This window comes from Muntiacus reevesi, chromosome 1 (genome assembly GCF_963930625.1).
Source record: "Muntiacus reevesi chromosome 1, mMunRee1.1, whole genome shotgun sequence".
In the NCBI taxonomy this organism is placed as follows: Eukaryota; Metazoa; Chordata; class Mammalia; order Artiodactyla; family Cervidae; genus Muntiacus; species Muntiacus reevesi.
In genome coordinates, this window is record NC_089249.1 from 161,953,534 (window position 1) to 162,097,712 (window position 144,179).

Below are 144,179 nucleotides of genomic sequence, written 5' to 3' on the forward strand. Positions count from 1 at the left end.
CACACAACAGGGCAAGTTCAGTGGGACCCAGAATGTCCAGGAACATAGACTCTCCCTCCTAGGGAGGGCCGCCTACCCCTACCTCCCAGCCACACTGATCTCAGTGGGAACACATCAGTTCAAGGGTTATAGGTTGAATTGTGTCCCCCATCCCCAAATTCATATGTCCAAGTCCTAACCCCTTGTACCTTAGAATGTGGCCTTATTTGGAGGCAGTTTCTTTATAGAGATGATCAACTTTAATGTGGTCACTGGGATGGGCCCTAATTCAATTTGACTGGTGTCGTTATAAAGACAGGACATCTGGACAGAGACAGATATTGATCAGAGAGAAGATGATGTAAAGTCATACAGGGAGACACTAGACAAAGAACACCAGAGGCTACCAGAAACCAAGAGACAGACCTGGAACAGATCCTGCCCTCCAACCCTGAGAAGGAATCCAGCCAACCAACACCTTGATTTCAGACTTCTGGCCTCCAGAACTGTAAAACAACAAATTTGGTTTGTTTGTTTTTTAAAGCCACTGGTGGCAAGGTTTGTTACAGCAGCCCAGTAAATGAACACGAAATCTGCCACCGATACCCAAAAGAAGAGATCCTGAAGATGTTTTTGAACACATGATCTTTGTGATTTTAAAATTTCCAATGTTTTTATTATTCTTATTTTGTTTGTTTGTTTTTTAATTTATTTATTTGAACACACAGGGTCTTAGTTGTGGCACGCAGGATCTTGTGTCATTCAAACTCTTAGTTGCTGCATGTGGGATCCAGTTCCCTGACCAGGGCTTGAACCCTGGCCCCCTGCACTGGGAACCTGGCGTTTTATCCACTGGACCACCTGGGAAGTCCCTATTATTCTTATATTTTTATTGAAGAAAATTTGGAAAGATGAGACAGTATAAAGAAGAAAATTAAAAACACATGCCCTCTTTGGAAGTGAATTCTTGGGACAAGTGTGCAGGAGTTGAATGGAGAACTGCATGCCCTCTTATTTCACTGTTAACATTTTAGTAAATTTCCTTTTAATCTGTTTTCTCTCCCCTTATTAGAATCTCCCTTGCAAAGTTTGCATGATGCTTGACTGAGACACTGGGTGAAATTCTTAGCACAGAGTTGAGCACTAACAGCAGTAGATATTAGGACTTCCCTGGTGGTCCAGGGTTAAGCCTTTGCCTTCCAATGCAGGGGTACAGGTTCAATTCCTGATCGGGAAGCTAAGATCCACATCTTACAGCCAAAAATCCAAAACATAAAAGAAAATCTACATTGTAACAAATAAAAACCATTAAAATGGTCCACATCCAAAAAACCAGATATTGTGCATATTTAAATAGACATTGGATAAAATTGGAGTCATGCTGTTTTATAACTTCCCATCTCCAGTGTTTCCTCATATATTTAATGTCCTTCAAGAGCATGATATTTAATTTCTGCACAACCTTCCACCTATGAAGATAGCATCTATTTACCCAATTCTCTGTCATTGAACATTGAATTTCCCATTTTTCCCTGTTCTAAATAAGACTGGGATGAAAAATCTTTGATTTTAGGGTACATCCTGCTAGTAGAATGGTTAAATCAAAGCATAACCCTTTTAAAAAGCTTTCGTGCACGCACGCACACACATACCAAAAAAAAAGTGCAAAAATTCCTGAAGAAACACAGTACAATTTACTTCCTCAGTGGAGAAAAAGGCACTGACTTCCCCACGCTTTACCGACATCTGGTGTTTTCATTATTTTTTTATCTTGACCAATTCTATAGGTAAGAAAAGCCGGAATCCTTTTCATTTGTACTTTGGGATTTCTAACATTTTCATAAGGCTTTTGTATTTCCTCGGCAAATTACGTTAATCATCCTTTGCTTCTGGTGTCCCAGGTCAGTTCCTTTCATTGTTACGAGTTTAGCAAGACTTGAAAGGGCCGCTGCAGATGAGGCCCCAAGAGCAGCTTCCTCCCCGCCCCTCTGACCCTCCTCTCCCCACATTCCCATCCTCAGAGCTTCCTCGGCCCCTCAGGGAACCTTTGTCATTCAAACTAGCCCATGCTTTTCCCAGGGCCCTGGGAAAGCAACTCCACCACCTTTTGCTGCCTCCCCCCACCCCCTAGCCCCACATTCCTACGGCTCCCACCTCCTTCTCACCACACCCTACACATTCACCCCTGAAATTCCTCAAGAAGGCCCCAAACCACAAGGGACCCAGACTGACCTAGCGCTAGAGCAAGCATCCCAGCCCTGCCCGGCTCCGGTCTGAAAGGGGGAGAAGGCGGTGACCAGGCGAGCAGTTCAGAGAAACAGTGGTCCCCAGGGGAAGGCCTGGGGGTGCCAGGCAACAGTGTGGGGTGGGAGAAAGCATGTTTGGGGTGTTTTATGGTGTTTGATGTCTTTCCAGCACGAAGCTCAAACCCCAGGTCAGCCGCTTGCAGGGTCACCAGGAGGGGGAAATGCCACATGCTGTGCAGAGCACCAGGCACAATAGTCGGGTGCCCCAGTGATCAGGGGCCACTTCTGCTGCAGAGATGGGTCTTGGAAGGGTCGGATTTGCACCTGTGGCTGAGAGGGAGACAGAAGGAACAGCTTGAGCAAAGACTGGGAGACCAGAGGTATGGTTGTGCAGGTCGTGCAATGGAGGGTCTCAGAGCACCGAGAAGGCCCCAGGGTCAGTGGTCAGGGCTGACAGGGAAGCTCAGACCTCAGCTCTGGCCATGGACCGGCCCACGCTGGGCTCGGGAAACCTCGGTTCTCCTTCCTGCCCGCCTCCAGCTTCTCTCCCTCACTCCCTCGGGAAGACACTTGTATGGACGGCGGTCAGGCCTGTGCGGGGCAATGCTCTGGGCCCCACCCTGGATCTTGAGAGCAGGCGAGCCTCGACCGGAGGGATCAGGGCTCTGGGGGCTCCCCGAGGACAGTGACTAACACCGAGAGTCTGAGCGGGCCTCCCGGAAGCAGCATTGGAGACAGGCCTGGGGGTGCGAGTTTTCTAAGCGCTGGGAGGGGGAGACGAGGCGGGTACCGCGTGCAGAAGGGTCGCTGGAACCCCGACTGGCCGGCAAAGCCAGGCTCAGGTGATGGTTTGCGAGCTCCACGAGAGTGGCGCGCGGGGGAGGGGCGGAATGCAGCCGGTACCCAGAGACGCCCTGGAGGCCCCAAGCCGGCGGGGTGGAGGAGATGGGGTGGAGAAGGCGAGGTGGAGGGGGCCCGGCGCCCCCCGCCCCGCCCCAGTGGGCTGCAGCACGTAGCGCTCGTAGCTCGGCGGCTGCGGGTCCCGGCAGGTACAAAGGAGGAGGGCAGAGGGGCGTGGCCTGACCGCTACCTGCCGCGCCGCCCCCGCCTCCATCCCCGCCAGGGTTGGGGGGTTGCCCCAAGAAACGAAGCGGGGGCGGGGTGGGCTGGGGCCCAAGGGCACCCTGTCATTGCCTGGGCGGTCTCCTCCACCCGCAGCTTCCCCTCCCGCGGCCTCCCCAGGGCCCCTTCGGCCGAGAAAGAGGCGGGGTCCCTGTGTGGCCGCCTGGAAGTCTGGGGCCCAAACAAAGGAAGGGGCCGCCCCAGTTCCACAGGGATTGGGGACGAGGGGACTAACAAAAGGCACCATCCGGTGTTTTGCCGGAGAGAAGCGAGGCCAGGGCGCCCGTTGCACTGGCTCCGACCTCACTCCTACTCCGGGCCTGAGGCCGGGGACTGTGCCCCAAGCCCTCTAAGGGAGCATTTGACGTACAAAAACCAAGTACACAAGTCTGCGCTCAGGAATTTCTTATCTAGGAGTCAACCTAGATGGACCTGTCTCTAAGCGGCTCTTTACCCAAGATTGTCCAGTCCACATCAAAGGAAGCGGGAGGCGTCGATAGAGGTTACAGGGAGACCAAAGTCATCTCTAGCCATCCTTAGCTCCGCCTCTGCACGTACCTGTGCCCCGTGGATGCCCTCGTGGGGGCTCACAATCCCGCAGACACACAGGTAACCGCGCACGCGGATGAACCAGTGTGTTGTTCCACAGACCCGCGTTCCCATGATTTCACACATGCACGTGTGAGTTCGGGCTCCCCACGAGCCACTCAACAGATTCTGACAGGGAGGGCTGCAGAACGAACACTAACTGATCCTTTGGGATTATCCTTCCTATTCACTTCCCCGCCCCTCACCCCGCAACAATTTGTTCCTCCGTGCAGAGCAATCCTGGAGCAGGTGGGGGAGGAGAATTGGGCTAGGCTAGATGGAAATCAAAAGAGGGAAAGTCCTCTGGATGGGAGCGGCTGCCCTCCCCCACCACACCCTCGGACCAGCCCAGGGCAGAGGGACTTCGCATTCCTCATCAAAGCAAGCCAGGGGACCACCCAAGATAGGTGTGCAGGCCGCGGGAGAACCGGGAGCTAAGAGACTAGGGCCCCTGCCAGTTGGAGGGGTGGGGAGGGAGTGGCTGCCTCAGCTTTCTAATCACTACAGTGGGGAAGCCAGCTGTTCCCCGTGATTGGGGCCCCTCCAGTTCTGCCCTTCTGCTCTGGAGCTGATCATCAGACCTAGGGAGTGGGGCCCTTGCGCTCACACGCATCCCCACCCCCACCCCTGCAAGCTGGCCTGGAGCCCCTATTCCTGGAGGAGGAACCCTGGGAGCTGCAGACAGAAACTCTGAGCAAGGCGCCAACTAGTCCCGTACTGCCTCCCCTTTGTCAGCTAGAGAGGAGTAAGACCAGGCCCCTGCCCTGCGGGTGTCTAGACCATGAGTAACAGTCACGTACGCATAGGCAGGCGCAGGACTGCAGTCCAGGTGCCCGAGGGCTCAGGACTGGGTTCAGAGAGGGAGGGAAGCCCCTCCCCTAAACAGCCAGGGCTGGGTATGCAGATACCCTCAATACTATCTGGTTTCTGAATGGAAAAACAAATGAGTGGATGAATTCAGTGGATAAATGAATGAATGTCTGAGGCCATGAGTGCATTTGGGTGGAAAATCCTCAGCCTGCCAAGGCTAGGAATTCCTGTGGATTGTCACTGCTCTGATCCTAGTATGTATCATCACCCCAGCAGGCTGCAGCTCCCCAAGTGCCATGTGGCCACAAGGCAAGGAAGACCTGCCGCAACCAGAGGCCAGGAGCAGATTCTTCCCCAGAATCTGGGGTGAGGAAGGGGGTGGGGGGTGGCCACGGTGGCGGTGGAACCCTGTTGACAGCCTGCTTTCAGACTTCTAGTCTCCAAAACTGTGAGAGCATATTTCTGTTGTTTCAAGCTACCCAGCTTATGATAATTGCTTACAGCAGCCACAGATTACTTGGATAGGTTTATTGGTTCCAGCTCCAACTTAGCCAGTCTCCTGCCTCTGTACCTCTCACCTCCTAGCCACATCTGGACCTGGACCCCCAGGCACTTGGACACTAAGCCATAAAGCCCCAGTTCTAAGTGGGATGAGACACCTGCCAACCACAACCTAGGCTGAGTCATAGCTGCCACCTGCCTCTGCTGGACTCAGCACCAGTCTCTCTGCCCCATTAGACCCCAGTGGGAGTGGGAGGTGTTTTGTCTCCTGGGGCCAACTACAGGTTAGTAGGGAAAATACACCAACTTGGGAAAATCAGGAGGTCTATATTTAAATTTAGACCTCTCAACACGTGCACCCCAATGTTCATCGCAGCACTGTTTATAATAGCCAGGACATGGAAGCAACCTAGATGCCCATCAGCAGATGAATGGATAAGGAAGCTGTGGTACATATACACCATGGAATATTATTCAGCCATTAAAAAGAATTCATTTGAATCAGTTCTAATGAGATGGATGAAACTGGAGCCCATTATACAGAGTGAAGTAAGCCAGAAAGATAAAGAACATTACAGCATACTAACACATATATACGGAATTTAGAAAGATGGTAACGATGGCCCTATATGCAGGGCAGAAGAAGAGACGCAGAAGTACAGAACAGACTTTTGAACTCTGTGGGAGAGGGTGAGGGTGGGATGTTTCGAAAGAACAGCATGTATATTATCTGTGGTGAAACAGACCACCAGCCCAGGTGGGATGCATGAGTCAAGTGCTCGGGCCTGGTGGGCTGGGAAGACCCAGAGGAATCGGGTGGAAAGGGAGGTGGGATGGGGGACCGGGATGGGGAATACGTGTAACTCTAAGGCTGATTCATATCAATGTATGACAAAACCCACTGAAAAATAAAAAATTTTAAAAAATAAATTAATTAATTAATTAATTTAAAAAAAAATTTAGACCTCTCTATGAACTTGAGCAAGTCACCTGAGCTCTGCAGACCACAATTTTCTCACCTACCAGATAAACTGCATGACTTTTCTGGGTACATGCAGTTCTGACTGTGAAGGAGCAGAGAAAGGGGTAGGAGGGCTTGGGAGGGAGCTGGAAGATAAGCAGTGCTGAGCAGAAATGTGTTTGATTCTATGAATGAGGTTTGGCCTCTCTCATGGATTGGATGAGAAACAGTGTCACACAGGGATTCAAGGCTTGGAGTTGGAGGTCTGCATGAGAAGTGTCCATCACAGGCCGACCCAGTCACACCCCTTTCCAGGGAGACTGCTCTGTCTCCAACCCCCACAGCACAAGTGGGTACATCTAGACCATGGAACTTTGTCTCTTGTGGGCAGAATCAACCTGAAGAATCAACTGCAAGAAAGGGGACCTGCCTGGCAATCAATGACATGGAGGGAAAAGATGAGATGGGCCACCACATTTTCACATTTGACTGGAAAACATAATAAGAAAATAGAGACAAAAAAGTTCACGACATGGAGAAGAGCAGAGATCCAAGCCTGATCAAGCCAGTGACTGAAAAGAAAAATTAAAAGAAGTGAGTTAGTAGCTAGCAGAATGAGGTGAGGCAAACTAGGATGGTAGTCAAGTAGTGTTAATGTTGAGCTATAAGAGTAAAAGTCTATGCAGTCCTACTGCTGGAGGTCCTAACGTGTCCTAAAGCATTTGCAGGGAAAGACTTAGAATTAGTAAGCATTCAATTTATTAAAAATGCACTGCAGGAAAGGATGAAAAAAATGCTCACCAACCAGGAACTAAGGACTACCATGCTAGCTTGTTTTTCTTCTTTCTTTGGTTGAGCCACACAGCTTGTTGGTTCTTAGTTCTCCATCCAGGGATTGAACCTGGGCACTTGGCAGTAAGTATACTACAGTATAGCATAGTCAAAGCTATGGTTTTCCCAGTAGTTATGTACGGATGTGAGAGTTGGACCATAAAGAAGGCTGAGTGGTGAAGGACTGATGCTTTTGAAATTTAGTGCTGGAGAAGACTCTTAAGAGTTCCTTGGACAGCAGGAAGTTCAAATCAGTCAATCCTAAAGGAAATCAACCCTGAATATTCATTGGAAGGACTGACTCTGAAGCTGAAGCTCCACTCTCTCCCCTTGATGTGAAGAGCCAACTCACTGGAGAAGACCATGATGCTGGGAAAGATTGAAAGCAGGAGAAGGGAGCAACAGAGGATGAGATGGTTGGATGGCATCATTAACTCAATGGACATGAGTTTGAGCCAACTCCGGGAGACAGTGAAGGACAGGGAAGCCTGATGTGCTGCAGTCCATGGGGTCGCAAAGAGTCAGACACACCTGAGCAACTGAACAGCAACAACTTGGCAGTGAAAGTGCAGAGTCCTAACCACTGGGCCATCAGGGAATTCCCAACCATGCTATTTTCTTAACTTATCAAATCTACAGACTTCTAAGCTACTAGGACTGAGTTCAGCAAGGTAACAGTATAAAATATCAATGTTCTAAATTCAATTATACTACTATCCACTGCCAATAAGCAATTGGAAACTGAAATTTTAAAAACATCTTTTTAAATGACATAAAAAACCATTAAAGACTAGGTGATACATTTATCAAGACAGAAGTAAGAAATATATGCATGCATGCTCAGTCATGTCCAACTCTTTATGACCCCATGGACTGTAACCCTCCAGGCTCCTCTGTACATGGATTTTTCCAGGCAAGAATACTAGAGTGAGTTGCTATTTCCTACTCCAGGAGATCTTCTCAGCCCAGGGATCAAACCCTCATCTCTTGTGTCTCCTGCATTGGCCGGGGAATTCTTTACCACCATGCCACTATATAACAAACTATCCCAAACTTAGTGGTTTAAAACAGTAAACTTTTCCTATGTCAATTTCCAGGGATCAGTTTCGCTGCTGGATGATTTTGGCTAAGGGTCTCTCAGGAGGTTGCAACCTAGATGTTGGCCAGAGCTGCAGTCATCTGAAGGCTTGATACGGCTTTTAGCAGGAAACCTCAGATTTGCATCACATGAAACACTCCATAGGATTGCTCACAACATGACAGACGGCTTCTTCCAGAATAAATAATCCAAGAGAGAAAGGGAAACCCAGTTAGAGAGCCACAGTGCTTTTTATGACCTGCTCATCAAAGTTCCACACGGCCACTTCTGCTTCCTTCTCTTAGAGCAAGTCAAATCACTAAGTCTAGCCCATACTCTAGGTGAGGGAAATTCATCTCTACCTCTGAAAGGGAGGTATATTGAATAATCTGTGAATGTATTTTTACAATCACCATAATCAGTACACTGGAAACAATAAAACATTGCTGAGAGAAATGTTTAAATGAAAAGATAAAGCAAGCTCACGGATGGGAAGAGAATATTGTTAAGACGTCACTTCTCAGATTGATCCATAGATTCAATATAGTCTCAATCAAAACACCAGCAGGATATTTTTATAGAAATTAATAAGCTAATTGTCAAATTTATATAAAAAGGGGAAGGTTCTCATATAACCAAATGAATTTTGTAAAGGAAGAACAAAGTTTGAGGATTAGGCTACCTGATTTCAAGACTTAAAGCTACAGCAGTCGCTCTGATCTAGGGATAGACATCGATGGGATGTAAGGATAGATATGTAACTCTATCCTTGGACTAAAACAGTCCAATGGACTGAAACAGAGTCCAAAAGTAAATCCACACATATATAGTCAATATGTTGTGTTTTTATAAAAGGGCCAAGGCTCCAAAATCACTGCAGATGGTGACTGTAGCCATGAAATTAAGACACTTGCTCCTTGGAAGAAAAGCTATGACAAACCTAGACAGTGTATTAAAAAGCAGAGACATCACTTTGCCAACAAAGATCTGTATAGTCAAAGTTATGGTTTTTGCAGTAGTCACATACAGATGTGAGAGTTGGACCATGAAGAAGGCTGAGTACCAAAGAATTGATGTTTTTGAGATGTGGTGCTGGAGAAGACTGTTGAGAGCTCATTGGACAGCAAGGAGATCAAACCAGTCAATCCTAAAGGAGATCAGCCTTGAATATTCTTTGGAAGGACTGATGCTGAAGCTTCAATACTTTGGCCACTTGATACAAAAAGCCGACTCATTGGAAAAGACCCTGATGCTGGGAAAGATTGAAGACAAGAAAAGGGGGCAGCAGAGGATAAGATGGTTAGATAGCATCACCAACTCAATGAACATGAATCTGAACAAATTCTGGGAGATGGTGGAGGACAGAGGAGCCTGGCAGCTGCTGTCCATGGAGTTGCAAAGAGTCAGACACTATTCAGCAACTGAACAAAAACAACAAGGGAATTCAATGGGGAAAGGATAGTCTTTTCAACAAATGGGGCTAAAACAATTAAGTAGCCACATTCAACAAAACAAATCTCAACTATCACATCAAATGCAAAAATTAACTCAAAATATGTCACGTAAATCATATGAAGTTTCTAGAAGAAATGTAGGAAAAAATTAATTTTATCTTAGTTTAGGTCACTGTTTCTTAACTTGGGGCAGTTCCCCCCTAGGGGACACTTGGCAATGTCTGGAGACATTTTTAACTGTCACAACTAGGCGGGCGATGCTACTGAGTTAATGGGTAAAGGCCAGGAGTGCTGGTAAACATTCTACAACACACAGGATAGCCTCCTACAACAAAATATTTTCTGGCCCAAAATAACAACAGTATTGACACTGAGAAACCTTGAGCTAAGGAAAGATTTGTTAAATAAGGTACAAAAGTCAGAAACCAGAGAATTTTAAAAATGCATAAATTAAACTTTACCCAAAAAACCAACTTTGGCTCTTTGAAAGACACCATTAAAAAGGCAAAAGTCAAGTCACAAATAGGTGAAAGTATTTGCAAGATTTATTTCTGATAAAGGTCTTTTATCCAGAATATGCAAAGAACTAGAAGACGACCAACTTCTTAATAATGGCTGAAAGATTTGAACAATACCTTGCCAAAGAAGCTGAATGAATGGCCAAGAAGTACACAAAAAGATATGAGTCATTAGAGAAATGCAAACTTAGATCACAATGAAATACCATTATACATCCATTAGAATGACTGAACTTTTTAAAACTTGACCCTTCCAACGTTGGCAAGGATGTGGAGCAACTGGAAGTTTCATACACTGCTGGTGGAAACATAAAATGACACCACTTTGGAAAACAATTTGGCAGTTGCCGGTAAAGATAAATATACATTTACATTACAACCCAGGACTCCTGTTTTTAGGTATTTACCCAAGAGCTACTTACCAAGAGAAGTATTTACCTAGACTTACAAGTGAATGTTGATAGTAACTTTATTCCTAACAGCCGAAAACTGAAAGTAACCTAAATGCCAATTGAGTGGTAAATAGGTTAACAATCTGTACCACATACATTGAAATTTACTCAGCTATGAACAGAAACAAACTACAAATATACACAAGAATATGAGTGAATCTCAAAAGCATTATGCTGGTTAAAGAAGCCAGACACACAGAAGAATGTGAATGGTATAATTCCATTTATAAGAAGTTCCAGGAAATTCAAAATTACAGTGATAGATTAGTAGTTGCCAGGGGCTGAGGAGAGGAACAGAGAACTGACTTCAAAGGGACACAGGGACATTTTTCTATATCTTGATTGTGGAAGGGTTACACAACCACACACATTTGTCAAGACACCATATTTTATACTTGAAACTGGGGAATTTTATTTATATAAGTTTTACCTAAATAAAAATTGTTTTTTAAAACTACAGGCTTCTTTTTACTACCTTCTCCAGATTGGCCTTGTGGTCAGCAGTAGAGGAGGAGCCTTATAACACAGAGGTAGGAAAAATGACAACTTGGGAAATTTAGCTAAGGAAAAGAAAGTGCACTTAGCACTTTATCAAAATTTTTACATATGAAAGTAGTTCTCTTATACTGTACATTTGAAAGAGTTTAATGTTTTTTCCAGTAAAATATATATTGGTTATAGTATTTGTCCAGCGGAGATTACTTATTAAAGATCTATAGAGGGGGTCATAGATCTTTTGCCCAGGGAATAAATCAACTAAGGATCTCTTTGTTCATTGAGATTTTGGACATTTACCACCTGTCAGGGAGTTCTTCAATGAGAGAGGGCCTGCATTCCTCATCTTTAGGAGCCCACCTCCATGTAGATCGCCAGAAGCCCATACTATGGGGTCTTTGTAACAGTCATGGGATTTCACTTACTGCACCTTACATACTCTTATTATACAAATGCCCCTTTGTCCTTTGTTTCTTGACACTAAATCTTGTCTCTGGAAAACGGATCAGAGTTCTAATCTATGACTAAGGATTAGGTTAAGATTAAACTGAGGATTATGCTCATGGAAAATCTAATTGATGTTGCTCCTAAAACTGTGTCCAACACATAGTGTCAAGTATAAGTGAGTCACATAAACAAATGAATGAAAACTGGTTTAAACAAAACAAAACTGTTAGTTGGCTTTAGGTGATTCAAATAATATCAGTAAGAGTGAGGAAGGGTCTCTCCCTCTTTCTACACTCACCTCTGCAGTGTCAGTGAAAAAATCTTTCCCACCACCCACCATCATTCTGCTAAAAGCCTCCTATGTGTGTGTGCTACGTCGCTTCAGTCGTGTCCAGCTCTTTTCGAACCCATGGACAGAGGAGCCGATTCCATGGGGATTCTCTGGGCAAGAATACTGGAGTGGGTTGTCATGCCCTTCTCCGGGAAATCTTCCTGACCCAGGGATCAAACCCACATGTCCTACATCTCCTGCATTGGCAAGCAGGTTCTTTACCACTAGCACCACCTGAGGATAGTAAAAAATGTACAGGGGTTGACTGAAAGTGGGCTTCTCTTGTGGCTCAGCTGGTAAAGAATCCACCTGCAAGGCAAGAGACCTGGGTTCAGTCCCTGGGTTGGGACGATCCCCTGGAGAAGGGAACAGCTAGTTCCCAGGAACTCCAGTATTCTGCCCTGGAGAATTCCATGGACTGTATAGTTCATGGGGTCACAAACATGACTGAGCGACTTTCACTTTTGCTTGACTGAAAGTAATTTAAATGTTTAAATTTTGTTTTGCACAAATATCAAATGTTTGTATAAGAACCAAGCAGAACAGACTTTGAATTAGATTGGGGTAAATAAATGCTGTGGCTTGGACTCAGTCAGATGACACTTCCTTAGAGAAATAGTTTAACCGCTCTGAGTTTCAGTTTCCTCATACGTAAAACAGAGTTAATGCTGGTAGCATCACTACACAAGACTATTGTGAGGGTTAAATTAAAAATTCCATACAGGGGTTTCCCTGGTGACTCACTGGTAAAGAATCCAACTGCCAATACGGGAGGCGTGTCTTCGATCCCTGATCTAGGAAGATCCCACATGCACCACAATTGTTGAGCCTGTGCTCTGGAGCCCGGGAGCTGCAGCCACTGCCGGCCATGTGCCCTAGAGTCTGTGCTCTGCAACAAGAGACGCCACCGCAAAGAGAAGCCCTCACACCACAACAAAGAGTAGCCCCCCTCACTGCAACTAGAGAAAAGCCTGTGCAGCAAAGAAGACCCAGTATAATCAAGAATAAATAAACATTTAAAACGTTCTGTATAGTGTTTAGCCACAGTACCTTGCCCCTCATAGTAACCATCCAATGTGCACTTGCGGTTACAATGAAGACATGGGGAGAGGGATGCTGTGTAAAGACCAGACTCGCTGTGACTACTCAGAACTGCCATCAGATTTTTTAAAACAGTGTCATTGATGTATAACTGACGTACAATAAAGCATGTTCAAATTATACAATTTGACAAGCTTTAACACATGTATGCACACTTGAAACCATCACCACCACCACCAAGATAATGAATCTATCGGGCACCCCCAAAGTGCCCTCTCTTCCCTCTGCCACCCCTACCCCAGGGAACCCCTCATCTGCTTTCTGTTACTGGAGATTAGTTGACATTTCCTAGAATTTCATATAAATCGAATCACACACCTTATGTGCTCTGTTTTTGTGTGTGTGTGTGTGGTTTTTTTTTTTTGGTCTGACTTCTTTCATTCAACTTGTTTTGAGATCCATCTGTGTTATTGCATGTATGAACAGCTCCTTCTTCATTGCTGAGAAGCACCCCATTACACAGATATATCATAATGAATTTATCCAGCCACTTGGGGAACACAAGGATTATCTCCAAGTTTTCGTTATTACAAATAGAGCTCTCATGTACCAGTCTGCTTTAACATATCTTAGGGAAATACCTATGAGTAGAATTGCTGAGTTACAACGTAAGTATATATCTCTATAAGAAAGCTCCTGGCAGTAAATGTGAAGTTTCCTTGGAGAGGGGTGGGAGGCTAGGGCTCAGGGTCAGGGGTCTCTTACACTTCCTTCCCATCTTCTCAAGCTCTCTGCTCAAATCCAATATTCCACCAGGGCCTTTCCCTGATTAGAGACACCCCATCCCCATGTCAGGGGTTCCCATACCTGGGTGAGCATCAGAATCTCCTGGGGAGCTTTAAACAGTATAGATTCCTGGGTCCCACCTGAAATCTATCACTCAGAATATTGCCTGTTGGGACCAGGAACCTGTACTTTTTTTTTTTAATCTCTCAGATAATTCTTCCATGTAAACAGCCCCAGGAACTTCCCACCTACTAGACTGAGTTTAAACCTCAGATAAGGCATTCATGCTTTGCCTCTCACCCAGGCATGCTCAGGCTCTCTTACCACCAAGCTTTCCAGCTTTCACTCAAGTTCATCTGTCTACCTTCCCCCTTCTCTACCCAGGGAACTTCTACCAGTCCTTGGAGACCTAGAGAAGACCGTTTCCTCCTACCTCAAGCCTTCCACACCCATCCCCTAGACAGCCAGAAATTTCGTCTTCTTCTTGAGTCTCACAGCACCACCATGACTTATATATCACAGCATCTGTCATTGTGCCCTGTAATTACAGTTAGCCTTCTAATCCACGGACTCCGCATCCACGGCTCAACCAACAACTGATCAAAAATACTGGAAACTAAAAACTCCAGAGAAGTCCAAAAGGCAAAACTTGGATTTGTCATACATTCACATTGTATTAAGCATCTACATACATTCACATTGTATTAAGCATTTACATACATTTACATACATTCACATTGTATTAAGCATTATAAGTAATCCAGAGATGATTTAAGTATACGAGAAGATGTGCAAATAGGTAATCTGCAAACACTATGCTATTTTATAATACATAAGAGGCTTGAGCATCCTCTGATTTAGATACCCGCAAGGGTCCTGGAACCAATCCGCTGCTGATACCAAGAGAGGATGGCTCTAATAATGCCTCTGCCAGACAGTTGGCATCAGCAGCCTTGATTAAACTTTCTAAGAATTCTTTGAGGTAGGTTATGGTGATGGCGATGCAAAGACAGATTAGGTGAAAGGTCTGCTACAATCCTTCTACATATGCTGCTAGACTCTTAAATCCTCACAACAGACAGGTGAGGTAGGTACTATTATCATCAGGTCCATGTTGCAAATGAGGAAACTGAGGCCCTGAGTGGTAAGTGGTAGAGGGTCTAACTTAAGAAATGCTTCAGCCCTTTCACAGAGAAGGGCACGGACACTTGGGGAAATAATTTGCCCCAATTCACCATTTTCTTAAGATGCACAGTCATGATTTGCACCCAAGAGTTGTTGATCCCACAAGGCCCCTGTTTAAACCTTCCACGACAATCCACAAGCCAAGCCCTGCTTCCTTGGACCAGTGACAAGGATTGTTTTCAGTCTGGGGCTATTACAGATAGGGTTGTTATGAATATTTATGTACAAGTTCTTGCAATGCTTGCATTTCTTTTGAGTAAATAACTGAAAGAAGAATGGCTGGATTATATGGTAGGTGTAATTTTAACTTTTAAAGAAACTGTTTTTCCAAGGTGGTTAAATCATTCTATACTCCCACCAACAACAGAGAGCATTCCAGTTGCTCTGCATCTTCACCAGCACTTGGTATGGTCAGTCTTTTTTCATTTATTTTTAAATTGGAGCATAATTGCCTTACAATGTTGTGTTGGTTTCTGCTGAACAACAGTGTAGATCAGCTGTAAGTATACATATGTTCTCCACCCCCCACCAATTCTTGGGAGGATATGTATATTCAACCCCCTCCATCCCACCCCTCTCGGTCATCACAGAGCACTGACATGAGCTCCCTATACTCTCAAGAGTTTCCCACTAGCTATATGTTTATACATGGTAGTATATATATGTCAGAGCTATATCCACCTCCCCTATTTCTACAATTCTGTTCTCTATGTCTGCATCTTTATTCCCGCCCTGCAGATAGGTCAGTCTTTTTAATTCTAGCCATTCTAAAAGATCTGTAGTGGTATCATATTGTACTTTAATTTGCATTTTCCTAGTGACTATGATATTGAGTTTCTTTTCATGTATTTATTAGCAAACACATATTTTCTTTGGTGAAATATCTGTCCAAATCTTTGCCCGCCTTTTAATTTTTGTTTTCTTAGTGCTAATTTGTGAGAGTTTTTTATACATTCTGCAAACAAGTCTCTTGCCAGATATGTAGTCTTGTTCTCCCAGTCTGTGGCTTATCTTTTCATTTTCTTAACTGTGTCTTTCTAAGAGTGGTAAGTTTTAATTTTGATAAAATCAAATTTATCAATTTCTTTATGGAAGGTGCTAATTTATCTCAGCAATATTTTATCATTTTTAGTGCATGGAGCTTAATATATTTTGTCAGGTTTATCCCTAAATATTCTCATATTTTGATGCCACTGAGATTTTTAAAATTTCTATTTCAGGCTGCTTGTTGCTAGTATGTAGAAAAATAACTGAATTTCATATGTTGAGATTGTAGTCTACATTCTAGCTAAACTCACTTGTTAGTTTTAGGGCCTTTTGTTTTTTGGAGATTCATAGGATTTTTTACACAGGCAATCTTATTGTCTATAAACAGTTGTCCTTCTTCCCTTCAATATTATTTGCTTTCTTTTTTTTTAACTTTATTTAAACTAGCTATTTGGCTGCTAACGTTGCCCCACAGTTCACTAAAATCTTGGGTTTTAAGTATTTTTTCTCTGTGTGTCTCATTTTGCCTAGTTTCTATAACCATGTCTTCAAGTTTACCAATCTGCTCTTCTGCAATGACTAATCTGCCATTATTTCCTCCCACTGTATTTTATATCTCTGACATTGTAGTTTCTACCTATAGAAGTTTTATTCGGATCTTTTTTAAAATTAAAAATTGTTTAATTTAAAATTAGAAGTGCTACCTTTTTGTTTTTGTTTTTTTAAGTTGATGCATGTCTCTACCTAGTTAACCTTTCTTCTGGTTAAACACATGAGATGCATCTGTAATAGCTACTTTGGTGTTATTCTCTATTAATTCTACCATCAGTGTCACTTCTGGGTCGGCATCAATCGATTGGTCATCTGTTCATTATGGGTGGTGTTTTCCTGCTTTTTTGCGTGCCTAGTAATTATTGACTGGATGCTAGACTTTTAGCTTTTGGGATTCTGCATATTTTTGTATTTCTGTAACTAATCTTGAGTTTGGTTCTCAGAAGTAATTATGTTACTTGGAAATAGTTTGATCTTTTTGTTAGGTGGGACCAGAAATGTGTTTTGTTAGGGTTACTTTGTCCCCAGTACTCAGCCAAGACCCTTCTTAGTACTCTAAAACGGATATCCTTAGAATTATGAGACTTTCCACTCAGGCTATCAGGCTATGAGGAACAGGTTGTATTTCCCAGGCCTGTGTGAGCTCTGAGCACTATTCCCTCCTATCCTTGTGGGTGGTTCTCTCCCCAGCCTCCAGATAATATCTAGTTGATTAACACTCAGTTGAATAGTGGAGGGGTAACCTCTGCAGATTTCCAGAGCTCCTACTCTGCATCTCTCTTCTTTTTTTTTTTTTTGCATCTCTCTTCTTATAAACTCTATCCTCTTTGGCTTCCCCCAGATTCCCAGTTATGTCTCCTTAATTCGGGAGACTGCCAGGCTCTGCCTGAATTCTCCCATACCTGTGTGGTGGCTTGGGAACGTTCTCCAAGGGTATGCTGAGTCAGTCATAGAACTCACCGCATTTTCCTTCCATTCTCTCAGTGATCACTGCTTGTCATCACCTGATGGGCAGTGTCTTGAGTGTCACTTTTTTGTATGTGTTTTGTGGTTGCTATTTCAGACGGGAGGATAAATCTAGTCTCTGTTACTCCATCTTAACCAGAAGCAGAAATTCCTGTCGTCAGAGTTGGCACTGGAATTGGTCAGGGTCAGCTCTGAGCTGGATCTAGGAGGTTTTTCCTTCCTTAGACCAGGTGACACAGCTTGGCCCCAGGGAAGGGCTAATCCTACTATGCTCGCCAGCCTCTGGGGCCCTGGGGACCAACCAGAGAAGTTAGCCGGGGAGAGGAGGTAACCAGCATGCCCCGTGGGAAGTCGAGCTGGGGTGTCTCATTGCACTTTGTCAACAGAATGACTCCTCACGGAGAACTCCAGGGCCTTCCCTTCCTCTCACCAGCCCAGCTGTAGTCTGTGGCACCTCTGACCTCTTCTCGGGGTACTGGCCTCACCTGGCCAGGGCAGGCAGGGATTGGCACCAGCAGCCTCCCAGTTGGCAACACTAAGTACCACCTAGCAACAAAAGGAAGAGCTTCGTTTTTAGAGCAGCTGCCACTTTCCTGATCCAGGGCTGCTTAGTAAGAATGTGAGGCTGGAGGAGGTAAAGTGACTCCCCTAAGGTCCTGTAGCTGGAAGGGACAGAATCGGGATTTAGCACTTACCTCTAGAGACCTGATGTCTTTCCTGCTAGGAAAGAGCCCTGAGAACTTTCTTAGCCTCTGGGTCTCCTTTTCCATTTTGGCTTGGGCTCCTGTGTCTAGCTCTAACTTGGTCCTGAAGCCCTGCCTAGAATCTGCTTAGTTATGGGAGATGACATGGGGGGAAGGGAACCGGATACATACTGGCTTTGTAATCAGACATACCCAAGTTCAAATCCTACTTGCTAATGGTGTGAACTTAAGGGAGTCACGTACTCTTGCTAAACCACAATAACTGCTTCTACAGAACCAAATAATGGTATTACTTCACAGTGTTGAGGTAAAGATTAAATGGGAGCATATCTAAAAAGTACTTACTGGAGTTCCCTGGTGGCCTCGTGGTTAAGATTTGGCACTTTCACTGCCATGGCCCAGGCTCAATCCCTGGCTAGGAACTGAGATCCTGAAAGCCATAGTGTGGCCAAAAAAAAACCAAAAACAGATGTGCAATATATGCAGAGTTGGAATTCCTAAGAACCAAAAGAGCAATGCTAGAATCAAAACCACTATAACAAAAATGAAGAATGCCTTAGATGAGCTCATTAGTAGACTCGGCACAGCTGAGAAAAGAATCTCTGAGCCTGAGAATATTTCCATAGAAACTTTAAAAACTGAAAGGCAAAATGAAAAGAGACTGGGGAAAAATGGGGCAGAATAGCCAAGAACTAAGAGACAACTACAAAAAGTGTAAACACACATGTATAGGAATACCTGAGGGAGAAGAAGAGAAAGAAAAAGAAGCAATAATTGAAGGAATAAGGATTGAGAATTTTCCCAAATTAATGTCAGACACCAAACCACAGATCCAGAAAGCTCAGAGAACACCAAGCCTAATAACTCACCCCCTAGACCCTGCCCCCTGCCCCAAAAAAAAAAAAAAAAAAAACCCTGCACCTATTGTATTCAAGCTACAGAAAATCAAAAATAAAGATAAAAATCTTGAAAGAAGCCAAAGGAAAACAATACCTTATCTGTAAGGGAGCAAAGATAAGAATTACATCCAAATTCTCCTCAGAAACCAGGCAAGGAAGAAGAGAATGAGGTGAAACAGAGGGCTGGGGGAAAAAAACCGCAGGCTAGAATCTGTATCCTGTGAAATTTCCTTCAAAGCAAAGGAGAAATAATGACTTTCTTAGAGAAATAAACACTGACAGACTTTGTTGCCAGTAGACCTGCCCTGCAAAAATGTTAAAAGAACTTCAGAGAAAAGGAAGATGATATGGGTCAGAAATTTGGACCTGCGTTTAAAAAAGAGGAGTATCAGAGAAGGAATAAGTGAAAATTTAATTAAATTTAAATTTGTTTCTTTTTAATTGATCTTAACAGATAACGAAATAAGAACATCAACAATGTACTTGATGATAATAACATGTATAAATGAAAGACAGCAATGATACAAGGGATGGTAAGGAAGAATTAGGAATATTTGCTATTATAAGGTGCTTGCACTACTGTAAAGTGTTATGTGAAAGTAGTCTTGGATTAATTGTAAATGTATATGGCAAGTTCTAGGGCAACCACTAAGAATATTTTTAAAAATGATAATTGATATGCTAAGAAAGGTAAAGGCAGAAAAAGAGTGGAAGACAAAAATAGGAACAAAAGACAGGAAATAAATAAAAGTAACAAATATGGTAGATTGCAATCCAACTATATCAATAATAACCTTAATATTAAAAGTCTAAATATATCATTTAAAAGACAGATTGTGAGAGGAGACCAAAAAAGGAGACCCAACTACGTGCTGCCTTCAAGAAACCCACTTTAAATATAAAGATATGTATAAATTAAAAGTAAAGGTTAGAAGAAGATATTTCATGCTCACACTAATGAAAAGCAAGCTTGAACACTTATATTGATTTCAGCCAGAGGTGATTTTAGAGCAAGAAAAGTTATCCGGGATGAAGAGGGGCATTACATTGTGATAAAGGAGTCCATTCTCCAAGAAAACATAATAATCTTTAATGTGTACATACCTAACAACAGGGCACCAAAATACATGAGGCAAAAACTGATAGCACTGCAAAGAGGACTGGATAACTCCACCATTACAAATGACAACTCAACACCCCTCCATCAGAAATGGATGCATCCAGTACGCAGAGAACCAGTAAGGACAAAATTGAACTGCAAAACACCATCAATCAGCTGGATATAATTGGTATCTATCAACTACTTCATCCAACAAGAGTAGAATACACATCTTCCCAAAACTCACATGGAGCATTCATCAAGATAGTCCACACCCTGCCCCCATGAAACATACCATCACAAATTTAAAGCAATAGAAGTCATATAAGATCCACTCTCAGACCACAATGGGATTAAACTAGCAATCAATAACAGAAAGGTAGCTGGAAAATCCCAAATTACTTGGATATTAAACAACACTTCTAAATAACACATGGATCAAACAAGAAATCTTAAGCAAAATTTTAAAATATTTTGAAATAAATGAAAATGCAACTTATCAATCCATGATAGTCATCACCACTATGGTCATTCTCTGGCTGCAGCCCTGCGCCAGTCATGGCTGAGCTCACCGTGACTGTCACACATTGGATCACTCAGGTCCCAGCTTCCAGGTCGAGCTAGTTTGCTGCATCTTGGTCTTCTCAATCATCATTGCTCTCACAACTCAGCACACCTTGGGCTGGAGTCCGCCTGTGTTATCACAGGTAGAGAAGAAAGTTAGTTAAGGACCTCCTTATTGCAAGCATTTCTACAGATAGTTGATGTCGTAATCTAACAATGGAATGGGCCACCTGGTCCAGAAAGTGAGCGCTGTGTTCTAGTAGAGGTGGCAGAGCAGTCTGAACAGCTGCCAGCCACTCAGTTACGGAAGAGATGCTGCATTGAATAAGGTGTGGACTCCGTGATGCTTTCCTTCCAATTGTAAGAAGCGGGGGGGTTCTAAAGTTCTCCATGATTCTTAGAATTTACCATCCTTACCCTAGATTATTCCAAGAATCTTCTAAGATTATTAACTTTTAATGTTCTCTGAGATTATTCCAAGAATCTTCTAAGATTATTAACTTTTAATGTTCTCTTGGGTTTCATAAGTGGTACTAAATGTAATAAGGTATACAAAAATTATTACTTAACACTTGGCCCAGAATTATTCTTGGGAAGAGAAGGAACTATGTTTCTGGGGAAATGATTTAATAAGGGCTTTGAGGAGAGACCCCACAGAGAGCCTGTACTTCTGAGGAATGAACTGGAAGGAAGCAAGGGAGGGAGAGAGGGTGGGGAAGCACATAACCCATAGTACTCTCTAGACGCCAGTAGGCTGAGCTCCATATGATGTGGAAGATTCCAAATCCTCTGTACTTGGGAGGAGTGATTTTATTTTTCATACGAAACCTAAATAAAATTCTAGGTCTCATCGCATTCCAGTCAGCATTGTTCAGGACAAAACCAGCATGATTTGCTGGAGGCAGGGATAACAGGGGTGAGTGTGAACCCCCTGGAGTTTAGCAGGCTTCTCTAGAGAAGGTGGGGCCTCTCTGTGGTGGGGTAGTCCTCTAGGGGACTCCGTTCCTATCAAAGTTATATGGGTGGCTCTCTCTAGAGGCGCAAGGTGCACAACCTGAACAACTGAATGTGATAGCCCTGGACGGAGACATTAAAGGAAATTTCACCTCCATCTAAAGAAACAAGGAGACCAGCCCAGCTAATATTCAGGCTCTATGTTTTCTTTGGAACTTCCCTGGTGGCTCAGCAATAAAGAATCCACCCGCAATGCAGGAGACATGGGTTCGATTCCTGGGTCTAGCAGATCCCCTGGAGAAGGAAATGGCAACCCACTCCAGTATTCTGGCCTGGGAAGTCACGTGAGCAGAGGAGCCCCATCGGCTACAGTCCATGGGATTTTAAAGAGTTGGAGAGGACTTAGCGACTAAACACCACCACCACTACCAACATGATCTTTTAGGCTCTGTTTTTAAGGTTGTAAGATCCTATGGTTCTATGACTCCAAGAATCTAAGAATACAATGCAATTTACAATTCTAAGGCAACAACCACTTACCACCACAACCAGTGCTACCATATTGCCGCTGTTCTGGCGCTCAGTCGTATCTGACTCTTAGCGACCCCATGGACTACAGCACTCCAGGCTTCCCTGTCCTTCTTTGCTCAAACTCATGTTCATTGAATTGGTGATGCCATCCAACCATCTCATCCTCTGCTGCCCCCTTCTCCTCCTGCCTTTGATCTTTCCCAGCATCAGGGTCTTTTCCAATGAGTCGGCTCTTTGCATCAGGTGGCCGAAGTAGTGGAGTTTCAGCTTCAGTATCAGTCCTTCCAATGATTATCCAAGGTTAATTCCTTTAGGATTGACTGGTTTGATTTCTTTGCAGCACAAGGGACTCTCAAGAGTCTTCTCCAGACAGTGTACCAGGCACTTAATCTGTATTATCTCAATTAACCCTCACACCCTATGAGATACACATTACTGTCTCCATTTTGCAGATGTGGAAACTGAAGCACAGAGTTAAGTCATCAGACCTGGACCACAGTGGCGGGACTGAAGCCAGATATTCTGACCGTGGAGACTCCTTATCTCTCTGTCCTCTACTACTGGCATTCCTACAAGCACCTTTTGTCCCCCACAACCCTTTTGTCTGTGAGGTGAGCTTTTTTCCAGATCTTGCCCTAGAGATCTGGAACACAGACCTGCGGTCTGAAGTGTGTTGTATTGAGCTGAGTCTTATTGAGTTGTGTTGTTGTGTTGTAACAGGTGGTGTTGTATTGAATGTGTTTGTCCCCATTGGACTTTGAACCCTCCAGGACAAAGACTGAATCTGATTCATTTCGGGGACTGGCGCGCTGTGGGTGCTTAGGTAAATGTCTATAATATGAGTGACTAATTAGCTCAGCAGGCTCTGGTAGTGAACGCTTCCGGCCAATTACCCTGAGATCATCGTCCTGTGAGTGTTTCCAGGCAGGGGCTGGCGAGGTGGGCACACTCCCAAAGGCACCTGAGCGGGTGAAGCCAAGCCAGAATTCATCTTCAAAGGACCTTGGAAAAAGAGGCAGAAGGGACCCTTGAAGACTTTGAGTTTCCAGGTCAGGAGTAGATAGAGGGTAACTGGAATCAAGATGAGGAGGGAGCTCGGTGAGCCCTCCCTGGCAGTCCAGTGGTTTGGGCTCTGTGTTTCCACCGCAGTGGGTACGTGTCCCATATCTGGTTGAGGAACTAAGATCCCTCGTGCCACATGGTATGACAAGGGGCCTGAGGGGAGCCTCATGTGAGGGGGTTGGGCAAGAAAACAGCACCAAGTGCCCCCATAGCCTATCTTTACAGATAGCAGAGAAAGGAGGTTTCCAGAACGTGACGGTGCTGGAGGCAAGTGTCCTCTGTTCCTTGCCTGTAGCTTCTTTTCCCTTTAGGGCCAGGGGACCATCTAACACCCAGCCTGACTCATGGAACTTCTTCTCTAGGGTTGAACTGGCCCTGATTCCTCTGTGTGGCCTGGGGTCCTGCCATGGACCTCCTAAGTCTCTAGACACACCCCAGTTGCATCTGCTGAACTTCAGCCTGCTCAAGATCAAAACCCAGGAGCTCCTGAAGTTCCAGCCTGCCTCAGCCTCTCTTTGACCTTGAGTCCTGGAAATGCCCAGCTGCCCTGAGTGGAGCCAGCTCTGCAGCTCATCTGCCCTGTACCCACCTCGGTTCTTCTACCCAAAGATGCACGCACCTGCCAAGCCACCTGCTCTTGCCCTAGGTTAGATCTTGGCCACTCCTCCCTGAACTACATCTGGTCCTCTTCACTGGACGCTCTGCCTGGCCTCTCCGACACCAGCCCATTCCCCCAAACCAGCTTCCACACCATGTACTCAGATGCAAATCTGACCATGTCCGTCTCCTGCTCACAACTTTCCAATGGCTCCCCATTACCTATGACAGAAAGTTCTAATTCCTTAGCCCAGCATTCAGGGCCCTCCACTCTCTCTGTCCCTTGACCCTTCTCTGAGCTAGAGTCATTGCAAACATCTTTTCACACCTTCTTTACACTTGTTCTCACTGCCTGGCACATTTTCCTTAAGTTTCTACTCATTCATTCAGCATCAGTGCTACTCTGGTTCCCCCCTGAGTTTACAACACCCTGCACACAACTCCGCAGTGGCCATAATCGCATTGTGTTAGAGCTGTTTCATTGTGTTTGCTTCCCCAACCACTGGGAGTTCTATGAGAAGCCCTGTTCTGCCAACAGCTTCACCCTTGCTGTCTGGCATCTGGCACATACATGCTGAATGAATGAGGGAAGAAATGAATGGATGGCAGTGAGTGACAGTGACATCCGCAGCATCCACACTGGTGATGGTGTGGGTGGGATGGAGTGAGCAAGGGAGTGTCATGAAACAAAAGAACAGAACCAAAGCATGAAGCCAGGGAAGTTGTAGCAACACCAACACAGTTCTAAATTCATCTCCATGCATGGGTTCATCCTGTATGGGTAACTGTGAGCTCTGAAATCCCGGGAATCCCTGTAATTTCCTCCTGTTTGTTATTTCTGCTGCCCCTGTGAGGAAATGCTCAGGCCTTACCCAAGGCTGTTGCCTTCTTTGTGGGCAGCAGGGTGGGGCACGGGGGGATATCACATAGAATACCCTGCTCCTGAGCACCAGGACCCTCCTAGCAGGGGGCACCCAGGGACGGCTGGGAGTTGGGCCAGCAAGGCCTGAGCCACATGGGACAGGAGACTGGGCCTGTGGGACGGGGGAGCCAGGAAGCTGTGGGATTTGGAGGATGGAACCACTGCTGCTGCTGTCTGAGCCCATGGGTGGGTCTCCTGTCTGCGTTCTCTTGTAGTTAGCCACATTCCCAATGCACTCTAAGCTCAGTCAGTTGAGGGAGTCAGAACAGATGCAAAGTTCTCGAGGAGGACACAGAGTGTCCACTTTATTCCCCCTATATCTCCAGGACCCAGCATCATGCCTGGCAAATGGTAGGGTGGGAAGCTCAAAAACTGTGTTGAACGGGTGGATGGATGGACAGATAAATGAATGGACAGAGAGAAAGAAGGTTGTCTTTCCTGAAGCCAGAGGGCTATAGGGCAGTGGCATCTCCAAGGTCCATCTCTGGTTGCAAATGTGACCATCAAAACGTGGATGTCCTTGGGAAGGAGTGGGAGGCTGGGGTCAAAGTCAGGGGTCGCCTGCACACACCTCCCCCATCCTCTCAAGTTCTCTGCTCAAATCTAGCATCCAGTAGTGCCTTTGCATCCTCGGAAACACCCCCTTCCCTTGGCTGGGGTTCCTATAACAGGGTGGGCATTAGAATTTCCTGGGGAGCTTTAAACAGTATAGATCTGAGTCCCACCTGAAACCTACCACTCAGAATATTGCCTGGTGGGACCAGGAATCTGTTTGTTTGATTTTTGCTTGTTTGTTTGTTTGGCCATGCCTAAAGACTTGCAGGATCTTAGTTCCCCAAACAGAGATTGAACCTGGGCTTTGGCAGTGAAAGCACAAAGCCCTAGCCACTGGGCAGTCAGGGAATTTCTGGATTCTGTGCTTTTTAAACATCTCAGGTGATTCTGCCAGGGAGACAGGTATAGGAACTCCCAGCTACTAGTGTGAGTTAAAACCCCAGGCAAGGTATACTGCACCTAGCACCTCCCCTCCCCCAGGGCAGCCTCATACCTTGCCCTCCACCCCAGACAAGCAGCTTAAAGAAAAGGCTTCACGTTCCCAGACATACTCAGGTTCTCTCACCACCAAGCTTTCACTCAAGTTCATCTCTCTGCCTTTCCCTTCCTCCACCTGAGAACTTCTACACCTCCTTCCTTCGAGGTTCAGAAAATGCCACTTCTCCCAGGTAGCCTTCCACACCTATTTTCCAGCCAGACAGAACTTTCATCTTCTTCCTGAGTCTCACAGCACCACCCACACCATCACAGTCCCTGTCACTCTGCCCCGTAATTATAGTCAACCCTCCAATCCACGGGTTACATATCCATGGCTCAACCAATATATTTCAGGGGAAAAAAAGAAAATGGCAGAAAGTTCCAAGAAACAAAATTTGAATTTGCCACATGCTAGCAACTATTTGCATAGCATTTACATTGTATTAGATATTATAAGTAATCTAGAGATGATTTCCTATATCTGGGAAGACGTGTGTAAGTCATATGCAAATACTATGCCAGTTTATATAAGGTACCTGAGCATCCTCCGATTTTGAAATCCACAGGGATCCTGGAACCAATCCCCTGTGGATACCAAGGGACGTTGTATCCAATAATGCCCCTGGAAAACAGTATGCATCTATAGTCTTGATGAAGCCTCCCAGGAATCCTTTGGGGTAGATGATGACGACGATGATAGCAGCAAAAACTCATTTTGTGAAAAGCGTGACGCCTTCTACACAAGCTGCTAGACCTTTGAAGTGTCACAACAACTGGGTGAGCAGATACCGTTATTATCAGGCCCATCTTACAGATACGGGAACAGTGGCCCAGAGAGGTGAATTCACTTGCCCTGGGTCACACTGGTAAGTGGTGGAACTAGGATCTAGCCCAGGAAATGCTCCAACCCTTTTACAAATGAGGACGCTGGTGCTCAGGGAAATATTTGCCCAAACGCACCATTCTCATAAGTGCTGCCAAGTAGCTTCAGTCGTGTCCAACGCTTTGTGAGTCCATGGACTGTAGCTCTGTCCTTGAGATTCTCCAGGCAAGAATACCAGAGTGGGTTGCCGTGTCTTCCTCCAGGGGATCTTCCTGACCCAGGAATCAAACCCTGACTCTTAAGCAGCTCCTGCATTTGCAGGTGGGTTGTTTACCACTAGCACCACCTGCACAGTCATAATTTGCACCCAGTAGCCTCTGATCCCAGAGCGCCATACTTCCATGTGGCCCCAGTTTAAACTCTGCTAAGCCATCCCCAGATCAACCCTGTTCTTGGCCTGTTCCAGGCTCCCTTCCTCTTTCCACAACCCCCTACCCCTTGAGACTTGCCCTCTCTTCTTCCCGGACTGACCTGCCCTCTGATCTCATTTCTAGCCAGCCTGCCCCACCTCGAGTTCCCTGGAAGGAACACCCAGCCTTGCAAAGGCCACAGCTCAGCTGGCAGGCACAAGTCCAGCACCACTAGCAAGCTTTTCCCCGTCACTTCCCCCTCCACATTCCAGCTGGGGAAAGCTGAGGCAGGTGTGGGGAGTAAGTATCCTCCTCTCCCTGGGCCTCAGTTTCTCTATCTGTCGGGCAGATAATGGCAGGGCTAAAAGAAGATTCTGATGATCACGGGGTAAAAGGCATTGTAAACTCTGATAGTCCAGGCCTGAGCATCTCACTCCCGGGGCCTGGTCAGGAGGGTGGGATCCTCTGCCTGGAACCCAACTCTACCGCCCTGGCTGACTGTTACCTGCCCACCTAACGTCCCTGCAGCCCCTGTAACAAACAGGATCACAACCAAAGCATATACATAAAACATACTTTGCAGAGTAATAGCTCCGTAAGTAAATTATAGCAGTTATTAAATGAAGAGCCCTGCCTCCCTCCGTGGAGAGAGCAGACTAAAGCTGACGTGGAACTGTACAATCAGGCACCTTTTTGGTGGGAAACTCGGCTCTCCCAGGTAGGTCTCCAGCATAAACATCCCACCCACCGAGAAAGACTCAAACCATCTAGAGGGAGAATGCAGGTTGTAACTGTAGCTATTCTGGACACAGGTTGCAAAACTCTTTCACGTGCATGTTTCTCTCCAATCCTTTACAAACTCTATAAAAGTTGCTGATATGGGCTTTGTTTTCAGGTTGGCTTGAGCTCATTTCCAGCTCTGCCACTTATTTGCTGCATGGTCATGGGCACATTATTTCTTTCCTCTCTGCCCCACTCACATCTGCAAAGTAGGCATAATACTCATTTATACTTATTTAATACTCATAATACTGCAAAGTGGGCATAATACATAATATACATAATAACCTTTGAGGGTTCCATGAGAGTTACAAGGATCAGGCATAGAGGAAGTAAATTATAATCCTTAAAGCTCTATTACCCTCATGCTCTAGATGAAGAAACTGAGGTTCAGCAGCCCTACTGCTTGCTCCACAGCTAGTAAGAAGCAGGGCTGCCTTTGAGTCCAGGACCCCTGTTTCCACACAGGAAGGTGTCCCTAGTTCATGAATTTTTGAGGCCAGGAGGTAAGGCTCTGGATGCTCCAGGTCAAGGACTGACGTCTTTATACACCTTTCCTTACAACCTTCCTTAGTCATAGCTGGCCAGGTCCCAGGTCTCAGCATCAGGTCCTCCAGAGTAGGTCAGAGTGAACAGGTAAGAGTCAGGATGGGCTAGGCAGGTGCAGCGGGTGGGGCCACGTGCCCTGTGTGCACCGGAAAACCTGCAGACACAGGACAGGAAAGCAGCAGGCTTGTTGCAATTGATCTGCCCCATGAGGACGCAGCAACCTCACCTCCACAGTCAAGAGCTCAGCCCTGTGTTCCTTTTTATAGCCTGAGTCAATGGGCAGAGACACACCCATGGCACTGCCTTCGAGCCTGCGTATTTATTAGGGTTGCTTCCCAGAGAAAGATAAGAACTCTTCCTAAGGATCTGGCTCTGGGCAACTTTTAATTTTCCCTTTGAAGACAATGATGAGATACCATTTCTCACCCATCTAACTGGCAGAGATTAGAAAGAAAAACCACACCCAGGATTCACCAGAGGATGGTGAAAAGACTGGTTACTTTACAGTCAATGGAAATGCAACATGTACTACATTTTTGAAGGGCAATTAGGCAAAACTTGATAAATTCCCCCCTCCTTTGACCCCATAATCGCTCTCCTACAAGGATTTGTACCTAGTTTTTGGTACAAAGTTGACCTTCACAGAGATGTTTATACCTGCTCCCAAAATGAGAGCAACTAAATATTCATCAGTTGGGGATTGGTTAAATCAATGATGGGCTATCAGTGAGTCATTAAAAATCAGGCTGGGGAGAATATTTACTCACAGAGAAAATGCTTATTACAGATTAAGAGACAAAGCAAGTCATATCCAGAATGATTTGCACTGATATGAGCAGGCATGGTAAGTTTTTCTACACCTGGACATGCTCTTTCAAAATGCTCCCTCTTGGCCCCAGCCGTCATGTTGTAAAGGAAGTCCAGGTTATCCTGCTGGAGGCAGAGGAGGATGCAACACTGTGTGTGAAGAATGGCCCCACCCAAGTACCCCACTGAATGCAACTGCATAAATAACCTCGGCTGATCACAGGAAACAGAACTGCCCAGTCCCCTATATCAAGAGAGATAACACATCATTGCTGTTTTATGCCACTAAGTTTTGGAGTGCTAATTCTATAGCAACAGATAGCTGAAACACCCTGTCTTTCATTTCCTGGATTTTCAAAATGTGTACAGATCATTAGAACAGAAACACCTGTGTCTGAGCACCCAGACTATTGTTCAAACTTTGAAGGCAGAGCCTTGGGAACCCCAACGACTGAACCTCTATTGCTGGCCAATCACTGTGCAGCTTTCACAAGCATTGTCACATACTAGGTGCCTAATAAATATTTATTAAATAAGTGAATAAATGTCTTAGTTAACGCACACTGCAGTCAAGTGTGGTAAGAATGATCATTTTATTATTTCCCAACTGATATTCATTCATGTGAGAAAAATCAGAAAAATGCAGATATTACAAAGAAGAAATGAAAAATTACCCCTAATTTTACTACCCATAATTTCAATGAACATTTACCATCTCTGTAGGAAAGTCAATTACATTACATATGCATATTTACTTTTTAAACTGTGATACACATACTGTTTTGTAACCCACTTTTTCCATTCAAAAATATCTTGACTGTCTTTCCATGTCAATGAACATATATCCCTGTTTCACAGCATTTTTAACAGATGCATGCATTTGCCTGTGTGACTCCATTCGGGAGTCACATACGCTTCCTCTGCCCCACCCTCACACAGACGCGAGTCCTACCAGCCTCGTCCATTCCCTGTGACGCCATCACCGAACCATAACCAACAGGACCCAGGACGAACATCTCATCCAAACTGGCCCAATCTACTTTTCTTGTCTAGAAACTTAGAATCAAGACCAGGAGAGAGTTGAGCCAGCCTTGAAATGGTCCCAGGTAAATTCTGGCATTGTGTGGTGGTCATATTCTGCCACGTGGAACACGACATGCCTGTCTGTGAAGAGAAAGAGAAATAAAACAATTATGAGGGATGCCAACCATCCTGGCAGCAGTGTGCTCTGAGCCCCAAGCTTAGTCAGCATCTGGCTGCACCCCACACTGTTTGCGGGACACCTCTGTATCCCTCGGACTTCCCTGGTGGCTCAGATGGTAAAAGTGTCTGCCTACAATGGGGGAGACCCAGGTTCGATTCCTGCGTCAGGAAGATCCCCTAGAGAAGGCAATGGCAACCCACCCCAGTACTCTTGCCTGGAAAATCCCACTGATGGAGGAGCCTGGTAGGCTACAGTCCGTGGAGTCGCAAAGAGTCAGACACGACTGAGCAACTTTGCTTTCAGTTTCTGTATCCCTTGATAAAGTCTCCTTTATTAGCTGAAGTTGCCTTAAATATATTGACATTGGCAACCAAAAAATTCCTAGCAATCATTACTCTAAGGAAATAAGGAAGATGAGACTCTCAGCCATAAGACCAGGTCTCTGGAAACCAATAAAAAGAATACACAGGATAAGACTATTGCCCCAACACCTTCTATAAGCCATTTTAGAAGTCAGGGGATACAGACTGGAATGCCAACTGCTTGAGGGGAGGGTTCCATAGCCAAGCAGTCAGGGCCTCCTTAGATAGCACGGCCCCCACCTCCCAGCCTCAGCAGCTAACATCTGTTGGGCACCTTCCATATGCAGGGCATGTGTGCATGGGACACAGATGCACGTGGATGTATAAAGTTCCATAGGTGGCTTTAGGCAAGTCATATCAGTCTTCTCAACTGTAAAAGGGTTGAACGGCACAACTCTAAAATGTCTCCAACTCTCACATCTACTGATCTAAGCCCGTCCCAGCACTCCAGGAAGAGGGCATGTATAACAAGCTGTAGAAGTGGCATTAGACTTTCCACACACCTCCCTATCCACTGTCTTCTGTGAGGCTGCCAACAGCCCTGCAGGGAGGGACTCATTAGGCCACTGGTAGGGATGTGGAAATGAAGAGGCAGAGAGGTTAAGCAACCTGCCTGAGGATATACAGCTGTTAAATGGAAGAACTGGAACTTAAAATCCAATTCAAAGCCAACTGCCCACAACTGAAGGATCGTTTGACCTTTGCCCTCATAGTTTTGTCATTGTTGTCACAGTTTTAAAGACAAGGAAAGCTTATATTAGGTACCTAGAGTAGTCAAATTCATGGTGACAGAAAGTAGAATGGTGTTTGCCAAAGGGCTGGGGAGCTGGACAGTGGAGAGGTATTGCTTAATGAGTGAGGAATTGGGGTTTGGAAAGATGAAAAAGTTTTATAGATGGATGGTGGTGATGGTTACACAACAGTGTGAATGTACCTAATGCCACTGAATTACTATATGCTTAAAAATGGTTAAAATGGTAAATTTCATGCTATGCATACTTTGCCACAACTTTTTAAATGAAGAAACAGAGCTCTAGCAGGATAAAGGGAGTAAGAATAAACCCACTTAAGCAAGTTCTGTGGACAGACGGGGTTAAATTCTCAGATCCGCTATTGGCTTACTTGCTTGACCTGGGGCAAATTCCTCTGAAACTGTGCCTTGGTTTCCTCCTTTATGAAGTGGGATAGAGGCATTTTTTCTAGAACTTGTGATGAGATTTAAAAGTGACAATTTTACATCAGTCGCTCAGCTCTGCCCCTAGCACACAGCAAACTATTGACACACACCACTTATCATGACAAGGCTTCTCAGCCCAGAGCTAGAAGGGCCTTGGAAGTCACCTGTTGCAACCCCTTCATTATGAAACCAAAGAGACTGAGGCTTAGAAAAGGACAATGACTTGCCTAAAGTCACCAAGCAAGCCTGTAATCTCCCAGAGTGGAGTCAACCACTGCCCTCTGAATTCAGAGATGTCCACCTCCAGGCAGCCCACGGTGCTTTCTCTTTCTTAAGAGCTAAACTGCCGTGGGCTTGGGACATTAATTTAAAGCCTCCTGAGGAAGGGAGAGCTTCTCCAGGTTTTCAGGTTCTCACTTTCCATCTTCTAAAGTGTGAGTCAGCTCCGGTATAATAGGGTGAGTCAGCCAGCTCCTCGGTGATGAATGTACTGCCAGGTGGCATCCAGGTGGGGCTGGGGGTGGGAGAAGCGGGCACAGCCACATGTCAGTCCGGCCATAGCCGCCAACTCAGCAAGTGAGCTCTGTCCTTTCTTTTGACTCCAAATGCTGCATAGTGGTGGTGAAGAGGTCCAGGTCTCACACCTTCTGTTTGCTACCCAATACCTCCTTTGGTGTAATTTCAAGCAAATGGCTTTAACCTTGGTATGCCTCAGTCTATTCACCTGTGCCATGGGTACATGAATAAATCTGGTCTTGACCTCCTCATGAGGTGTGGGGAGGACCGAAGGAATGACATGCAAGAAGGTGTTTGGCACAGTTAAAAAGTTGTACCAGCATAAATGGTATTATATTTCACTGGGAACAATAAGGGTCTAAGACCAAAACAGAGCCCAGACAGGCTATCTGTTTTTCCCATCAGTCCTTAGATTTCCCAGAGTCTCCAAGAGCCTCCAGTCTCCTGGCTCTTCCCCAGGGTGCCAACCTTAAAGGAACATGTACTGTGGGCTAGACTTAGAGACCCTGGGGAATCCTCCCCAGAGCCCCACAAGGTAAAGATTATTCTGAGTCCCATTTTACAGAGAGAAAAGTGAGGCTCACAAAGAAGCAACTCATCACAGATGACACCACCAGCAGGATGGAGTTGGGCTACCGGACTTCTGGACAACTTCAGCACTGGTCTTCTCTGTGGGCTCGAGGAGGAAAGTTCCTGGGGAACCGCATCAGGTCCCCTCCTTCCAACTCCAGAGACCCCCAAGAAAATAATACATGGAAATCGAAAGAGGCAGATCCCTGACACCCTGAAGTAAATCAGACTTTGAGAATGTGAACCACTGGAAAGAATACTACTGCAGTTACATTTTCCATGTGCTATATTCCAGTCACCCCAATGATCATTTCCTCGCTTCATATTGTCATTACAGTTTTGAGGTAAGTACTGATATTATTCCTGTTTTTACAGTTGGGGCAACTGGTGCTCAGAAAGACTGAGTAACAAGCCCAAAGACACACAGCTAGCAGATCTGCCTCCCCAACCTGTGCTCCACTCACCACCTATCACTGTCCACCTCCTCATTCATTCATTCTTTGCTTTGTTCATTTATTAAATATTCAGAGCCTCTTCCTGTCCTAAGTACCTAGCTGGACAGAGAGAAGACAGGTATGCCTGAGTCCCTTTCCCAAGGAGGTTGTCATTTGCAGAGAGATACGGCTCAAAGAATTGTAATCTCAGGTATAAAAGCCAGGCCCTGGTGCACCATGCCCGTACTGGATCAGGTGCCCAAGCAGCTGCCACAGGTTGGAGTTTTTGTTGATTTTTTTTAATCGAGGTGCTAGAACTCACACCTACTACCTATGTGAACTTGAGCAAATCATTTCACTTCCCTTAAATCTCAGTTTTCTCCTTTAGAAAATGGAGTGAAAAAAAGACATTTCACTGAATTCTTGTTGGGATTAAATTAACTAGAAGAATATTGTATTCATTCATTCAACAACTATATATCACAACCCAGAGTGTGTCAGTACCATCTTGGGTCCTGGGGATGCTAGAAGAAGCAGAAAACAGTCATTTCCTTGGAATCACAGAAAGGTTTTTTTAAGTTAAAAAAAATTTTTTTAATTGAAGCATAATGTGCATAATGTAAAAATTGGAACTGTCCAAACTAATGAGTTGTCACAAACTGAACACACACATGGAACCAGTACTCAATGCAAAACACCACCAGCAGGGTCAGGACTAGGGCAAGTGAGACACTCACCTCCTGAGTAAAATGTAAGGGGGTGCCAAAAAGCTCAGTCATCAAATAAATAACGTTTTAACGCAATATTTCTTAAAAATCAAAACTAATGCAAAAAAAATTCATGATGACAGAATATCAAAATGTTAGGTAAAGACAGGATTAGTTACAACGCCATGATGAGTCACATGAAAGCTTAGAGCAAAGGGTAATATCTGTAAGGCCGATCCTACCTCTTCTGCCTCACCATAGCCCCAGCCCTGATCACCAGCCCCGCTCATGGTCACTACCATCCCTCCAAGGTAACTATTATCCAGATTTCTAATCCATAGATAAGTTTTGCCTGTTTTTGAACTTTGCATACACGAAATCGCACTCCTTTGCATTTGGCTTTTTTCATGTCTGTGAGCTGTAGCCACATTCTTGCATGCCAGGGAAAGATGCTTAAAAAGGGAAATGATGACGTGCTGGATGAGTGTTTGAGAGACTAGAGAGGTGGCAGGTGGGAGGACGAACCAGCAGAGCTATAGCCAGGCCAGTGGGATGAAAGAAGGGGATGGAGTCCAGTGCCTGTTTTGGAAGGGCAGAGTCCACACGGTTGACTGGGTTGAGGAGGAGGGAGAAAGAAGTGTCGAGGAAGACAGATCTCTGGCTTGGGCTATTTGGTGGATAGAGGAAACGTCTCTGCAGTAGGGACAAGGAGAGATGGGAGAGGGTGATGATTTTAGACTTAATCATGGTGAAGTCTAGTTACTTGTGGCTAGGGACCTGTGGGGCATTCAAAGGGCTGTCTTGGAGGGACCTGGACAGACAAGCCTGGTGCGGGAGACAACGGAGAAGGGTTCCCACATTATCCCCCAGCGTTGGCTAGCAGGTGGTGGCCCTGCTGAGAGCAGAGGGCCAGGGAGAGGCACGTGAAAGGATAAAGAAGGGGGAGCTGAAAAGTGCTCTGTGAGCAGGCGGTGTGAACAGGTGCACAAGTCAGAATGAAAATAGTAAACACACCAGACTGTCCTGCCTGGCGCATCAGGCCTTCCAGGAGTCCAACACCGTGTTTACCTGTAGCCTGGGAGGATCGGGGTTGCAGGACATCCCGCGGATTGGGGGCTCTCCCGTCAGCCCCACTTGCGTCAGCGGCAGCTGACTCAGCAAAGGCTTTTCTCCTGGCTGCCAAGGACGCTTGCCTTTAAAGGCGAAAAAAAAAAAAAAAAAAAAAAAAACCCAGCGTCTTTTCCCGGGCAGCCTTACTCACTTCTGACTCCGGAGTTGCTAAGACCGCCCCCGCACAGCGGCCGGCGCGGCTGGGGACCTGGAGCGTGTTAGCGTGCTCACAGGCACGCACCAGGCCGCCCAGCCAGTCCCAGGGAGCTTTTTTCCTCCGACTGGCTAGGACTAGAACAGCCTGGAATCCAAAAGTTCGAGTTCCTTCCAGGGCCAAATGCAGCCTCCTGCGAACAAAGCTGCCAGTGTGAGCGAAGCTTGGGGAGGGGTTACTTGGTCCTTCCAAGAGGAGCCCTAGGGCTTCACCGCCTCCTTACACTCCCCTTTAAATCTCTGGAGTGCGGTAGGCTTGAGAAATGGCTGAGACTTCCTCTGGTCCTTCCCTGCTCAAAAACCCTCGATGGCTCCCCACTGCCCACTGAATAAAGTCCTAACTCCTATACCTAGCATTTCACCCCGCCTCTTCAGCTGCTTCTCCCACTCAGATTCCGCGAACTTCATCCCCTTCTTGCTCCCAACCCTCTGCACTCCCGCCGCAGGGGCTACTGAGCCTGGCTCCCTCTGCGGTAAACTGCACCTCCATGACTTGGTGATGGGCATCTGCTCTCTCTCACCAGGCATCCCAACCTTCCAGGCTCACTTCCTTAAGCTTTCTCCGATGTTCCCTCCCTGGCTGGAGTTAAATCTGGTCGCGGAGGACTCAGCCATCCAAAAACTAAACTAGTCTACCTGCGAAATCTAATATCCGGCCGGGAATCTAATATCCCGCTGGTGTCAACAGCGTCTGATGAGTTTACCTCTACACAGTACCTTCTAGGGATCATAAAGCTTTTACAATGAGAACATTTAGAAATGGAATTTCAAGCAAATGATAGGGGTCTATTGGGGCAAGTATGATGCGGGAGGGTGAAGGCAAAGCTGTTTTTCTAGTTACTCTGCTGTCTTTAAGTTCCACCCTGACCATAGCAAGGCAGTTTGATTGAATTTCTGCCATCACAAATTGTGTGTGTGTGTTAGTCACTCAGTCGTGTCCGACTCTTTGCGACCCCATGAACTGTAGCCTGCCAGGCTTCTCTCTCCATGGAATTCTCCAGGCAAGAATACTGGAGGGGATTGCCATTTCTTCTCCAGAAGAACTTCCCAACCCAGGGATTGAACCCTGGTCTCCTGCCTCACAGGCAGATTCTCTACCGTTTGAGCTACAGGGAAATCATAAGTTATTTGGATAAACTTTTGTACATAATCCGTTTTTCCTCTGGCCAACTCAGGAGGGGATTGTTACGCCCATTTTACAGATGTAGGTCTTGAGGCTCAGAAGAGAGAAGGGATTTATTTGTTCAGTGATGTTTGGCAGGTAAACAGCAGAACTGGGACTCAGGAAACCGAATCCAGGGCTCCACCACCAGGCGTGTGGTCAAGAGATTCTTGCTTCCCTTCAGCAGCTACTCTCTGTCTGTCTCCTGTCTCTGCAGGTGATCTTCCCCTTGCCCAAAATGGCCTTCCCTCTGACCCACCTGCTGAACTCATATTTAGCCTGCTAAACCCTGCTCAGCCTGCCTTCTCCCTATCCTGACGCTCTCTCTACTCCCTCTCCTTCCTTTGTGGTACAAGATCTGCTCCAACACACATTCTTAACCACGCATGCCCAACTCAGTATTGTTGCTGTGCACCTCCCCTCTTCATGCTCTCCAGTCTGGGGAATCCATAAGGTTAGCAACAGGCGTGCTTCCCTCTGTCCCTGGGGAAGCAGCCAGCACAGACAGGGCTGGCCTGGAGAAGGAAAGAGAGTCTGATAGTGAGGGTACCCCCGTGAGCTAGGTGGGGCATAGCCGCAGCTGGGAAGAGGTAGACACGGTAGACTGAATGTATTCGGCAACAGGAATCCATGGAGAGACTTGGAGCAGGGAAGAGGCAAAACCCAAAAGGTACTTCAGGGAACACGTGTTGGCAAGAAACAGGCAGACTAGCTGCTCATGTGTTCATTCATTTCTGCCTTCTTCCTTCACCTCTGTGTCTCAGCTATAGAAGCCATCCTCAAGGTGCTCAGTCTGGAAGAAGAGAGAAAGCACAGCAGCACACTAAGAAACACCAAAAGGTAAAAGGGAGAACCAGTCCCTCGTGGAGGACTCGGCACGCCTCCTGGAAGGGGCCCCATTCTCGAGGTACCTGGTGCCATCAGAAGCACTTCGGCCTGATGAGGTAGGGGTGAAGGGAGTCAGGCAGAGGAAACAATCTGAGCAAAGGTACAGATGTGGCAAGTGCAAGTGTGAGGGGTGAGGCTAAGCCTGTGAACTAATGCCCTGAAGGCCTTGCTAGCCAGGCTGGACCTTGCTGCCTCTATGGCAGCATGGGACATACAAACAGAACAAGAGGGTCAGCACTAGAGGACGAGGGCCAGAGGTGCCGGAGGCCCTGCAGACAGCAGAAGAGAAGGGGGATGAGGTGGGACAGAAAGGTGAAATCGACTCAGGGGCTTGGGCACCAGATGCAGAGAGAGGTGGCCCCAAGCTTTCCAGGCTGCGTAACTGGGAGAACTTAGAAATAGGAGCCATGGGCAGAGGTGCTCCGAAAAGGGGGGTTGCCTTCCCTGCCAGGGCTTCTTGCCCAGCCAGGGAACCCTGTCCCTTGGCCAGCACTGGACCCATAGCCCAGACAGAGGACTCCAGGGGTCATGCCCAGGCTCCTCCTTTCCAACAGAAAATAGCCCCTCCTGACCCCTTCCATAGAGAAAGGGACCCTCAGGTTGACCTCAGGATTTTGTCCAGACCTTTGTCCAGACCTCTGGACTAGGGGTCTTTCCCTTCACTGTGTCTTAAGTAAGACATGAGTCCAGAAGAAGAAATAAGGTGAAATCAAATGAAATAAGGTGAAAAAACACCATTACCACTAAAGGGGGCCTTACATGCAAGTCAACATGTGCTAAGTACTTCATGGTCTGATCTGGACATTGTATCTCTCATGAAGCACCTGAAGTTGGTGTTGGTGTTCATTCCCGGTTAACCAGAAGAAAGCAGAGCGTCATCGGCTAGCACCTTGCCTAGGACCATAACAGGGCTGGTCTACAGCGGAGCTGGTTCAAACCCAAGTTCTCTTATGCTCTTACCATTCATATTTTTCACACTTACCTGTCACCATAGAGTCACAGGTACTCTCAGGAGTAGAGAAAAGCTTCACAGAGGAGGTGATATTAAAGTCCTAAGAAGAGGTGGGCATAGATTTTCAGGCAGAGGGCCCAGCCTGTGCTAAAGGCAGCCTTGGTTTACAAACAGGAATGTGGGGTTGGAGAGGGGAAGGGAGAAAATCACGGAGCGAGACCTCTCGTAGTCTAACAAACACTTAAATACCACTTACCACGTAACAGAGGCTGCTCTAAACACTTTTCAAATATTAACTCACTTAATCTTCATAACAAACCTATGAGGTGGTACAATCATTACAGCTAGTTTCCCGAGGTAATCCCTTGGCGGAGTGAGGACCCCAGTCCTCACTCTCATGCGCGACCGTGTGCGGCTCCTCGTTTTGAATCAAAGCCGGTACGAGCTCCTCCATTTTGCTACTGGCCGCTGAAGCCCAGAGAGGTGCGCACACTTGCAGAGAGTCACACAGCCAGAGAATTCTCAGGACTCAGGGAGAGGTGAAGATCCGCAGCCAGAACAAGGTACCCAGCGGGCGCGCTCCCTCCCCACCCCCCTCACTCGCCTGGACCGCGACCGCGGCCCCCTCCCCGCGGAGCCCCGCCCCGGACGTGCCCCAGTTCCCGCCCCTCAGGCTCTGCCCACCCCTCCGCCCCGCCCCCCCAGCTTCGCTAGCCAATGGCTGGGGTCCTATAAAGGCGACAGTCGGAGTGCTCAAAGGTAACCAAAGCGAGAATTCAGACAGTGGGCCGCAGGTCTCAGCAACTAGCTCGCTAGGCAGAGGGAGGCCAAGCGAGTCGCAGACGGAGTCTCGAGACCGAAGCCGGAGCGGGATCCACAGAGCGCAGCCCGCCCGCGCACCCGGTGCAGCGACAGCCTCCGGCGCAGCGCGGCCATGGAGCCCACCAGCAAGGTGAGTCCGCGCTCCCGCGGGCCCTCCCTGCCGGGAACAAAGGCGCGGACCCCCGCTGATCGCTCCGCCGGCCTGGGCCTCTCCCCCGGCCGGGAGCGCAGCGCCCGGGATGGGCTCGGGATCTGGCGGGCGCAAGGGCGCCGCGTGCGTAGGTGGCGCCCGCACTGAGTAATTGGCTTCCTTCCGGGGAGCGGCGCGGTCCACGCGGCCCGGCGGGGCCGGGGGACTCAGGGCCCGGGCGCTGCACGTCGCTCACGATCCTCCCCGGCTGAGGCCCCGCGCCCGCTCCTCCAGGGGCGGGGGAGGGTCCGAGCGCGGCACCCATTGGCTGAGCCGGCCGAGCCCCCAGCCGGGCCCCGGCCCTTGCGCGCGGAGGAGGAGGGACCCGCCCCCGCTCAGCAGGCTGGGAACCGCTGCTCTCATTTCCCCGGCGCAACACTGGGCGCGCGGCCTTGTGTTGGGCGTTTTCCGCCGCCCCGCGCGGTCCCCGCGCCAGCCCTCCGGGGCTCCGAGGTGAAGGGCACTCTGTTAAGGCCCGGCTTCAACCCCAGAATATCTGGCTGCAGGGCTAAGGCGAAAAGCCCGCGTACGAGGCCCTTCTTTCCGCGTAGGACAGGCCCCAGGGCTTTAGCCAAGTGGGGTGATGTGCTCCGAGGTGGCACGTTTCCCTCTTCAGACGGGGCTGATGAGGGCCGCGCGGAGAGCGTATCCCGGGGGCCGCCGCCGCGATCCCGAAGGTGCGGCCAGGGGTTTGGGAAGGGGCCCCGGGCTTGAGTGGAGTCGAAGGAGCTCACGCCAGGGAGCTGCGGGACGCGGGACTCTGAATAGATGAGGACTCTTCCCGCGGGACCAAACTGCCTCGATACGATCTCTTTTTTACCTCCTGTCCTACAGGGGATCTTTGTGACTTTCCCAGAACGACTCCTTTCCAACAAGTATTTACTGGGCCCCACCTTTTGTGTAGGGCCGTATTTCTTTTCCTCCCTCCCTTCTTCCCCCTTCTGTAGAATATGTCAAGTCACTTTTTTTTCTTTGAAACTCGGCAGGGAAGGCGCGAGGGTGTACCTTTTTTCACCTGGTATGTGTTAGTACTGAATTGCGCACTACCCTTCCTGTGGGCGAAGGAGGTGTCCGGTGGAACTGAGCAAGGTTTTGGCTGGGCAGAGAGGTGCGTGACAGTGTGGCCAGGCTGTAGCCTCAGCGGGAAAAGGCTCCTTTGTGCCTGAGGAATCCAGACGACTTGCTTCACCAGCCCACCCTGGCCGAAGGGAGACCCTGAGCCCAGAACACATTTCCCGACAGCCGTTATGCTGGGGTATAACAAAATACAAATAAAACGAGAAGCTCTTTTAGCTAATGGTAAGAACTTAGCACTGCAAAGTTTAAATACTTGCTTGCTCTGTTAGCTCAGGGCTCTAGCAGGTCACTTAACCTCCCTGGGCTTCAGTTTCACGGTCTGTAAGAGAAGGATAACTTTTTCACTCCTTCAAGGGAAAGAAATGTCTGTTCTGCGTATGATGCAGGACCTGGGTGTTTATTTCTTGAGTGAATAAGTCAATATTCTGAGTAGAGAAAAAAGTGGAAGAGAAATTCAACAGCCGCTTAATAGTTTACTAGGCTCTAGGCGCAAATGCTTTTCAATATCACTGATCCTCCATATGGTTCAGGAAGGGAGCTCAGAGAAGTAACTTTCCTGAAGTCACACATCTAGTAAGTGGCTGAACTGGATTTGAACTCAGGCTAATCAGAAAGGGCTTTCAGTCTACACTGTCCCTTTTCATCATGAGCCTTTCTTGAATTTTGAATAGAGGGGAGAGAGTTTGCCTGACTTCCAGGGCTGCCCATGTGCCAGCCAGTTCTAAATGCTGTAGCAGATGGGTGTTTTTCATGCAGTACCCTCCAAACTCTTGATTACCTGCTCCATCAATAAATAATTTTGGAGTGCCTCCTTCCCAGTGGTTTGTCTGCATTTATTCTTGCCTGGGAGATCCCATGGACAGAGGAGCTTGGAGGGCTATAGACTGTGGGGTCACAAAAAGTCCGACGCGACTGAGCATGCACACATAAATTCATATATGTGTACAGTTATAATCATTGATTATATGCGCACATAAAGTAGAAATTTCAAAAGGCAAATACAGATAGCAGTTATAGTAAAAAAAAAAATTTCATTTTTTTTGCTAAACCTTCTGCAGACCATCCTGTATACATTCTAGAAAAAAGCCCTTCCCTTTGGATCTGCTGACTCGATCAGCACGCCTAGTCCTTTTGTGCAGGAGGTTAAACTGAGGCCTGGAGAGGTTCTATCACTTGCCCAAGGTCTTAAAACCAGGGGTGTCTGATTCTGAAGTTCCCTTTGCTATGTTCCTCCTTATCTCCTTGGAACTGGGAACTGACTCTCTGACTTCCCCGCACTTTGTGGTGCTTCTCTGCGGCTCACTGTGATGTTTACCTGAGTGAAAAATAGGGAGGAGACAAGTTGAAGACCCTCTTGTTCCAGCCGGGAGTTTGCTCACACTCCCTACAGGGCAGCAGACAAGGGTGAGCCCTGCTCCCAGATGTCTCACCCAGCCCTTTGTGAAGACCCCTCAACTAGTCCTTCCTGGCACCCTAATCACACCCCAGGATCTCTGCCGACTCCACCCTCCATACAAAGGAGAAATGAGAAATCTGCGGGGTTCCTCAACCCTTCAGAGGTACAAAGAGCATAGGCTTTTGAAGTCCTGCATTTGTGGTTTTGAATTCCAGCTTTAGCTCAGTTACCGCGTCCGCAGAATGATGTCATTTTCATCATTAGAGTGTCTGCAAGAACTCAGAAATACATGTGTCTGTCTGTCCCCATGGATGCTCCATAAATATCCCTTGCTTCTCTGAACTCCCATGATGCATTGCACTTACCTGGGCCCTAGGTGACCTGGGGTTACCTAGGTTGCAGCCTCTGTCCAGAAGTCTGGCATTCTGGCAACGGGAGCCTTTGGGGAGCCCCAGCATACTAGGGCTGTATCACTTGGTCAGGCAAATCCTTAAAGTTCCAACAGGCCAGTTCTTCTCCACTTGGGGTTTGTCAGGAAGCTGGTTTGCAGAGCAGAACATGGGTGAGAGTGCCAGGCCCCGAGATGGGTCCGCTGATGGGGCTGCCCTGCCTTCACCTGAGGGTGATACAAGTCATGATGACATCACAGTTCGATGGAAAATGACTTTTCCAAGGTCATAAACTAGCCTCCCACCAAAAAACACACTGCCAGCCTTTTTGAGATGGCCCAAGAAGATAAAAGAAAGTCCCCAGCAGGAACCTTCCACTGCATGGCCCAACCCTCTATTTGACGAGGCCAGAGAAGGAAAGCTTAACCAATATACAGCTGTCCAAAAATTGGAGATGTTCTTCGCTATTTTTTTTTAATACTTCCTCTTCTACACCCCTCTTTTCTGTGTCACCCTCCGTTCACCCCAAATGAGCAGGAATTCTCAGACTCCAGGATTTTCCAAGCTCTTTCCGGGTACAGTCTAATAGTTGGGTTAGATATAATTTGACAACTGAAAGCCTTCTGTGAATGGAAACAAGACATCCTCACAAAACTATGACCTTGGGGCAGTGACTCTCCTCAGCCTTGGTTTTCTTCCCCATAAAATGGAGGTTCAGTCCCCATGGTGCTTGTGGTGAGACTGGTCCAGTGCCCTAAACCAGGGTGGTGGCAGTTTTAGATGGAAGGACCCTTTGCACATCCAGTTTGGGTGTGCAGACATTGTAAACATCTCCATGATGATCCTTGTCCCATGCTGAGCCGTTTCAGGACCAACCCTAAGTGGCCTGGAGCTGGGTCATCCCCAAATCCCCCCATAATCAGCTTGTGACTTCAAGGAGCTCAGCTTTACCCAGCGCCTCCTGATCACAAGATGTTAGGGCCTAGAGCTCTGCTCCAACTCCAAGGATACAGTTATCCAGTTCTCCCCCAGCCCCCAACCCACCCCACCCTAGCTGGCAGAGCTGGGGAGGCCTAGGACAAAGGAAAGCTGTGCAGCGTTGGCTTGAGACCTGCAACCTCACCCTTCCCCCACCTCACTCCTGGGCAGAGAGGTAACAAAGTCACTCAGCATCCCCAGGATAGTGGAGGCTGAGAAGGCTCCTGGTTGGACTTCTGGACTCAGAGAGGCTGTGTCTAGGCCTGGCCATCGCAACAAACCTCCAGCTGTTACCCACCTCTTCCATGGGAAGGGTGAAGTGGAGCCTAAGGCTCTGCTGCCCAACCTCCAGGCCAGGGAGGCAGTAGGTAATGCATAAACATTGGGGCTTTGCAGTAACTGAGCAGGGCTCCCAGACTTTGAACTCTGGTAGACTGAGGACAGTTGACCCTTTCTAAGACTTCAGCACCAACACTTTGCTGACTTTTGCTTCCCCAGGGCCTTGGCACCGTGGAAGGGTAGAGAGCTCTTGCCAGACCCCAGCTTAGAGAACCTTTGGCTGGCTACTGAAGCCTCTGCTGGACAGGACATCTGCCCAAATCACCTAGCCCAGAGCTCATTGGGGAGTGAGGAGGAAAGGACTCCACTGGAAACAGCTCTACCATTTCACCCCAGGCCAGCCATGCCTCCTGTTGGAGCTTTTTTCCCCAACTGTACCTGGCTCAGTGGTAAAGAATCTGCCTGCCAATACAGGACTCATGGATTCAATCCCTGGGTCAGGAAGATCCCCTGGAGAAGGATATGGCAACCCACTGCCATATTCTTTTTTTTTTTTTTTTTTTTTTTTTTTTTTAATATTATTTTATTAGTTGGAGGCCAATCACTTTACAACATTTCAGTGGGTTTTGTCATACATTGACATGAATCAGCCATATAGTTACATGTATTCCCCATCCCGATCCCCCCTCCCACCTCCCTCCCCCCACTGCCATATTCTTGCCTGGGAAATCCACAAAGGAGCCTGGTGGGCTACAGTCCGTGGGGTCTCAAAGAGTTGAACACAGCTTGGTAACTAAACAACAACAGAAATAACACCTACCTCTCTAGGTCAGGTTGCAGGGCTTTTTTTTTAAGTTACAGAAGTAATGGAGCCAAGTGTGGAGAAGCATGCAAAGTAAGAGTGAACATCTTCTCCCAGTTGTAGTCATTGGGTATTTACCCCTCACAGACCTCTTTTTGTGCATGTGTATATATGTGCCTATAAATGGAATTTAGTGTAATTGGATCACACTTTATACATAGTTCTCTGCAGCCCTGTGCATTCCGTCCTGTTCACCCACCAATACCTATGGTGTTTTTCTCTGCACATATAAGCACTTGCTGTGATACAAAGTCATTATCTCCTCCTTCCTTACACACAGTGTACATTCTATACATTGTTTACTGCTTTTCTTTCTTCCCTGGCACTCTTTTCATATCAGGTACATATAGGTGTGTTTTATTCTTTCCAACAGCTGCATAATATTCCATTACAAGATGACCTGCCTGATGAAGAATTAAGTGATTGTCCCCATCACTTTCTTTCTTCATACCACTCACCACCTGATATATTTTAGGTGTTTATGTTCTACCTTCCCACTCCACCCCCTGGTGCCAACCCCCAACTAAAATATCAAGTTCCAAGAAGCAGGGATTCAGTTTAGTTTGTTGCTGAATCTCCACTGACCAGAACAGGGTTGGGGACCTGCACTCCAGTACTGTCTTTCCTTAGTAATATAACTTCTTATTCTTAGGAATCCTCTTTTATGGAGAACAGGAGATCTTAGGGGAAGGAACTTTTTCAAGGTCACACAAGTTGGGGAGCTGGGACTTAACTTTGTCAGCTGAGAGTGTTGGGGTTGCATATTCCCATTGTCTTATCAAATTAATCTTTTCGTAGTCAAATAGGGCACACCTCCCCACTGAACAGGTCCCTCTCTGGGGTGTTGGCTTCTCCACATGCTCAGGTACTGACTCAAGGAGTCAGTTGTTTGCATTTAACATCAGTTTGAAAGATGATTTGGAAGGCTTTGAGAAGTCCTGTGCAGCTATCACATGTTGGGTTTGCACACAGCCATTCAGAGCACCTGGGGCTTAAAGTAGAGACTGGCAAATTTTTTCTGTAATGGGCCAAATAGTAAGTCAATATTGTCAGCTCTGTGGGCCGCATGGTCTGCTGTTGTAACACAAAGGGAACCATAAACGATGCAATCTTCACAAACAAGTATGGGCTGTGTTACAATCAGATGCTATTAATGGTAACTGAAATCTGAACTTATTTTTTTTTTGGTTGTGCCGTGTGGCTGGCACAATCTTAGTTCTCCAACCAGGGATTGAACCCCAGGTGCCCAGCAGTGAAAGTGCTGAGTCCTAACCACTGGACCACCAGAGAACTCCCCTGAAATTTGAATTTAATTATAATTTTCATGTAGCGCAAACTTTTGGTCTTCTCTCCCCACCCCACACCCCCAGCCACTTAAAAACGTAAAACCCATTCTTAGCTGGCAGGCTGGATTTGACCATGACCACAGGCCATAGTTGACTAACCTGGGCTTAGAGCAAAAGCAACCCAAGTGGCCAAGAGGTTTCTGAGTGTGGGTCTGGGCTGTCCTGGCTCAGACGGGGCAAGGCACAGCAAGTTGCTGGGATGGAATGTGACCTACATAGGAAGCAAGCACCAGGTAGAAACCTTGTTTCCTTCGGGCACCAGTACCCGGAAGCAGAGGGAGGACGTGAGCAGGAAGGATTTGGCAGCAGAGACCCCTCGAAATGAAGCTTCGCAGCAGCCAAAGGCCTTCTGGCTATCTGCTTTTTCCTCTCTGAGCCTCCTGTGCTCTCCTCCATGAGTGAGAGCAATCTCTCCCCCAGAGCCTGGTGGTGGTGGTTAAATCAGGATGTGGAAGCAGCCCTGGCATGCTGCCCGGGGCCTGGCTGGTGCTGCCGGCGCTGATAAAAGCAGCAGCGCCCTCCTCTCCTCTCTGCTTTAAAGATTGATGAGCACCTTCTTGCCTCTAGGGCCACCGTGGGGTGCAGGAGTGGCTCAGCCATGCAGAAGTCCTGACATCCCTGGAGGGTTTGAAGAAAAGGGCTTGGAGAGGAGTAAATAAATGCCTCAGGTCACCTGAAGGTCATGCTTCCCAGGGTTATCACACTTCTTGAAAAAACCTGGAAGGCTGGAAGTGTTCAAAGAGTAAAATGTCTGTCCAGGAATCCAAAGAACTCAAGTCCCAGGAGCGGCTTCTGTTTGCCAAGTATCCTGGCCCCTACCTTCTGACCTTAGGCTCCCCATCTATCACAGGAGAGCATGATAGCAATTCTGCAATTTCTTGGGCTTCTTTCTGTATTGACCAGAATTTTGTTCAAATGGAATCTTAGAAATGTACACAAAATCAATTAAAAAGGAGCTGTCATGGATCCAATAAGCCCCTGCCCCCCCCCCCCCACCTTAGAACTGGGGGCCATGCAGGCCTTGTTCCCTGGTCAATGCACCCCAGGGCCATGTGGGAGCTGTGGGAGGAGGAAGGGATATGAGCGACCTGTGGCTCATCCCGGCCCTGGGACCCTCCTCACAGACCCTCCTCCCACAGGGAGTGACCTACCTCAGTGGCGTGGCCACATGCCCTCCCTCTGCCAGTACTGACCAGGAGAGCCCAGGGCTGGAGCGTGTGCCAGGGAAAGGCCTGGCCCACAGGCTCAGGTGAAAGGCCACACATGAATTTCAGCAAGTTATATAACCTGGCCAGGCCCCCCGGCATCTCCGTGTGTGGGAGGAGAGGTCCCAAAGCTGGCAGGCACCTCACGGGTGGCTTCCTGGGAGAGGGAGAGCTCTCAGTGGGCCTCAGGACCCCCAGAATTGGGGTGCGGGTGGTGAGGGATGGGGGCATGAGAGTTGCCTCTGTGCAGGGCCCTGAGCCCAGACATTTGCCTGGGGCACCCCTCAGAGAATCAGGGTTTGAACTCAGAGGCCTTTACCTCCCTGTGGGGTGGGGTGGAGGCTGGAGAGTTACTGTTAGGCTTTTTCCAGCCCTCAGAGCTGATGTTCCAGTCCTCATCAGGGGTTTGCTACATGACCAAGTTGAAATATGTTAGGATGAATGCTGTGCTGGGGGAATAGATACTCACAGAGCCAGTTTTGCCCAAAACGCTAATTTCAAAAGTGACCGGTTACCTTTGTACAAACAGTCAGCACTGCGTCCTACTCTGGGCATTCTAGGTCCCATTCTTCAGGAGTTCCCAGTGTGGTGGGGGAACAGCAGTTGGGTATTCCCGAGTGCTTGGAGCAGAAGCTGGAGACTGTAGAGGACACAGCAAGGGCAAAGGTCTGGAATGGCAAGGGGTATTCTAGAAGGTAGTCCCATTCCCCAGAGGTGGTCATAGGTGGCCAGGGCTCTCAGATTCTGGGCTCTCCATTGCTCTTCCACCTCTATAAAAGGCTTCCATGTGAAAGCCATGAGCTGTGGAGCTTGGAACCCTTCTCATCAACTAGTCCAGCAGCTTGGCACCTAAATAAATACACATTGAATGAATGGACTGCATCGCTGCCTTTCAGTTCCAGCCATGGGGCTGGTGGAGGCAGATGGCTCCCCCATCCCTCCCTGATTCAGCAGACACCTGTCAAGTGCATTCTGCCGGCTCCATGATGGGCATTGACCCAGAACACGACAGCAAGCCTTTAGGGAAGGCACTCTTACCCCATTTCCCATGTGAGAAAACTGAGACCCAGAGTCAAAGCCACCACAAAGACCAATTTCAAGGTGAAGGGAAACAGCACTCTGCCCTTCAGCCTGGGTCTCCTGGTTCCTAGTCCAGTAGTAATCACACTGGGTGTGGTAGGTGCAGCAGAGGCAGAGATGGGTGCCGTGTGCCTACCCAGGAGCAGGGCCATGCTCCTCCCCTGCATCAAGCATCCAGCCACACTGAGTATGAATCCAACTGTGCTGGGCCCCCCATCTTCCCCTGCACATACTGTTCTGTCTACCTGGAATGCAGTCTTGCCACTGCTTCTCCCCTTGGCAGACTCCCTGCATGTCCTTCAAGGCCCAAATCCAGTGTCACCTCCCAGGAACCCACCTTTGATTGATCATCCCAGGTGAAATGACAAGTTTGTCCCCGCAGGGCTCCCGTAGTGCCCCAGATGAGGCTTGGATCACACCAGTTTCCCCCTTCCCAGTGGACCTGATGCTTTTCCTTGATGTCAGGAACAGGGCCGGGAACATGAATCACTTTTAGTAGGTTCTGATGCAATAGCCTGCCCGGGTGGAGTGCATATAACCCCGTGGTTGGGTGGGCAGTTTTTCTAAAGCAGCGTTTGACCTTGACAGGTGGCAGCCCCCACTCCCAGAGGCATAGCTGCTCAGTGGGGCCCCCAAGACTGACTTCAGAGGGCCAGAGACCCCTGGCACATCAGAGCCAGACTGAGATAGGGCCAGTAGTAATAGTACAGATCCCCCACAGAGCCCCTCCTGCGGTGTCATTCAGGCAAGGGCGACATTTTTACCAGATCCGCATATCATCTGTATCATTTTTCACTTACGTTTGTTTAAATTGCTGTGTTCTAAATAAAATGAAACCACAAGACTTGTAAAAAGTATTTTTGAATAGTTGATACATTCATGTGATACGAAGTGACAAAATGTACAAAAGGATGGAAAATGAAAATTTTTCCTTCTACCCTGCCTCTGCCACCCAGATCCCCAAGGTACACTGCTACCTTTCTTGTACATTCCTTTAAATAAATAGGTATGTATATTCTACCCCACCCCAGCCTTTTTTTCCTCCACGCAAAAGGTAGCATACAACACACTGTTCTGAAGCCTTGCTTCTTACTTAGTTATAACAAGAGGAATAGGCCAAATCTCTACCTAAAGAGCTTTCTTTTTTAGGTACCCTATTATGTAGCTATGCCACATTTCTTCGAATCATAGGTTTGTATTGCTAGTTTTCTGTTTATTCTTGTGTGTACCAGGAAAATACATATCTTGAATACCATTAGTATCAGATGATGGCCAACCTCAAGGCCGACCCCAAGCTGACGCCTATGACTCACGGGCAGAAACGCCCATGTGTGGGCTTCAACAGCCACTGTCATGCGCTCCTGTCCTCGGGTTATCTTCTTCCTTAGTCCCAGTGATCACCCTGGGAGTTGGGCTCGGCTGGGTCCCTTCCCAGAGGAGGTTTCTCCGGTGCTCACCCCCCACTTGAAGCCAGCAGTCCAGGGTCTGAAGACTCCCTAGGCAGTTGAGAGGAGGCTCTGGGAGTGCTAGGGTATGCTGGGCAGGGTGGGCCGTGAGGGACCAGATTGAAAAGGAGTGCAGCCTGCCAGGAGGAAAGCCCCACTGTCTAGGATGAATGACCAGAGTTTGGCCGGAAAGGGGCCATGGGAAGGGAGGACCCAGCTCCCACCCCCCGACAAGAAATGGGCTCTGAACTCCAGCTGGCCAAAACCTCCTTCCTCTTTCTCAGCCTCTGACGTGAGAACCTTGGCTTTTGCAATCGTTGGCCTCACAGCTTCTGGAGAATGAAAAGACCATACTAGGAACACCTAGTTAACACCTAAACCCAGCAATATCTGTGAGGATCTTGAAGTCAGAGCTGCTTCTGGGTTCTGGGAGGGGAAGGGAGGCCGAGCCTATAGCGAGGCCGTGGCCAGGCTGAGGCTCTCCGCTTCGCAGGTATGTGTGGCTCTGGATCTGTGCCCCTACCCCTCCCCTCCAGTGCCAACTTCAGTGTGTGATGCCCCTGGTGAATACCCGTTGTTTCTTTGGCGTCCCTCCCTCCTACCCCCAGGCTCCATCCTTTCAGTCAGTTAAGAGCCTGCTTTAACTGGCTTCTTCATTTTACAAGGGAGAAAAAAAAAAGTTCTCTCACTTTCTCTAGCAAGGCACCTCACTCACCCAGGCCCTCCTGCTGGCTGGCCTCCTCCCTGCCTGCCGCCTTCCTGCCCTTGGCTTCCGGGAGACACAAATGCACCGCCCTTTTTCTGCCCCAGCCCTTTGCCCATTGGAAACGCCTTGACCCAGGACTCTACTCACCTTGTGTCACGTTACTTTAGCAAAGCACATTCCTGGCTGGTATGTCATCTGTGTCCAAACAACCCGGGAAGCTCGTGGTCTCGGGATGGTTGTCCTGAGCTTGAGTCTGATTCTCTGCAACCCCCTGAGTGAGTTGGAAATGGTCTCTACCTTGGTATCTGCTCTGTGACTAGACGCACGGGTTTGCAGCTAACAGGCCCCAGGAGGAGTACGGACGGGGAATTCTACCTGGTGGAATTCACAGTGCAAGGAAGTCAGTAGACTGGAATTAGAAGCCTGCATCTTCGGCTCCAAATCCAGGGTACTTCCCCCACCCGTCTCTGGTGCTCTTCCCACATCACTTGGCACCCCCTTGCATTGGGTTCCTGGGCCTCTTAATCAGAATCTGGGGCTACCTCAACCCCAGGATTCACCAGGGCAATGAGGTGAATGCCAGGCCCTGGCTTCAGAGAGAGAGAAGACCCTAATTCCCCTCTCCCCAGGAATGAGTCTGGCCAGCCACGTGTCTAGAAGTTGGCAGGGCTGGTTTGGGCACCTGAGGTCAGGAAGTGGCCAAGTTTCTTGGGAGAAAGGCTGGTGTGGTGCCAGCAGTCAGGCAAGATATCTGAACGGGAACCTGCCAGCCAAGCCCTGCCCTCTATTAACTGGGCCCCGACTTGCCTGTAACAGTGTGGGTTTTTCTTTTTTTTCCTCTGCAGAAGCTGACGGGCCGCCTTATGCTGGCCGTGGGAGGGGCAGTGCTCGGCTCCCTGCAGTTTGGCTACAACACTGGAGTCATCAATGCCCCCCAGAAGGTGAGTGCTATCCCGTCCTTGGTTTCCCAACAACAGCAGGCTCTGCTGTGCACCCTCACCACACCCCGCCCACATACACACTCACCCTGCCTCTAGGATGTTGGAGGCATCTCCAGCGAATATTCTGACCCTGAACGGGTTAGAGACTCGTAGCTTTGGCCTTGGAATCTTAAGGCCCACAGAGTCACGGGATCTTTATCTCGACCAACCTCCCCCACAACACAGACATTTGTAGAACTCAGAGCCGTGCTCCGTGTAGTGATGCATTCACGTGGCCCTTGGGTTACAGAGGCTGCCTTGGTGATTCTCTCACTTGCTGCTCACACCACACTGTAAGGCAGGCAGGCAGGTAGCCATGCCCACTCCCACCCTGCAGGTGTGGGGAATGGTCAGAGCCCACCCGGCATCACCAGCTAGTCAGGAATGGAGCCAGGATGCAACATCAGTCTGCCTTGGTGGCCTCCTCTCCACGTGGTCCCTGAACCTGTGCTCTCACCCGTCCACACATGGCACACTCCCTTGTAAGGGAGCCCACTCTAGGCTGAAACTGCCTGTCTCCCTGCAGGCCCCAGGGCCAGGCAAAGCAAAAATGGCTTCTTTTCTTAGGAACCAGGGCGGGGTACATATCCGCTTAGTCCCTTCTCCCCACGACACACCCCAGATCTGTTCTCACTTGTTCACTTGAGTGTCTGGACAGGGAGGGACCCCAGTGAGCGCCGCCAGCCTAGCCAGCCCACTGCTTTAGGGAGGAGGGGAAAGGAAGGGGGCCGGAGAGGAGACTGTGACAAGTCCCTCCTCCATACCAGGCCTGCTGTGTACATTCATAACATTGGGCTGTGATTTCCACTTTATAGACCTGAAAACCACGGCTCAGTGCAGATGAAATGACCAGGGGGCTCAAGGTCACATAGTTAGGGGATGTGGAGTCAGAAGCCAAACTCTCTTGTTTATACAGTCACAGGCCGTCTTCCTGACCAACCACCTTGGCAGTTTAAAAGTCCATACCTTCCCCGGGCAGGACAAAATGAGAGTTGACTAGTCCTCTGAACACGTCACGGTCTAGATGGGTGAGGCCAGAAAGTGAGTGTGGCTGGCTTCTGAGGATCCAGGCCTGTTTGGGGGAGTGGGGTGGCGACCAGGAGTCAGAGTGGGGCCTCCTCCAAAGAGGCAGAGAGTGGCAGCGGGGGCCACGCCCAAAGCTGGGGAGCAGGTCACCACCAAGGCCGGGCCTGCTGAGTCACGCTCAGCTGCAGTGGAAGTGATGGGGCTTTTCCATGGGCGACCTCAGGCCCATGCTTGGAACCGTCCCAAGCCTGCTTTTGCTAAGTGCTCTGAGCAGATCTGCCGAGGTGTGTGCCCTGGAGTCGGCTCCCTTTGGGAATCCTTTCAGACACAAAGTGTGTACTGTCTTAAGAGGGAGGTTGAGTTCTCCACTTGACTGCACACTGGAGTCCCCTGACAACTCACCGTCTGATCTCATTGGTCTGGGATGCTGTCTGGGCATCAAATTTTTAAAGCTCCCCAGCTGGTTCTCATGTACAGTCAGAGATGAGCAGTACTGGGTTAAGTGATCACACTATGTCAGGAGTGATCACTTGACTGTGATCACATGGGGAGTTACACAGAGTGACAGAACTAGGACTCTGGGAGCAGGATAGAGGAGTTTTTCAGAAACAGAACAGGTTTGTAGCAAGCAGGGGCCCACAAAGATGGGAAGAAAGTGCCCAGAGGAGAGAAAGTCTCTGTGTCACTAGGGTAGAATGGGAGGAGGCAGAAGGATGGGAGGCTGACGAGGTGAGCCAGAAGCAGACCACAGAGGATCCTTGTGGTTGGCAGTTTCATATGCAGAATCTCCAGTTCCCGGAAGGGCAGGGCACAGTGAGAATGGGCCCGTGGGCACCAATGCGGAGGCTGAGCTGGGGAGGGTGGCCTTCAGGGTGAGGACAATAGGGTCCCATTGAAGAGGATAGAGCGGGTCAGATTTGCATTTTAGGGAAATGATTCAGGCGTCTGGTGCAGTGGGCTGGGTCTGAGAATGTGAGACTGGAGACGAGGAAACAGTGAGAAGGCAGCTGTTGTAAGAGGGTTAGAAAAACAAACACTGAGTAGGAAGAATGGGCAGGAGCTGGTCATCAGTTCAACCTGAGGATGAGAGAGTGGGGTTTAAAACTGGCTTCTAGCTTTGACTGACGTTGGGGCTGGAGGAAGAGAAGGTAGGTGCTATGGGACACGCAGGACCTGAGGTTTGCTGACACAGCATGCAAACACTTGGACACGGGGGTCTGTTTCTTCAGAGGGTAGCCAGGGGAAGAAAGCCAACAGGTGGGTCACTGGTATCCAACGAGTGATAGAGAAGGATCTCCTGGAGAGACTGTGAATAAAACAGAGAAGTGAGGGGCAAGCCTAGGACAGCACCCCCACTGATAGAAGGTCCTGGGAAGGAGGAGGAAGAGAGCTGGCACCTCCAAGCTGGGAGACAAGACCCTCCTGAGCCAGAGAAAGAATGGAAGCGCCTGAGGACGAGGGTCCACGGTCCCTAGAGCAGTGCCCATCGGTAGGAACAGGGACTCGGATGTGGACAACTGAAGGAATGCTGTTGGGCTCCAGAGGCTGACCCGGGCACAGCAGCCAGTGTGGCTGAATGTAGAAGACCCGATGGTGGCCCTGCATTGCCAAGGCTGACGGAGCGGAGTCCTGTGGGTAGAAGCCACCTGCAGTGGGCTGAAGAGGGAGGAGGGAGGTGGGAGAGAGCAGAGACGGCCCTTCCCAGGGACTGGTGGAGAAGGAGGAAAGGAGTGGTCACCAGAGGGGTTGTGGGGCTAGAATTTTTTTCTTTTCTAATACAAAGACTTCATTTTTAAAGGGATTGTCAGGAATCAGTGGAGGAGAGGTTGAAGCTGGGGTGGGGGTTGAGGGTGGAGGTCCTTAAGGAGGCAGGTGGTGGTGGAGCAGAGGCAATGGGGTTGCACTTGACCGGAAGGGACTAAGACACTGCTGAGGGTGCAGGTGTGGACAAACCCAGAGTGACGTCCTCCAGTTCTTGGGGCCTCCCATCTAATCAGCTACAGGTGAAAGGTGAGAATTTCAGTGGCAGACGGGCGGGACAGCGGGCAAGGAACCTGGAAGCCTAATGGGCAGCACAGAGGCCCAGTTGTAAACGTTCACGGGAGCACTTGCGGGCACCTGTCCAAAGGTCACTTGGGCAACCAGCCTCTGGGGACCCAGGCGAGAGACCTGAGTGGTTTCCAGCGGGCGCGTGCTCGGGCACTCCGCCTGTTTACTCTTGCACTTTACAAACAACCTCTCATAAGTCTGGCTGTAGATTTTCTCAACCAGGAGCAAATGTGATAAACCTAAGTGAAGAGGGGAGAGGATGACCCCAGAGTGGGAGATGACAGCGGGGCTCAGCGGCGACGGTCCTGCCTCGGGAGGCACCAAAGCCATCATCCTAGGACGGCAAGGTGCTTCTGCCAACATCTTCATTCCACAGGGACGGACCAGGCAGTGTTCTTGGCTTGAGGCGGGATGAGCTGTGAACACAGCAGAGACCTCCCAGCCCTCAGGGAACTGCCTGACACAGGGTCAGAGCTGGGCCTGTCCTGCCCTCCAAAACCATCCAGAGGGCGAGGGTGGGGTGGGGTGGGGAGACTCCTTGGGAACAGCGGGAGTATTAATAGTGGAGGGCTCCTTGGTGCTATGGGAACAGAGAGAAAGGAATGACTAATGCTGGGGGCAGGGCTGACGGGAGAGACAGGAAGGGCTTAGTGAAGGAGTTGGCAGACCTTGGAGGGCACACCGGCCCCAGGGGACAGATGGGCAGGGATCGCAGGCAGGGGGACTCGCAGGCCTGTCAGAGGTGCGGTGGCGTGAGGTGTCCCGCTGACGGCCCATGCCGTGAGGCCGGCCACTCCTGTGCAGAAGCTCTTCTCTTGGGGAAACTGCCACGCTGGCCAGGGGGGCCTGCTCACCAGAGGAGACCTTGCCCCACCAGCGGTGAGAATGCCAGTGCCGCTGTTCATTACCAGGAGCTCAGTCTCCCCCATAAAACAGGCCCCGGAGGGCTTCCTCCTGGAAGTGGTTAATTAATCATAACATTATCTTAAATGTTTACAAAGCAACTCCTCATAAATTATCTCCCCACAGTAGCCCCACATGGTGGGTGGGGCCAAGGTTATCTTCCCGCTCATAAAGGAGGCCTGGAGGCTGGGTGGAAGGCACCCAGGGAGTGAGAGGCTGAGCTACAGATGGCCGCCAGGCCTCCTGTCTCTCCCGGGGCGGAGGGGAGTGTAGCCACACAGAGAGCAAACAAACGTGCAAGGGCATCCTGACCACCACACTGGGTGGAGAGAACCGCCTCTCCCCTCCCCAAATGGCCGAGCTGCCAACAGAGATGACTAAAGGCCATTGAAGAACCTTGAGTTCCTGGCCAGGAGAGTGTCAGGCAGTCTGAGGCACCCTCAGAAACCAGACCGTTTGGGCTGGAAGGGGCTTGGCGGGCCGTTGGCTCAACGTTCCTTGTTTGCCAAAGGAGGAACTTGGTCTAGAGAGCAGGCAAGGTCTGCCCAGGACAGCCCAGCTTGGTGAGTGAAAGCACTTGCAGGCAAGATGAACTTCCCAGCCCAGGCCCCAGGCAGCATCTCCTCCTGGATCCAAAGAGCTCTGGGCCCCTCTCCCCTCTGTTCATCTCCACTTAGGCAGACTCTCACAGCTTACAGCTCACTGCGCCAGGTGTTGTTCCAAATGCGTTAGAAATACTAATTTAATTGTTACTTGCAATAACTCCATTAGGTAGACACAGTAACCCCTGTTTTATAAGAAACTGGGGAACAGAGATGTTAAGCAATTAAACCAAGAACTCCCAGCTAGTGATAGAGCTGGGATTTAAATCCAGGAAGCCTGGCTCCAGCCTGCGTTCTTGACCACCCGTAGAAGAAAAAGCAGTTGCACTTACAGACGCCGAAGCACTCTTGCATGCCAACAGCTGCTACCCAGCTTCTCCTTCCTGCTCCGACTTCAGGCCGAGTCAAGCTTACTCTCGCACAGACGTCTCAGTTTCCCACACAGCTGCACAGCCTCTTACACCGTGACACCCTGTCACAGCTCCATCCTCTCTTAAGTCACTCAGATTCATGGCTTGTTTTTCAATTAGTGACAGTGCTTCCAACCTCTAGCCCTATGCTGGGGCCCAGATGAATCAGGCCATCCCCATGTTGAAATTTAGTGTAGAGGGCGCACACAGGGCCTCACAGTTACCTGTCCTAGTTAGCTGTCCAGGGTAGCAATGGAAATGCCGACAGATCGGTGGAAACAGACAAGGGGGAGGGAGAGGGTACCTGGCCCTTGGAGCAGGGTTTTTCTCAACATCATAGTTTGGGACCAGAGAGTTCTTTGGCATTACAGGGGCTGTCCCGTGCATTGTAGGATGTTTAGCAGCATCCCTGGCCTCTACCCCCACCAGGGTGACAACCCAAATTGTCTCCGAACATCACCCCATCCCAAGGTGGAGGGGGACCAAGCTGCCCCTGTTTGGGAACCACTGCAGTAATGAGGAGGTGATTAGGAAGGCTCTCCAGAGGAGGGATAGTGCCCAACAGCTTACCAGGCAGAAGGCAAAGGAGAGGCAAGGCGAAGGTGCAGGGGTGTGGGGGGCTCAGATGGCACTGCCATGTCGGGGCGTGGCCACATGGGGTGGGAAGAGACACTCATCCTGAGGGTGTGAGCTGTGAGCAGGGGAGATGAAGATCTGTTTGCAGGGGAGACCCCAGAGGCCAAGGACTGGTGAGGAGGTCAGAGCAAAGGCTTGGAGAGAAGCCAGGTCAAGACTCTTCCAGAAAAGCAACCTGGGTGGTCTGGTCATCTCCTCTGGGGGTGGGGCCTAGCTTCTAGCTCCATCTGGCTGCCTGGGCCTCTTCCCCAGGCCCCAGGGAGAGGCCCCCAGGGGAACCCAGAAGCTATCTGTCCAGCCCCATCTGGAGCATCTGTCTCTGAACTCCCAACTGACCCTGGGGCGTGGCTGGGCCAGCTGTGGAGACATCCCCTCTGGGCTGAGGGGTGGCAGCAGCCCCAGATGTGGGGGAGAGGTGGGGAGGGAATGGAAAATAGGGACTGAACTGGACAAGCCGGCCCTTCCTTCTAAGTGGAGCTCAAAGACTGAGTGGCTGTTTAACCCCCTCATCCTGACAGTACGTCTAAAAGAGAGAAGAAAGCTTTGAGAGAGCACTGATTTTCCCTCTCCAGATGATCTAGAAGACCAGGCCTCTCCAGGGAAGAAGTTGAGACCAGCCAGAAGTTCCAAAACATATACCCCTTCTCTTGGCAGTAATCTGGAATTCTAGAACATGGGTTGGCAGGGAGACCAAATCCAGCCAGCAGCCTGTTTTTGTAGGACTGTGAGCTAAGAATGGTTTTTCCCATGTTTAGAAGTTTGAAGAGAAAGGGAAGAAAAAGAAGCAACAGAGAAGAGGCCATGTGTGGTTAGCAAACCTTAATATTTTCTATCTATCCTTTTATATGAGTTGTTTATGCCAATCCCTGATCCAAATTTTGACTTGTATGCTCCCTGCTGACAGGGGACTCACTACCTGTAACATGGGTAATCTTATCCAAAAGCTCTCCTCACTACCCCTACCCCATCCCCAGATGAAGTCTATGCCCTGGGGCCCTGCAGACCTGCTGGGTCCCTCGGCCTGGGGCTACCAGCAAGGTCTGAAGATAGAGCTTTACTCCCCAAGGCAAACGCCTAGTTATTCAAGTTCTTTCTCATACTATACATTCATTAGGATAATGCTTTGTTTTTCAGCAATTTAAAAATGGAAAACTCTGTCCCTAATGCTCCTCTCAAGGAGGTGGCTTCTCTCCTTGAGACAACAGTGACACGCTTACTCCAAGTGCCAGACAGTAGGTTCTGCCTCACGCCCAGAGCCTCACTACAGAGGAAGTCAGAACTTCCACTCCAGACGGGCAGCTGTGTGGTCCTTCACCCATAGTTACTACTCAGGCGTGGAAGGGAGGGGGTGTCAGACCTGACACAAACCTCTTCCTACCCTCACCCCTAGAAGAAGGGCTGGAATGAGGAAAAGCTTGTTACTGGGAAGGGATGGCAGCTGCCCGGGGCCATCCTGCTTTCTCCTTGCTGGCCCCCAACAGTATTGCCAAGGGAGATTCTGCCCTCTGGCTCCAATGAGGGGATGCCTGGACAGAGAGAGCCTGGCGCCAGGGCCGACCAGGACCCGCCCTTTCTCCTTAGCACACGGCGGGAAAGGACTGGGGACAGGCTGGGACGGGGAGCAGCTGAGCCTGGTCCACTTGACGTCCAGGGCTTGACTGCCAAGTCTGGGAGTAATGGTGGGAATCGGAATCTGGCTTCAGTGGGTGGGAGGAGTCAGGAGCGGAATCCAGGTGAGACCTAGGACAGGTGCTGTGTGGGTAGAGAGGAGGACAGGTTAGGAGGTGAATTTTAGGGATGGGACCTGCTGAGTGACTGGATGTGGGGCAGTGGCAGGACCAAGGGTATCTATCTTCCTGGCTGGTAACCAGAATGTGAGGTTGGAGCATTCAGAAGATGTACACGTGAGGCCTCGCCTCACATGTGAGCCGCGGCTGAGGAGGCTGCCAGGAGCCTCAGTGTGGGTCTGTGGGATCCGGTTAAGGAAGCAGTAAGGAGGCTCTCAGACAGGAAAGAATCTGCCTGCAATGCAGGAGACCCAGGTTCGATCCCTGGGTTGGGAAAGATCCCCTGGAGAAGGAAATGGCAACCCACTCCAGTATTCTTGCTTGGAGAATTCCATGGACAGAGGAGCCTGGTGGGTTACAATCCAAGTTGCAAAGAGTCAAACAGGACTGAGCGACTAACCCTAGAGGGGCTCTTCTTCCCTGAGGGCCACCCAGCCATTGCTGGATGATGCTGAGGGCAGCAACTGGGTGGGAGAAGTGAACCTAGAACTTCTCCCTGTGTAGGGTTCTTCTGTTCTTGAAGGACCATCTGCCTTTCCTGAACCAAGGGTCAGCCTCACCGCCCACATAGGGCATGCACCCCCGGGGGAGAGGATAGAGAGTCTACACACCACATGCGGGGAAGGAAAACCTCACTCGGCTTCTTCCCACAAATCTCAAGCACCAGGTCCAGAGGCAGGAACCCGCTAGGCAGCCTCCTCAGCGAGGAAGTGCTGCTGGTGGGTGAAGAGGATGAATCTGGGGCAGGGTAGAGGGGGCTGGCTTCTCAGCCTCCCTCAAGCCCATACAGTGGTCAAAGCAGCAAGGGGCTCAGGAGCAGAGAGAGAGGCTCACTCGGGCTCGCCTGGAACAGGGTTTGGGCCCTCTGACTTGTCACCACATGCAGGAGATGTAACTGGGGAGGCTCTGGCGACACCTCATAAATGCTATACATATTGACTCTTTGCACACAATTCAAATGAGCTTCATTAACTGGCTTGGCAGATATTAAAACGCTTGTGGGGAGAGTTCTGTGAGACAAGCATCTGAACCACAGAGGGTGGGGGTAAACTACAGAATGCAAAAATTAAACGCCACCCGGAGCAAACACCTCGCCTTGGCCCTGCAAAGCCCCAAGGTCAGCAGTGCACTCAAGCCCTGCTTGTACGTCCAGTTGCTCACGGCAGCAGAGGGTAAGGGATGGGAGGGAGAAAGGTTTCCACGCAGACGATGGGCCCCCTGAGGGGTGAGGGTCACTTATCTGGGCAGTTCCCTTATCCAGGACAGCTTGCTCTCTGCAGAGCCTGATAAATGGAGCATTGCTGTGCCCAAGCAGTCCTCCTCTGGGATTGGTTTTGTCCCTTGAAGAACACAAGAACTTTGTGTTTGTTTGGTTGAAATCTGCTTTCTGTGCCCCTGGTAGATGTAAGGGTTTCTAGGAGGAAAGCCTAAGCCCTTTCATGGTTTCCTTCATCCTGCGTGAGCCCTGGGACAGGCCCTGGGGTGAATCCACTGGGGTCTTTGCCCTCAGGGAGGACGGACTCCTGGAACTCTCTGAGCTGGATTTCAAAAGGTTTCAGCGTGGTAAGGCAGGGCAGGCCCTCAGGGGGAGTAACTGTGGAAGGTGGGGAAACAGTGCCTAGGCCAAAGGCAGAGACACTGTCAGGTGCCATGATTTTGACTTATGGGATGCAGGCTCCGTCAGCCTTTGTCAGTGGCCTGCACTGCCTTTGAGTCAGAACCGAAACATGCATGGCGGGCTCCTCGGCTCAGTGGTGGTCCCAAGCACCGTGTGAGCACTGCAAGTGTGTTTCATTAACTCCCCCACAGCACTATGAAGTGGGTGTTGCTAATGTCATCATTCAAGATACAATCACTTGCCCTGGAGATGAGTGGTAGAGCTGAGTCTGAACTTGGTTGAGTCCAGCTTCCCTGGACAGACAAATAGATCACTGAGTGGGCATTCCTGGGACCGTGGGGGCTTGAAAAGGTTAAGGACAGTCAAAGAGCAGTGCCGACGGAGATCGTGCTGCACTAGAGACTGCATACAGCCCAGGGTACCCGAACTTGCAGTGGGGAGGGGTGCCCCTGGGTTGGGCTGGTGTGGAGTTGAGTTTGAGCTGCAGGTGGTGAGGGCAGCAGGGGCATGCAGGTTTGTGACTTGCTGAAGCCGGGAATACTCAGATTATGTGAGCACGAGTGTGTGTATGTGTGTGTGAGTGTGTGATGGCATGGGTACACAGGAAGTTGTTTCTGGGTACACTGGGTCTGTGCCCAGCGACACATGTGGCCGGGTGGGTCTGGCCCGTCCTGAGGCAGTGGGCGTGTATCTGCGTCACCTGAGAGCAGAGAGTGTGCGCAGGCAGAACCGGTGCTGCCCGCCTGCCACATTCCCGGGCCTGAGCGGCCAGGCCCTCCCCTTGGTGGGGGCAGGGCTAGCGGGCAGGCCTGTTCTAGGACAGGTGTCTCCAGTTCCTGGAACTGCTTCCTTGTCTGCAGCTTTTCCCCGAACCTCCCAGCTGGGCAACCGGGAGAGAGGACAAGGCCATGGGTCCTTCAGGGGGGATCTCCCAGGCCAGGCGGGAGGGCCTGGGCCTGGGGGATAGAAAGTGGCAGCTTGGTCTCATGAGCATTTGGGTGCAAGATGTTCACAGCAGACCCTGAGTGCAAAGTGAGCGGGCTTCTCCCTTCTTCCCAGGGCCTCTGTTCAGCTGTATTTCCTACCCAGGAAGCGGGGTTGGGGAGACAGCCAGAGTGGCCAGTGGCCTTAGGCACCTTGAAGGAAAAGGGGGCATGCAGGCGGAAGCGCTGTCTCTGAGCCCCTCTGCACTGCCTGAACTCCCAGTGCTGGTCACTTGCCATCATCCCCAGAAAGTCCTGTTGAGCACCGGAAACCACAGGGCCCTGGAACCTGCACCTGGGGGAGGTGTGAGAGCTGGCACCACTCTCCCTCACAGATAGAGTCCAGCCCCTTGTTTCTCACGAGGAGGTGAGGGTCTGGGGGCACTGAAGCCCACCGAAGGGGAAGGGCCTGGGGCTGGGGCCCTGGGCCCCTTCCAGCATCCCGGGGTAAAATGGTCCTCTTTGAGGAGAAGTGAGAGAGAAGAGGACGATGGGTTCCGGCCTCACCCACCAGGCTATTGCTTCCTCCTGCAGGTGATTGAAGAGTTCTACAACCAGACGTGGATCCAGCGCTATGGGGACCCCATCCCACCCACCACGCTGACCACACTCTGGTCCCTGTCCGTGGCCATCTTCTCAGTGGGAGGCATGATTGGTTCCTTCTCCGTGGGCCTTTTTGTTAACCGTTTTGGCCGGTGAGCAGAAGGGGTTCTGGCCCTGCCCAGGGAGTCCCAGCTTGGAGTCAGGGGGTGAGGGGGCCTTCTCTGCCTGTCCTAGGGCATTATCTATGACCCAGCCCCTGGAGCTTCCAGGGGTCTCCAGGGACCTGCCTGACCTGTGACCTCCTCCACTGCTCACCTGCCTCCCCTCCCCCCCAGGCGGAATTCAATGCTGATGATGAACCTGCTGGCCTTCGTGTCCGCTGTACTTATGGGTTTCTCAAAACTGGGCAAGTCCTTTGAGATGCTGATCCTGGGTCGCTTCATCATTGGTGTGTACTGCGGCCTGACCACTGGCTTTGTGCCCATGTACGTGGGGGAGGTGTCCCCCACTGAGCTCCGAGGGGCCCTGGGCACACTGCACCAGCTGGGCATCGTCGTCGGCATCCTCATCGCCCAGGTAAGCACCCACCCATGGCTCCATCCCTCGGGTGTGTGTCCAGATTCGACTCCTCGCCCAGCCTTCCACAGCCCTGGAGAGGACAGCCTCGTGGCCACATCCGAGGCACAGGTCCCAAGGACACACCACGTTCATCATCCTCCCCGCTTCCCCATTCCCAGTGGGAGAGCAGGTCCAGTTGCCTTGACCCTTCTCATCCCCGCCCAGTCAGCCTTGCCTCCTTTCTTCTCACCCTGGGCACCCAAGCACAGGGCAGCCTACTGGTTTCTCAACCTGCCATCATCTCTCTCACACCTCCAGGCCCTGATACCTGTATATGTGTACGCAGTCCCCTCTCTCAGGGCTCTCCCTTCTCCACCCCCAAATCATCTTGTGGCAGGGTAGCAGTCCCCCTGCCCCCTGCCAGACAGGTTTGCCATCCTGCTATCTTATCCCCACCACCCCCAATTGCTGTTAAGCAGGTACTGCTTCCCCCTTGTCACAGATGAGGAAACCGAGGTTCAGAGAAGTTAAGTGAAAGTGAAAGTCGCTCAGTTGGGTCCGACTCTTTGTGACCCCATGGACTATGCAGTCCATGGAATTCTCCAGGCCAGAATACTGGAGTGGGTAGCCTTTCCCTTCTCCAGGAGATCTTCCCAACCCAGGGATCGAACCCAGGTCTCCCACATTGCGGGCAGATACTTTACCAGCTGAGCCACAAGGGAAGCCCAAGAATACTGGAATGGGTAGCCTTTCCCTTTTCCAGCGGATATTCCCAATGCAGGAATCGAACCGGAGTCTCCTGCATTGTAGGCGGATTCTTTACCAACTGAGCTATGAGGGAAGCCCCCTCAGAGAAGTTAAGCCTCACATTAGTGGCACAACTAGACTCAGAACTAGAGCCCTCTCTCTGAAGCAGGGAAAGGCTCCTGGGTGGAGCAGGGTGGGAGCGAGCCCTGAGCCTGGCGCTCACAGCCGCTGCTCCCGCCTTGCTCCCCCAGGTGTTCGGCCTGGACTCCATCATGGGCAACCAGGATCTGTGGCCCCTGCTGCTGAGCGTCATCTTCATCCCGGCCCTGCTGCAGTGCGTCCTGCTGCCCTTCTGTCCCGAGAGCCCCCGCTTCCTGCTCATTAACCGCAACGAGGAGAACCGGGCCAAGAGCGGTATGGCGGGCCCTGCCCCTCCCCGCCCCCGGCCCCAGCCTCCTCCCCGCGCTGAGCCACCCCCACCTTCCCTCCGGCCCCCTCAGTGCTGAAGAAGCTGCGTGGGACCGCGGATGTGACCCGCGATCTGCAGGAGATGAAGGAGGAGAGCCGGCAGATGATGCGGGAGAAGAAGGTCACCATCCTGGAACTGTTCCGCTCGGCAGCCTACCGCCAGCCCATCCTCATTGCCGTGGTGCTGCAGCTGTCCCAGCAGCTGTCCGGCATCAACGCTGTGAGTGTCCCGTACCCACCTTCTCCTGTGCCCCCTGCCAATCCCTGGGGCCCAAGGCGTCCTGTGGATAGATCCCACACCTGAAACAGCAGACGGACCCCTGCCCGAGGAACAGCTCTCCTTTAGAACCCAAACTCAGAAGGGCCCTCCTGCAGTGTCCTCTTCAGTGTCCTTTACTGACCGTGTGTTCTGCACCCACTGGGACAGAGGCCGGCGAAGAGCCAGAGCACCCGGCTGAGCCCCGACTACCGTGTCCCGTAGGTTTTCTATTACTCCACAAGCATCTTCAAGAAGGCGGGGGTGCAGCAGCCCGTGTATGCCACCATCGGCTCCGGCATCGTCAACACAGCCTTCACTGTCGTGTCGGTGAGTCTTCCGCGTCGTTGCCCACAGCCAGCCAGCAGCTGGCGTCCAGCCTGTGGTCTCGGGGCCTTGGGGCCTCGTGACCGAACAGCAGTCTTTACTGCGAGCCAGGCAGGCATCACGTGCTCCCTAAGTGCTCTCTCATTTCATCTTCAACAACTTGTCAAGTTCATCACACGTATCAGTTGACACTGGTGCTCAGAGAAGTGCATCGGCTGGCCCAAGGCCACAGCCAGAATGCTCAGCTGTCTGGCTCTCGTGGGCAGCTCTCACCCCCTGGGATCCTCTGTAGTCCCCGAGCCCAGCCCCAGGGAAGAGGCGATCCATCGGCCACTCCATCTCTGCGGCACCCTGTGGCTTTCCCAGCACTTGGGGGGGACCCGCCTGGAGGGAGGGGCACCAGGAGGGGAGGCACCGACCCTCTCTCTGCCCACAGCTATTTGTGGTGGAACGAGCCGGCCGGCGGACCCTGCATCTCATCGGCCTGGCTGGCATGGCAGGCTGCGCAGTGCTCATGACCATCGCGCTGGCGCTGCTGGTGAGTTGCTGTGCTCTGGGGGTGAGGTGGGGCGGCAAGGGGGAGGGGAGAGGAAGGGGGCCGGGGAGCTCACGTGGGCAACTGATCCCAAGGTGCTCCTCTCAGCCCCAGGCTGGCCAGACCCCAGGTGGGGCTGCCCTCCCCCTCATTCTGCCGCACCCACAGCCCCGGGCTTGGGCCGGACTTTCGCCTTCCTCGGGCTGTCTCTTTCCACTCTCATCCGGTCTTAAACCAGCTCCTCCCTGCCTGGTGCTTCCTCACCACCACACCTCTAGCCCCACCAGTTCCCTCGCCCCTGGAGCTGCTCTGCAAAGTCTTCCTCTGCAGCTTCAATTCTTCTTGTAAACAGCCCTGGAAAGCAATGCCCTCCTTACCACAGAGGCATGGAAACATGCCTTATCTCACTCAGTCCTCAGGACGCACAGGAGTAGTTCAGTCAATATTTCCACTTCTCCAGTGAGGAAACTTCCCCCTCCCCACCCCCTTCCGGGTGAGGTTAGTAATGCAGCAGATAAAGCCAGGAATCAACTTCAGGTCTGCTGGCCCCAAGCCTGTGACTATAACCTCTATGATAACCTTATCCCAGGCACTTCACACACCACTCGCTTGTCCAGTGTTTGGGCAAGGAAAACACCAGGACACTTATTTTACAGCTGCACCAAGGCTTAGAGAGTATGTTGATGACTGAGAGGCCCAGCACCCCATAGGTGATAAGCAGGGGATCTGGAATCTGGAACAAAACCATATAACTCTTCTACTGTGGTCTCCTCGAGAATGGCTCTCTGTGGAACTTCATGCCTGCCCAATGCTAGTCCTGAGCTGGGTACCTTACAAGCCTCTGACAGCCACCCCCAGGAATGTTCTTCCACATCCTCCCGCCATAAGCAGACTCCACAACCAGAGCCAGCGGACCACAGGGACCTCTTCTTAGCACCTCCTGCGTGCAACTACATGACCGTTCCTGGAGGCAGACGCAAGCTCACAAGCACCATGCAGGGCTTAAACTGTTTTGTTCAGATGAGCAAATAGACCTGGCACAGGGTACCTAAGTCCCACAGCAAATCAAGGACCAGCCCGAGGCCTCCTGCCTGCCAGAGTTCTGAGCCTGCCCTGGGCTGCCCCTGAAGTTGGTTTCCTCTGAGGACCCAACACAGCCCAGCCTAACTTTCCTCCCCTCTCTCATCCTCAACAGGAGCGGCTGCCCTGGATGTCCTACCTGAGCATTGTGGCCATCTTTGGCTTTGTGGCCTTTTTCGAAGTGGGCCCAGGCCCCATCCCGTGGTTCATTGTGGCTGAACTCTTCAGCCAGGGCCCTCGTCCTGCTGCCATTGCCGTCGCCGGCTTCTCCAACTGGACCTCGAATTTCATTGTGGGCATGTGCTTCCAGTATGTGCAGGTGAGAGCCCCAGAGTCCCCGCACTCCAGCGTTTCTCTCCTGCACACAGGACCCCACAGCGCTGTGCAAAATGCTGTCCCTGCTATTCTTACTGGAATCACACTGGGGAGGAAACAGGCTCAGAAGGCCACGTTATGGGCTCAGAACCCTGACCTCCACTCCAGGGTTCTTGCCTTAGCTTTGAATTGTCTATTCTGCTCTGCCATCAGAACCTGCTCTTATCACATGCCAGGTTCAGCAGAGTTCTGGGTTGTAGGTGGGTGTTCCCTTTTTCAGATCAGGGACCCAAAGGTAAAATGACTGTCCATCCTAAGGGCAGGATGTAGCGTCAGGTCTCCAACCAAGTGTCTCTATGTGTCTTTCAGGAACTGTGCGGACCCTACGTCTTCATCATCTTCACCGTGCTCCTGGTTCTGTTCTTCATCTTCACCTACTTCAAAGTTCCCGAGACAAAAGGCCGGACCTTCGATGAGATTGCTTCCGGCTTCCGGCAGGGAGGAGCAAGCCAAAGTGACAAGACACCTGAGGAGCTGTTCCACCCCCTGGGAGCTGATTCCCAAGTGTGAGGTGCCCCACAATTCCAGCCCGGTTTGCTCCCAGCAGCCCAAGGATCTCTCAGCGCGCAGGCAGCTGGATGAGACTCTCAAACTGATAGATTTCAGCAGAGCCGGGCCTGGGGCTCCTTCCTTCAGCCAGCAGTGATGTCCAGAAGAAAATTCAGGACATTAATGGCTCCAGGATTTTAACAAAAGACTGTTGCTCAGATCTATTCAGATAAGCAACAGGTTTTATAATTTTTTATTACTGATTTTGTTATTATTTTTTTATCAGCCAGAGTCTCCTTCACCCACATCCCTGGCTTCACCCTAAATGGCTCAGTGCCTGAGGGTGGGACCATGCCCTGCCTAGACACTTGCCTTCTTTGCCAAGCTAATCTGTAGGGCTGGACCTATGACCTAAGGACACACTAATCGAACTGCAAACTATGAGTCTTCTACCCCAAGAGGTGGCTATGGCCACCCCTTCTGTGGACCTGGGTCTCCCCAACCTAGGGGTCAGGCTCTGTTAGGTTTTGCCTATTCCCGTCTCTTCCTACCCAACCACTCAAATTAATCTTCCCTTGCCTGAGACCAGTTGGGAGCACTGGAGTGCAGGGAGGAGAGCAGAGGGGCCAGACTGGGCTGCCAGGTGCTAGTCTCCTTTGCACTGAGGGCCAGACGATCACCATGAGAGGAGGGGGCCATGGGAAACTGGGAACTCACTATGCAAGAAGACCTGGACACTCCTGCCCTGCTGTGTATAGTTGGAAGATATTTATATATATTTTTTGGTTGTCAATGTTAAATACAGACACTAAGTTATAGTATATCTGGACAAACCAACTTGTAAATACACCACCTTACTCCCTCTGTAACTTACTTAAGCAGATATAAATGGCTGGTTTTTAGAAACATGGTTTTGAAATGCGTGTGGATTGAGGGTAGGCAGATTTGGATGGGAATGGGAGAGAAGCCACTCTTAGAACAACTTCAGACTTTCTGACTCCAAGATCCAGTTATTTCCAAGCACTGTTGGTCAACACCCTCTACCGCTTAAAAATCTGTTTGCTCTCTATTACCTAGAGATTATCTAAAAATTGTGGCATTTGAGGCATTCCCATTTTTCTTCACAAATGATAGCTGGTATTCAAAAGAATGACAGTTATGTGCTGACCTTGATGCTCAGGCCTTGATATACATTATCTTGAAAGTGAGGTAGGTACTATCTCTGTACGTTTGACAGACTCAAAGAGGTTAATGTGCCTGAAGGTTCACAGCAAATATGCTAAAACCCCTGCTTTTAAGTTATACTGCAGGAATTCCCTGATGCTTTCACTGTGTGGCCCAGGTTCAGTCCTCTGTCAGGGGAACTAAGATACTGCAAGCCACATGGTGTGGCAAAGAAGAAAAAAAAAATTATACTGCACACCACCTGCGCTATACCTCAGTCCTCCCCTCAAACTCCCATCCCCTCCAATGAAGCATGTTCACTGCATGGGCAGAGTGAGCTGTTAAGCTGCCTTTTTCCATCTATTTAATTCAGAATGCCCTGTATGATACAGCTTATAGGCTACTGCACACTCTGGAAAGATTTCTCATGCCATTCTCCCAATCCCTGAGTTTCAAGAGCACTTTGTTTCTTTACTGTGGCACTATATCTTTATCACAAGTTCCTATTTCTTCCACTAGCCTCAATTTCACAGAAAGAAGTCAATTTGGTTCTTCTGGGTCTCCAGTACTAAATACAGTGCTTGGCACAGAGCAGGCAGGCAGAAGACAGTTGATGAAATAGAAGCACCAAAGATATTTGTCCCTAGAGGTTCATCTTACAAAATCTTGGGGGGTGGGGTGGGATATACCTGTGGAAGCTTTCATAACTGCACACAGGTGAGACTAAAACCTGCTTGGCATGAAGAGGGGTTGTAGAGGGCGAGAAGGGAAAGAAAGTACATCCTAGTTGGCAATGCCTATCGGTATCATTAGGTATAAAGAACCTGAAGAGTCAGCCATCATCTCACAAAGAGGGAAGTTCAGAGAAGGGGTGTGCTTTGCCTGAGCAGGCAGGCAGGGTGGTGAACCGATGATGGGCAGGGGCCAGGTGCGATGAAGGAGGACTCATCACATGTCCATGTCCTCAAAAGTCTTCTGTTGAAAGGAGTTAGTTTGCTGGGGCCCTAGGCGGGTTAGTGCAAAGAGTCAGAGAACCCTGCTGCCAGGTGTGCACTCAGGGCTCTTAAAAACCTATGGTGACACTGACTGCCGTCCCACCGGAAGGAAACGGACTAGGGGTGGGGTTAGGGCCGAAGAGGCACGCTAGCGGCCAGAGCTTAGGGATGCAAAGCAGATGGCGCCGAAATAGGGCAGAGCCTGGAAACACTCTAGCCCCGCCACAGCGCAGGGCTCCAGACCTTGGTTTGAAAAGGTCCGAGAATCTGCTCCCCGGTTTCCGCCCTTCACAAGGCTTGCACCAACGTGCAGGATGCCACCATTTCCCAAACTGCGAGCTGCACGCAGGCGCCTGGAGTCCCGGCCCGCCCCAGCGTGGGTCCACATTCTTAAGGAGGCACAGTTTCCGGTCCCTTGACGCCTGTTCTCTAGAGGCCGCAATCCATCGTGAGTGTAGAAGATTTGGTGCCCGGGCGATCTTTCATCTTCCCCATAGACCCCTAACACCGGTGCTTCAGGGCCGGCTGTGCACTCCCGCATCCACGTGGTTAGCCTCCATTGTCTACTCGCGGGGAGGGCGGGGCTACGCAGTGTCTTCACCAATCAGAACCGCAATGTTGGGCTGGTGAGGGGCGGGCCCCAGGCTCCCACCAATCACAGCCTGGCTGCTCCTGGCGGTGGTCCAGGACCAAGTAAGGGACTCTGTGGTCCTCTGTCTTCAGGGAGGTGCGTTTGCTCTAAGAGCTGGCGACCATGGCTGGGTTAGCGCTGTCATCCTGAGGAATGTAGCTCACCTGGGATACCTTATAGCACAAAAGGTGACGGCTTGTGACGAAAAGGAGTAAATAGGTAACGGGGCTCCTCCCAAACTCCCTTCTTTTCCAATGCTTAGCTTACAGTTTTGTGAGAACCTTTATCTGATGTCTCAGGCTCAAAAGTCTATTCTCCCTGGGTCCCTGGATCAGGTTCCCCCGCTGGACCCCACAGCATCCTATATTTCTTTCAGCAAAGCCACCTCGACGCTGTACAGGAGTTGACTTATTCCCCCAGACTGGGGAGGCAACTGCTAAATCATTCCTTTGTTGCCAGTTCCCACCACAGACTGATCAGGATTGCTGAGTGAATTTAGACCTAAAAAAAGTTCCACGATCTGAGTTCTCCCAGTGCAGTTTTAGGGAGAAAATCCAACAATTCAGAATGTGTTCTTAATAATGGGGAGAGAATATTCATTCTCTTCTATGAAAACAACATTTTGATGCCCTCTTTCTCATTCTATGGTTTTTATGTAAGTCTCTTACAAATCTGACCTGTTCTGTCCACTGCCATTGCTGGCTCTGGTTCAGACCACTTTTCTCTACAGAGGTCACTGCAGCACCTCCTCACTGCTCTCCTCACTTCCTGTCTCTTTCCCTTCATTCTCCACACAATAATCTTTGTGATCTTTCTAAAAGGCAAATCTCGGCATGTTTCTCTTCTACTTAAAACCCTTCCTGGGCTCCCATTTCCCTCAGGGTAACATTCAGCTTTCTCAGCCTGGAAACTCAAGGCTGTTTGCAATGTTTCTAGCTCTCAGATGTAGCCTCCTCTCTCTCTCCACTGCCTCCAGCCCCGACCCCCTACCCCTGCCCCAACGCAACCATACTTCAGGCATTGATCACTCTGTCCTCTGACCTCCACATACTCCTTCCCCTATGTACCTTTGGGGTTCCCTCCACAAAGACTGATCCCCCCGCTTTCTCTGTGTTCCACCATATCCCAGGACAGCCCAAGGAATTGGCTGAGGAAGCTGCTACTTGCAGGGGCTGGCTCACTGATTTCTTGGAACATTGCTGCCAACTAGTGGCTATTGTGTGAATGTGTAGGTGGGGGCTGGTTTTAACCTCAACTCTCAACCTCTCATGGATTGAGAGAATTGATTTCTTTGGCAATAACCCTTCACAGGGACTATTACAAAAGATGCTTTTTTAACCCTGTCCCCAGCGCCCCAGAATGACTTCCCAGAGTAGTGTCTGACCACATTACAGCTTAATGCTCCCTATTGTCTCGTGGTAAAGCTCAAATTCCATAACCAAGCTGTCAAGATCTTTCACATTCAAGTCCTTGGAGACCTGATCTTCCCAAATGCTCCTTCAACACTTTAAGACCCAGCTAAGCTGAGATACTCAGTGTTCCCTGGACAGCTCCCCACCTCACTGCCTAATCTTAAAACTTTCTTTCCAAGCTTCTTTCTCTTGGTCTGCTTTTGGTCTTTCCCTAAGGCTGTTTGATCTCAAAAAAGACCAAATGAACAATCACTTTCTCTATGAAGCATTTTTTCATTCCTTCAACAATTACTTAACTGAACAAATACCCTTTGCCAAACTTTCTCCTCAGCTGTGTGGTGTCTTGGAAAGAACATGGTTTCTAGAGTCAGATAGAGCTGATTTCAGATTCCGGCCCTGCTACTTTGCTGAAAATCTTTGGGTAAGTCACTTCACCTTTCTGATCTTCAATTTCCTCATCTGTTGTGATACTGAGATGAAATAAGAGGATGTGTGTATGAGACAGGTATCCATTAGAGTTACTCCATATTTCCCCTTCCACTCCTTTCATCAAATCTGGTACTCACCCCAGGGTTTCTGTGAATCCCCAGGGATTTCAAGGTCCTTTCTGGCTCTATGCTCTGCAACTTTTAAACTACCTGGCACAGTGTTGCCAGTGCAAGCTCTTTCCTGTCATGGAACCCAGATCTTTTGATTAGTTTCACTTCATTCATTTACTGAGTACCTGCTGCGCACCAGGCATTGTTCCAGTGCTGGGGATACAGCAGTAAACAAAACCAAGTTTTGCTTTCATGGAGCTTACATTCTGGTAGGGGAAACCAGCAATCAACAATCAACAGGTATATAATAAAGTATCAGATGGTGATTTTGTGTTATGGGGCAGAAAAGGCAAACCAAAGAATAGAAGATGATGGATGTGAGCATGGGGTGGGCGGATCAATTTTAGATGAAATAATTTGAAGGTCACCCTGAGGGAGTGATAAGTGATAACAAATTTGAATGAAGTAAGAAGTGATAACAAACTTGAATGAAGTAAGGGAGCAAATCAGACCCTTAATCAGGGGGAGAGGCTTTTCTAAGCCAATAGAACAGCAAGTCCAAAGGTACAAAGGCAGGACCATGTCTGGTGTGTTAAAGGACCAGCAGGGAGGTCAAGACAGCTGGACCAGGGCAACAGGAAGATAAGAGCGAAGAGGTGGCAGGACACCTGACCCTGTAGGGCCTCATATGTCACTTGAGGACTTTGGGTTTTGTTTTGGGGTTTTTTTAATATAAGAAGAAACTTCCCAGTTTTGATATTTTGTTTGCATTCATTATAATATGCAGTTATGCTCAGCAGGTTAGTTATCATAGGGTTAGTGAGCAAATCCATCTTCCTATGACCTACTTTTCAACTTTGGAGGGAACCTACATTGTAACACATTTAGTTTTCTATAACAAAAATCCAGTTGTAAGGTGAAAACAACCCATAAAGATAATTATGAAAACAAACCTCTGACTCTTACAGAAAATTCATTGGCATTTCCAGTAACAAGTCTTGGAAATTGCAATTAATTTATCTTAGCTCTCCAAGATAGAAATAAGGATAAAAATTGAGCACAGACTCCTACCTGGGTAGCAGCTCCCTACTGCTCTGTGCATGGTGGTCTGGCATCAGGCCAGGGGAAGAGGATCAGGTCTGCAGGATTAAGTGGTGTGGCAGCGCACTTGTGAGAATCAGCGGAGCAGGAGACAATGAGGATAGGCCCAGGAAAACAAAGAAATGGAACAGCCCACGCAGAATGGAGAGGAAGACTGTCCTTTGGGCAGGGGCTAGGGCCACCTGGCCACCAGCCAGCAGGAAATAATAGAGGAAGACAGGCTTGCCACCTTGCCCCTAATTTCCAACAGACCATACCCAATAGGGGGGTCAGTGATGGAGATAGAGATGGTATGTAAACATTCATAGCAGAGATGAGAAAACTAAGGGAGCTGCAGCTGAGGAATTGTCTACGTATCCTTATGGGAAAGCTCTCAAATCACCATGACCACCACGAGGAATTTTGCCTTATGCCTTGACTCCTGCCATGTTCCATGAGATTAATAGTGCGATTCCCACTGTTGGCCTCTTTTTCCTTGCATTTTACCGATACACTGGCTGTGAACCTTATGTAATTTCTAAGTGCCACGTGGGTTCTGTGTTACCAGCGTATAACTGGAGATTGCCTTGGCACTCTAAGTTTCTGTCAACAGTAGAGTTTCACTATTTGCGTGGGAAAGTGTAAAGCTAATAAAGCAATTATAAAACAACAACAGCAAAAAGAGTAGGTATAAATTTAACCCAAACTTTATAACAACTGGGAGGTAGATATTTTCCCTCCTCCCTCCTTTCTTTCTAAACAGAGAGTACAAATCTGTTGGTGTTTTGAACTTTCAAATGCACTTGTGTCAACAGGCTTCACTCAGAGTTTCTCAGACAGTACCATTGATTCTTGTGGCCTAGGGTTTAAAATCTAATTTTAAAGGAGGGAACTCAAAGTATTTGGGGGGCCTATAATCTATTTCCGCAAACCTGTGATGTAATTATGGTGTGTCATATTGCCCAGACAGGAATCCTCATCACTTTTTTTTTTTTGAGTTTTAAAATGAATTTATTAAAGAATAATCTTAGGAGGGCAACAATGTTTGATTTGTCATTTTAACAAAATTTCTACTTCTTCATGCTGTATAATAAAGGTAATATAAGAAGGTACAGAGTGATAAGCTTCTTTCTACTGGAATTATCTGATAGTACGGCACAGTGTAGTCATTTCCTCAATGCTAGGATACATTTTTTAAAAAGTTTTATATGCTTTTCTTCAAAAAGACATGAACGATAACAGAATGTCATTAAAAAGCCATTTCTCCCTATTCATTCTGTAGTACTAGAGCCAGTGTTTTTACCATTACAGGCTACAATTTTCACTTTATCCAATTTAATAAGTTCTGTCACCTCTCTGAATTCAACATCATTCAATTCAAAATTCTACACATTATTGCAGAATTTGTGTATTTAGAGAGCCCTTCAATTCTGCAGATAATGTCTCAGATGTTTGAAATCTCAGTAACTCCTCAGGGAAGGTAGCCAAACATACATAGACCCGAAACTGACTCTGACCTTTTGTGCCAGTGTTGAATTTACAGCTTTATCAAACTGAGGTAGAACTTGAAGGGCACGTTGGGGGTAATGTGTCTAGACGGTATGAGCTCATTGAGGCTCTCCCGAAGACTGCTTCCCATACTGGTATTTTTCTACAGCTGATGTGCCATGGCTTAGGAGGGAGAAATAAATTTTCTTGCTCAGGCTTGCACTGGTGTCCTTGGAAAAGGCACTTACTGCCTGGGAGTATAGAAGAACAGTGCCCCCAGGAGCCCCGCAGGAACCCCACCCCACCCCCCAGCCCCCACCTCTCCATCACTTCCTACTGTCTTTTCACAGAGGTGGGAGTGGAAGGGAAAGTTTCTAACACCTACCCCACAGAACTGTGAGGAATAGCCAAGACCAAGTTGGGATACTCTCTTTTTCCCAAGTTGGGATACTCTTAATGTGATGCTTGATTATAGAAATGGTAAAGATTAGGAGCTATTATTATTTTCTGATAACTTTATTTCTCCATCCCTGTATATTCTTTGAGCTCTGCTTACCATTGGCCAAGATTATAGCTAGCCAATCATCCTGACTAAATGCCTACCGAGAAAAAGCCAGGGTGAATGGGGACTTCTCCCCTATCTCTGTTTGGTGGTTACATATATTTATGGCCACAGGGATCCCTGGTAGCCAAGTTTCTATTTTAATACCAACAATGGCCAATATTTAGATACTGAGTGCTATTTGTCAAGCACTGTCCTAAATCTATGACATATATTAGTACACTAGATCCTTACCAACACCCTAGGAGGTAGGTACTATTATTATTATACCCATTGTCTAGATGAGGCAACCTCAGTTGGGCCACCTACATAAACCACACTCTGTAAGTAGCCTCTTATTTCCATTCACAGCTATGAACTGACATGGCCTAGCTGCCTCCTTTGCAATCAAACCAAGAGGGAAAACCAGTCTTATCTCCCATTACTCTGCCTGATAAAGAGGCAGCTATTATTTACACTTATTGCTGAACAAATCAAACATAAAGAAGCCAAGCAGTTCTTTTTTGTCACATCATCATCCTTGGGGGTAGTGCTGTATGCTCCTGCCAAGCACAGTGCTTAGGTACATGAAGTGCAGTGGGTAAGGATGTGATTTTGAAATAAGAAGCACAGCATTTTAATCCAAGTGATGCTGTGTATTGATCAGGCCTATCTTAGACTTGGTTTCCTTATCTATGAAATGAGGATAATAAGTGAATCTTTGTCATTGGGTTGCTGTGAGTATTGAAAGAGGAAAGATTTATGGTACCTGGCTCATAACAAGCACTCATTCAGTGGCTACTATAATTTTCTTGTTGTTTATTTGTTTTTGCTTCCCTGGTGGCTCAGCTGGTAAAGAATCCGCCTGCAATGGGGGAGACCTGGTTTCGATTCCTGGGTTGGGAAGATCCCCTGGAAAAGGGAAAGGTTACCCACTCCAGTATTTGGCCTGGAGAATTCCATGGACAGCATAGTCCATGGGGTCGCAAAGAGTCAGACATGACTGAGCGACTTTCACTTTCACTTTATTTGTTTTTAATTCTTTTTGTAAATTGAGGTATGGTTGATTTATAGTGTTGTATTAGTTTCATTATTATTATATTGTCACACACCTAACTATGCTGGTTCTCTTAAAAACCAATTAGATTCAAAGTAACTTGATCAAAATCTATAAATGTGTTTTTTTCTTTTATTTTAGAGCAATAGGTGCTGGAACTTAGGCAATCTTTAGCCTTTTATTATATACTTTAAAAAATCATGTCTAACTCAGACATATCTTCAGAGGCAGACCCTATTAGGAATATTTTATATCAGGACATTTATGCAAAAAGGTGTACTGTTCTCTGAGTACACTGAAATATCTCAACCCAATTCACTTCCTCAGTGCTCTTCCCATTTCATTCTTCACACTCAGGTCTGGGATTAAAGCCCCTTCTTGGTGGATGACCTTAGTGACTGCATACTACAGAAAGAATACCTCAGTTCAGTTCAGCTGCTCAGTCGTGTCCGATTCTTTGTGACCCCATGGACCACACCATGCCAGGCCTCCTTATCCATCACCAACTCCCAGAGTTTATCCAAACTTTTGTCTATTGAGTCGGTGATGCCATCCAACCATCTCATCCTCCATCATCCCCTTTTCCTCCTGCCTTCAATCTTTCCTAGCTTCAGGGCCTTTTCAAATGAGTCAGCTCTTCACATCAGGTGGCCAAAGTATTGGAGTTTCAGCTTCAACAGCAGTCCTTCCAATGAACACTCAGGACTGATTTCCCTCAGGATGGACTGGTTGGACCTCCTTGCCTACCATTTAGAACTCTGTACCCTCTGGCATGCTTTTTCATACACTCTACCTCTGTGGTGTTGGAGAAGACTCTTGAGAGTCCCTTGAACTGCAAGGAGATCCAACCAGTCAATCCTAAAGGAGATCAGTCCTGAATATTCATTGGAAGGACTGATGCTGAAGCTGAAGCACCAATCCTTTGGCCACCTGATGCGAAGAACTGACTCATTGGAAAAGACCTGGATGCTGGGAAAGATTGAAGGCAGGAAGAAAGGGGACGACAGAGGATGAGATAGTTGGATGGCATCACCGACTCGATGGACATGTTTGAGCAAGCTCCAGCAGTTGGTAATGGACAGGGTGGCCTGGCATGCTGCAGTTCATGGGGTCACAAAGAATTAGACAGGACTGAGTGACTGAACTGAACTGAACCTCTACTAAAACCCCTAGTTACCTGCAACCTTTCTTGACTAAAAGTCTATTTTGTCTGATATTAGGATAGCTACCTTTGCTCTCTTTTGGTTACTATTTCTTTGGAATATCATTTTCCATCCTTCACTTTCAATCTATTTGTGTCCTTGCATCTAAATAAATCTTTTGTAGATAGTATTTATTGAATTATGTGTTTTCTATCCATTCTGCCAATCTGTTTTTTGATTAGAGAACTTAATCCATTTACATTTAAAGTAATTCCTGGTGAAAGTGAAAGTCACTCAGTCATGTCCGACTCTTTGTGACCCCATGGGCTATACAGTCCATGGAATTCTCCAGGCCAGAATACTGGAGTGGGTAGCCTTTCCCTTCTCCAGGAGATCTTCCCAACCCAGCAATTGAACCCAGGTCTCCCGCATTGCGGGCGGATTCTTTACCAGCTGAGCCACGAAGAAAGCCCAAGGATACTGGAGTGGGTAGCCTTTCCCTTCTCCAGTGGATCTTCCTGACCCAGGAATCAAACCACGGTCCTCCTGCATTGCAGGCGGATTCTTTACCAACTGAGCTATGAGGGAAGCCCAATTCCTGGTAAGGAAGGACTTGCTTTTATCATTGTAATATTTGTTTACTATATGCCCCCATAGCTTTTTTATGCCTCGCTTCCTGTGCTACTGTCTTCTTTTTTGTTTACTTGATTTTTTGTAGAAAAACATTTGCATTCCTTTCTCATTTTTCTTTGTTTATGTTCTATAGTTCTCTTCTTTGTGATTATCATGGGAACTACATTTAACATCCTAAACTTATAACATTCTAATTTGAATTTATTACAGCTTAACTTCAATAAGTTTTCTTGCCTGGAGAATCCCAGGGATGGGGGAGCCTGGTGGGCTGCCATCTATGGGGTCACACAGGGTCAGACACAACTGATGCGACTTAGCAGCAGCCGCAACAGCAACTTCAATAAGATACAGAAAGTCTGCTCCTTTATATCACCATCCCCACCCCTTTTGTGTGCTGATGCCACAGAATTATAGAATTGGGCCCCAAAACATAAATTAATAATTCTTTTAGGTTCATTCAGTTCAGTTCAGTCACTCAGTCGTGTACAACTCTTTGCAACCTCATGAACCACAGCACTCCAAGCCTCCCTGTCCATCACCAACTCCCGGAGTTTACCCAAACCCATGTCCATTGAGTCGGTGATGCCATCCAGCCATCTCATCCTCTGTCGTCCCCTTCTCCTCCTGCCCCCAATCCCTCCCAGCATCAGGGTTTTTTCAAATGAGTCAGCTCTTTGCATCAGGTGGCCAAAGTATTGGAGTTTCAGCTTCAATATCAGTCCTTCCAATGAACACCCAGGACTGATCTCCTTTAGGATGGACTGGCTGGATCTCCTTGCAGTCCAAGGGACTCTCAAGAGTCTTCTCCAACACCACAGTTCAAAAGCATCAATTCTTCTGCACTCAGCTTTCTTTATAGTCCAACTCTCACATCCATACATGACCACTGGAAAAACCATAAACTAAGTTCATTAGTCTCTCAAATGATGTCACAAACAAAATTTGGAGTTACAAACCAAAGTTAGAATCATACTAGCTTATAGACTAATAAATGGTTTTTTTTCCTTTAAATATGTTAGTCTCTCAAATCATGTTGATAAGTAAATATGCAGTTATAAACCATTGTTACAATAATGCTAGCTTTTGTAATTGCCCATGTGTTGTGCTCCAAGTTACTATCTAATGTTGTTTCATTTCATATTGCAGGACTCCTTGAGAATTTCTGGCAGGTCAAGTCTATAGATCACAAATTCCTTCAGCTTTTGTTTGTTGGAGAATATCTTGATTTCTCCCTCACTTTTGACGGAAGTTTTGCCAGCTATAAGATTCTGGTTCACAATATTTTTCCTTGAGCTCTTTGAATATGTTGACCCACTGCCTTCTGGCTTCCAAAGTTTCTCATGAGAAATATGTCAAAAATCTTACTGAGGATCCCTTGTGAGTAATAATTTGCTTCTGTCCCACTGCTTTTGTATCTCAACATGAGTCTCTTTGAGTTCATCTTACCTGAAATTCATCGAGATTCCTAGATGTTTATATTCCTATTTTTCATCAAATTTGGAAAGTTCTCAAAAGTTGTTCAGATAATTCTTTCTGCCCCCTTTCTCTTTTCTCATTCTGGGACTCTCACAATGCATACCTGATGTTTTCTGCTTGATGTTGTCTCACAGGTTCCCTAAGCTCTGTTCACTTCTCTTTCATCTTTTTTCTTTCTGTTCCTCAGACTTAATTTCTATTGTCCTATCTTCACATTCACTGATTCTTTCCACCTTCTGCAGTCTACCTTTGAATCCTCTAGTGAATTTTTCATTTCAGTTATTGTACCTTCTAGCTCCAGAATTTCTTTTTGGCTTCTTTCTAGGTTTTCTCTCCCTTTACTGATATTTCTGTTTTGTTCATACATTATTTTCTTGACTTTCTCCACATCTTGCTTTAAGCATCTTTAAAACACTTGTTGTAAGGGTTTTCTGGTAGAGTTGTCATCAGACTTTTTTCAGGCATAGTTTCTGTTAGTTTATTTATTTGTTTTATTTAAATGGGCCATAGTCTCCTGTTTCTCTGTATGCTTTGTGATTTGTTGTTGCTCAAAACTGGACATTTGAATCTAGTAATGTATTCACTTTGGAAATCATATTCTCCCCCTTCCCAGGACTTGCTTCTTTTTTTGCTTGTTTTATTGTTGTTGGCTGTCTCTCTACAAAAAGTCAGCCTGAGATGTAAACCTAAGGTCTCCTTGGGTCTTTTCTGGGCTTTCATCTTTCCCTGGGTGTGTGCAGTCACATTCTAATTTTCCCCATATATGCAGTTGTTTTTGAATATCCTAGTCTTTAATGTTTTGGCCCCAAAAGGAGAAAAAGAAAATGAAGGGTGTGAAAAAGAGTACTGGTCCTTTAAATCCCCTGGGAGTCATTTGAGCCAGAGGGAGAATGGCTTGTAACTGTAAGGGAAAGAGCAAAAGCTGCCCTGCTATTTGCCCCTCTGTGAGCAGAACCTGCAATCAAATGCCATTGGCAGCAACATGGATGGCCCTGAAGATTGTCACACTGAATGAAGTAAGTCAGACAGAGAAAGGCAAACATCCTGAGGTTGCTATAGGTGGAATCTGAAAAAATTAAAATGATACAAACGATCTTATTCGCAAAACAGAAACAGAGTCACAGGCATAGAAAACAAATTTATGGTTACTGGGGTAAAGGAGAAGGAGGGATATACTGGGACATTGAGATTGACATATGCACTGTCTACTGATATAAAACAGGACCTACTATATAACCCAGGGACCCTACTCAATACTATGTAACGACCTATATGGGAAAAGCATCTGAAAAAGAGTGGATATATATCGAGATAGATAGACAGATATGTATAACTGATTCACTTTGCTGTATACTTGAGACTAGCACACCCTGTAAATCAGCTATAATAAAAATTAAAAGAAGCAGCAGCAGTCAGAGCACAGATCCCCAGCATTTGGAGGACAGTGTCCTTTTTGCTCACCATGGCTCCCACCCGCTGTGTGTAGGTTACTAAAGAGATGTGTGTGTTGCCTGCCATGAGGCTAGAGTGGAGGGTGAGAGCCTGCTGCTCTACTGAGAGCTGAAACTGGCTGAAATTAACTAAGCCTTCCCAGGGAAACTGCAAGCCTTCAGTAGATTCCAGATCTCCCCGATATAAAGTTACATCAGACAGATTCTGCCAGTTTGATTGTTGTCTTGGTGGGGATACAGATTCCAGGTGCTTCCTACTCTGCCGTCTTCCCAGAATCCTCCCTCTATAATTCTTTTTATACATCGTTGGATTCTATTTACTAATATTTTCTTGAGAATTTTCGCATCTATGTTCATTGATATTTTTCAGTAGTTTTCTCTGTTTGTAAGGTCTTTGTCTAGTTTTGATGTTAGTTTAATGATGACATCATAGAATGAGTTAGGAAATAGTCCTTCTTGACTCTATCTTCTGGAAGAAATTGTAGAAAATTGATATAATTTCTTCCTTAAATATTTGATAGAATTCACCAGTGAAGCCATCTGGATCTAGCACTTTCTGTTTGGGGAAGCTATCAAATATTGATCAAATTCTTTAATAACTATAAACCTATTCAGATTGTCTGTTCTTTCCTTATATGAGTTTTGATAGCTATGTCCTTCAGAGAATTGGTCCATTTCATCTGTTAATGAATTTGTGGGCATAGAGTTGCTCTTAATATTCCTTTATTATCCTTTAATGTCCATGGGATCAGATGTCCCTGTTTTCACTTCTGATGTTAGTAATTTGTGTCTTCTATTTTATTAGCTATCATTATTACTAGCTAGAGGCTTATCAATTTTATTCATCTTTTCAAAGAACCAGCTTTTGTCTCTGTTAATTTTTTTCTGTTGATATCCTGTTTTCAGTTTCATGCTCTATTTTTTTCTGCTTACTTTGGATTTAATTTTCTCTTCTTTTTCTAGTTTCAAAAGGTGGAGCTTAGACTATTGAGTTTAGATCTTTCCTCTTTTCTAAGATGTGCTATTCAATGCCATCAAAGCATTGCTTTTGCTGCATCTCACAAATTGTGATTAGTTGTGTTTTTCACTGCTGCTTCCCTGGCGGCTGAGGGTAAAGCGTCTGCCTACAATGCGGGAGACCCGGGTTCGATCCCTGGGTTTTTCACTTACTTCAAAATATTTTTAAGTTTTTCTTGATATTTCTTCTTTGGCCCACATTAGAAGCTTTGTGTTATTTAAAGTTTATTTAATACTTTAACTTCCATGTATTTGGAGATTGTCTAGCTATTTTTCTGTTGTTGATTTGTAGTTTAATTCCACTGTGGTCTGAGAGCACCCACTCCATGATTTCTATTCTGCTCCTGAGTGTCCCAAGCCGTGCCAGCTTGGGAGAAGGGCTATTGTGAGTGAAATGAAATGGTTCCCCTTATCTGTTTCAATGCAGCTGTTCTTGGCTTTTAGTTTGCCTGTGTACTGTGACTTCTTAACTGGTTTCTAGGATTCTCATAAAGGCTTTTTGGACTGAGTACTGTTGTTAAATCAGTGTCTCTGTTGGGGAAGGAAGAATGGGCTTCCAATTCTACCATCTTCCTAACATAACTCCTGTTAGATTAATTTTTGTAAAGAGCACACTTGGAAGCTGAGGATCTTTACACTGATTTCCTTTAAACTAAATATGCTCACATCCTCATGGAAAGTTTTTGTGAACCGTCAGGGGTATGCATACCAAGTCTGAAGACCATTTTTCTGGAGGGTCCAGATTAGTATTCCTCTGCTTCCCTTGTTTTGTTTTCTAACACTGCCTCTGTTATGCCAACAGGGTGCCAACTCCCTATCCAGGGTCTCATCCATCCCCCGCGTGGGGCGTCTGGATCAAGGGAAGTCTCAGGCATCTCTTGAGTGATGAGTGTTGGGTAGCTGTCCTGAGCTCATGTGTAGCAACAGCAGGGTTTCCATTTGACCTGGAGGACAGGCTATCCCCTCTTCTCAAGAAGCCCTTCATGTTTATTTCAGACCCACATACACTGAGAAATGAGTATCATAATGGGCCTTTTATCACCAGCCTCTCCCTCCAGGAAGGTAGGAGGGAAAAGGAATGAGCTATGCTCTCATAGAGCCTAATGACTCCTTCTCCAGCTCTGCTCCTGTTTTCCCACACTTCCTAAACAAGCCTTGGCTTCTAAAAGACCACAGTCAGGTTTTCGGAATGGGTGCAGTTTAGCAAAGATGTCCTTCCTCTGAATAGTCAAGGTGAAAAGTGTGATCAACTGCATTTCACAGAGTCTCAAGCTCAGGCACCCTGCACACCCTCCCTCTGGAACTAGTCAGTACTATTTCCATATCTTTAGACATGCCATCTCTGGGACAATGCTCCATGCCCATGGGTGTCTGGAAGCATGGTCTCTGCTTTGCCCAATTTGCCCCCTATGTCTGTGGTTTTTGGGTATCTGGGTCTATTTGTGGCTAGGTTCTTCACACTCTGAAGTGGTAGTTTTAATCCTAAGCCAGGATCTGGGCCTATTCTGGGAGATTTCTGACCTGCCTACCCCCAAGTGCCAGGCCTTGGATAGCAGGAACTTGATAGGGGTGCTCAAATAAATGGCTTCATTTAAAACGCTAAACCCAACCAACATTACACATGATAACCCCAACCCATTACCAAGGGCTCTGTGGTGGCCCATTCTAACCTGGATCTGGGCCAAAACCAAATCACAGTAACCAACACCTTCCACGTGTCTCTTTCGCTAGACTGGCTGCTCCTTGAGGGCCGCTGGAGCACTGTCCCCAGTAGGGATCAGCCTAACACCAAGAAGTTATCAGTAAGTGTCTGGTGAATTTGACTCACCCTCCTTACACTACTCTCTGAACCACCAGGGAAGCCACCCCACAATCCCATAAAAACATGTTACCATCTTCCTTGTTTCTTTTCTGGAGTAACAAACCCAGGCTTCTGGGTTTCATTTGTTTAGACAAGTCTCTGAACAGTTTTTATGTCAATAACTGAAGAAAGGCAAGAGATCCCTGCCCGCAAACTGAAATAGTGGGAAGAATAAAGGATACCCAGTTAAGTGATAGGGTTGTATCGTGATTCCTGGTTGAAAGGAAGAGTCTGTGTCAGCAGTACCTCTGAATGATACAGTAAGGTACTTAACTAAGAGAGAAGATGCCATAGGACATGGACATCTGTTTTTGCTGCCTGTCATCCCTTCAGCCTTCTTGAGGAGGACTGCCCCTTCCCTACTCTTAGCCCACATATTTGTGGTGGATCTGACTCCACCTCCAACTCTTGTGGTCAACCTGAGACCTCAGACATAGTCAGTTAAACCATCACATTTCTTCAGTCACAGTGATTAGTTCCAGAATAGACCTATGAGCTAATCGGAGTCAGTGAGATGCAGTGGTTCCTTTGTGGAAACATTGGAAGAGAGGCAGCCACATTTTCTAGCTATCCTTGAGCCCAGAGATATAATGCCAGTCATCTTGCACAATGAGGGAAAAGAGAGCCTGTGTCTGAAAGGAGCCAACACAGACAGATGAACAGAGAGAAGCAGGGTTTGAGTCTGTAGCAGCCCTGCCTGAAGCCAGAATTTTCTGTCATATGAGCCAGTAGAGTCTCTTTCCTTGATCTGAAAGCAACTCTTAGTTGTGAAGTCGACCTAAAGTGCATGTAAGCAGACATTGATTAAGTCACTTGAAAACATTTAATTATTCTGAAGTCACTTGACTTTTTAGGAGGTTGGTGCATCAGGAAACCACATGCACACTGGTTAAGAGCACAGGTTTTTAAAAATACACATGCATGGAGTTGACCCCCTGTTTCTTAACCTTTCTGAGCTTCCATTTCTCCATCACTTAAATGCAGATAATAATAGTGTTGATATGTTTTTTTCTATGTCTAAGGGCAGATTTTGTGAGCCACAAAAGACTACAGCATCTTGAATTTAAATCAATATTAAATTTTTCATCTATAAACTCAAAACTTTGGTTTTGTTCAAGACTTGAAGGTTCAGCTTATAAATGTATTATTCTACTTTTAAATTGATTATATTTATATAAAACTAATGATTAAGCTAAGAGGATCTTATATTATTTTTCAGAGAACTCAGGCAGAACAATGTAAACTCTGTTAAACAATTAATCCCATTTTAAAATTTATAAAATGTAATTTCATTAAGTAGTGTAAACCAAATATAAATTTCACATATTCTCTTTTCATTTTATACCTATCATATGCTTGCTCAATCAAGTTTCATTTCTAATAAGCAAGTTCTTACCAAGTACTTAACAAAAATTTGCTACATATATATAAATAGCACATATACTAGATCTAGTATTCTAATATTATTTACATGGCACCTCCCTGTTTGTCCAGTGATTAGGACTATGTGCTTTCATTGCCAAGGGCCCAGGTTCAATCCTGGTCAAGGAACTAAGATTCCACAGCCATGTGGCATGGCCAAAAACAATATTTTTAATAATATTATTTATAAACAATTAAATTCCCTTACATTTAATAGATCTGATCTATCAAATTAGGTTACCCTCTCAGATTTTTCAATATGTCATATTATTTCAAAATTACATTTAAGTACCAAACACTCAGAATTATTTTAAACACAGTAGTATTTATATGATGGGCTTGATTTATTTATCATGTCTAAATTTAATTCTAAACCTTTTCAGACTTGAAAAGTCACTTAGTCACCAAGAAAGAAGTTCTAACATCTCTAGGGAGTTCAGATTACTAAGTCAACAATTCACAATCATGATAGAATTACGATCTAGGGGGGCAACATTGAGGTGACTGGCTCAACAATCCAGGCCATGATACAGTTACCTTCTTAGGATCCGGCTAAGGTTGATACCTTAAACAAGTCAAAGCTATTGGGTTGACAATTTATTAGGACAATGAGGTCATTATCAGTCAGATAATGACCCTGGGGGCTACAACCTAAGCTTCACCTGCTTCCAGGATGACTCCACCTGAGCTACATATGGATCCAGTGAGCCCTTTATACATTCTCTGCTATAGCGGGGCACTTCGAGTCCCTGTCCTCCTGGGTTCAAATTACAGCCCTCTGTAATTCATCTGCTTGGAGTATGCAACTTCACCCAGGGTTCAAGAAAGGAAACTTACACCACAATTTGAGTGGGTTCTTGAGTTCTCTTAAGACATGTTAGTGCAACTGTTCTTTAAAAACTCCTGAGACTTCTCCACCATTCTTTCAAGATTCAGTTGTAATTGGTTTGGGTGTAGCCTGGGCATCAGGATTTTTCAAAGCTCTCCAAGTGATTCTAATATGCAGCCAACATTGAGAATCACTGTTGCACCTTCTCTTCCAGCTATAAAGACAGGTTAATTTTATCACATTGGCTCTTGAATACCTCTATCTTTTGCAAGTTGTGTTGATCACAATAAAGTTATCAAAGAGTGGTTAAAACTTAAGGCTCTAGAATTAGACTGCTTAGGTTGACCTTGAATGAATTTCTTACCTTCTCTATGCCTTAGTGTCACTATATGTAAGATGGGGATAATAGTTATACCTATCTCCTAAGGTTGTTTTAAAGTAGGATTAAGTGGCATTTATACAATAATGCTTACTGAACAGCTTCTGCATATATTAAATGCTCAATGCATATTAGCTATTCTTATCATTATTTTAATGCAAGTGATCATATAATCTGCAAATATATCTCTCTCTTTCCAGTCCTTATAGTTACTCTTTCATTTTCTGGTCTTATTATATCAGTCAGGGCCTCCAACATCAAGTTGAGCATTAGTGGTGATAGAGGTATCCCCCATCTTATTGGTCTCCTTCATTACCAGTGTTAAAGGAAATGCCTCTGAGGTCCATAAGGATACTCGTACTTTAACATATGAGGTTTGATAGAGGTTTTGCTGTAATGCTGTTTCTCACATTAAGGAAGTTATTTTCTTACTTTTTAGAAGGCACAGAAGTTTATTGCAGGCGCTCCTTGCATGGAGGGTAACAATCATATAATTTTCCTGCCTTAAGCTATTGAGGTGAATTCCACTTTTTGAAAGGACAACACTGATTAACGAAGGGACCTGAAGAGGGGGAATTTTTTATATAAGAGGTGGAAAAGGCATCAAGTTTAACTCGGAAGAAATAAATTCACTAAGTAAATTCAGGAGAAGCTATTCATATGAGTCAGACCTTATGAGGGTAGAGGAGAAAAACAAGTATGGAATGTTTCCACTTTTGTGACCACAGAAGTGAAGGTTTTAAGAACACAGTGGATGATTAACCAAGTAAGATTCAAGTTTCTGTAATTTAGCACTGCACATCCTTTCTCCCTTGCAGCCCTTGCCTTTTTCCAACTGTAGTAGGTGCCTTTTTTTTTTTTTTTTTTGGTGTTTTCTTTTTGCTTTTTCCCCCAACTTTTTATTTTGAAAAATAATCCCCAGAAAAGGTGAACTTATGGTATTAATATAATGAATTAATAGTTGATCCATTACCTAGACTCACCAGTTATTAACATTTGGCCACATTTTTTTAATCTAAGATACATCTGTGTACTTTTTTCTTCTTTTTTTTGCTGAGCCATTTGAAAGTTCCAGACATGATGAGACTTTATGCCTGAATACTTCAGCACGTAGCTTTTTACAGAACATTCTTCTAAATATCTGCAAAATCATTACCACATCCAAGGAATTTAACATTAATACATTTAATATACAATAACATAGTAAAATTTCATCATTACCACCAGTTTCCTTTATAACTTTTTTCTTATTTGATCTAGGATCCAATGAAGGATCCAACGGTGCATTGGGCTGTCAAGCCTTTTGTATATTCTTTAATCTTTATCTTTAATCAAGAATAGTACACACAGACATGCATGTCTGCATGCATACACATACATGCATGGTCTTTCATGAATCTACTGTTTTTGAAGAGTCCAGGGAAGTTGTCTTTTAGAATGTCTCACAATTTGGATTTGGTCACCTTCCTCCCACAATTACTGGAGAAGAAAATGGCAACCCACTCCAGTATTCTTGCCTAGAGAATCCTGTGGACAGAGGAGCCTGGTGGGCTGCTGTCCATAGGGTTGCACAGAGTCAGACACAACTGAAGCGACTTAGCATGCATGCATGTGTTGGAGAAGGAAATGGCAACCCACTCCAGTGTTCTTGCCTGGAGAATCCCAGGGATGGAGGAGCCTCGTGGGCTGCCGTCTATGGGGTTGCACAGAGTCGGACACGACTGAAGTGAGTTAGCAGCAGCATCTCCCACAATTAGATTTAGGTTAACCATTTTTTGGCAAAAATACTATATGTGTGATGTGTACTTCCCCTTATATCCCATCAAAAGGTACATAATGTCAGTTTGTCTTGTTATTGGTGATGGTAAGTTTGATCATTTGTTTCAGGTGGTATCATCAGAAGTCCATTTTAAAAGTACCTTTTCCTCTTTGTAGTTAGTCAAGTAACTTATGGAATGATACTTTGAAACCATGTAAATATTCTGCTCTGCAGCAGTCTTTCACACAATGGTTTAGCATCCATTGATGATCCCTACCTGAATCTGCTCATTACATGATGGCTATAAAATAGTGATCTGCTAAGGCAATAATACCCCCTGCAAATGAAATAAGTGGTGATGTTATTAGAGGAGATGAAATAAGCTAGAGATGTTAACTCTACCTTGGGGGAAGATCTGGGGAGGCACCTACAGGGGATTTATGTAGAAGATAAAGACATGGGGTCCTGAAAGAAAACATAATCTTGAGCCTTGACACCCAGGAGAGCTTCTGGGTTCTGGATCCTTAAGACAGGTGTTTTTCCTGTCAACGTCAGTCTAGTCAGTTTAAGTTAACAAATCATGCAGTTGCACATCTGTTTTATCTGTATGTTGAAATCATTAGCCTTGCTGTATGAATTAACCCCAGACACTGATTTCATCATCCCCCGTATAGTTTGGTCTGGATCACAGTGACTGTAGTGACCTACTGCTTGGGTTGTTCTTCTTCCTCAAGTCATGGGACTAGGTTAGGGAGTCAAAAGCACTGATAGTCTCTAATTTTCAAAAATCCTTATATTTCAAGATTATGCTGTACTCTGATTCTAATACATTATTTTGAAATTTACTACTGGATTTAAATTTTAATATTTTATTTAAAAATTTCACACCCCTGTTCACAAATGAGCTTGTCTATTCTACTGCCCTTAAGTGGTCTTTGTATTGGTATTATATTAACCTCTTAAAAATGAGTTGGATAATTTCTCCCAATGAGCTGGCTGATTTCACATGGAATAACAAGTATAAGATAAGAATTATCTGTTCCTTTGAAAGCTTAGTAAAGATTCACCAGTAAAGCCATCTGGCTTTAGTGCTTTTAATGAAGAGAATAGTTAAATAATTTGTGGTGTTCCCTAATACAATAATATTCATACAATAGAGTGGTGAAAATCAAATACAGCTTCATGAAATAACATAGAAAAATCTTAAAACTATGAAGCCATCAGTTTTGTTATTATAGGCAATGCAGCTATCATCATTGCTGTACATGTCTCTTGGTGCCAAGCTGCAAGAGCTTCTCTAGGAAATACACCTCATAGGAGAATTCCTAACTTGTAGAGGATATGCATTGCTCAGCTTATTAAGGTAATAACATACTGTTTCCCTAGGGAACTTCTCCAGTTAACAAAAATATCAGCAACACGTGAAAGTTCCCATTACTCCATATTCTAGCTAACATTTGGTATTATCTAACTTTTGCATTTAGTAGCTGTGTAGTTAGGTTTTATTATGATTTCAACCTACATTTCCCTGATTTCAAATGAACCAGAAATTTTTTTCATATGTTTATACATTATTTATGCTTTCTCCCAAGTGAAAATACCATTCATTTTTTTGTCCATTTTACTGATTGAATTGTCTTTTCTTATTGATGTATAGAAGTAATTTATATAGTCTAGATATTAAATCTTACTCAGTTTTATGTGTTGCACTTATTATTTCAGTTTGTAGCTTTTCACTTTATGTGAATCTAAATGCTTAATATAAACGTAGTCAAGTTTATTGATTTTCTTCCTTTTGGTTTTTTCCTTTTGAACATTAGGAAATATTCTCCTATCTTGCAGTCACAAAGACAATTTCCATATTTCTTCTCTAATAATTTTCTATTCAGATTATGGCCTTTAATATTCTAGGAATTGACTTTTATGTGTATTGTAAGATAGGAATCCAATTTTATTTTCTCCCTAATATATGATCAGTTGTTGAAGCACCATTTATTTGAGAATGTCTGTGGGTTTTTTGGGGTTTTTTAAAAATAATTTTATATTCACAGATAGTTCCAAAAATACTGAGGCCCCATATACTCTTCGTGCAGTTTCCCCCAATGGTTATTGAGTTAGAAAAACCCAGTCTTCCTCCTGTGTTTCTCCTTTACTCTCACACCACGTCACACACACCGTCTCACACTCACAACACTTCTGACACCAAATGTGGGAGTAAGGAGGTTCCTCACAAGCAGTTCTCTGCAACACCAACTAGTGTCCTGCAGCCTAACTCCATTTGAGCACAGTCTTCCTGGAGAAAGTATCAGATCCCACAGGTTAAGGGCTCAGTCCCACCCTAAGATGCTTCCCCCACCACCCCACACACACACAGTTACAGGCCAATAGCAAATAGTAGGACCCCAGATTAGCCGCAACTTCTGTCCAGCTTGGTTCCCATGACCTCCTCTCCCTTCAGTTATTTGCTAGAATGGCTCATAGAACACAGGGAAACACTGACTGATGTTTAACAGTTTAGGAAAAGATATGATTAATGACATAAATGAATAGCCAGATGAGCAGATAGATACAGAGGGTGAGGTCTGGGAGGGTCCCAATTACAGGAGCTTCTGACCCTGTGGAGTCAGGTTGCATCACCCTCCCAGAATGTGGACATGTTCACCAACCTGGAAGCTCCACAAACCCCTTCTGCTGAGATTTTTATGGAGGCTTCCTCAGGTAGGCATGATCAATTATTAACTTCATTTTCAACCTGTCTGATGGAGGAGGGGTTATGCAGAGTGGAAGGGAGAATTCCAAGCTTCTAATCATGGCTTGGTCCTTCTGATGACCAGCCCCTATCTAAGAGCTATCCAGGAGTCCACCCAGAGTCACTTCATTAAAACAAATGACCCTCCTATCACCTAGGAAATTCCAAGGGACTTAGCACCCTGTATCAGGGATGGTGTTAAAGGCCAAATACTGAAACAAGAGATGTTTTGAGTGCTCTTATCACTTAGGAAATTGCAAAGGTTTTAGGAGTTCTATGCCAGGAACCAGGGGCAGAGACTAATATATATATTTTCTATTATCTAACATTATATAATTATGATATAATTATATATAATTATTATTATATAATATATTATAATTATATATTAAATATATAATTAAATATAATTAAATATATAATTAAATTAAAAAATATATTATAATTATATATTATAATATATAATAATTATATATAATTATATATAATTATATATAATTATTCTGGCTTTATCAAAACCAGAAATATAATATTGATACTGTTATGTATTATTTATAATATGTGCATATTTGTGTAACCAGACCACTATCAAAATACAAAACTATTTTATTACCACAAAGATCTCCCTTGTTCTACCGTTTATAGTCACACAACCTGCCCTCACTGGTGTTTTTATTCTCTTAACAGTGTCTTCCAAAGATGAGAAGTTTGGGGTTGAAAAAGAAAACAAAAAACCCAATGAAAAATGGGCAAATATTTGAACAGACACTTCACCAAAGATGATAAATGGGTGACAAATAAGCTCATAAAAAGATTTTCCATATTATTAGTTATTTTGGAAATGAAAATTAAAACCACAATGGTACACTTGTAAAACAGTTCAGCAGTTTCTTCAAAAAGTAAATAAATATATGTCTATCATCTGATCCAGCCATTCCTAGGGATTTACCCAAGAGAAATGAAAGCATGTGTCTACACAAATAATTCTACAGGAATGTTCATAGTAGCTTCATTTGTAATAGGCAAAAACTGGAAACAATCAAAATGTCCATTAATAGGTGAATGGACCCTTACGGCAGAAAGCGAAGAAGAGCTAAGGAGCCTCTTGATGAAAGTGAAAGAGGAGAGTGAAAAAGTTTGCTTAAAACTCAACATCCAGAAAAACTAAGATCATGGCATCTGGTCCCATCACTTCATGGCAAATAGATGGGGAAACAGTGGAAACAATGACAGACTTTATCTTTTTGGGCTCCAAAATCACTGCAGATGGTGACTGCAGCTATGAAATTAAAAGACAGTTGCTCCTTGGAAGAAAAGCTATGACCAACCTAGATAGCATATTAAACAGCAGAGACATTACTTTGCCGACAATGGTCTGTCTAGTCAAAGCTATGGTTTTTCCAGTAGTCATGTATGGATGTGAGAGTTGGACTATAAAGAAAGCTGAATGCTGAAAAATTGATGCTTTTGAACCGTGGTATTGGAGAAGACTCTTGAGAGTCCCTTGGGCTGCAAGGAGATTCAACCCATCCATCCTAAAGGAAACCAGTCCTGAATATTCATTGGAAGGACTGATGCCGAAGCTGAAACTCCAATACTTTGGCCACCTTATGCGAAGAACTGACTCATTTGAAAAGACCTTGATGCTGGTAAAGATTGAAGGCGGGAGGAGAAGGGGACGACAGAGGATGAGATGGTTGAATGGCATCACTGACTCAATGGACTCAATGGACATGAGTTTGAGTAAGCTCTGGGAGTTGGTGATGGACATGGAGGCCTGGTGTCCTGCAGTCCATGGGATCACAAAGAGTTGGACATGACTGAGCGACTGAACTGAACTGAGGTGAATGGATAAATAGATAAATGTACAGCTATATGATGGGATACAACTCAACAATAGGAATAGATGAACTATTTATGAAGTCTTCATCATGCATGAATTTCAAAATAAATATGCCAAGTGAAAGACAAATAAAACAAGAGTACATACTATATAATTCCATGTATATAAAATTCAAGAAAAATACAAGTGATCTACAATGACCAAAGCAGATCCAGTGGTCACCTGGAACAAGTAGAGGGTGAAGATGAGAGGGAGGATCACACAGGACATGAAGAAATTTGGGGGATGATGTATGCATTCAGTATCTTGATTGTGGTGATGGCTTTACAGGTGCATATCTGTGTCAAAATTTAACAAACTGTAGACTTAAATATGTGTAGTTCATTGCATGTTTTTTTAATATTCCCTTTTTAAAATATTTTTTTTAATTTATTTATTTGATTGTTCCAGGTCTTAGCTGCAGCACCATTGCATGTTGACTATACCTCAGTAAAGCTGTCAAAAACAAACAGCCCACAGACTTCCCTGGTAATCCAGTGGTTAAGAATGCACCTGCCAATGTTCAATCCCTGACACAGGAAGATTCTACATGCCATGGAGCAACTAAGCCCATGCACCACAACTATTTTGGCCACCTGATGTGAAGAGCTGACTCACTGGAAAAGACCCTGATGCTGGGAAAGATTGAGGGCAGGAGGAGGGGGCGGTGACAGAGGATGAGATGGCTGGATGGCATCACTGACTCAATGGACGTAAGTTTGAGCAAACTCTGGGAGATAGTGAAGGTCAGGGAAGCCTGGCATGCTGCAGTCCATGGGGCCAACAAGAGTCGCATACAACTTAGCGACTGAACAACAACGAGAGCCCGCAAGTGGCAACTACTGAAGCCTGCGCACCCTAGGGCCCGCACTCCACAACAAGAGAAGCCGCCAGAGAAGCCTGCACACCACAAGTCGAGAGTCGTCTCCACTTGCTGCAACTAGAGAAAACCCACAGGCAGCAACAAATACCCGATGCAGCCAAAAACAACAACAAGAGAAACACAAACAGCACAGTAAAGGTTTGTTTCTTAACTCATGCTCCATGTGCATCATGAATCGCTTGTCATATTTTCATTTTCCTCACTCTGGGTCCCAGGCTGATGGAGAAGGTGCCATCAGGACAGTCCTGGTTGCCACGGTGGAGAGAAACAAGCATGTGGCAACGCACATCCTAATTCTTAGAGCTTCCACCCAGAAGTAACAAGGCCACACCCAACTTCTGAGGTTTCACTAGATTCTTAAAGCTTCAGGATCATTGTATGTTACTGATGAGTTACAATTCATCATTATGTGACCCTTTTTAACCCTAGTAATACATTTTCCCTTACAGTCTGATTTCTCATATCAAGGTAGCTACACACTGACTTACTTTTGATAAGTAATTGCCTGGGATATCTTTTAAATTCCTTTACTTTCTTTCTGTGTTCTTATATCTTATTTATGTATTTTTTATTGTGGTAAGAACATTTAACGTGAGATTTACCCTCTTAAATTTTAAGTGTACAAGCAGTGTTGTTCCTTTAAGCACTGTGTTTTACGGGTAACGCTGTGTTACTGTCGTTACTATGGGCACTGTGTTGTCTTTAGAACTTGTTCATCTCGCAGGACTGAAACTTTATACTCATTGAACAATACCTCCCATTTCCCTTGCACCTAGCAACCACCATTCTACTGTTTCTATGAGCGTGACTATTTTAGCAAAGTGGAGTTATGTAATATTTGTCCTACTGTGACTGACTTATTCCACCTAGCCTGTCTTCAAGGTTCATCCATATTATTGCACATGGCAAGATTTTCTTCTTTTTTAAGGGTGATCAATATTCATTGTATTATATATTGCATTTTCTTTATGTAGTCTACTTTAATGGATATTTATAAGTGGTTTCTGCATCTTGGCTATTATGAATAATGCTGCAGTGAACATGGAAGTGTAGATATCTCTTTGAGATCATTCTTTCAATTATTTTAGACATGTGCCCAGAAATGGGATTGTTAACCATACAGTAGTTCAATTTTTAGTTTTTTGAGGAATCTCCATAATACTTTCCATAGTGCCTGCACCAATTTATATTTCTACCAGCAGTGTACAAGGGTCCAATTTCTCTGCATCTCATCAACACTTGTTTTCTTTTTTTATACTGGCCACTTTAACAGATGTGAGGTAACGTTTCATTATGGTTTTGATTTGCATTTCCCTGATGCTTTGTGCTGTTGAACACCTTTTCATATACCTGTTGGCCACTTGCATGTCTTCTTTGTAGAAATATCTATTCTACATTTTTCAGTCAAATTTTTATTTTTTTAACTGGGTTGTAGGACTTTCTTATTTATATATTGTGGATATTAACCCCTTAAGTATAATCTTCACAGTATTTTCTTCCTACCAATAAGAGGTAGGTTACCTTTTATTTTGTTGATTGTGTCCTTTACTGTTCCAAACCTTTTTAGTTGTATGTGGTTACAGTTGTCTATTTTTGCTTTTGTTACCTATGATTTTGATGTCATATCCAAGAAATCACCAAGACCAATGCCAAGAAACTTTTCCCGTATTTTTTATTTTAGGAGTTTTACAGTATCAGGTGTTATATTTAAGTCTTTACTTCATAAGGGTTCAATGTCATTATTTTTATATGTGGATACCCAGTTTTCCAAAACCATTTGTTGAGGAGACTATCCTTCCCACTGTGCATTCTTGGCTGTCTCTCTTTTTATTATTATTACTGACGTATAGTTGATTTATAGTGTTGTTAGTTTCAAGTGTACAACCAAGTGATTCATTATGTGTTTATATCATGTTCTTTTTCAGATTTTTCCCATTATAGGTTATTACAAGATATTGAACATAGTTCCTTGTGCAATACAGTAGGACCTTGTTGTTTATCTCTTTTATATATAGTAGGGTATATCATTCATCTCAAACTCCTAATTCACCCCTCCCTCCTCCTGCCCTTTCCCCTTTGGTAACGTGCCTTTGTTTTCAATGTCTGTGAGTCTATTTCTGTTTTATAAATAAGTTCATTTGTATCATTTTTTTAGATTCCACATATAAGTGATATCATATGATATTTGTCTGACATTTCACTTAGTGTGATAATCTCTAGGTCCACTGGTATTACTGTAATGGCATTATTTCATTTTTTATGGCTGAGTAATATTCCACTGTATATATACATATCACATCTTCTCTATCCATTCATCTGTTGTGGACATTAGGTTGCTTCCATGTCTTGGTATATAATAATATACCAAGTATATAATAATAGTACTGCTATGAGCATTGGGATGCATGTGTCTCTTCAAATTAGAGTTTTTGTCCTTTCCAGATATATACCCAGGAGTAGGATTGCCAGGTCATATGATAACTCTATTTTTAGTTTTTTAAGGAACCTCCATACTGTTCTCCATAGTGGCTGCACAATTTACATTCCCACCAACACTGAAGGAGGCTTTCCTTTTTTCCATATCCTCTCCAGCATTTATTAGTTGTAACCTTTTTAATGATGGCCATTTGGACTGGTATGAGGTGATAGAGCTACCATGATGTAGCTTTGATTTGCATTTCTCTAATAATTAGCAATGTTGAGCATCTTTTCATTGCCCATTGGCCATCTGTATGTTTTCTTTGGAAAAATGAAACATTCCTATTTAGTTCTTCTGCCCATTTTTTGATTGAATTGTTTGTTTTTTTGATATTGAGCTGCATAAGCTGTCTATATATTTTGGAAGTTAATCCCTTGTCTGATACATCATTTGCAAGTATTTTCTCCTGTTGCATAGGTATCTTTTTGTTTAGGTTTCCTTTGTTGTGCAAAATGTACTGTTTAATTATGTCCCATTTATTTTTGCTTTATTTCCATCACAGTAAGTCTCCTACATACACACCTTCAAGTTGCAAACTTTCAAAGAGGCAAATTGTCCATTCACATTGTTAGTTCACATGTGTGGCTACATTGTCACATGAGTGCAAGTCCTGGAGAGTGAGTCCTCAAACTGTAGTCTTTTTTCTCCACATTATTTTGGCTATCTGGGATCTTTTGCATTTCTGCACAGATTTTAAATTACTTGTTTTAACTGGAAATAGAACTGCCATATGACCCAGCAATACCACTTCTGGGCATACACACTGAGGAATCCAGATCTGAAAGAGACACATGCACCCCAATGTTCATCGCAGCACTGTTTATAATAGCCAGGACATGGAAGCAACCTAGATGCCCATCAGCAGACGAATGGATAAGCAAGCTGTGGTACATATACACCATGGAATATTACTCAGCCATTAAAAAGAATTCATTTGAATCAGTTCTAATGAGATGGATGAAACTGGAGCCCATTATACAGAGTGAAGTAAGCCAGAAAGATAAAGAACATTACAGTATACTAACACATATATACGGAATTTAGATAGATGGTAGCGATAACCCTATATGCAAAACAGAAAAAGAGACACAGAAGTACAGAACAGACTTTTGAACTCTGGGGGAGAACGTGAGGGTGGGATGTTTTGAAAGAACAGCATGTATATTATCTATGGTAAAGCAGACCACCAGCCCAGGTGGGATGCATGAGTCAAGTGCTCGGGCCTGGTGCACTGGGAGGACCCTGAGGAGTCGGGTGGAGAGGGAGGTGGGAGGGGGGATCGGGATGGGGAATACGTGTAACTATATGGCTGATTCATGTCAATGTATGACAAAACCCACTGAAATGTTGTGAAGTGATTGGCCTCCAACTAATAAAATAATATTAAAAAAAATAATAATAAAATAAATAAATTACTTGTTTTAGTTATATGAAAAATGCCATTGGTATTAGTTTGGAAAAACCTGAATGAACTTTTTGGCTAACCCAATACCAATGGCATTTTTCACATAACTAGATGTTATGGAAAACCCAAATGAACTTTTTGGCCAACCCAGTTATTTGATAAGATTGCACTGAATCTGTAGATTGCCTTGGGTATGATTGCATGTGATTGCATTTTAATAATATTGATTATTCCAGTCCAAGAACACAGTATATATCTTCCCATCTATTTCTGTTGCCTTCAGTTTCTTCCATCAGTGCCTTATAGTTTTGGGAGTAGTCTTTTGCCTACTTAGGTAGGTTTATTCCTTGGCATTTTATTCTGTTTGATACAATTGTAAATGGAATTGTTTCCTTAATTTCTCTTTCTGATATTGTTAGTGTATAGAAATGCAACAGATTTGTGTATATTAATTTTGTATTTGACAACTTTACTGAATTCATTGATGAGTTTTAGTAGTTTTCTGATGATGTCTTCAGGATTTTTTTTCACTGAAGTATAGTTGATTTACAGTGCTGTGCCAATCTCTGCTATCAGTAAAGTGACTCAGTTATACACATACATACATCCTTTTTTATTTTCTCTTCCATTGTGGTTTATCACAGGTTACTGAATATAGATCCTTGTGCTATACATTAGGACCTTGTGGTTTATCCATTCTAAATGTAATAGTTTGCCTCTACCAACCCCCAAATCCCAATCCCTCCCTCTCCCTCCCCCACCCATCTTGGCTACCACAAGTCTATTCTCTATGTCTGTGAGCCTGTTTCTGTTTTGTAGGTAGGTTCATTTGTGCCACGTTTTAGGTTCCCCATATAAGTGATATCATATGCTGTTTGTCTTTCCCTTTCTGACTGACTTCACTTAGTATAATAATCTCTAGTTGCACTTAGGATTTTCTATATACAGTATCATGTCATCTGCAAAGAGTAACAATTTTACATCTTCCTTTTAAATTTGGATTCCTTTTATTTTCACCTCTGATTGCTGTGACTAAGACTTCCAAAACTCTGTAGAATAAAAGTGGTGAGTGTGGGCATCCTTGTCTTGCTCCTGATCTTAGAGGGAATGTAATCAGCTTTTCACCATTGAGAATGATGTTAGTTGTGGGTATTATTGGCTGCCTTGTGAAAGATCAGGTGACGCTGTGTGTCAGTTTCTTTCTAGGCTCTTTATTCTGTTCCATTGTTCCATGTGTCTGTCTTTATACCGATACCTTACTATTCGATTACTGTAGCTTCATAATATTAATATATTTTGAAGTCAGAAAGTGTGATGCCTCCAGCTTTGTTCTTCTTTCTTAAGACTGCTTTAGCTTTGGGGGGCCTTTTGTGGTTCCATGTGAATTTTAGGATTTTTTTCTATTTCTGTTAATAATGTCAGGATATTGATGGGGATAGCATTGAAAAGTGAAGAAAGGCTAAGGGACACAAAGTTATACCTTGGATACTATAGACATCTTTAAAACACTATCTTCCCCTATATGAACATGGGATGTCTTTCCATTTATTTGCACCCAGTTTCTTGCAGTGATGTTTTGTTGTTTTCGGTGTATGTCTCTTGCCTCCTTGGTCAAGTTTATTCCTACATATTTCATTCTTTTTGATGCTATTGTAAATGGGATTGTTTTCTTAATTTTCTTTTTAGCTAATTCATTATTAATATATAGGAGTGTTGTCAGAAATGCAACTGATTTTAGTATGCTGATTTTTTATTCTACAACTGTACTGAATTTGTTTATTAGTTCTAACAGGTTTTTCATGAAGTCTTCAGGGTTTTCTACATGTAAGATCAGTTCATTTGTAAATAGAGAAAAACTTACTTCTTCCACTCCAGTGGATGCCTTTTATATCTATCTATCTACCTACCTTTCTTATGCCACAGAAATAAGATTCATAAGAGACTTCTGTGAAAAATTATGTGCCAGCAAATTGTATAACCTAAAAGAAATGGATAAATCCTTGGAAACATACAATGTATCAAAGATGAATCACTAAGGAACAGAAAATCTGAACAGACCAATAACTACTAAGGAGATTAAATCTATAATCAAAATGCTCCCAACAACAAAAGGTCCAAGACCAGATGGCTTCATAGGAAAATTCTACCAAGTATTTAAAGAAGATTTAACACTAGTCTTTCTCAGTTTGGGGAGATTTTTGACCATTATTTCTTCAAACATGCTCTCTGTCCTTTTCACTCTCTTTTCTCTTTCTGGAACTCCCATAATGCATATATTGGTTTACTCTGTGTTATCCCATTAAGTCCCTTAGCTTTTCTTCATTTTTCTTTTTTGTTGTTGTTCCTCTGACTCTAAAATGACCTTCTTTGAGTTTGCTGATTCTTTCTTCTGTTTGATCAAGTGTGCTGTTGAACCCCTCTAAAAAGATTTCAATTCACTTAATTGCATTCTGTAGCTCCAGGATTTGGTTCTTTTTTTAATAGCTTCTCTTTGTTGGTATCCTCCTTTTGTTCATTCATCATATTCCTGATTGTTTTAATGGACTGGCTTCATTCAGGGGAAGACCTTGAATAGTTAGCCTCACTAGAGATTCTGGGGATCTCTGAAAACATTTTTGGTGGATACAACTTCTCCGACCTTGTGTAGCAAATTTTCCAATTAGAGAGGGCTGCCGGTTTCTTTTTCATAATCTCTTGCTCCCTCTAGTGTCTGTCTGTGGCCACTGAACATTCACTGGTGCTACAGCATCAAGCCACCTCACCTAGCAGGATCACAAAGTATGTTGATCCCTGAGTCCGGAAGATCCCCTGGAGAAGGGCATGGCAAGCCACTCCAGTACTCTTGCCTGGAGAATCCCATATACAGAGGAGCCTGGCAGGCTACAGTTCATAGGGTTGCAAAGAGTCGGACATAACTAAACCGAATTAGCATGCAGGCACATGCTGGTTTCTTTTCCAGTTTCCTTTTTTGCAATCTCTTGCTCCCTCTGGTGTCTGTCTGTGGTACTGAACGTTCTGTGGTTCTACTGGTTGAATCTCCTTGCAGTCCAAGGGACACTCAACAGTCTTCTCCAACACCACAGAGCATCAATTTTTTGGTGCTCAGCTTTCTTCACAGTCCAACTCTCACATCCATACATGACCACTGGAAAAACCATAGCCTTGACTAGACGGACCTTTGTTGGCAAAGTAATGTCTCTGCTTTTAAATATGCTATCTAGGTTAGTCATAACTTTCCTTCCAAGGAGTAAGCATCTTTTAATTTCATGGCTGCAATCACCATCTGCAGTGATTTTGGAGCCCAAAAAGATAAAGTCTGACACTGTTTCCACTGTCTCCCCATCTATTTCCCATGAAGTGATGGGACCAGATGCCATGATCTTAGTTTTCTGAATGTTGAGCTTTAAGCCAACTTTTTCACTCTCCTCCTTCACTTTCATCAAGAGGCTTTTTAGTCCTTTTCACTTTCATCAAGAGGCTTTTTAGTTCCTCTTCACTTTCTGCCGTAAGGGTGGTGTTGTCTGCATATCTGAGGTTATTGATATTTCTCCCAGCAGTTATATGTCCAATAAGGTGTTAATATCCAAAATATATAAACAGCTCATACAACTCCACATCAAACCAATAAACAACTCAATTTCAAAATGTTCAGAAGACTTACACACTTTTCCAAAGAAGGTATGCAGATGGCCAATAGGCATATGAAAAGATGTTCAACACCACTACTCATCAAAGAAATTAAAACCACAAGATATCACTTCAAACCTGTCAGAATGGCTGTCATCAACAAGACCACAGATAACAAACATTAGAGAGAATGTGGAGAATAAGGAAACTTGTACACTGCTGGTGGGAATGTAATTAGTGCTGCCACTATGGCAAACAATAAGGTTTCTCAAAAAACTAAGAATAGAACTACCATATGACCCAGCAATTCCATCCTGGATATATAGCCGAAAAAAGACAAAAATACTAATTCAAAAAGATAAATGCATCTCAATGCTCATAGCAACATTATTTACAATGGCCAAGATATGGAAACAAGCCAAGTGTCCCTCAACAGATGAATGAATAAAGAAGATGTGGTGTACATATATATATATATGTATAAATATATATGTATACATGTGTATATATGTGTGTATATACATATATATATACATACATACATACATACAATGGACTATTACTCAGCCATGAAAAGAATGAAATTTTGCTATTTGCAATAACATGGATGGACCTGGAGGTATTATGCTTAGTGAAGTAAATCAAATACTTTGTTATCCCTTATATGTGAAATTTAAAAAGTAAAATGAATGACTATAACAAAACAGAAGCAGATTCATAGAAATAGGGAGCAAACTAGTGGTCACCACTGAGGGGGGAGAGGGACAAGATGGGGTTGGGGACCAAGTTACTAACCACCACGTATAAAATGAAGTACAAGGACATATTGTACAGCACAGAGAATATAACCAATGTAGTAATTTCAAATGGAGTATTATCTAAAAATTCCGAATCACTATGTTGTATACCCGAAACCAACATATACCCGAAGCCAATTAACTATAATCAATTTTTTACAGATGATTCCACTGTGCCATTTTAACTTTCTGTTGTCTGGAGTCACCTACTCTGTTTATGTTGTCTCTCATGCTTTTAACTGCCTTTATAATTCCGGTGCTGCTGGTTATGTGTTTATAGAATAGCAGACCAACGAGCTCAGTAATTGTGTTGGTTTCTCCTGTTGCTGTGTTTCCTCTGCTGCTGTGTCTGCTTCCCTGAGCTGGACCATGAAGGACTTTCGGCAGTAGGGTTTTCTGTCGGGAATTACTACAGGGTGAGTGTTCGGGTGATTCTTGGCGGGGAAGGGTGGGGGGCTTATGCTGCTGCTAAGCCACTTCAGTCGTGTCAGACTCTGTGCGACCCCATAGACGGGGGGCTTATAAATGTCAGAATAACAAGTTTTATTCTGAGATGTCAACACCGCATTAAACACCCTAGATTCCTCCTAGGGACTTACTGGATTTTCGTAGAATGATCCTTCTTGGTTTGGCTGTGTGTGTGTGGTGTGTTGCTTGTCTGAAGGTAAGTGCCAATCACTCTCCATTTTGAAGGTTGAGGGGTAGGTCTTTCTACACAGAAAGACTTTCTACCAATGCCCTCACTTTTAGGTCCACTTTTCATGTCTGTCCTCAATACTTGCTGGTTATGAACTCAGAGCCTCTGTGGGATCTTTCCAGGAGGCCTGGCTGTCACGTCCATCACCTACCTTCTGGGCCATGGCTTCCTCCACTCTGCTGAGCCACCAGCGTGTTGTCATCCACTTCTAGAAATGTGCTGACACCGCTTCACCGGCCACCCCATCTCCCTGCCATTCTCTTTGCTGTTAGGTGTTTATATTCCTATTCTGTCCTATTAATGGGGATCTCAAAAGGAAGTGGGAACAACCACTTGTGCTCACATGACTATCTTGAACCTTTAATATGTTTGCATGCTTTGCAAATCTTCCAGGATATTTGTTGTTTGGATTTCTTTTACAAGTGCTTCTTGGGGATGGATGTACCGCTGTTGCCAAGAGTTGGGCACAACTGAGTGACTGAACTGTACCACTGTTAAATGGTGAATCCACTGTTCTGCTGAGTCCCTTGATGTGTTTGTATATACAAATTATTATCAGAAGCTAAGGAGAACTGAACAGCTTTTTTATAATAGAGTAAAATGACCTGGAGTTTCCACAGCAATCTGAGAGAGAAGGGGTAACGACAGCGATGGGAGGAAAGAAGAGCAAGTTGGTCCCACGCCCTGATGAGACCCCTCCCAAGACTCCCAGTCTCTCGAAGGGATTCTAGCTGTACAAATGCTTGATATGACAGAACTTCCCAGGGAACTCATGAAGGTGCTTAGTTCTGTGATAAAGCAAATGGGGACAAAACAAGTGATGAAATAAAATTTGTATTTTATAGGAAGACAAAATTTTAAATAAAATTTTTATTTTCTCCTCGTCCCTCCCCTTTACTGTGTGTTATGCACCTGCACTGACCAGACCTCATTCGGAGATAACATTTCTTCTTAATCTCATCAAGGGTTATAACTCCTTAAGAGATAACCTTCCTTCTTCATCTTGGAATGGCCATGATGACCCATGGCCCACTGCTTGCTTTGTACGCACAGATCTGGATTGTGTAAACTGTCAATAACACTTAATGTACAACCCTCTGTCTCAAAAATTTATATAACGTTGCTTTGACCTCTAATGGGTGGAGTCATAATCCTCAGTATGGCTCAAATAAAATTTTCCATTTCTTTCTTAGATCGCCTGATTAATTTTTTGTTGACACAGGGGATTGCACAGACCACAGGAACCTCAGGCATGAATGTGATCATGCAATCTCTTGGCTTTAAAATTCTCTACTGTCCACAACCTGAAATTCTTTATCCTGGCATCCAACACCCTTCAGGACTCAGTCCCCAACTACCTTACCAACCTCATCTCCTCACCCAGGACAATCTTCACTACCTCAAATGTTTCACTGTTCCCTAAAACACTAAAGCTTCCCTTCCATCGGAAATAGCCTTCCTCTTCTTTAACTAGTAAACACTCACTCATTCTCCAAGACCAGATTCGTTCCTCTCAGTCTCCTCCTCTCCTGTGAAGTTAGGCATCCTGCCTGCGTTCCCCCAGTACCTTGTTCAGAAGGGAGTTTCCGTTTCCTCTGAGTTCCTAGCAGGAAGGACTGTCCTATTCACTCCTGGGGCCAATGTCCAAAACAGGCCAGGTTAGGGCCCTCCCTGGGGCTGCTCCCACAGGCCCCTGGGAACAACTGTAAATGACACCTACCATCCTGCCTTGGAACTCTGGGTTCAAGTGCCAGTCTCCCACAGTCGGAAGGAATGACTCAGAAAAACAGTAGGAATTACTTCTTTTGAAAGGGAAATTTACACTTATAAAGGAAATCTCTATTTGTGAGGGTGTCTCCCTTGCTGCCCTAGTTGTTTAGAAAACAACTAAATAGTAAGAGAATCTTACTAATGGGGAAGGCAGAGACTTTAATCTGCATAGCAAACCTTACCCTTGTTTATCCTGCTCTTCCTGGCAACCTCCCCGTAACTGGCTTACTCGCCCTCACCTTTATTTCTCCTTTGGCTTAAGATGGTATTTAAACTGCTGATTTAGGCCACATAGGGCTTCCCAGGTGGCTCAGTGGTAAAGAACGCAGGCGATGTGAATTCGATCCCTGGGTCGGTAAGATACCCTGGAGGAGGAAATGACAACCCATTCCAGTATTCTTGCCTGGGAAATCCCACAGACACAGGAGCCTGGTGGGCTACATGGGGTGGCAGAGTTGGACACAACTGAACGTTAGACCACCTGGGTGAGTTAACTCATTTTCCCTGGGTGCCTCTCAGGTTTGTGAGATACACACATGAATAACCTTGTTTTTCTCCTGTTCATCTGTCTTTTGTGACACGGGTCTCAGGCAAGAACTCTGAAGGGTAAAGTGGTCGTTATTCTTCCCCTCTTCCTGGAGGCTCCTCCCTTCCCCCATCACTGGCCTGCTACTGCAGGTGAAGGAGCCCTGGTCTGGTGTCTCACACTAGGGTTGGTGAAAATTAAACCCAGGGTGGGAGCCTCAGGGCAGGAAGCTGAGGCCCTGGGCAGTGTCCCAGAGCAGGGGAAAAGAGAAAGTCCTGCAGCTTCGCAGTGTCCGATGAAGAGGAAGAGCAAGCCCCGGTTGTCCCAGGGTCCCAAATCACCCTGGGGGCTACAGCAAGATGCTGTACTGCCCAGAAGACACCCTATGGGGGAAGGAGAAGGAGGAGCCTCACAGGTCTCCAGCTGACCCCTGTTCTTGTTCAGACCTTACCCTCAGCAGCCTGGCCTTGGCTCAGGACACCCCATCTTCTCCAGGAACATCAATTCCTAGGCCAAGCCGAATAACCATGATAGAGATGTGAAAGAACATCTTTCTGGGATAGGACCACTCTAAGGAGTAGTGGGACCTGACAGGGAGTGGGGGTCCAGGGAGCAAGGCTTAATTACCATGTAGTCATTAAGAAGAAGGCCTTAGTGTCAGGTCTGGGTTGGTTAAAGTCCCAGGTGAGCCACCTAATGGCCATGTGACCTTAAATGGGCAAATTACTTAATCTAACTGAACCTCGATTTCATCGGCAAAATGAAAACAATAATTACCTTGCAGAATTATGAAGACTTGGACATTAGGATCAATAGTAAATGCTGTTATAATCACTATTTCCCAATACCCAAACCTGCGTAGAACTGGTTCCAGACCTATCTTCTAGGCTCCATCAAAAGCAATCCTGTAATTTGCCTGCGCTATGGTGTTGTGAGACTAAATGGGAAAGAAGTATTGTTACCCAAATCGTAATGGGTTGATGTCTCTCTGTGGACTGGAGACTGGGAAAACGCCTTTATTCCAAGGAGTACTGGATGGTAGGTGGCAAGACCTGCAGGTAAAGATGCATGTGGGTCCCTGCTTTCATCTGGGATCTCATAGCAGAAGGAACCCAGAACTTCAGAGCATAAGGAGACCAGAGGTGACTGCCTATCCCAACAGAAGTTGGGACCCAGGAGCTCTGTCTATGGCTGTTGATGCCCCTTAGATCTTTCCTATCATAGAGTTCAGGGGTCAAGGTCCTCCAGTGCTGAGGGAAGAGAGGGCCTGTACATAGGCTATGCATGCTCAGCTTTTCCCTTCTCCACACCTACCCACAACATCCCTTCCCTGCTCCAGACCCTCTCAGGCATCTAGTTAAAACTCTCTTAGGTGAGGCAGGGAGAACTCCCTGCTTCCTGACATGTAATAGCTGCTTCATAAATGTTGGTGGATAGAACTGAGTTGCATGCAGGCCAAAAGGCTGATGGGAGGGGAAGGGGCTCCATGTGAATTCAGTCTAGGGGTAGGGAGCCTGTGGGTGGTCACCACACCAGAATCAAGTGCCAGGAGTTGATGGGAGCCCCACTCTTCCAGGTTTGCCTGCTGTTGAAACCTGGCAGCCACCCCACAGTAGAGAATACAGGAGCCACGTCTTCACTGTCAGTATTCCTAGTAACTAGGAGAGAGAGGAACAGAGTGGGGAGAGAGGAAAGAAGGGGAGGGGAAAGAGAGACGGGAAGAGGAAAAAGGAATGAAGAAGAAAATAAAGGAAGTTAGCAAAAAAGGAAATCAGAGAGTGAATAAATGGACTAATCAGAACTCAATAGCCTGGATCAACACTGAAAACATAGCCTATAAAATTGGTCAGAAAAGGGCAAATGTGATGGGCCAGCAAGCTCAAAGCAGGTCCTAGCAAGACTCCAAGTCATAGCAGTTGTCACTTAGGCTCTGGGTCTGGAAAGTTAATGTTACCAAGCTCCCCAGACTGAGAAGAGACCAGCAGACCTAGCTTGGTAATGAGCAAAAATGAAGAGCTGGCCTAACTGGGAATCCCAGCTCAGCCATTAAGTCAGGTCATTTAACCCCTCAGAATTTCCTTATCTTCAAAATAGGGATACTGCTACTTTGCAGACTAGTCATGCAGATCAGAAATAACTGGCGCTCAGTAGGTGTTAGATGGCAACTCCTAAGTTTTATTTTTGGCCACGTGGCATGTGAGATTTTAGCTCCCCGGCCAGGATCAAACCCGCAGCCCCTGCAGTGGAAGTATTCTTAAACCACTGTACAGCCAGGAAGCCCCTGGCAACTTCTATTATTAGGAAGCAATTTATACATACAAGTTGGGTGACTATATGTTTAAAATACCTTGTATGAAGATTTTCAAGGAGCAGGAAAATATATATGAAGTAAAAGTGCTTTGTAAACTGAAAAGGACCCTACAAATATCAGGGAATTGTTTGGAAGTCATGTTTTATGGTTAGAAAAAATAAAAGCGCATCTCCTGGGTGGGTGGCAGGATCCCATTGTAGTAGGTCAGGTCATCAGCTGTGCCACTCACATTCTGCCAGCTGTCGACAGATGAAGAAGGCTCCTCACTCTGGAAGAACAGAACCCCAGAGTGGCCAGAGATGGGGGTCTTTTGTATTTGTTGGAGGAAATCTGGGTGAACTCTATAAACTTTAATGCAGAAAACACTGAAAACTTGCCACATGGAGCCAGGCCTTCAGAAGGTCAGGAAGCCATGCCTGACCTCTACCAAGCTGTCCCAACCTTAGGAACTAAACTGCTGCTACTAAGGGCAAAGACTCTCTCTCTATGTTCACCTTGTCCCACCCCTCAGCCCCTATTCCAAGTTACAGTCGTATTTCCTAGGCACAGAATAACGTCAATCTATTATCAATCTAAAGTTGAAAAGGTTCTTATGCTTGGCACTGACATCCCACAGAGCAAAGGGTCCAGGGCTGTCTCAAGAGGCCACGCTAGCTCCCACTTCTAGGAAATCACCTCATCCCAGGCCAGCTCCCAAAGTGGCTCCTCCTTCAGAATCCAACAGGGTGAATGTAGTGAAAGAGCATCCGCTCAGAAGCAAGGGAGACCCAGGTCTGCGCCCTGGCTCTACCAACATACCCATAATGTGATTCACAGCAAGCGATTTCGCCCTTCCTCACTGGTCTCCTCAGCGCACTCCCCTGCAGGCTGCTGCAACTAAATAAAGAATGGGAATGTGACCTGCAGGATCTAGGGCACACAGCAGATGCTCAATTAATACTACTTCCCCTCTCTCCCCTTCCTCCTCACAGACCTCAGTCAGCGGCTTCCTTTTGCTTTTCAGAAGTCACCCATTCTTTCTTGAAATTCAACTCCCTTCCAAAGTAGTGGCAGTGTGACCATCTCTCCACCTCTTTGATGCCCCCAAATAAGTACACAGGTCCTTTTCATTAAAGGGTTTTACTGCTATTCCTGGGGAAACAGATGCACACTGGGCTGGGGATGATGAGTCACAACAAACATGAGGGAATGTGAAGGTCCCTGGATCATGGCTCCTTGAGGGTTTCCCTTTCATTCCTAAAGCAGGGCCTCAGACCTCTTTTCCAGGCCTGGGAAGCCCCTTCCTCCCTGTCTGATTGAGGCACCACTAGTGGGTGGAATTAGTGGACCCCTGCAGTGCGCCCTAAGCTCAAGCAGTCCATATACAATACAGAGGCCCTCCAGACAGTGATGCTTATCTCACAGGTACTTCCTTAAAGGCCAGGGGACGGTCACCCTAATGATATGAGCAAGTACTAAGCCTACCCTATTTCTCTTTCACCCCAAGGAGATGAAACTAAGAGAGAGTCCTCTGACTTTCTACCACAAGAAATTGGCCTGGAAAAATGTAAAGATTTTTACTCAGAGTCCCTTCTCTGACTTCCTGGAGATCCTGGCTTCAGAGGCAACAGAAAAACCATTCTCCAAAGTGGGAGAAGGGCTTGAGGTCAAGGGGGCAGCAGCAGATCCTAAAGATCTTTCTACGCTAGACTGGGACCCCTTGCCCTGTCCTCTCTCCCTCGCCCGCTTCAGCTGGACTCTTTCCCGGCCGGCTCTCCCCGGTGTGTTTTCTGGTGGCGGATGAGGTTGGAGCTGCGGGAGAAGTGCTTCCCGCACACGGTGCACCGGTAGGGCTTCTCGCCCCTGTGGGTCCGCTGGTGCGCCCCGAAGTTGGAGATGTCGCTGAAGGTCCGCCCGCACTCGGCGCACTCGTAGGGCCGCTCGCCCGTGTGGGTGCGGTGGTGCACGCCGAAGCTGGAGCTGTTGCTGAAGCTCTTCCCGCACTCGCAGCAGATGTAGGGCGCGGGCTCCAGGTGGGTCCGGTAGTGCACGGCCAGCGCTGAGCTCTGGCCGAAGCTCTTGCCACAGAGGTCGCAGCGGAAGGGCCGCCGGCCCAGGTGGTCCTGCTGGTGCGTGGTGAGGTCCGCGTGCCGCCGGAAGCTCTGCTCGCAGTTGGGGCACTTGTAGTGCTTCTCCTCCAGGTGGATGCGCTCGTGGCGGATCCGGTTGGAGCTTCTGGAGAAGCTCTTACCACACTCGGAACACTGGTAAGGCTTCTCGCCCGTGTGGATGCGCTGGTGTGTCCTCAGATTGGAGGTGTTGTTGAAGGTTTTGCCGCACTGGACACATACAAAGGGCTTCTCATCCACCTCGGGCCTCCGAGGAACAGAGAGGTCCTCCGGCTCTGCAGCAGAGACAGCGACTTCCTGCGTGGGCTCTTCTGGACCGGGCCCTTGTGGACCCTCTGACGGGCTTGCTTGCCCAGGCTCTTTGTCCCCATCCGGGATCTCGGAGTCATCCACTCTCCACGGCTTATTACCCCGTTCCCCTTCCTCGGGCAGGTGCTGTTCTGGGCTCTGCTCCTTCTCACTGCCCATCTCTGAACCCTGAGAATGAACACAAATGGCCAACGCCTTTATTCCATGGGTCAGGCCAGCCCCCAGGGAATCTTCTATCCTGGTTTGATTCTGTCCCAGTACATGATCCCTACAGAAAGAACCATTTCATTCCATTAACTGGAATACTTGGAAGAATGCCTTTACTAACTTTAAAGTGACAAACCTCCACAGATAAGTAAAGTTACCCACCACAGCAAAAAGAAGGCCCCCAGTTTTGTCCATCCCCAAAAGATCTGTGAAATTTGCATAATGTCACTTATCTTGCTGCTAAGTCATTTCAGTCGTGTCCAACCCTGTGCAATCCCATAGATGGCAGCCCACCAAGCTCCCCTGTCCCTGGGATTCTCCAGGCAAGAATACTGGAGTGGGCTGCCATTTCCTTCTCCAATGCATGCATGCATGCTAAGTCACTTATCTTACTACCACACTAAACCATGACAGTCTAGACTCTAATTCACCTGCAAGTACAAGAGCGTCCATTAGGGGGTGAGTTTGATTTTTCTGCCTAAATGTAAGTTAACTGAAATTCCCATTCTGTTTAATCTTTTCTGGAAAAACCTTCCTTACAAGTATCCCTCTATCTGCTTGCTTTCAAAATGAAAATAACAGTAACCTCTAATTCCTACTCACTCACAAGGCCCAGCTCTGAATCCTCTTAAGTGTTCCACCACCCTTCCCTTCCCCACATCTCACCATAGTCTAACAAATAAAGGGTAACATCTGGGTCCTCCAAGATCCACTGCAGAGCCTACACTGTGTCTGTTCTGATTGGGCAGTACCCACTTCCACCCACACACCCCACAGAGCAGTGCCTAAACACACAGTCTCATACCACACACAGAGTCATACTCACCAAACACACAGTCATATTCAAACACAGTCACTCTTACAACACACATACACAGCCACACATGTACCAATCACACATACACAGCCCTCCCATACATAGAACCAATACATGGCTACACAACCACACATCATACACACACCCAGCTATACTCTCACACCACACAGTCTCACAGGCACACACTCCCCCGTGCCCCACCTCCGGCCCCCACACACGGTGCCCAGCACAGGGCCTATTTGTGCATACATCAGTAGATGCTTGCTAAGCTGCACAGACTCCTTTTGAGTTCCTACAGACAAGGACGGCAAATGAGGGGGAGAAAGTACTGATAAGAGGAGAGTGGTGTTTCCTCTGAACCTTGAGGAAATAATGGCATTTCAAAAGGCAGAGTAGACTGGTGGAAATACTTTAGAGTGACATGAACAAGGTGATGAGGGAGGGAAGTCCAGGCTATGATGGGACACTGATGACAGTGAATGAAAGATTGGCAATTCTTCAACCTTTGTGGAAAACAACAACAAAGAATAATGGAAGGGACACCAACTACATTTAGGGCTGGATCCCAATGGTGACATATTACTGTCTTTACAACTCTGCAAATTACTCAATCACTCTGAGCCTCAACTCCTGTATCACTAAAATTGTGATACCAACTGACACAGCCGGACTGTGACAGGAAATGCCTATCAAATGCTCAGTGTAAAGTGTGGCATGTACTGGTCATTCAGTACATGACAGCTGCGATTAACTGCTGAAGACACTATATGCTAGCCCTGTAAAGAAGGCAAGGATGAAAAAGAGTCCTTACGTGATCTTGTTAGAAAAGGAAAACATTCAATTTAAAAATGGTACTGTATATAATCTAAAATGTGAAATATGGACAGTACGTTAAACCTTTAAGGAGTGGGGTGGGGGGGTGGTCAGTAAACTTTTTCTGTAAAGGACCAGGGAGTATATACTTAGTAAATATTTGGGGCCACAGGATCTCTGCTGCAACTACTCAACTGTGCCGTTCTATCATAAAAGCAGACATAGAAAATCCATAAGTGATTGGGTGTGGCTGTATCCTAACAAAACTTCATTTTAAACAAAAGAAAGCAAACTATAATCTACCAATCTCTGTTAAGAGTGTTTTTGTTTTTTGTTTTCAAGAATCTAGGTAAGTAATGTTTAAAAAAAAAAAAAAAGGCTGCTTCACTTCCAAAACTGCAAAAATAAATAAATAAATAAATAAACAAGAAACTATTCCTTGATACTTAGTCACTGTCTCCTGACCATCCCTTTAAAAATCACAACCCCTCCAAAACAAAAAGTTAAAAATAAAAATTATAACCCCTTCCCCCACACTCAGTTCCCCCTTGCCCCATAGCACTTCTCACCTTCTAATGATCTGTTCTTTATGTCTGTTATTTAGTATAGGCCTGCCCCTGCAAAACATGAGTCCCATTAGGGCCAGGTTCTTTGCTTTATTCATTAATGTAAACCAAACTCCTAGAGCAGTGGCTGTCAAACATAGATCCTTAATAAATATTTGCTAAATAAACTGAATGAAGACCAGGCCTGTCTCCACAACCCATTTCATGCTTACTTGTGTCTATTCTCACCCACGATTCCTTAGCAATCTCTTAATTTCTGCCCACTTCCTCCTTAATGCATTCACAGGATCTTGTACTGGCTTTTAAGGTGTTTTGCAATTATCTGCTTACATGTCTGTTCCCACTATCAGTTTATAAGCAATTTGTGGACAGGGACTGGTTTGGTAATGTCTCCAGCACAAGGCCTGGTGCTCAAAATTTTTTAAGTATGAGTGAATGGTTATGATCTTAATTTACCTCTCACTCCTGCCCATCCCACCTAGGGCTCCAATATCTCTCTTTATGCAATGAGTTACAAAGCCTCCACTCACTACTGATCCTACTATACTGAGAATCCACAATATACCAAGCTCCGACTCTTCCCAGACCTGAATACTGGACTGAATAAGATTTAAGACTATAGTCACCACCCTAAAAGACTTTACGGTACAGTGCAGCGTCATGGGCCACCAACTCCAGAAACTGTCATACAAGTGTAGAAGGTTAAGTTCCAGGCGAAGCAAGAAACTTGTAATTTGCCCAAGGGCATACAGCAAATGAGTGGCAGAACTGGGAGCCATGCCCATCGCTCCAAAGTCAGAGCTTTTAAGCGCTACACCAGTAATAAATACAGTCCCATGGAAATTCTGATGACACAGGCATATCTCCCTGAAGAGTTCAGGGATAAGCAGCTTCATGGAAAAGCTAGTCTTTTAGTCAGGACTTGCAGGATGTGTGAGCAAAACTGGAACTGACAGAGATGGGGAACCCACCATCTAAGAAGACAGTGCCAGGTAAAGAGCATTTCCATATCACATTTCAGAGATTTGGTGAGAAAGGGACTCATGGCGCTTGTCTTCGCGGGAGGTTCAGAGGTACAGGCAGGACCACAGGTGGAAGGGACTGAGACGGTGGAAAAGGAGTCAGGTCTAACAAGAGTCAAGAAGATGGGGCTGGTGATCAGAGATGTTGAAGGCCAAGGGCCTGGGTTAGAGGGACGGGACCAAGCTGGAAAGCGGTCTGAAGGGCCTTTAGTTAGGGTCAAGTCGAGGCTTGGAGGGAGGAAGGAAAGAGGGGAGCTTGGAAATATCAGGAGAAATGTGTGAAAGAACTGCGAACTGAAGAAGGGAGGTGGATAAGGAGACAGAGAGAGAAGAGGACCAAAAGAGTCAGAGGGTCCGAGGAGACTGGTCAGGGTGGGAACCCGACCCAAGAGGTTGGGTTGTGTGCAGCCGGGCGGAGTCTGAGGTACGAGCGTTCTAGAGGAGCTAGGTTCAGAGCTGCCGGGCGGGGTTGGGGCCGGAGGGGTGGGAGAGAAGGAGAAGCTGACGCCAAAGATATGGTCAGTGGTAGCGGGACTGGGTACTCAAAGGCCAACAGAAGGGCGGGAAGGCAGGGGCTTGGGGCCAGAGGCTGGCCGGGCAGGCCGGGGGAAGGGGCCAGGAGTTGGGACGAGGGAACACAGGGCCCCGTTTGCTCCCCAGTGGGTCCGCGGAACAAAGCCACAACCCCGGCTGCCCGGTGAGAGGAAAGGAACTAAGCTGAGAGCTCCCCGCGAAGCCACTAGCGCCTAGCCACCGCGGCCTCCGGCCCGACCCCAACCCACCTAGTTCCAGTGTCTCCCGGTCAGGAACAGCACCGCCTCGCTGAGCCGGGGGGAGGAGCCGGAACCGGAACCCGGGAAGGATCCGCCCTACCTCTTCAGGATTGGTTCCTGAGGATTCCCTTTCCTTTTTACTGGCTATACTGGCTGCCACAACGCAAGAATCCCTGGTGTGGCCTGCTGGGAGTTGTAGTCCTGTGGAAGATAATAGGCTCGGAGAAGAAATTTGAGAAGTTTAGAATTTAGTGGTGGAAACTGGATTCCCTGTAAGGTCGAGGGCTTCCTGCTGCGCTCCGGCGTTTAAAGCCCAAAGTGCGGGCCACCAGTGTGGGAAGTAGTAGACTATGTAGCGCTAACCTACATGATCTAGGGGTCACGAATTCAGAGTTTCTTCTTCACTCTAAATTTGCCACCCTTGGCGATTCTGTAGACATCCCCCGAATCCAGAATCCCGTGCCCAACTGGAGATTTATAATTTAAAGTCAAAGGATTTGGAAACTGGAAGGGAATCTATTTATTTATAATGAATTATAGTTGATTTACAATATTGTGTTAGTTTCAGGTGTATAACATTGTGATGAGGGGTAGTTGTTGTTTACTGATTATATTCCATTATAGGTTATTTCAAGATATTGTGTGTAATTGCCTGTGAGATACAGTAAATACTTGTTGCTTATCTATTTTATGGATTCTAGTTTATATCTGCTAATTCAGTAGTCCTAATTTATGCCTCCCCCTGAAAGGGAGTTGAAAGATCAACTAATCCAATACCTTTGTCGGAGAAGCTAAACATTCCCTGGCCAAGGAACCACCTCCAGTTTCCTGAAGTCGCTGCACAGGGATTTTTCTGAGTGCTACTTAGTGAAACTTGACTTTTGTTCATCAATTCAGACACAACAAGACCACTATCCAGGATTAAGATTTTTTTTTTCAGGTTTAATTTTTTAAAAATCTAATCAAATATGTAGGCTAAAATTCTACAAGCCTCTCACATTTTCAAGAATATTTCAGTGCAAAGAGAAAAAAGAGTATTGTCTTCAGAGATAGATACACTAGATTTATAATCCCAGTTCTACCACCTTATTTCCTTCCCCTATAAAATCCCTGGCTGAATTACTGTAAGAATTAAATAAGTTAACATATGTAATACTTCTGCCACCACAAATGTCAGTTCTGTTTCCTGTTGGTAAGTTTTCTTGGGTGCAGTCAGTGTGAACAATGTGAATCAGTTATAAGACTGGGATAGTCGCAAAAGTATGTTTGAAACTAAATACGGATGAGTGAAATATAAATTCCCAACATACACTATGACTTTATAAATGGATATAAATGAAATACTGAGAAGGCAGACTCAGAAATAAAACTGTGGCTTTATTTTTAACTGGTTAAACTCACCTGGGTGGAATCAAGGCTCTTCAAAAGCAGTCCTGTAATGTGCTTTTTGCTTACCAGCCCAAAGCCTTTCCCCACAGCTTCTCATTCCCCATGAAAATAGGAGCATGCCAAATGACAAATACCAAGCTTTTATTTAAGGACTGTACAAAAGCAAACAAAAAATTCCTCCCTGAGTCTCAGAGGGGATTCAAAAGGATCAGTGTAACACACGGCCTCACCCACAGCTGACTTTTCAAGGCCACACACAGCTGGGCTACTCTGTATGAAGCCTTGCTTCCTATCTTCCTGAGGGTGATCCTTAGGTTTTTCAAAATTAAGATTACGGCTACCATGTTTAAAGTCCCCATACCTGGTTATCACCAAGTTAGCTTTGAAAACATTCTCTAGTGGCTCAAATGGTAAAGAATCTGCCTTCACTGCAGGTGATCTAGGTTCCATCCCTGGGTTAGGAAGATTTCCTGGAGGAGGTCATAGCAACCCACTCTAGTATTCTTGCCCGGAGAATCCCCATGGACAGAGGAGTCTGGTAGGCTGCAGTCTATAGGGCTGCAAGAGTTGGACACAACTGAGTGACTTAACAAGCACACATATTATTTCCACATGTCATCAAACTATACTGTAGATAGCATCAAAGAAATAGAAAACAGTGACTTTCTTTTTTTAAATCCCTCTGGTCCTCTGCCCTATATTCCAGAAGAAAGAAGGAAGAGTATGCGATCCAAAAGAAGTTTACTTTTAAAAAGCAGTCCTTGGGGGTTAGAAGCCTGAACTGAGAAAAGGAGAAAAGTGATTCTTGATGTGATAAATAAGTCAGGACTGGGCATCCTAACTTTATAACTACAAGCCTGAGTGCAGGATGAGGCAGGATGAAGTGCTTTTAAGAAGACCCTTGAGTAGAGAGTCCCTATATCTCAGTGACACACATTCCACACCATCACCTAAACCTAATTTGATTGTTCATTTGGTTTTTAAGAATTCTTGCAGGGCAATGGAAACTTCAAGTTCCCAGAAGTTCTAAAACCGAGCCCTGGGAGAAAGGTGGTTCAAGAGAAACCACAAAGGGGTCTGGGCTGGGGGAAAGGAGAGGAGATGCTCCAGAATCACTGGGCCAGGAGACTGAAATCCAGGGCACCGGGCAAGAGAGTCTGAGAATCAGGTGATGAGGCCCATCCCTAGAAAGAAGGAACCTTGAGCCCCTGAAGGGCTGGGCCAAGGTCAGAGGACAAGGACAGGATCATATCCCTGAGTGGGACGAGCTCTGATGCCTGAGCAGGGAGCAAGAAAGGGTCCACCTGCAGGGCCACATCTCCATTAGCCTGGCCTTTTTCTCCTGTCTTGGGGACAGTTGATTCCTCTGGTTTCTGAAGTTCAGAACAGATAATTAGAGGTGCTGTGTTTTTTCCTCCATCATGAAGGCAAGGTTCAAAGAAAGGGCGGAGGGGGCCGGAGAAACTGTGGGTGAAAGTAAAGATGTGGGACTGGTTGGTCACATTGTAGAAGGAGATGACTCCTGCTTCATAGTCCAGAAAAATCCCCACACACCTTGGGGGCTCTTTCAGGCGGAAGGAGGTCTGCGGGGATGTGAGGGCCTCATACTCATTCCCTTGGTTCTGTCGCAGGAGCCAGTGTCCGTTGGCGGGCGAGGCCGTGACCTTCCCCTTCCTGCTCACTGACTCACTACACACCCCCAGGGCCCATTTGGTCTTGTCTGCCACAGACACCTCCCAGTAGTGACAGCCAGCTACAAAGTACTCGGAGCCCAGGACGCTGACAACGAAGTCAAATCGCTCGGGATTGTCGGGCACGGGCTGCCTTATGTCTCCAAGCTTCACGCACTTGCGGTCCTTAGACAGGATGAGTTTGGGATGCGCTGTGTCTGGGTCCAGGGTCACAGTCACTGCAGAGAGTCACAGAGAGGTGAGGTTTTAGCAAGCTAAATCTCCAGCGACCTCTGAGTAGCTGTGGAGGGCATAATCATCTCTAGGTCTGCAACCATGGTTCCCAAATGTCCTGGAACTAAAAAACAACATGTTGTCCAGTCTCCTACATCTGCTAGTGGATTAAGTAAAAGAGGGAAAAGTTTCTCATCTGTCTGTGAAGCTGCTTTAATCCTTAAGAAATACTGCCTTTGTCTTTGCTGGTCCAAAGTACTCTCACGTATGATAATAAACAAGTTTTGATGTTAGACCCTGTAGCTTAATAGCATATTGGAGCCCCAGCTCTGTCTTACACTAGTTATGTGATACTTGGCTTGTTGTTCATCTCTAAGCCTTCATCTGTAAAGTGGGAATAATAGCAGCACTGATGTTGGAGAGCTATTGTGCAGATTTGATGAGCTAATGCACTAGATAATGCGTGTGTGATGCTCATTTTCTTAACTAAAATTATTGCCTATAGTCATCATCTTAAAATGTTAATGTAGAGAGATAACTTTCTTAAAATTATGGATTATAAGGGTGACAATGAATCTCCTTCCATCCCCAAGTCAAAAAACAGGCTCATTTTGGAGAGTTAAATCCACAAAATGCACACTCAGTCAAGTAGTGGGAATGAATCAGACTGGAGAGCGAAAAGGGTTTGTGAGTTCCCAGAATGTCAATCTAGTTGACCCAGTGTTTTCTCAATGGGCCGACTCATGGATTCTATTGTTCCTGCCTAAACGAAACCCTTCTGAATGGAAAGGGGATGAGCATCTTGGAAAACGCAGGAAGGGCAGCAAAGCAGTGAAAATAACAGGTCTCATTCAAACAGCAACAAAAAATGTGATCTAGGAAAAAAATTGAAGAGATGTGCAAATCTTTTCAAATAAAACTATGAAACCTTTTTGTAGTCTACATTACTGGGGCTTCTGCCCGACTCACTCTCTTCTCTGAGAATCACCACTCTCCAAGATGATCTGCAGAGAAAGAAGGATGAGGCAGATGCGTGGAAAGAGACAGGAGCTGTCCAATAGTGGGAAAGGAAGGACTGCTCAACCTGAAAGCACAGGAGAGAGTACACAGGGAAAGACGACTGGATTTGACTACAGAAAAATGAAACACCCATGCTTCAAAAGGAATACACGGAGGAAACTAACATGCAAATGAAAACTCAGAAACATGCTGTGTGAAAAATACAACCAAGGGTTAATATAGCAAAAAGTCCCCACAAACTGAAAAGTAGCCAGAATAGGACAGGAGCAGACAAGTCACAGGGATAAAATACAAATAACCAACAAACTTAAGAAAAATCTCAAAAATCATAGAATACCCTTAAGAGGAGTAAACCAAATATTTATCAGTGTTTTAAAAGAAAGGAGATTTTCTAAATCTAAATTTGATCCTCCCAAAAGAAAAGATTTTCAAAGTTTGATTAACAGATACACAGATTAGACTTAAAATTTGTTAAAATTACAGTCTGCCTTCTAAAGAAACAGAGTCATGGGCTCTCAACTGTGGATACATCTGACGGGTGTACCTTACCAAAGTGCAGCCGGGCCCTTCTCCAGCCTGAAAACAGAAAAAAAGGCATTGTTAAAGTGATGGAGAAATAAATGGAGACTTCCTGATACAGGGTAGGGGTGAGGAATGGTGGAAGGATGAGGGGGTGCTGGATGGGGAAAGTGCATCTCACCTGAGTTTGCTGCAGCTCTTTTTAACTCTACAAAAGAAGAAACACAGAGAATGAGTTTTCATTGGAAACGGAATCAACAGAAAAGAAGATGTTATGGAAGTTATAAGAGCAGGGGTACTTACTCAGTTCTCTCCGGAGTTTCTCTAGAGAATAAAAACAATTTGACAAATCAGAATGAGGGCTTCTACATGCCTGTGATGCTCCAGTCCCATCCCAACCACACTCCCAGAGCAGATCCTTCCCCCATGACAGTGTTTCAACAGCAATGACTCCCAGCCCAGGTCCCCAGCGATAATGCAGAGGGTCAACAAGTTCCTATGGAAGCCAAAATGACCTGCAGACTGAACGTACAACACATCTCACATAAATGTATGCAATGTTGTGGAAGAAAAATAAAATATAGATTCATTTAAAACTGTTATTGAATTTCCATTAGATTTTCTAATGCATATTTCTCAGTGTGAAATCATATAGATACATCACATATTTGAGGATTTGGGGTAGTTGTTGTTATAACGAGGTTCTCAAACATGAAAGGGTAAAGAAGCACTGCTCCTCATATATTCAGTTGAATGAGGATCCATCTACCTTGGATTCCACCTAGCCGAATGTCATGCCTGAGTGATAGAAGTGTCTTCCTGATGACTTCACCTGTAGGAGGTACCTCTCTTCTTGCTAAAACATGTCCTTTTTAGAGACCAGATAACAATTGTGCAGGAAACAGGAGCAGGGAATATTTAAGAAAAAAAAAAAAGAGGCCTTTATGAAGCCAAAAATTTCCCAACCCATATGCTTTAGGTACCCTTGTCCCCTCTCTTCTGCCCCAGGAGGTGAATCTGGGGCTCTCATCCTAAAACAAAGATGTCTGCAGAAGGTTTGGAGCACAGATGAGAAGCAGAACTTACTGAGAGCTTTATGGAGTCGTCCTAGAAAACAAAGAAGCACAAGTGAGCAGGAGGGCTCATCACGCCACCCCCCCCACCCATGGTGGAAAGGATGATGACGATCCCATCAGCCCCAGTCCAGTCACATCTCCCTACGGGGAAATTCACTGGTGCCGGTGCCACTTTCAGGATGACCTGGACTACCCTGACTCTGGTTCCTCTTCCCTTCCCTTTGTCTGTCTGGTTTCCTTTCCACTGTCTGTATGAATTTTTCCATATGTTTGTAACGTGTGTCCATGACTGTATGCCTTGCTGCTCTTTTATAACTGTTGGGCTTCCCTGGTGGCTCAGATGGTAAGGAATCTGCCTGGAATGCAGGAGACCTGGGTTCGATCCATGGGTCAGGAAGATCCCCTGGAGAAGGGAATGGCTACCCATTCCAGTATTCTTTCCTGGCAAATTCCTTGGACAGATGACCCTGGTGGGCCAGAGTCCATGGAGTTACAAAGAGTCAGACATGACTGAACATGTACCGCATTATGCTATGCCATAGTATCTATGGTGTAAAACTAGCTGAAGACCCACTGTTCACTTACTGACATGTTCTATGACTCTCCACAGTAGCCCTCCCTGAAGAACTGACCCCAGGAGGTCTGGGACATGTGCATTTGCTTCTGTGCTTTGGGGGAGTACCTTCAGCTTTTCTGGAAGGTGGTCTGCCTACTTTCCCCCTCAGCACTGGCCCCACCACAGAGTTGAAGTTATCCACCTGAGTTTACTGTCAGGCCCTGTGCTAACGGCTGGGTATGCATTAGGTGCTAGGCATTGGGTCAATGAAGCTGAGTATGACAGATAACAATGAGACGTTATTTTACAATTTCCACTACCAACATCCTCCATTTATTGTGTCCTGTTCTTATGATGTAGGTCCTGAATCCTCTCAACAATGTGAGGTGCATATAATGATTATTCCCATTTTACAGAGTGGTGGCCTGAGACTCAGAGGGACATGGAAATTTGTCCAGATTATCCAGTTAGTAAGTGGCCAAGGAGGCAGGATTCACATGCAAGTCTGTCTGACTGCTAGCTGGAGGCTTTCATACAACCCCACACTGTCCCTTCCCTTCTAGGACAGGATGGTCATTGCATCCTTGAGGCTGCATCCCACGCTTTAACCAGTCTGGAGGAGATGAGAGGGGGGGAAAGGAGGAGATGCTGAAATCATTGCATGTGGAGTCATTTCTGAGCTAGAAGACAATGATATGTCTTCCCAGGTAGACTTTCAAAGGGCAGAGTCCCACTTGCTTTTTGAACTCAGGGTTCTATCTTTTATCCTCAGTGGCCCAGAGGCCACATTTGAAGACAAAATGGTAATAAGAGAAAGGTTTCAGGAATTGTAGCAGGAGGGTTTTTTTTTTTTTTAAGTTGTCTTCATTAATATTGAAAACAATCAGGTGAGAGGGTTTATCATCACAATTTTACAGATGAGGAAACCAAATCTCAGAGTAGTAGTGACTTAACCCAGGCCTGTAAGTGGCAGATCTGAACCAGATGCTGCTGACTCCAGCACCTATGATCCTCCCACTGTCAATGCACCATCTCTATCAATGCAAAGTTTGTATGGATCCTTGAGATTCTCATACATCCTGTAATACCTTTTAAAAAAAAAACAAAACTGGGACCTATACCACACAGCCTGCAGCATCTTAGTTCCCCAACCAAAGATCAAATCTGTGCCCCCTGCATTGGAAGTGCAGATTCTTAACCACTGGACCATAAGGGAAGTCCCCCATAATACCATTTTAATATATTTTTACATAGTATATAAGTCTTCTTTTTAGGTGATTGGTGGAAAAGCCAATGAATGGACCAATGAATTCTGTCCACAGAATTCTATGGGTGAGGAGTCCCCTCACCCATAGCTACCAACCCTTGATACTGGAAAGCAAAATCCAGTAATACTAACAGAGGAGATATGTGTGGGGAGTGTGTGCGTGTATATACACATACACACATGTATATTGTACATTTAACAAGTGACTGTCAGCGTTTATGTAGAAGGAGAAAAAGCATGCTATCTGTTCCCTACCCCTTATGCTATACATATAATTACCTTTTTCTTTTGCATGGTCTGAGAGAAGATTTTCTAGAGGGAGGAAAGTAAAAGAAAATGAGATTCTGTGCCATTTTCTTGAGGATCCCTGCTTCTAACAGAGTTTATGGGCTCTTGAACATATGCTCCTCTATCTCCACCTCCTCCCCCCCTTATCCGGGCCCTCATCACTTCTCATCAGGATGCCAGAAAGAGTGGCCCAAACTGCCCTCACATTCTCTCTCCTCCCTCTGGTCTCCTCTCAACACAGCAGCCAAACAGAGCTTTCTGGAAGCGTAATTCTGGTCGGGATATCCTATTCACAGCTTCACCACTGCTTCACGGAGAAAACTGAAGGCCTTCATGTGATCCCCAAGGCCTCACCTGCTGGTCCCTGCCTCCCTCTGCAGCATCATCTGCTGCCCCCTTTCCCCTCATTCAGGCACCATGTCAGTTTCTCAAGCTCTTCTGCTGTGGGTGGTTTTCTGTTCTCTCTTCCCCCATGTCAATCCATCCTCCAGGTCAAACATCACTTCCTTTGGAAAGTCCTCTTCTCTCCCTGAAGTCTGGTTAGTTTCACCTGGTCACCACCTCTCCAGGCTTCAGAACGTCCACCTGTGGCATTTGTCTCACCATTAAATTCATGTGTACAAGACTTCCCTGGTAGCTCAGGCGGTAAATTCACGTGTACCTCTCTGACTGGATCAAAGCTTCCAAGAAGGCAAAGATTATGTCCACTTTCACTCACCATTGTGTCACAAGTATCACCACTTAGTAGAGAATTATCAATTACTTGTTGAATGAATAAACCTGTCCCCTGTGTTAGACCTACATGACTCTCCCAGATTCAGATCAAGCCATGAGTTCACAGACAACATCAACAGACATTGGAAGGCAAGATATTACAAGAAAGAGTCATCAGAAAGTGGAAATGACGGGTTCTGATCCCCCGCCTCACCGCTGTCACCACCAAGGACAGCAGATGCTGGGATCTGCAGGTCCAGAATTTAGATTAGTGCGTCCTGGGGACACAAAAATGAACAAAATGGAGAAACATCTCCACCCAGCCCAGGACACTTACCTACCTCCAGTGCATGTTCATAGAGAAGCCTCTCTGGAAGGGAGAGAGAAATGTCAGCTTAAGGAAGGGTCTTTTCTTTTTTTTTTTTTTTTCCCTAAGGAAGGCCCTTTTCTAACACCCACTCCAGTATTCTTGCCTGGAGAATCCCAGGGATGGAGGAGCCTGGTGGGCTGCCGTCTATGGGGTCGCACAGAGTCGGACACGACTGAAGCGAGTTAGCAGCAGCGGCAGCTTTTCTAACAAGCAGAGCCGTCCACAGGCGACCTGAGCAGGATTTTGCTCCCTGTCACTATGAGTGTGTGACCGTTAGAAAGGATTAGAGGGTCTTCAAACCATCAGATGCAGAAAGGAGTGCTGGATTATGTGACTTTCAAGATCCTTGGCAACCCTGAGAGCCATGAAATGCAACCCTATTAAGGGTTTCATCCAATGGATGCAACTGGAGTTCTTAATTAATGAGAAGATTGGCATGATGTGTTCTGTGCTAATTTCCCTAAAGATGAGAATTCCCAGCCCCGCCCAGGAGCTTCCTATTGATCCTCTCTGCAATGTGGTCTCCGAGAGCATGGCTTTACCGGTGTTCTCCCAGACAACCTATGCATAACTGTTAGATCCAGCGTTTCCCCAGAGAGTCTGCAGTAGTATTTCCTGCCGGTCTGGGCTCCCTTACCAGTCAATTACCTTTTGACCTTCTTTGCTTCCAGATGATGTAAACGCCCACCATGATGAAAATCCCCAGGACAGGTAGGATCACAGCAAGAGCCACCACCGATGGCGAGAAGCTCCCTGGAGATTCGGCTGAAAGAGAAAGCACCTGTGACCGCCCACTGGGAGCTTCTCCCATGCCGGGGCCCCACTTTGAATGGCAGGTGTCTCGGGCACATCCCAACAGCCTCTGTCGCCTCAAGAGACACCTGAAGCCAAGATGGTGAGGGTCTCTGCTTCTCTCAGCAACTCAAAGCCCGGCTGACCGAGGGATGACTTTAAAGTGAGATGTTTATCTCTCAGGATTGGTTTCAGTGACCCTGCCTGAAGACAATGAGTCATACTCAACAATTTGGACTTCCCTGATGGTCCAGTGGTTAAGAATCCTCCTGCCAATGCAGAGGACACAGGTTCGATCCCTGTTCCAGGAAGATTCCACAGGCCATAGGACAGCTAAGCCGGTGCACCACAACTACAGAGCTAATACTCAGAAACCACTGAAGCCCACGTACTCTAGAGCCTGTGCTCCGCAACAGCAGAAGCCACCGCAACGAAAAGCCCGAGCACCAAAACTAGAGAGCAGCCTCTGCTCACCACAACTAGAGAAAGCTGATGGGCCGCAAGGAAGACCCAGCACAGGCAATAATAAAGTAAATGTAAAAAACTCAGCATCTAGGGACTTCCGTGGTGGTCCAGTGGATAAGACTCTGTGCGTCCAATGCAGGGGCATGGGGTCAATTCCTCATTTGGGAGCTAAGATCTCACATGTTGTGCAGCATGGTCAAATAAATTAAATTAAATTTAAAAAGAATAAAAGGCATAAGACAAGACAAAAAACAAAACAAAACAAAACTCAGCACCTAAACCACAATCTCACCCTACCCTATATGGAAAAACTACCTAGAGAGTTTGGAGAACTGGAGGTGCACCCTCAGGAATCCCCTATCATCTTGTGAGCACCCACCTGCTTCCCTTTTAAATCCTCATTCCGGGATAGAACAGAGTCAGTAACCTCTTTGCCCTGAGTCTTACTGGCCAGGGCAAACCAATTTCTATAGAGCTACAGCAGGAAGCCGAATGTCTAGGCAGGAGAGAAAGGAGAAAGGAGAGACAACATGGAGAAGGAAATAACAGCAGAAGAGGCTTTATGTCAAGCGGCAAAGAGCACAAGCTGGATGCAGGTCTTTCGCTCAGCACTGCCTGACCCCAGGCCAGAGACAGGCTCATCAAGCCTGGCCTGCCAACTCTATTCCATTGGGTTCTTGGGACATTTAATGAGATCCAGCACTTAACTTTCAGTGAGAGACAGTGGCAGTAGTAAGAGAAGGGGGGGACAGAGAGAAAAGACAAAAGAGATTGGCAGAGGTCCATGACTCCTCCCCATCTGGGACCCAAGACCACAGGCTTTCTTGGCTCTGAAACCACTCAGCTCTGCCACAGGGCTCCATGTTTCAAGAATCTTTAAAAGAGTCAATCGCTTTTGACCTATTAATTCTACTTCCAGAAACACATTCTAAGAAAACAATCAGAATCACTTCCCAAAATATGTGCTAAGATATGCATTGTACCATTTATTATAATATAAGGAAAAAAATGGAAACCTTCAGATGTCTAGAAATGGAGATCTGAATAATTGTGTTATGCCATAACCACACAATGAAATACCATGCAGCCCTTAAAAATCATACTTCAGAGAATGACTTAAGGACGTGGGTGAACAATGTTCATGACGTTGTAAGTGGAGGGGAATAAATAAACCTGAGCAGAAGAATACATACACATAAACACATGAACACTCAGAGATATAGACATATAAGAAAGTCTTCAAAGAAATCCCTTCACTATATACATATATATATGTATATATGTGTGCATGTATATATATAGACATATATAGTGTATATATATAGTGTATACACATATATGTAGTGTATAGATATATATATGTCTATATATATAGATCTATAAAACTGATTCATTTTGCTATACATCTGAAACTAACACAACATTGTAAATTAGCTATATTTCAATTTTTTTAGTGGTTAAAAAAAATAAATGCCCCAAAATGTTAGCAGTTGTTCTTTCCAATTTATGAGATTCTAGGCCATTTAGGGGTTTATTTTAAATGGTCTGTATTTTTTCAAATTGTCCACAATAAACATTTGTTATTGATAGAATTTTAAAAATCCAGAATTGCTTTCTCAAGTTTCACCTAGCATAGGAGATTTCTCTGGAACCACCAGGGACTTCAAGCTTTTCTCCTACCCTGCGTTTATCTCCTATGACCATGGCTACGGTCTTCTCTTGGCCGAGGGCCATGCTGCAGACGGCGAAGTACACGTTCCCCGGAGTGCTGTCCCTGACTCTGTTGGACCCCTTTGCCCAATGTCCCAGGCAGGGAAAGAGGTTCAGAAACTCTTACCTGACATGTGCAAAGGCAGCTGGAGGAAGACCAGTGTGATGAAACATCTGGAGAGCCAGGAGCCTGAGCAACTTGACATCTTCATCCAAACTAGGAGGACAGACACAGGGAGACATCCACAAGAGTCAGTGAGTTTGATGTGAGAAAGGGTACCATCCAGCAGGTGAGGCGGAGATGGAGGTTGCATAGAATATGCCCTGGTGTCACAGAACCCAGGTGTCTAATCCCAGGTCGGCTGCTTAGCTCCGTGTAAGCTGAGTCTCTGGGACCCAGTTTCTCCATCTTTGAAATGGGTATACTTACCGTGCCTCCTGGCAAGATTATTATGAAGACTGAAGGAGGCTGGCAACACAGAGGCTGGCATCGTGGTTAAATCTATAAATGCCTTTAGTGGGGACAGGAGGGTGAGACACCAACTCTGATTTAGACGGCACAGAAGGAGTCTGGAAGAATGAGAACTTATACCCAGAACTAGTCAGATGAACATGGTAAGGACTGACTGTTTTTTGCATTTAGTGTCCCAGGTCAGGCTTGGAAAGTGCCTGTTGCAAGCCAATCATGGGCCCATGATGTAGCCTGAAGCACTTCCCTGACAGCTTTTCAAGTCTGACTGTGGAAAAACAAGAAACCAAGGCAGTAAGGTCCCTTCATTTCATCATGAAGGCACTAATTCTACAAGTTCTGGTCTGGAGTTAGAAAGACCTGGGCTCCATTATACAGAGTGAAGTAAGTCAGAAAGATAAAGAACATTACAGCATACTAACACATATATACGGAATTTAGATAGATGGTGGCGATAACCCTATATGCAAAACAGAAAAAGAGACACAGAAATACAGAACAGACTTTTGAACTCTGGGGGAGAACGTGAGGGTGGGATGTTTTGAAAGAACAGCATGTATATTATCTATGGTGAAACGGACCACCAGCCCAGGTGGGATACATGAGTCAGGTGCTCGGGCCTGGTGCACTGGGAGGACCCTGAGGAGTCGGGTGGGGAGGGAGGTGGGAGGGGGGATCGGGATGGGGAATACATGTAACTATATGGCTGATTCATGTCAATGTATGACAAAACCCACTGAAATGTTGTAAAGTGATTGGCCTCCAACTAATAAAATAATATTAAAAAAAAAAAAAAGAAAAGAAAAAAAAAAAAAAAAAAAAAAAAGAAAGACCTGGGCTCAAGTAGTAGCTCCACCCATGTACTAGTTCTGTGTCCCTGGGAAAGTTGTCTTTTTGTTTTTGTTTTTGATAGCACTGTGCTGCCATGGGGAATTTATTCATTCCCTAACCAGGAATCGAACCCATGCCCCCTGCTGTGTAAGCACTGAGTCTTAATCACGGGACCGCCAGGAAGTCCTCGGCCTTCAGTTCTTAACATATAAAGGGGGGATCTTCTTCACTTGTCAATATGAGGGTTCAAGGAAATGATGCAGGTAGAGCACCTGTCACCAATACCTGTTATTATTACTAAACTAAAAGAGACCAATCATCCCTGGGAGGTGTGGGTCACCATCTGCACTTGCTATTGTCTGAAATTCCTTGCTGTCCAGTCGCTAGGTCATGTCCAACTCTTCATGACCCCCTGGACTGCAGCACTCCAGGCCTCCCTGTCCTTCACTATTTCCCAGAGTTTGCTCAAACTCATGTTCACTGAGTCAGTGATACCATCCAACCATCTCGTCCTCTGTCTCCCCCTTTTCCTTCTGCCCTCCGTCTTTCTCAGCATCAGGGTCTTTTCCAATGAATTGGCTCTTTGCATCAGATGGCCAAAATATTGGAGCTTCAGCTTCAGCATCAGTCCTTCCAGTGAATATTCAGGGTTGATTTCCTTTAGGATTGACTGGTCTGATCTCTTTGCTGTCCAAGGGACTCTCAAGAGTCTTCTCCAGCACCGTAGTTTGAAAGCATCAGCTCTTCAGTGCTCGGCCTTCTTTATGGTCCAACTCTCACATCTGTACATGACTACTGAAAAAAACCATAGCTTTGACTATACAGACCTTTGTCGGCAAAGTGATGTCTCTGCTTTTTAATACACTGTCTAGGTTTGTCATAGCTTTCCTTTTAAGGAGCAAGTGTCTCTTAATTTCATGTCTGCCGTCAAGAAATTCCCTGGGCAGGAAACAAATCTTTCATGCCACCCCTAGGGTTGAAGTTCAAATTCAAACCCTCAAGGAAGAGAGAATCTATCTCTTACATTCTCTTCAAGATTTCAAATCCTTTCCAAAAAGTCATAAGGCTGGATCCCTGCAGGTCTTGGAAGATGGCAAAACGGAGCTTGAAGTGGGTAGGACGGTCAAAGCAAGGTTGTGAGGCTGAAGATGGACTCAAGATTTGAACATATTTCCAGTTCTGTTTATCTCATGGCTAACAGCATACTGGTGTAGGGTTCTATTGTTAGTTTTTGCTTTAAAGTTGTGATGCATGCGCATAACAACAAGCATAGGTACTGCCCTGGTAGTCCAGGGGTTAAGAGTCCGCCTTGCAATGCTGGGGACACGGGTTCTGTTCCTGGTCAGGGAATTAAGCCCCCAACCACAGCTGAGCGACTAAGCCTACACACCACAACTAGAGAGTCCATGCACCACAACTAAAACCCGAGGCAGCCAAGTAAATAAATATTTTTACAAAAATTATGCATAGTCTGATACAATTTAGGGAGAAGATGCTTAGAGAAAAGGCAAGAATGTAGATATTAAGCACTGGTTATTTCTAAGAGTGGGAGAGGAGAACAAAGATGATCTTTACAAGTAAATAAATATTTTTACAAAAATTATGCATAGTCTGATACAATTTAGGGAGAAGATGCTTAGAGAAAAGGCAAGAATGTAGATATTAAGCACTGGTTATTTCTAAGAGTGGGAGAGGAGAACAAAGATGATCTTTACAAAGATGATCTTTTCTCCGTGTGTTTTCTAAATTATCTGCCTTGAACGTGTGTAACTGTGATTATCAGGAAACAAATCTATTAAAATAAGCAGTAGGAGGATGACCAGGAAGGAAAGGAGAAAAAGGAGAAGAAACAGTTCAGTTAGGGCCAAGGAACACACAGTCCAGGAGGCACCTCTCATTCTTGCGATTGGTAATTTGTGTCTCTTTTTTCTTGATCAGTCTGACTAGAGGTTCATCAATTTTATTGAACTCAGTGAATCATCTTTTGGTTTCATTGATTTTCTCTAATGTTTTTCTGTTTCTTATTGTATTAGTTTTTGCTCAGATTTTTAATTCCTTCCTTCTGCTTACTTCGGATTGAATTTGTTCTTCTTTCCTTGTTGCTTAGGTCAATGATCTGTGATCTTCTCTCCTAATATTGTCACTTAGTACAATACAGATGACTGTATTACTCATCTTTTCTAATATAGTCATTAGTCATTTAGTCACAAATTTCTCCTCAGGAATTGCTTTAGCGACATCCAACAAATCTTGATATGAAATGGTTTTCATTTTCATTTTTTTTTTTTTGGTTTTCATTTTTGTTACAATCAAAATACATTCTACACTTCTGATTAAGTCCAGGCATCCATGGACCCAGTATACATGGAAGAACTAGGTGAAGAAAGGCATTTTAGGGTAACAGTGAAGCACTAGGTCTCTGAGCCTGAGTCACCACTTACCAACCAATTGTTTAAGCTGAACTTCTAAGCCTCAGTCTCTGTCTTTGTGAAATTGTGAATAAAGACAGTACTCATTTCAAGAAGTAAAAAAAAAAAAAAGTTCTAATTTCCTTTTAATTTCTTCTTTGAATTAAATGTGTTATCTAGTTTCCAAATATTTGAAATTTTTTGAGATAATTTTCTGCTATTAGTTTCTTTTTTCCCTTTAGCCCAAGTTTAACAAAAACTACAAAAGATTAAAAGTGATATCCTGCTACTATATACCCTACTACTGTCCACATCAGTTGGCCTGCCCCGTGACACAGCTCAGGTCATTCTGTACAGAGGAAGAGAGATCTGCCTTCCCAACGCCTGCAGAAAAGGCCTGTCCTGTCCCATACCGCATCTAGAACAAGTGCAAGGCCTTGTTTTTAAGCATGGCAATAGGACAAAGGAGGTTTTGTTCTCAAGGCCCTCTACTGCAGCCTGGCCCTAAAATGGCCCAGAGCCCAGTTCTACTTAGAGAAATATTCTTTGCTCTTCTGGACATCAGACTTGATGGTATCACTGCCAGACTTCCAGCCAGCTGGGTACACTTTCCCATGTGTGTCAATAAATGGAAAGGCCTGAACTAGCCTCAGTGTCTCATCCACACAGTGGCCAACAGGAAGGTCGTTGGTGGTAGTCTTTCAAAGGATACCTTTATCGTCAATAGTAAAAAGGGTCTGAATGAGATGTCTTCATCAGCCTTTAAGACCCCATGGTCCTGAGCAATGGTGCCCCGGGGGTCTGATATCAGGGGAGTGTTCACAGGCCCCAGTCCTCCTTGTTTCTTGGGTGTGTTAATCCACGCCAGGTGACAAGAAGTGAAAACCCACAGAAACATCCATCACTTGGCAGTGGAGTTTCTTTTTTTTTTAACTTATTTATTTTGGGCTGCACTGGGTCTTCATTGCTTCCAAGGGCTTTTGCTAGTTGCAGTAAGAAGGGGTTGTTCTCTGTTGTGGTCCTCAGGCTTCTCATTGCAGAGGCTTCTCTTGTTGAGGAGCACAGGCTTCGGTAGTTGTGGCATGTGAGCTCAGTAGTCTTAGCACATGAACTTAGTTTCCCCGCAGCACATGGAATCTTCCCGGACCAGGGATCGAACCCCTGTCCCCTTCTTTGGCAGACAGATTCTTAACCACTGCACCACCAAGAAAGACCAGCAATTGAGTTTCTTCAATTCTTCTGCCCGATCACTGAAAGCAATGATCTCCATGGGGTACACAAAGGTGAAGTCAAGAGGGTAAAAGAAGAACACAGCATATTTTTCTCTATGGTCAGATAGGCTGATATCTTTGCACTGATCATCTGGCATAACAACTATTGCTTTGAACTGAGGGGCACGGAGCCCATTTGCAGCATTTCCTGAAGGCATATTGCTATCAGCACTTCTCAGGCAGGAACCACGGAGACCGGTCAGGAAGAAGACACGCCACCATTATTGATTTCTAGTTTAATGCTATTGGGGCCAGAAAACATAGTTCGTATGACTTCAACCCTTTGAAATTTATTTGCTTATTTTATGGGCTAGCATATGGTCTATTTTGGTAAATGTTTCACGTGTATTTTGCTGTCATTGGGTAGAATGTGACTCACATGACATGAGACCTTAGAATTTTTATTGAGGGAGTGAATTTTATTCCTCAAATCTCATATGAGAAGAGCAGATAGTAAGCTACTTGACAACATTCCCAAACATCTAAGGTTAAATAAAACCAAGAGATAAAAGAAAGGCTTATGTCCCTAGTGAATTGAGGACTAGAGCCAGATGCTTGCTTTTTGTCTTGGCTTGGGCTCTCTATCTGTGTGACTTTGTAACTTGGAGCAAGTCACTTAAACTCTTAGGCCCTGATTTTTCATCTTTAAATTGGGAGATTCACTTACATTTGCTGAGTACACTGTCAATTGGGAAGTAACAAGATGTATGGAAATGTATTTGGCTTTTGATCCAGTAAGACACATTCTGGAAATCTACTCTAAGGAAAGAATCTGAAATACAGAAGTTTACATGATGTCAGTAATATTTGTATAATAGTGAAAAACAGGACCATCTATAAGTACATCAATAAGGAAATGACTAAGTTAATTACAGTTCATCAAGCCTATGCCTCAAATGTAAACTAATGATGTGTTAAAAGCAAAAAAAGGAAGGCCTATAAAATATGAGTAGTCATTAATCATTAAGGTGGTTGGAAATATGGGCAATTTTTTCTCATCTCTATTTCCCAACTTATTAATAAAGTATAATATATTGATGAACAGATGTGTAACATGAAACTAAATTTAGCAAAAATGAAATGTATTTAATTTAAGAATTTTGACTAGATGAAGCTTTAAATTCCTTTCCCCAGCTCCATTATGCTATAATCTTGCTTCCTAAAAGGAAAAACAAGATATCAAGAATATCTAACTTTCAGTTCTCCATTAGAAATATCCTAATTTGGAAATCTGGTACTTCAGATTACAAAATTACTGAGTTAAGAGGGGCATTATTCAAGTTCTGTTTTTGAGAGAGCCTCAGTGGGCAGAGCAACGGTAAAGGAAAACCATGTTATTCAATGGAAGTTTCCAAGCCAGATGGGAAGAAGAAATCAAAGAAAGGGACTGGAAACTAAAAGATGGTAGAGAGGAAACAAGGTAGAAGAAAAAGGCTGAAAAAATAAAAGCGTGAACAGATGGTGAGGAAGTTTGCCATCATCAGTTGTCTAGATGTTACCTTTGCTGTAAGTCACCTGTAGGACACCAGGTCCCAAAATTGCTCTATGTAAAAAAGTATTTTCTCATTGCTGTATATGTGATTTTAATTTTTTCTTGTATCCATCCTACTTCAAGGAACTAAGAATCCTCTCTTCTTACTATCTCCCCTAGTCTTTAAAAAAAGTTTTATTGTAGTATAGTTGATTTATAATGCTGTGTTATTTTCAGGAATACAGCAAAGTGAATCAGGTATATATATACATATGTCCACTCTTTAAGATTCTTTTCCCTATAGGCCATTATAGAATATTGAGTAGAGTTCCCTATGTTATACAATAGGTCCCTATTAGTTGTCTATTTTATATACTGTAGTGTGTATATGGGCTTCCTGATGGCTCAGACAGCCAAGAATCTACCTGCAACGCAGGAGGCGCAGGTTTGATCCCTGGGTTGGGAAGATCTCCTGGAGAAGGAAATGGTAACCTACTCCAGCGTTCTTGCCTAGAGACTCCCATGGACAGAGGAGCCTGGCGGGCTATAGTCCATGAGGTCACAAAGAGCTGGACACGACTGAAGTGAATGAGCATGCAGGCACAGTGTGTATATATCAATTCCAATCTACCTCTCCCCCGTCCTTACTCTCTGGTAACTGTAAGCTTGTTTTCTACATCTGTGACTCTATTTCTATTTTGTAAATAAATTTATTTGTACCCCCCATTTTTTTTAAGATTCCACATGTAAGCAATATCATGTGATATTTGTCTTTCTCTGTCTGACTTACTTCACTCAGCATGACAATCTCCAGATCTGTCCATGTTGCTGCAAATGGCATTATTTCATTCTTTTTCACGACTGAGTAATATTCCAGTGTGTATATGTACCACATCTTTATCCATTTCTCTGTTGATGGATAAAGTTGCTTCCATATCCTAGCTACTGTAAATACTATAGCAGTGAACATTGGGGTGTATGTATCTTTTTGAATTATGGTTTTCCTCATGTATGTGCCCAGGATTGGGGTTGCTGGGTCATATGGTAGTTCTATATTTAGTTTTTTAAGGAACCTCCTTACTGTTCTCCAGGTGGCTGTATCAATTTACCTTCCCACCAGCAGTGTAGGAAGGTTCCTTTCCCTCCACACCCCATCATGTATTGTTTGTTGAAAAAATGTTGGATAATGGCCATTCTGACAAGTGTGAGGTGATACCTCATTGTAGTTTTGATTTGCATTTCTCTCACAATTACTGATGTTGAACATCTTTTCAAGTGCTTTTAGACCATCTGTAGGTCCCTTGTCTTTGGGCTCAAATTCCCTCAGGCTCTGGGAACCCTTCACATTGCCTTCTGGAAATGGGTGGTCCCGGCCCTGACAGGCACCCATGGTCAACCAGCTCCAGCTCATCTCTACCATAGCCCCATGACACTTCAGCTGTTCTACCTTTTTTATCAATTAAAATGTATTACTTTTTCTATCCTAGTTATTTTAGAAAATCTGGAAATTACAAGGGAAAATGTGTGAAATGACCTGTAATTCCTTTACCTGAAAATAATATAGCTCTCCAAATATTTTCTCTGTGTAGGTATGTAACCTATTTAGGGTAGGACTAATGGAGAAGGAAATGGCAACCCGCTCCAGTGTTCTTGCCTGGAGAATCCCAGGGACGGGGTCGCACAGGGTCGGACATGACGAAGTGACTTAGCAGGAGTAGCAGTACATCCCCTGCAGGAGGGAATGGCAGCCCATTCCAGTATTCTTGCCTGGAGAATTCCATGTACAGAGGAGCCTGGTGGGCTACAGTCCATGGGATCATAAAGAGTCAGACACGACTGAGCGACTAGGCACAGCACATCAGTATATACTGTTTTCATATCCAGCATTTTTACCAAGAACTACATTATGTAGTTTTCCCATACCATCAAATATTCATTTAATAATTTCAGTATTCCATTATGAATATGCAAGAATTTTTAAAATAATATAATAGTTTAAAATAATTTTTAAAATATTATTATAAAATATTCAGGTTTTCCCCAGTGCATTTCTATTATAAGCTTCGCTACAACTGACTGTGGATTAAAGGTCAGGTTATAAGGCCTAGTCCTAGTCTTAGTTTGGTCCCTAACTATGTTACTTTGTAACTTCGAGGAAATCACAAACTCTTAGGCCTTGAGTTTCCCATCTTTAAAATGATGAGACTTTTAATTTGCACTGCCAGATTACCCGCCAGAGAAGTCATATCAATTTACCAAAGTGAATGAAATTGTTTTTCCACAATCCTGCCATCACTGGGTTTTATTTTTTTTTTATTCTTTGTCACTTTAATGAGTAAGAAAATGGTATCTCATTAAAAATAATGATGTGTCATTTTAATTTGTACTTCTTTGATTATTCCTTTGTCATCTGAACTTTGTCAGTTACCTGTCTTTATACTTTGCCCATTTTTCTATTTGGACATTCGTCTCTTAAATGATTTCTTTAAACAATAAAATTCTTCATATAATATTTTGTTTTCTCTTATACAGGCTGGAAATATTTTCCCCCACAGGAAATCATTCATCCTTAAGTTTGAAGCAGTTCAATTTCAAAAACTTCTAAATCAGAAAAAAACATGCAACCAAAGCTCCCTTGATAAGTCCAAGCAGCTTAAGACTCTGTATATATACAGATGTTCAGTCTGAAAGCACACAGCCAGGACCTGGCTCAGAGTAAGGGCTAAGTAAGTGTTAGCTGTCATACTTAACAACGATGACAGTAATACCTAAAGGAGAATCTTTTGACAAAACCCATTCGGTCCCCTTGTCATTTGTCCCCTTTTGTGTTCCTCATTTCCCCATTTCACTGAGGATCCCGAGAAAGTCACAGAACTGAAAAGTATGAAGAGAGGGGAGAGGTAGGAGGACTCACCACCTTTGGCATCGGGGGCCCTTTGCCCTCACTGGCTGCACTGGAGTCTCTAAGTTGGGAACACCCTCCGCCCGTTCAGGGAGACCGGGCATCAGGCAGAGAAGCAGGAAGGACTCCGGAGGTGGGCCTGGGAAAAGTCTGTCTTTTATTCTAAGGCCTGAAGCTCTCAGCCAGAGCTCCCTCTGCCACACAGACTCTCTTCCAGCTGTTCCTAAGCACCAGCAAGCCACGCCCTGCCTGTCTGCCCCTGATAAAGGAACAGAGCAAAGAGAAGGTTCCCAAAAGCAGGGAAGCCTCCTAGCGCCGACAGGTAAGGGACCTCTGCTCCTCAGCTCCCTCTCCCATTCAAGCATGCTGATTGCTTTGACACTTCTTGCTCCGATCACAACCATGCTGAAAAGCTTGCTCCTCTTTACTTTCCAAATCAGAGTCAAATTGAAGACTGGTCTCAGACACCCACCAATTAGCCACCTTCTTTAACTCGCTACTTTTATCTCCAACTGCACTCTGACATGTGCTTTCTGACAGACCTGCTGACTATCCCCCAATACGTGATAAACACTTTCCCGCCTATCTTGCTCCCAGAACATCCATAATTTTATGTTCATAATATACATAATTGTCTTCTTACCCACGCATTATATACTTTTATGTATTTTTGAACTTTACAAAGATGGAGCACGTTGTACATGAGTTCCTGTAATTTTCCTTTTTCACTCCATATTAGCTTCTGAGTCTAGCAGCACCTATGGTAGCTCACACCATGTCCCCTCAGCCCACTCAATTTCAGGGTAGCTGAGTGAGACTTACTTGCAGGCAAGCTGCCAGCATTCCACCTCACAGGCCATAGCAGTTCTTTACCTACCGAACTGGGAGTCTTTACAAACTTGAGAAGGCTGTTCAGCCTGTGCGTAGCTTAGGAGTTCAGTAAAGTTAATGGCCCAGGGGGTCAACGGGGCTTGGCGGGTCAGGGATGGAAGTCAGTGGAAAATGGTCCAGCCCCACATCTCTGGAGGAATAGCTCTAAGCTGTATTCTACACAATTCCTCAAGAAACTCTCAGCAGGAAGGAGGACAATCCCCACCATTATCAGTAACTCAGTAATGCACATATTATTGGTTTGTCTTCCTTTTCTTCTCACTCACCATTTCTGATTCCTGGGATCACCACCGAAATACATTCTTGAACTGCAGAATTTGTCTCTCACCCTGATTTTGTGGAGTACAAAGTAAGACAATGAAATCTATCCCTACTGATTGACAGAACTTTAGTATGTTCATCCTACACTGTGCTGTGTGTGGGGGGGTGTGTGTGTGGTCAGTGGTGTCTGACTCTTTGCAACCCCATGAACTGTAACCTGCCAGGCTCTTCTGTTCATGGAATTTTCCAGACAAGAATACTGGGAGAGGTTGCCATTTCCTTCTCCAGGGGATCTTCCCAACCCAGGGATTGAACCCAAGTTTCTTGCGTCTCCTGCATGGCAGGAGGATTCTTTAGCCACTGCATCACCTGGGAAGCCCTACTGTGTGGTAGATCATTGTATTTAATATGAGTATACCAACAGTCTGCCCATTTCCTCATTGATAAAAGTGAAGGTTATTTCTGGGCTTTTGCTTTTACAAATAGTGCTGCAATGAACATTCTTGACCTATGTTACCCAGTTTATATTTGCAACCATTTCTCTGCGACAGCAGTTCTCAATGTGGATCCATGAAGTTTCAGAGTCCCTGAGATCCTTTCATGGGACCCCTGTGTCCCATTCACTGAACCATCATTTGTCTTTTTCAAGGTGTTGACATTTTCCATGAACCTGCAAAAGCAATGATGGGTAAAACTGACGGCATCTTAGTACAATCAAGGAAGTGGCACCAAACTGCAGTAGAAGTTGCTGATTGTATTGAAGTTCAACCACTGAGGACATATCTTTTAAATATTCAGTGCGTCAAAATGGAAGTAGGCTTAAGCAGTTCTGCTGCGTATCAAGATACCATGACTTTCTCCAGGAAAAGCACATAAATGACGACTTGCGAGCTGAACTAGCTCTTTACTCATAAACTTCATTCCTACCAAAAAGTATAAACAACAGACAAACTATGATTATTCAGACTTGGGGACTCAGCAGTTGTTCCTCTAAAAGGAACAAAGGGCACCTGTCACTTCAAGGAAAACAACTAACAGTATTTGTTGCCAAAGAAATTTGATATTTTGGTTGGAAATTAGAAGTTTGGAAAACTTTTATTTGCTACTGTGAGCTTAATGATTTCCCACTAAAAGATTTTCCTGATGAGATTCGTAGTGACATTAATGAATATGAAAGTGTCAACATTTGAAAGATCTTCACAATTCAGTGAACCAGTAAATTCAAATTGACTAATACATGTGTTGACAACTATGCATGAGTAAAAGATCCGCCAAAATTCAAAATAATCTAGTGTATTTTACTGTAACAGTATGAAAATTTCATTGGTATATAATATAGTTGAAAGTTGCTAAAAGAGTAGATCAATCCAGTTAATCCTAAAGGAAATGAACCCTGAATATTCACTGGAAGGATTGATACTGAAGGTGAAGCTCCAATACTTTGGCCACTTGATGCAAAGAGCCAACTCATTGGAAAAGACTCTGATGCTGGGTAAGGTTGAGGGTAGGAGGAGAAGGGGATGACAGAGGAGGAGATGGTTGGATGGCATCACTGACTCAATGAACATGAGTTTGAGCAAATTCAGGGAAATAGTGAAGGTCAGGGAATCCTGGAATGCTGCAGTCCTTGGGGTCTCAAAGAGTCAAATGCGACTTAGTGACTGAACAACAAAACAGTAGATCTTAAATGCTCTCACCACAAAAAAGCAATGGTAATTATGTGATGTGCTGGTGGTGGTAGCTACCTTTATCATGGTAATCAGATTGCAATCTGTAAGTGTGTCAAATCGACCTACTGTATGCCTCAAACTTATACAATGTTATAAACTTATACAATTATATCTCAGTAAAAACAGGCGAGGAAAGATAGGAAAAGTTCACTGGTATAGTTTTAGATTGTATGCTGCAATAACTTTTAAGAAACTACCACTTGTCAAGTCTCTTCTAGCATCAAAGAAAAAAAAATCCACAATTATCTGAGGTGATTGAAATGCTCCTTTTCCAGAGAACCCTCCTATACTGTTGGTGGGAATGTAAATTGGTGTAGCCACTGTGAAAAACAGCCTGGAGTTTCCTTAAAAAGGTAAAAAATAAAGTTGCCATATGATCCAGCAATCCCACTCCTGGGCACATATCCAGAGAAAACTATAATTCAAAAAGATATATGCACCTCAGTGTTCAAAGGAGCACTGCTTACAATAGCCAAGACATGGAAGCAACCTAAATGTCCATCCACAGATGAAGGGATAAAGTAGATGAACACACACACACAATGGAATACTACTCACCCACTAAAATGAATGACATAATGCCATTTGCAGCAACATGGATGGACCTATAGATTATCATACTAGATGACGTGAGTCAGAAAGAGAAAGACAAATGCTGTATTATATTACTTATATGTGGAATCTAAAATATGACACAAATGAACTTATCTACAAAACAAACAGGATCACAGACATAGAGAACAAAGTTATGGTTAACAAAGGGAAAAGGGGGTAAGGAAGGAATAAATAAGGAGTTTGGAATTAGCAGATACAAAATACTATATATAAAATAGATAAACAGCAAGGACCTACTGTATAAGACAGGGGCCTAGAGTCAATATGCTGTAATAAATCATAGTGGAAAAATATAAAAAAATAATAAATATATATTTATATATATAACTGAATCGTTCTGCTATATACTAGAAACTAATACAACTCTGGAAATCAATGACTTCAATTTAAAAAAAATTTTTTTAAAGAAAAAGAAAAATATTCACATATAAGTGGACCTGGGCAATTCAAACCATCGTTGTTCAAGGGTCAACTGTACATGAACTTCCTGATTGAATGCAGTAGCTTGTATGAGGATACAGCTGACCTCTATTAAGTCAGACATATAAAAAGATTTATAAAAACAGAAAACAAGTCCATCTTTCTCACTAACCTTTTTGTTTCAGAAAATAGTTGTTTTTTATAAAACATGTTGTTCATGTTAACATGTAATGTGTTTATTATTTTTGTTTTCAAATGAAGCAATAATTGTAATTTAAGTATTTCCATTTTAATTTCTAATATGGTAAGTTTCAAAAAACATAACCCACAGAAACTGAAGCTCTTGGGAGTTCTCAGTAATTTTTAACACACACACACTATACCCTTCATGCCATCACTACACCTATCAAAATTGACAATAACCCCTTAATATTATTTGGTGTCCAGTCTATGTTCAAATGCTTTCAATGATGTCAAACATGTCTTTTTATAACGGCTTGTTCAAACTTGGATCCAAACAAGGAACACACATGGTATTTTGTGGTTAAATTTCTTAAGTGTCTTTATTCCGTAATGATTCCTCTGCCCTTCTTTCAAAACTTTCCTTACACCCTTGATTGTTGACAAATTGTCTTATACAAAGGAACACATTGTAGATTTGGCCAGTTACATTCCTGTGGTAACATTTAATGTACTTCTCTATTTCTCAGATTTCCTAAACTGGAAAGCTGGAAGTTTGATTACATTCAGGTTCACTTCTGAGCTGTGTGACCTGGGTGAGAGTCGTAACCTACTGTATCCCAGTTTCCCTACTAGTAAATTTCTTTTTCTGGCCTCACCACAGTATGTGGGATCTTAGTTTCCCAGCCAGGGATGGCACCCATGCCTCCAGCAGCGAAGGCTCAGAGCTCTAACCACTGGACTGCCAGCGAATTCTCCTTACTAGTAAAATTTTTTTACATTTCTTTGTGATTTTTTCAGGAAAATCAACTTTTTTCTATTTTATCACAGCCTCATGCACAAGAATAGTAAATAAACCCATCACTTTTTAAAAAGGTTATACTCTATTTATAGTTATTATAAAATATTGGCTATATTCCTTGTGCTGTACAATATATACTGTAGCTTATTTATTTTATAGGATTTCCAAGGTGGCACTAATGATAAAGAACCCGCCTGTCAATGCAGGAGATTGAAGAGATGAAAGAGATGAGAGTTAGATCCTTGGGCCAGGAAGATCCCCCGGAGAAGGAAGTGGCAACCCACTCCAGTATTCTTGCCTGGAGAATCCCAAGGACAGAGGAGCCTGGTGAACTATACACAGTAGTTTGTATCTTATTGGTAAATTGAGGATAAGAATGGTAACTCCTTCATTGGGTGTAAAGATTAAATTAGTTAAAACATGTAAAATACTTAGAACTGTGCTTTACATCCAACGAAAGTGTTAGCCGCTCAGCTGTGTCTGACTCTTTTCGACACCATTAGCGGTAACCCGCAAGGCTCCTCTGTCTGAGGGATTTTCCAGGCAAGAATACTGGAGAGGGTTGCCATTTCCTTCTCCAGGGGATCTTCCCGACCCAGGGATCGAACCTGCTTCTCCCTCATTGCTGGCAGATTCTTTACTGTCTGAGCTATCAGGCAAGCCTGTTAGTTGTTCAATCATGTCCAACTCTTTGCAACCACATGGACAGTAGCTCGACAGATTCCCCTGTCCATGAAATTTTCCCAGGCAAGAATATTGAAGTGGGTTGCCATTTCCTTCTCCAGGGGATCTTCCTGACCCAGGGATCGAATCCAGGTCTCCTGCATTGCAGGTATATTCTTTGCTGCCTGAGCCACCAGGAAGCCCTTCCACCCAGTAAATGGCAGCTATTAATATTATCTGAGGAAAGTCTCCAACTTGAAAGCCAGAGACAAAAATAAACAGAGGCAGTCTAAGAAGTGGGAGAAAATGGCAGAAAACAACAACTGATATCCTCAGAAACATGAAATAAGATCCTGACTCAACAACACAAAAGCAAGAGGCTACCAAAAAGAAAGCCAAAGAACCAGGTAAAACACTGGAAATTAAAATTTTATAGCAAAAAATTAGCAAATTCAACAGAAAAACTAGAGGGTAAAGTTCAGAAAAATCTCTTATAGAGTTAGAATAAGCAAAACCAGGAGATAGAAAATAAGAGAAAAAATGATGGGAAAAGTAAGGAAATCTAACACAAAGAAAATTTCCCAGAATTGAAGACTATATGTTTCCAGATTGAAAAGGGGCACTGAATACCTACTGCAATGCATGAAAAAGACTTACATTATTATTACTTATCATGATAAAGGTTCAAAATATCAAGAATGGAAATACATGTCCTAAAAGCTTCCAGAAACAAGCGAACAAAGAAAAATTACATAGGAAGTTATAGAAATCAGAATAAATCTGACTTCTCAAGAGTCTGCATGCGTGCAAAGTTGCTTCAGTCGTGTCTGACTCTTTGCAACGCTATGGACTCTAGCCCACCAGGCCCCTCTGCCCATGGGATTCTCTAGGCAAGAATACTGGAGTGGGTTGCCATGCCTTCCTCCTTCCCAACACGAGAATCAAACCTGCATCTCTTACATCTCCTGCATTGGCAAGTGCGTTCCTTACGGCTAGTGCCACCTGGGAAGCCTTCTCAGAGTCTAGCCACATGAAAAGCTAGGCAACAATGGATCACTGCCTTTAAAATTCTGAGGGAAAATGATTTCCAACTGCACCATGCCAAACTGTCAATCAAGTGTGAGAGCAAAATTTCAAAAATTTACCTTCCGTGAAACTGTCCTGGGGAAATTACTGGGGAATAAACTCCTCCAAAATGAGAGAATAAACCACAAATAGGAAGATCCAGGAGACAGGGGATTTGGCAAGTAGAGGAGATGCAAGTCCCCAAATATGGTTAGGGGAAGTCTCAGGAATACAGTGGGACAGCAAAGCCAAGAAGAGTAAAGCTTGGAATGAGAAGAGGATAAGCCTAAGGATTTTTTTTTTCTCCAAGGGAAAAAAACAGTTGAAATATATTAGATTTTTGTGACCAGATTAAAAGACATTTTACAGTCCTGATGGAGAGTTTATGGAATGATTACCAGTAGATGCATAGATAATTACACAAAGGGAAAAAAAACAGACAATTTTTGACTCCAAGGTAAAAAAAAAAGTTGCTTAATAAAGTGAATGAAATATTAGTACAGTATACACTGTAAAAATATTCTACAGTTATATTCATGTAATGGAGAAGGCAATGGCACCCCACTCCAGTACTCTTGCCTGGAAAATCCCATGGACGGAGGAGCCTGGTAGGCTGCAGTCCATGGGGTCACACAGAGTCGGACACAAGAGAGCGACTTCACTTTCACTTTTCACTTTCACACATTGGATAAGGAAACGGCAACCCACTCCAGTGTTCTTGCCTGGAGAATCCCAGGGACAGAAGAGCCTGGTGGGCCACCGTCTATGGGGTCGCACAGAGTCGGACACGACTGAAGCGACTTAGCAGCAGCAGCAGCAGCATATTCATGTAAACACTGACTCAAGCAACCAGGGAATTGGTAGACTGGCTAAGACTGTTGATGGTCGAGAGACAGAGAGAGAGAGAAAGTATAAATTCATGGATGAAGAACAGAGAGGGGACTTTCACTCCCTCCTGGCTCCAGCCTTCACCTTCCTGATGAAGAATCCCAAACCAGTACCTCCACACCCGTGACTCTCTGCCCTGTGCTTAGTGGACAACTCTAGCTTACTGCCATCTCCAAGTGTAAACTAGCTCTCTCTCTCTCTCTCTCTCTCTCTGTATCTCTCTCTCTCTCTCTGTCTCTCTTTCTCATACACACACACACACCTCTGATTTATCCTCTTCCTCATCCCTTCCCAAGCCAACTCATTATACCTTCACTTTTTATCAGTGGTCCACTGTTTCTCCAACCTTCCAGTTTAGCTTTTCCACTACTTAATACTCTATATATCTAGTCTGTTTCCATTGGCTTTCTAAAGCCTTCCAAAGGTCCCTGCCCTGTCTCAAGCTATAATCTAATCCAGAGTTTATATGAATTTTATAAACTGTACAATGTGATAAAAATGTAAAAGAAAATATAAATCTTGCTGAAGTTTAAATGTTCATTGAAAAAAATTTGGAAAATACAGAAAACTACAGAGAAGATAAAATAATTTCCACTCAAAGTAATATGAATATGCAATTTGATGTGTTTCTATCCAGCCTCTTTTTCATGTGCATAATAAACTTTTCTGAAATGATAAAACAAATATTGTGACTATATTGTATATTTAATATACTAAATTTATATTTAATATACTTGTCATATTTAATATACTAAAAACATTTAAAAAAATTTTTTATTAGTTGGAGGCTAATTACTTCACAACATTTCAGTGGGTTTTGTCATACATTGATATGAATCAGCCAATTTTTAAAATATTCTTCTATGTCACCATAATGGCTGCATAAAATCCTATTTTAGCTGTCCTGTGATTTACTTAATCAATCTCTATTTATAAATATTTTGGTTGCTTTGGTTTTTTACTCTTAAGAATAGCACCCACTCTGATTATTTAGTTAGGATAACTTAAAAGTGCAGTTGTTGAGTCAAAGGTTGTGCTTATTTTTTTGCTGTGATTTAAAAAACCCACATAACATAAAACTTACCATCTTAAATCTTTTTTAAGAATTTTAAATTGAAGTATAGTTGATACAGAATATTACATGTTACAGGTGAAAAATATAGTGATTCACAATGTTTAAAGGTTATATCCCATTTATAATTTCTACACCATACTAGCTATATTCCCTGTGTTGTACAGTATATCCATGTAGCTTATTTATAGTTTGTACTTCTTAATCCCTTACCTCTTTTTGTCCCCTCCCCATCTTCCCACTGATTACCACTAGTTTGTTTTCAATACTTGTGAATCTGTTCCTTTTTTGTTATGGTCACTACACTAGTTCATTTTATTTTTTAGATTCCACATATAAGTGATATCATACAGTATTTGTCTTTCTCTGTCTGACTTATTTCACTTAGCAAAATACCCTCCAACTCCATCCATGTTGTTGCAAATGGCAAAATTTCATTCTTTTTTTTTTGGATTGAGTAGTATTCCACTGTATATATGTACCACACCTTCTATATCCATTCTACATCCATTCATCTATTGATGAACACTTAGGTTGTGTCCAAATCCAAACTGGCAACTGTAGACAATGACACTATGAACATTTGGGTGTATGTATCTTTTTAAATTAGTGTTTTCATTTTCTTTGAATATGTATATCCAGGAGTGGAATTGCTGGGTCAGGTGGTAGTTTTATTTTTAATTTTTTGAGAAACTTCCATATTGTTTTCCACAGTGGTTGCACCAAGTTACATTTCCACAAACAGTGTACAAGGGTTCCTTTTTCTCTACATCCTCAATAACACTTGTGTCTTTTTTATGATAGGCATTATGACAGATGTGAGATGCTATCTCATTGCCATTTTAATTTGCACTTGATGAAAATGAAAGAGGAGAGTGAAAAAGCTGGCTTAAAACTCAACATTCAGAAAACTAAGATCATGGCATCTGGTCCCATCACTTCATGGTAAATAGATGGGGAAATAATAGAAACAGTGACAGACTTTATTTTGGGAGGCTCCAAAATCACTGCAGATGGTGGTTGCAGCCATAAAATTAAAAGACACTTA

At 45.3% G+C, this 144,179-nt stretch overlaps 3 protein-coding genes and 3 pseudogenes across 5 annotated transcripts; 2 read left to right on the plus strand and 4 right to left on the minus strand.

The window, feature by feature from the left end:
* Positions 1–39,095: 39,095 nt before the first annotated feature.
* Positions 39,096–67,411, plus strand: SLC2A1 (solute carrier family 2 member 1). The gene is made up of 10 exons (XM_065914847.1): positions 39,096–39,310; positions 50,979–51,074; positions 61,662–61,822; positions 62,006–62,246; positions 63,227–63,389; positions 63,476–63,663; positions 63,925–64,029; positions 64,463–64,564; positions 65,757–65,960; positions 66,326–67,411. Exons 1-10 carry the CDS (start codon positions 39,293–39,295, stop codon positions 66,524–66,526), a joined length of 1,479 nt encoding a protein of 492 aa, XP_065770919.1. The 5' UTR covers positions 39,096–39,292; the 3' UTR covers positions 66,527–67,411.
* Positions 67,412–67,546: 135 nt separating this feature from the next.
* Positions 67,547–73,403, plus strand: LOC136153246 (protein BEX3-like; annotated as a pseudogene).
* Positions 73,404–73,597: 194 nt separating this feature from the next.
* Positions 73,598–73,995, minus strand: LOC136164573 (transcription initiation factor IIA subunit 2-like; annotated as a pseudogene).
* Positions 73,996–106,350: 32,355 nt separating this feature from the next.
* On the minus strand, positions 106,351–113,186 carry ZNF691 (zinc finger protein 691). Of its 3 annotated transcripts, none has more exons than XM_065914865.1 (2): positions 113,132–113,186; positions 106,351–109,092 (listed from the first exon to the last, which is right to left on the minus strand). In XM_065914865.1, exon 2 carries the CDS (start codon positions 109,081–109,083, stop codon positions 108,235–108,237), a length of 849 nt encoding a protein of 282 aa, XP_065770937.1. In that variant the 5' UTR covers positions 109,084–109,092; positions 113,132–113,186; the 3' UTR covers positions 106,351–108,234. The 3 variants fall into 3 exon arrangements, with proteins under 3 accessions (XP_065770937.1, XP_065770930.1, XP_065770947.1); XM_065914858.1 differs by having other exon boundaries at positions 106,351–109,192; positions 113,132–113,161; XM_065914875.1 differs by lacking the exon at positions 113,132–113,186 and adding an exon at positions 111,331–111,378.
* A 2,509-nt stretch (positions 113,187–115,695) lies between these two features.
* On the minus strand, positions 115,696–123,036 carry ERMAP (erythroblast membrane associated protein (Scianna blood group)). Its single transcript, XM_065912737.1, has 8 exons — positions 122,874–123,036; positions 122,193–122,225; positions 121,133–121,165; positions 119,041–119,061; positions 118,258–118,278; positions 118,136–118,162; positions 117,985–118,011; positions 115,696–116,420 (listed from the first exon to the last, which is right to left on the minus strand). Exons 1-8 carry the CDS (start codon positions 123,034–123,036, stop codon positions 115,696–115,698), a joined length of 1,050 nt encoding a protein of 349 aa, XP_065768809.1.
* A 6,391-nt stretch (positions 123,037–129,427) lies between these two features.
* LOC136164577 (peroxiredoxin-1-like) lies at positions 129,428–130,329 on the minus strand (annotated as a pseudogene).
* Between the last annotated feature and the right edge of the window lie 13,850 nt (positions 130,330–144,179).

Excerpts from the sequence above, each read along its gene's own strand:
- SLC2A1 (XM_065914847.1), top strand. Across the intron at positions 51,075-61,661 it reads TCATCAATGCCCCCCAGAAG|GTGATTGAAGAGTTCTACAA; the intron begins GTGAGTGCTATC and ends TTCCTCCTGCAG. Across the intron at positions 62,247-63,226 it reads TCGGCATCCTCATCGCCCAG|GTGTTCGGCCTGGACTCCAT; the intron begins GTAAGCACCCAC and ends TTGCTCCCCCAG.
- ZNF691 (XM_065914865.1), bottom strand. The coding sequence starts at position 109,083 with ATGGGCAGTGAGAAGGAGCAGAGCCCAGAACAGCACCTGCCCGAGGAA.
- ERMAP (XM_065912737.1), bottom strand. The coding sequence starts at position 123,036 with ATGGGAGAAGCTCCCAGTGGGCGGTCACAGGTGCTTTCTCTTTCAGCC. Across the intron at positions 122,226-122,873 it reads GAAGCAAAGAAGGTCAAAAG|AGAGGCTTCTCTATGAACAT; the intron begins GTAATTGACTGG and ends TCTCCCTTCCAG. Across the intron at positions 118,163-118,257 it reads GAAACTCCGGAGAGAACTGA|AGTTAAAAAGAGCTGCAGCA; the intron begins GTAAGTACCCCT and ends CTTCTTTTGTAG.